The sequence below is a fragment of the Triturus cristatus genome, chromosome 2_2 (genome assembly GCF_964204655.1).
Source record: "Triturus cristatus chromosome 2_2, aTriCri1.1, whole genome shotgun sequence".
NCBI lineage: Eukaryota > Metazoa > Chordata > Amphibia > Caudata > Salamandridae > Triturus > Triturus cristatus.
The window spans coordinates 454,049,750-454,193,928 of NC_140582.1; positions in this window are offsets into that span (position 1 = coordinate 454,049,750).

The window sequence follows — 144,179 nt, forward strand, 5'->3', positions numbered from 1 at the left end:
AAAATATCCTGTCTGGTCCATGGAACATGTACATATCCTCCTCCAGGTATTTCTCTCATAGGATAAGCAACAGTGGATGCTTTCTCTTTTTCTCTCACAGGAAATGCTGAATAAGTCCTATCCCCTGATTCTTCTCTCTTCTTGTACCACCTATCCTTCCACTTCTCGACATCACCCCATTTTCGCAATAAAGCGATCATCTCTTTAATCTGTCCTGTAATACCAGCACCATTCAGATTTTCAATATCTTTATCCGTGAAATCCATCCTGTAAGACTTCTGCAAAGCTTTCACTTTATCCATATCAACTCCTTGCTCATTCGCTATTGCTCTTAACCTGTTAGTTCTCCAGGTGATGTTTTTGCACATAAATATCAATTCACCATCATGATGATTTTTTAGAATTTCCGTAGGAACTGTCCCTGCAACAAGCTCTTCTAATTCTACACGTAACCTAGCCACATCAATTGCCTGTGAATCTTTATCCCTCTTTTGAAGAACTTTCATCCATTCATTCAAATCTTCAGCTGTTATTTCAGTAGATTTTCTCACTGGAACCACTTTCTTCTGCGGTTCTAAAATCGGCATCCCTGAACAACTAGCTTCACCAGCATTCAATCCTGAATTAGACTGTATCTCTAATCCTTCACTACATGTCTCATGTCTGGATTGTCTCAAATCATAATTTTCTGTCCTTTTTCCTGAGTCTCCTGAAGGACCAACCAAACTTGTCAATCTATTCCCAACATATGGAATCACCAAACCATTCTCACCTGTCCTCTGCTTATCAAAAACAGGCATAACCGGACCTATGGTTACAGGCACCGTAACAGCGTCTAGATTCTTTGTCAGCTCCTTAATCCTTTCAGTCAACTCCGATGTAGTTCTGGCTAATTCTCTCGTATTTTCGCCACTACTTCTATTCTCTCTTTCCCTAAAAGGATTACCACTTCTTGACTCAGGTGTCACATTTTCTGTTTCAATAATACGCAATGTATCTCTTCTCGGAGAAACAACTGGTGTGCTCTCTTCTGGTTCTGGTCTATATGGGGGTGGTCTTTTGTAAATCATGTCATTCAAGACTTCATCCTCATACTCATTAACTCCATATCTTCTCACTTCTGCTTCAGGAACCCTTTCTGTACCCTTTTCTTCAACTGTTCTCATAGGGTATAATCCCTCTGACATACTAGCATCTCGCCATCTCGTCATTCAATCATGATGAGTTTCACGACCATGTCTCCTCCCAAACATATACCTATAGTTTCCCCCAGACCTCTGCTTCTCTCGCTCATGTACTTCCTCTTCCCATTCCACTAAAGCCTCAAACTGTGTCGGCCTTGGTCTTGGGTCAAGACATAACATCTTTTCCCGCAAATTTTTCAACACGGCCAAATTAAATGAACCATGTTCTGGAAATGCTAGAACACCATCTTCCTTAGTATACCTAACCCAATTCTCCAACCATATACAGGTATGATACCCATATCTCGCAGCCATGAAGGATGCAGGCGTTTTCGATGGAGGTAACAATTCACCCTCTCTCGTTTTAACATCTTTATCCTTGTCGAACCAATTTTTAATCTTTCTGAACAAAGATTTTTTCTTTTTCTCTTCTTGGTAATACATTTTAGCTTTCACCAAACTTTTCTAATCCCTTCCGTAATACAACTTAATAGTACGATGTTTTATCCAATAACAGCGCGACTCACACTAACGCACCAATCCTGGAGCGTCTACGTCACTAGAGTACAGAGTGACTCTTTCCAATCCTTGCGCGGCTCACACCAACGCACCAATCTCAGCGCGAGCACTGTTCTGATCTAATATCCAATCAGAGCGCGGTCTGTTTGACGTCAGCAGTCGCTGCAGTCTCTCGCTCCTGTCTCCTGTCAGTCGTCTACCCCTCCTTTACAAACTTCTCAGTAGACTTCGTGTCAGATTCTACAAAATCTATTAGTTACAACATATAAACATCTCCATTGTCTGCTTCGCTAACCATAGAATAGTAAAGAAAATCTATTCCACCAGAATCCCGTTGACACAGTAGCACATCCCTCTACTCTGCCCTTCTAACATGCATTTATTAACTGTTTCCTCTAGGACTGCTCCAAAGAGTATTACAATTAATTAAATATATGAGCATTCACGCACATTCATGAAAATGTAGTACATACACACAGAATCCTGCTTTTCCAGAGAACAGCGAACAATCTGCCCCACTACAGAATTATAACATACGTTAACCAAGCAGTGTTTACCTCTGCCTAGTCCTTCAAACAAGCTCAGAGAATACCTATTACTCCTCCCGCAATAAGCTTTAACGGTGAACCTTACGGATCCCTGGGACTTAAGACCAGAGTTTCATAAATAACCTTCGCTACCATACACACTCCTTTTATACCAGAAATATTTCTAATAGTAACACACAGCGATGTCACTAATTCCGAACACAGACAATGTGACGCGCAACTTCAATTGTCACACGTTTTTCTTTTCCTGCATACATACAGGACCAACAATCCCGTCTTTCCCGAGAGCAGCATATACTTCCCTCTGCCCTACTACGGAACTGCTACCAGCTCCCAAGTTCCAGAAGCACTACATAAAACTCAACATGACGACTTCAACATATAGTATTAGTACATATACCAACATCAATCAATAATCAATAAATCAAAAGCCAATGTACAAGCAATCTAATCAGATCAAGACAATCATCAAAAACCATCAAATTCTGCTACCAGGAAATTGGTGCAGATTGGGGTGTACAAATTCTCCCTACTTCCACGGATAGAGTAAATTCACAGATACACGCACATACACTCATCATACGCTTGGGCCCATTTCACTAACATACACTCAGATTACTCTATTAGCACTGAACCTGTGTGAAGAAAACCTTCTAAACACCCTGCATCTACACTACGGTCGATAAGACCTAATTGACACTGTCTTGAGTCATGATTTAACCAATAAGAATCAACAATAATCAAAATAGAGTACTCAATAATTGACAAGAAATAATAACCAACACTGTATTTAAAATTATGATTCTTTATCTAAAATTAGTTCAAATGGAAATCAACTCAAAGCAAATCATTATTTTCATAATTACCTATCCTAGCTTAAATGTCATAAATGGGTCATCAGGACAGGTCCCTCGATAAAAAGTCTCTTAGGTCACCGTCCTCGCAGCATCGATCCTCACCAACGCAAGTTCGGAAAGAAGTGGCTTCAGATTCCAAAATGCAACGAACAAACCCTCTCTAAGCTAACAATATTTATAATAATTTCAACAATAGGAGGCAACATAAAATGTTTTCGATATCCGCTGAACCACTGAGCAAAGCGAGCAGGAAACGATGTAGCATCGCTACATTTGGAAAATCTCCGCTCAGGAAAAATCACAAAAATAAAAAGACGGAAGTATAAACTCAAATTTGCAAAAGTATCTTTTAAAATGTTCTTCCTCAATATCTCAGCAAAGTCACCGCAGACTGGACAATGTTCATTGTATTTTATCCTTGTCCAAGGGCAGCTGGCAATACTCTCAGAACTGCTGTCCTCACGGAAGATTTTCTACCAGGCGAAGACTGTGGTCAGATGACTCTCGACCATGTTCAGCAAGGCCTTCTCATCAAAAATCATTCACTCGAGTGTAGGCTTTAAACGGTAGCCATTTTCCCACTAGGCCAAAATGTACCATCTTAATTAAAAGAGACAAAACAACGTTACCACAGCATAGTGATTAAACAGTGTTAACCCCACTAATACCCTTATGTGTATGTAATTATCTAGCCTTTGCAACACAAGAAAAGCATTAGTACATAACATTTAAAAAGCATTTTTCCGTGCTTTAAATAAACAGCACTCAGCAACATTTATTAATAAAACATGCACATTTATTAATAGCAACGCAAAAGCATCCCCACGTATAATTTTCTCCTGTTAGTTTATATTGATTAGTCAGAACATTTACACAAAACAAATAATTAATAGTTAAAAATTAATATTTTATTAATCGACAAATAGACAAACCAGAGCTTTAAAAACCCAATAGATTTTCAACAGAAAATGGCAGAAATCTCTAAATGCAGATTTGCTGAAAACAAGGTTACTTACCTTGGTCACGAAGTTAGTTCTTTAGGCATTAGACCTAAAACTAGTTTAGATGCTCCTGCACTCAAGTCCAAGGAAGACCTCAGATCCTTCTTGCGGCTTGCAGACTTTGATGCTAAATTTGTTGAACAGTTCTCAGAGAAAACTCATGTCATGAGGTCCCTACTCAAAAACAAAGTGCAATTCAATTGGTGTGTTGCTTGTCAACTGTAGTTTGAAGAAATTAAAAAGGCGATTGCTCAAGCACCCAATCTTCAAGGTTTTGATCCTCTTGCAAATACAATTGTTACCACTGACGCTAGTAGCAAAGGTCTGGGTAGTGTTCTAACCCAGTTAGATAGTAACAATAGAGAAACTGTTATTGCCTTTGCATCACATTCCCTTACTCCTGCTGAGGAACGTTATTCTGTAATCGAATGTGAAACTTTGGCATACGTTTGGCCCTGGAGCATTTCAGGAAGTTTCTGTGGGGTAGAAAATGTATCCTTCGTTGTGACCGCAAGCCCCTTACTAAACTATTAACTACTAAAGGTTTGACCAATGCCACAGGAAGAATTGCCAGGCTCTCCATGAGGTTACTTCATGTATTATATACAATATGTCTGTGGTGTTAAAAATTTTACTGATGATTTTTTAAGTCTTATGTCTTTACCTTTGACTGGAGTAGACAGTAATTCTTGGAATGATTTCTCCATTGCTTTGGTATCTTTTGACAAATCTGAAAGTAGTTTCGGTAAAGAAGAGTGGATCGAAAATCAGAGTTCTGACCAAATTTTACTTGAACTTAAGCAGTTCATTGTGAATGGTTGGAATGGTATGGACAAGAAGTTGGTGAATGATGAGCTCAGAGGTTTCTGGGAGGTACGTGATGAACTCAGTTTGTGTGATTCGTTAGTTTTACGTGGTGATAAAGTAGTCCCTCCTAAAAACTTTAAGAAGTAAAATACTTGACTCATGTCATAAAGGACATTCAGGCATTACACGCACCAAACTCCGATTGAAAGAACTTTATTGGTGGCCCAAAATGGACATGGAGGTGGAAAGATGTGTTAGGTCTTGTGTCAAGTGTGAAGTCTCTCATAAGACCCTTAAAACTTTTAATCCACCTTTAGCTTCTCCAGTTTGTCCAAAACTTCCATGGGAAGTAGTTGTTATAGACTTCATGGGACCTGTCTTATGGCAAGATGGTTTGCAAAAGTAAGTTTTAGTTCTTGTAGACACTTTTTCCAGGTGGTTAGAAGTTCGTGTAGTAAAAGTGATCAATACAAGAACTGTAATCACATTCTTGGATGACATCTTCTTAAGAGAAGGGTTCCCTAGTATTATCTTGTCTGATAATGGGGTACAATTCAAGTCTTCTGAAATTAAGAATTATTTATCTGCTTCGGGTATTCAGCAAACGTTCACTGCATTGTATCATCCCAGTGGAAATGGCATTGTGGAGAGGGCCAACCGTAGCATTAAAGGTGTTCTCCAATTAGCTAATAAGGGTGGTTTGTCATGGGATGAGGAGTTGAATAAATTGCTTTGGGCTTATAGAAGTACCATGCATTGCAGTGTTGGTAAAAGTCCCTTTTCTTTGATGAGAAGCAGAATTCCTCATTCCGAAGTCAATCCTGGTTGGTTGAACAGAAGTGGGATGGCTGAATGTGATGTGTCTGAAGTAAGAGAGTGCATCAATGAATCTCATCAGAAAAACAAACTATATTATGATAAAAAGCATGGTACTAAGAAAATAAATGTGTGCGAAGGTCAATGGGTGCGTGTTAAGAACCTAGCATGGTTGTTAAAGTCATGAATAGCACAGCTTTATTACAAAATGGGAACGTTTGGAACTTTAGTCGTCTTGCTCCAGTTAAATCTGGATTTGACCAAAAATTGGAGAATGTTGAGAGTAAAACAACATTTTTTTTGGTGGTCCAATACTTCGGATTTTTCTCAAGATAATCAGGATGTTCAAAATTCGAGCAGTGCTGATTTGGACACTTGAAACATCATGCCTGAACTCGTTGATACTCAAGATATTTCATCTATTTTAAAACCTGTGCAGGATGAGAATCCAGTATGTCCTTCTGATTCTGATGTACCTACCTGTGACAGGAATGTAATTAAAACTTCTAGTAGAAGGATTGTCAAGAAACCCAAGTGTTTAGAAATGTTTGACTGAAATTAATATATTTTTTTTATTATTATTATTTTTCTTTCTTTCTTTTAATGGGGGGATTGTTGCTTTATTGGTAAGTTATGGGTTAATGTTAGAACTGTTCTTATGCTGTAGAACCATAGAATTGTATGATGTAGTTTGGGGTTCTCTTTGGAGTTAGTTCTGCTTAGAAACCGTTCCTGCTGGATGTAACCTGCGAAGCAGGGGTTGGAATAAAGGAAACTTATATTTCACTTCCTTGCATCAGCTGTCTTTTTTCTACGCTATACTACAGTATGTCAACATTACAACACACAAACACAAAAATCAATTAAAGTTAATTCAAAATTGTATTGAAGTAAAATACTTATCTATACATTATTATCATATAGGGGTTGCCCCAGTGTGCAGAATACAAGTGCTTGACAAACTTACTTGTGCATTGGTGAAAAATACAGCATAAATTTAGCAAATTGAAACAATTTTGGATGACTACTGGCATAGAGTCAGGATGGGATCATTTAAATGCTGTATCTAGAGATTATCCGTTATGTGGATGATGCAGCTGATTTTAAGATGGTCCAGGCTGGTAAGGGGAGTCAGTGCAGTTTTGTCAGTTGGGGATGATGCTGTTATATTTCTTCAGGCACTTGATGATGTGTGCCGTGAAATGTAGGATGCCCTTAATGAGAGCGAGTGTAGAGGTTGCAAGGTTGTGTAGCAGGTATTTGTCACCATTCAGATACAAGAGTACACAGCTTGCTGAGGAGTTTGTAAGCCACTTTCTTTGAGTAAATGGTTTCACTTTCTTCAGCAGAGAGAGTTGCTACAAGGCCATCTTGATTTTCTTGCAAATTCCTTGTGGGCCAGGTGTATGTTCTGGGTGAATCTGAGCAACTTGGCATTTGGTGAATGTTGGCGTGTGAATCCATCCACATTCATGCCTTTGAGACCAGTTTAGACTAACTGTTCTTGACAAATAGTAGGAATTCTGTCTTGCTGGGTGTGAGCTTCAGGTAGGTGCTGGACATCCAGGTCTGGATGAGATGCAGGCCATGTTTGAGGTGTTAGATAACAAAAACTGAGGAGAATTTCAAGTACAGTTGTGTGTCATTGGCATATTGGTGAATTTTGATGCCACTATAAGGGAGTAAAATCCTAAGGCACTGTGAAGAGATTAAAGATAACAGGGGTCAAGATAGACTCCTGATGGTCTCCACAGGGAATAGGTATCTTCAGGGACCTGCTAGATAGCCAAGTGAATGAAATGGTGTCAGTTGAGTAGATAGAAGGTGGATCACAAAGGATGTTTCTAGGGAATCACATTTGAAACTTCAGGGTGGGATCCTCAATAGTGTTGGAGCTCATGTGGAGTTATTAATAGTGAAATGTGAAATTTGCCTAGAAGTCAGAAGATGTAATTTGAATAAACAAATGTAAGCACAGCCCAAGTGTTTATTAAAAATGCTAATTTTCTTGTGAGGGATTATAGTGTAACATCCATAGCTGCCGACTTTGTAACTGGGGAATCGGTTTCGAGTCTCGGCATCGGTTCTCCTATGGTGAAACATGTAAGCAGGCATGCCGATTTCAAAAGCACACATGCTACCTCCACGGAAGTAAAAAATAAAATGAAACATGAAGCGCAGTGCTGTCTGTGAAGCAGACGCCGTGTTGATAAAACAAAACAAAGTTTGTTTACACATGCCACTGGTTGGAAATGCAAGAGCGGCATCATATGTGAAGAGCACTGCAGCTGTTCAGAACAAGATACAAAGAGTGCACAAACACTTTCGCAAAACCCTTCAGAGAAAGGATACTGTAACAAGCCAATACTCCAGGGGGAGTAAGACACAAGAGGTGGGACATATACCCACAAGAAACCATGGAGAAAAAAGCTTTTTGTAACGATGCACACTTTAACCAATCAGCAGCGAGGGCGTGGCCAAAGCCCATAGAAGTTAATACAGCATGCCTTGCAGAGCAACCTAAAAAGGAAGATAAACCTAAACTGTCCAAACATCAATTTAAAAAGAAGGTGGCTGGCAATAAAGTGATAAACAATATTGATACGCACAATGGCAATAAACAGGGGTAAGGAGGATGTCCAAACGAGAAGTAAGACCATATACAGCATGATACTTGTTCAGAATGTTTATATACATAAATCATCACAGTTATATTCAAAATAAGTGCATAGTATCCTCAAGTGAACATGGAACCTACAAAACATTGCGTGACATTTTGTGACATAGAGAAATGGTTTCCATAGTGACAAAGTCGACCATCAAATTAGTACATAATGAATACAGCCTTCTAATATGATAATAGAGACTGTTGAATGGTTCGCTTTAAGTATTGTCGATGCCGTTAACAGTAGGGGTCACTTCAGGACTCTCGCAATGCAGGGACATCTGAAAGAGGAATATGCTGTCCAAGTGACAGAAGTGCACCCCAAGGAAGTGAAAGAATGGGAAGGGTACTCACGTAGGATCCAGCCAGGAACCCAGTGAGGGGAAGGACAGTCTTGGTATGTGCTATATACAGTAACCAGCATCCGTTTCCATAAAAACACGTCAATCTGTGGTCGATATTTAGTTAGATACGAGTAAAGACGACAGTGCGTGTGGATTTAACATGTCTCGTTTATTTGCAGCAATGATGACCGCAGGATGAAACCACAGACGCGTGCAGCTGCTACGTGTTAAGAAAAGAGAAACGCACGAGTCCTAACACCTCTTAGGAGACAGACTCGTGCGGTTCTCTTTTCCTAACGTGTAGCGGCTACACGCGTCTGTGGTTTCATCCTGCACTGGAAAGTAAATTAGGTAAAAAACATTTTGCTGGTTAGCGTCAATTTTATGATGCTTACCCAGCACAAAATGTTTGCAAGTCTACCCCTCAGTGCGCTCGGGTCTCAAAAGCAGTTCTGATGTTTACCTCAAAAGCCCAGGGTTTTTTCATCCCTTAAACTCCACCTGCATCCATAGGCTTACACATTCTGTGATCAAACTCTTCAAAGAGATCCTTCAGGCTTTGGAATTACTACTGATTTCACCTCGCCTTCTATTTTTGTATGAATACAGTATCGCTTTGGATTGTCCTTTTAGAGAACCGTGACTATCGCATCCGCCTTCACACATTTGTGAGTTCTAAAGATCAGACCCCCCTCAGTGGGTGTCATTTTACTGTCCCCAAACTAGCCACAATCTCTTGTTCTCTCCACAGGATATCAAAAGAATTGGACCAATAGAAATTATAATAGCCAGGTTGCCTTCCACTCACTGATCCATACACAAATGACCTGGTTACATAGAACACTGCAGCCTTTCAATGTTATATAAACAAAAGAAAGGGGGCGGGTTTACTTATCTATCTACTCCTATGTCACGCTACACTTATTCAGCAGTCGTGCCCAACCCCAGGTGTTCTTTCTTTTAAAAGTTTACAGTTTGTCAATCCACCACGCACATCCTCACATCAATTAAAGAAAGGTGGGAAAAGTCAGAAAGCACCACATGTAGAGCTGCTGGTTGGTACTTACCAGTATGCTCACGTTTTCATCATTGGTAGCTTTCATGACAAAAAAGAAAAGGGGATAGTGAAAAGTTTGCCCAAATCTTGAAATTGTGTGCGGAAAGGTGAGGGAAAATCAGGACCTCGTAAAGTGCAACAGAAACCACCTTTATAAACTAAAAAGACATGTGGCTCACTATTTGTTATACATACTTTAATTTCCACAGTCTCCACACTCAGATTAAAAAGAACAGCATGTTTAGACCATTGTTAATTGGAACGGCCAGGATATGTCTTTATTAGAATTGTTTCAATAGTACTTGCTTGTAACATTGAATTCTCCTAAACGTGACACACTGTGCGTACTGTTGACAGACTTATGAAAAGTGTTGTGTCAAATGAGTCCCATACCCTTCATTAGCTCTCGCCTAGACAGTGCTTGTGCTGTCTCTTTGAAACATGTTGTTCTCAGAATATGGGCTTTAAGCTCTGCCTATGTTTCGCTCATGTTTCTAATTGGCTCCTTTGACTGTTTTCTTTGGTTAATATCTTTTGTAGTCCCTCCTTTATACTGTTGTAACCACCCATTAGGACTATCTCTGTTACATGTGACTTTACTCGGTATGTTTTATTGTCAGTTTTTGAGCACTCTTTTCTTAATGATTTCTTCATCGTGGCCAGAGTTGCAGACATGACAGCTACGCACTACCCGACCTCACTTCCCTGACACACCCTCTCATCGGGCTTCAGCTGCTTCAGATTCTTTTATTCCGTGGGAGCCAGTGGAGGTCTCTCAGGTGGCCGGTGATGTGGCTGTGGCAGAGGATGTTGAGGATGAGTCTGGCGGAGGCGTGCTGAATGATCTGCAGCTTCTTGAGGAGTTTCTGGGTGATTCCGGCGTAGAGTGCATTACCATAGCCGATTCTGCTGCTGATGTGTGCATGGGTGACCGTCTTTCTGGACTCGTGGGAATCCACTTCAAGATATTTCAGAGCAGGTGTAGCGTGTGGAAGCAGGATGATGAGACGGCGACATCTGGCGGTTCATGGTGAGCGAGGAGTCCAAGATGACGCCATGGTTTTGTGCATGATCTGTGGGTGTGGCGGTGTTCCAAGTGCTGTGGGCCACCAAGAGTCATCCCAAGCAGAGGGGGTGGAGCCAAGGATGAGGACTTTGGTCTTCTCTGAGTTGAGCTTGGGGCAGCTATTCTTCATCCAGGTGGTGACAGCCTTCATCCTGTTGCGTAAGTTGTTCTTGGTGACTGTGTGTGTGTTGGTGAGGGAGAGAATCAGCTGGGTGTCGTCAGTGTGGGAGACAATTTTGAGTCCATGGTTCTTGATGACTACGAGAGGTGCCATGTAGATGTTGAAAAGTGTGGGGCTCAGGGAGGAGCTCTAAGGCACTGTGCAGCTGTTCTCTGTGGGTTCATAGTGGAACGGTGGTGGTCTGACTGTTCAGCTGGTGATTGAGGAGTGCATCAATTCCAGGACTTTGGTGCGTATGCCAGCGTCGTGGAATCTTGTGGATAGGGTGCAGCGGGAGACGGTTTTGAAGCCAGCCGAGAGGTCAAGGAGGATGATGGCTGCAGGTTTGCCTCAGTCTAGGAGGGTGCGGATATCATCTGTGGCAGCGAGGAGGGCGGTCTCCGTTTTGTGGTTGCTTTGGAAGCTGGATTGGTGGAAGTCCATGATGTAGTTCACTTAGATGAAACAGAAAGTTGGGCATTGATGCCCTTTTCGAGGACCTTGGCTGGGAAGGGGAGCAGAGAGATGGGTCTGAAGTTCTTGAGGTCCGTGTATCGCCAGAGGGTTTCTTCAGTAATGGGTTGATCTCTGTGTGTTTCCTGTCTTCCAGGAAAGTGGTGGAGTTGATAGAGCAGTTGATGGTGTGGCAGAGATTGGGGGCAATGGAGGTGCCGGCTCTGTTGAAGATGTGGTGTGGGCATGGGTCCGAGGGTGCTCCAGAGTGGATGCCCTTCATGATCTTGAGGGTGTCTTCAGTGGTGAGGAGAGTCCAGCTGAGTTGGGTCGGCTGGGGTCCGGTGTCGTTGGGTGCAGTGGTGCCGGGTGGGGTGAGAGGGTCTTGGGTATCGATGCTGTCGAAGCTGTCCTATATCTCCTTAATCTTGTGGAGGAAGAAGGTGCCAAGGTTGTTGCTGAGGTCTTGGGAGGGTGGCATGTCTGCTGTCTCTGTGCTGGGTTTGGCAAATGACGACGGTGAAACCAAACAATATTTGCTATGGAGTGTGTTGGAGTTGATCCTTTATCTAAGGGCCGCTTTCTTTGTTGGTCTAATGAGGTGGTGGTGTGTGGTGACAGCGGTTTTGAAAGCTGAGTGGTCTTCCGGGGTCTTGCTCTCCTCCATCTCTTCTCAGCCACCTACAGGTGTGCCTGGAGTCATGAAGAGTGGGTGAGAACCAGCTGGCTTTCTTGGGGTGTCACATGCCTGGGGCTTCCTTAGGCGAGCCAGTGTGTCGGTGCAGTTGGAGATTCATTGGTGGAGGTTGCATGCAGAGGTATTGCCGTCCATGGGTGTCAGTGGAGGGATTTTTCTGAGGGAGGTGGTGAGGTGTTCTTTGGTGATCTTGTTCCAACTTCTACAAGGGTAGCGCTAGGTGTGGTGGTGTACGGTAGGTTTGGTGAAGGAGAAGTGGATGCAACGGTGTTCAGTAAACAGAAGCTCGGAGCTGTGGCTGAAGGTGATTTTGTCACTGGCAGAGAAGATGGGGTCGAGCATGTGTCTTGCTGAGTGGGTTGGGGAGGTGACCAGTTGTTTAATTCTGATGTTGGTGGACCCTGTGAAATGGATCCAAAAAATAAAGAAACACTTCTGCTGCAACTGTTGTCTTGTTCTGACATTTTTCTGCTTCAAAGTGCAGCCTCAGACGGAGAGTAAAAAAATCGTCACTTTAAAGAGTTTGCCAGTGACGCGTCACTTTCATTTTTTCGTCTTTCTTTGAACAACATTGTGCTCTGCCGGTGCGGAAATGCACCATTTCTGGAAGTATTGCAATACCTGGTTTACTAAGTGGAGTGGAAAATGTTTTTTTAAAATTTATTTATTGGCATTTCAAAAACAAAAAAAGGTACAACAACTCGCTCAGAGAAGCCGTTCGATTACACTTGTATTGCTCAAAAAATTGGCGGGTACATATACATATATTGCGCTGGTAGCATATCCTGATGTACAATGTGTGTCACATGGGTGGGACCACCAGGACCCAGCATAGACAGTAAATCAATCCAACCTAAACTGAGGTAAGGGGACACCAGACCAGTCATCCTACCACTTAAATTCCATACACAGATGGTGTGTCGACCACAGTGTGAACATATACAGTTAGATTCTAAACTCCCATTTTTTATTACTTTTCCAAGGCTGTTTCTTTCTCTGGAGCCTCATCCCTCAATTCTTGTACTGTGCGAGCCGAGTCGAGAAACGGGGCCCATATATCCTTCGGCCTAGACGCTGACGGCATCATCTCCCAGAATGTCGACAGCTGTGTATGGCTCAATGCAACATCTTGTACCCAGGCTGCCACCGTTGGTACCCTCTTCCTCCCCCAGGACATGGCTACCCTGCATTTGGCCATCAACAACAGCAAGGCATTAACTTACACGTAGCTGCCGCCGTATCTTTCACGTACCCAATATGTCGATAAGCGGCACAGGCTCAGACGAGGTGCCTATCATGTTGTGTATTTTACTGAAAACATCTGACCAGTAGGCCTCCAGAGATGGGCAACTCCAAGCCATGTGTGAGAAGGTAGCCGGTGTGTGACTACAGCGCCAGCATCTGTCATCTCCCCTGAGACCCATGCGAAACAACTGAGCTGGAGTTTCTGTGAAAGCGGTGAAGGTATTTAAAATGGATTAATCGCAGCTTATAATTGGGGGACTGCGCAGTGAGCTAATTGTAGCAGAATGCCCACTGATCCTCTGTAATCAGAGTAATGAGCTCTGAGTTCCAGTTCTGTAGGGATTTTGGCCTTAACAGTGGTGCAGTGTTTTGCATGTTGTTGTATAGGCGGGTAATGAGCCTGCGGTGGGAAGGGGTCCGAAGAACATTTTCAAGCGCCCGGAGTGTAGGAAGGGGCGCAGGGAAAGTGGTGTGTATTTGCCTGCAAGTTGCCCGTAGTTTGTAATATAAAAATAGTCGTAAGAACTTCCTGGCCTCCTCCGCCGGTGTTGTTGACGGGGACCTAAAGACCTCCTCTGGATATAAATCCGCAAATGTGTAAAGTCCTAAAGCTAACGCCGCCATCCTACTTGCTCCCTCACTCAATGCAGGTATCATGGGATTGTGCGCTAGGGGAACCGACGGAGAGTACAGTATTTGAATCTAGGCTCTGCTACGTAGTCGGTCCCACACCCATCGCAAGGTCTCGACTGTGTTGATCCCATCCCGCGGTCTCTTGTATGGTTGGTATAGGGCTACCTGAAGTGGGACCGGAGTCCCGATGTCCAGTTAGAGTGGAAAATGTTTAACTTGATCCTTATCAGCTGTTTTCCTTATTTTACTTTATAAAATGTGTACCACTGCTCTGTATTCAGGGATGTGGTCTTTTCAAGCCATACTGCTTATGCTTTGTAAGAATATAAGCAATGGACATTGAAACGGTTCCCTTCTGGGCCCTGTAGTCATGTCCTTAACTTTTCAGACAAAAGCACTCATTGATTTCTGAATAATAAAAGTAAAATTGTTAAATTAACTATGTTGTTCCTGCTTTCATTTCACATGCTTTACTTAATCTTCCATTCCCTATGAGTGTTTGCTTTTTCCATGATGTTGTTACTTTTGTTTTCCATGCAGCATATTACTCTTGTCTTCCCTCTCTCATAACCAATTTCCCATTTTCTGGTTCTCCAACGCCACAAGGTCATACGAATGGCAATAGCGCTATGCAAATATAATTACTCCAAAGCAAATAAAAAACAAAAGTAAAAAACATTGGGGCATATTAGCAAGGGCTGGCGATATAATTATCGCCGCTTTAGCATCCGTTTTCGGGCGATAAGCTGCGATAATTATATCGCAATATCATCAAGGACACGCTAGCGCATGTTTCTTTGATGTAGAGCCCGTTTTTTCACAGCCTCGCCTCGCTAATGAGATGCAAAGAAGGCGTGGCTGTGAAAACAACACATGAAAATATCTTGCGAAGGCAGCTTCGCAATATTAACAAGGAGGTGCAGCGATAAAAAAAATTGCGCTACCTCGGCCTTAACGCTTGAATTTAATGTCTGTTAAATTCCAGACCAAGGCATACTAATAATGGTAGGTGGATTATGTTGATACGACCACAGGGTCGTATCAGCAATGTTATCGCTGTTTTCCATGGAACATCGCTGGAAAACCAGCGATGTTCCATGGTAAACACCGCTATCGCTGAAATATTATTGCCATAGCGCTATGTATTGTTAGTATAGCGTTATCATGGCGATAAATTTCAGCGATACCCGGTGATAATATTTCTACCGCTATGTGGGGCCAGCGATAATTATCGCTGGCCCTTGTTAATATGCCCCATTGTCATTTTCAACAAAAAAACAAATGCGAGTCTGATTGCAATGCAAATGCTTGTTTTTTTGTAGCAGCCTTGAGGGATGCCGCCTCTTGCATACAAGCACTCAATTTAGGCAAGAGACTCACATTTTTTTAACACAAAATATCATTATTTTACCATTCCTAGCACATTCGAAGACCTATGTTTTAAGAACCCTGCGCTTAGCTAAAATATGTTCAGGTATCGAAGGGTTACACCTCTTTGTCCTCGTTTGAAGCGCTAAATAAATTCTAGTACAATGTCAAATTTCTTCAAAGTAACAATTTTTCCTGCAAGGTGTAAATTGTGTTACACTAATCTCTAGGCTCTAAAACTATCAGCAAACAGTCTGTCACAGCTTGCTGTTCAGTGTCAGAGGCTTTGAACAGCAGCTGAAGCCTTTGGCACATAGTGGCAAGTTAGGGGAAGAAGAGAGGTTGGCGGGTGAGGGCAAGAGACTTCCTGCAGGAAGGCGGGTGATCTGAAAGCTATGCAAACTTTGGGCCTCATTTAGGAGAAGTGACTCATCGCTGCATGAAAGCAGCGATGCCTCACTTCTCAGTGCGCCCTCCTTGCTACATGATGGATGCGTCATATTTACTGTATGATGCATCATGTAGCAAGGAGTTACAGATACGTCAGTATTTCTGACATATCTGTAGGAACAAAAGTGACGCATTGCTGGAGTGTGTCACAAAAGTTGACGCAACTCCAGCAATGTGTCCTTTCACATGGGGCTTGGGCCTGCGTCAGTCTTACGCCTGCTGTGAGGCAGGCGTAAGATATTGACTCATTTGCGTCCTAGAAGTGACGCAGTGAAATCTCATAGATTTTACTGCGTCACTTCTATGAGGCTTACTTGCGTCAAAACGCCCACCCTGCATACATTATACCTGGCACAGGTATAATGTGGCGCAGGGGTTTACAAAGTGAGGCATCTACCTAGATGCGTCACTTTGTAAATATGATGCAACATGGTGCATTTTTTACCCTGCTGGTGCGTCACAAAAAGTGACACACCGGCGGGGCAAAAGTGACGCAAGGGCTCATAAATAAGCCCCTTTGTAATCACTGCATGCATCGATGTCTACCAACTGATAGTGCAGTTCTACAAACGTTTGCCTAATTATAAAGCCCTAATGCATACGAGCAGTATATTTACGCAACTAGTACATTCCTGGAGTATACCTGATTTTCCTCATTCTTGGTGTACGAATTTAGTATGCACATACTAAACACATATGTAAAAGTTGAAAATTTGTGAGATTTGACTAAACATGTTTTCTTCCGTTTCTTTTTTCTTTTAGGTGGAAGACATGCTTCCACGTGTTCCTATCTCTGTCACATCCCCTAAAAAATAGAATTCCATTGCGTAAAAGTGTGGGGGGCATATTCTCAAGGCCTTATCGCTGAGTTATCGTCACTTTAGCGCAGCAAAAGTGGCGAAAGAATTATCGCCCCATTCTCAAGCTGGTGCAAACTGCCTATATCGCCAGTTTTCCAGTGATAGCTTCCGCAAAAAACATCGCCACGGATGAGAGCAACAACTAACGCTAATGATATGCAGCGTAGGCATTCCCGTGCAAAAACACACGAAAACCCCACTTTGCGATATTCTCAATGACCAGCCAGACCTGCGATGCGATCCAAAAACAGGCGATAAGACGCATTAGCAGCAGGGATTTAACACCTGCCTTTTACTGGTGTAAAGCAGGACGACTTCCTGCAGTATGAAAAGGAGCCCAGCCCAGAGCCACATCTGAAGGAGGCAAGTCACCAATGAATAAGAATGCACACAATGCCAAGTGTTGCGGTGATGTGCTGGACATATCTCAGTATGCAGAGCACAGACCTGTCCATGTGGATATATACTGCTGGTGTTTGTAGTGTTGTGGACAGTGGACGCAACCATGTTACCGCAGGCAGTGGGGAAGACCTCGGTCATGTAGCTGTGTCGTCCCCCCCTGTAAGCGTAAGCGGAGTGGGCTGGTCCAGCGTAGGAGTGTGAATAAATAGGCCGGGGCTCTGGGCATGGTTCACTTCGGAGATGGCCAACGCGTCTGCCAGGGCGGCGCCCCTCACCCTGCCACGAGGCCGCCGCCGGGACTGCCGGTCTCCTCAGCTGATCGCTGGCATCCGCGACACAGACCCCCAGCGAACCCAGGGGCACAGCACCGTGGAGTTATGTCTATGCTGACTACTGCCTTCGACCAACAGTGCGGACAGCAGGGATCACAATTCAAATCGAGTCGCGATTGCAGATGACGCAGTCCAGTAGGCAACATACATTTCTACCAGTGCGGCCCGCCCGGACCACGCATCATCGCAGGCTGCGCACACGCTGAGTGCCACAGGTGCCACTAACTCTGTGCACCACAAGTCAACACCACGTGGCCTTATTAAGGCAGAATTCAGTAGGCAAAAGACATTTCTCCCAGTGCGGCCCGCCCGGATGACGCATCATCGCTGGCTGCGCACCCCCTGAGCGCTTTAGGTGCCACTAACTCTGTGCAACACAGGTCAACACCACATGGCTGTGGACCCCTGCTGACCTCTGCCTCCGGCCTACACTGCGGTCAGCAGGGCTCACACACATCAAATCCATTCCTGACCTTCAAGGATGACGCATCATCGCAAGCTGCACACCCGCTGAGCGCCACAGGTGCCACTAACTCTGTGCACCACAACTCATGGACCCTTTATGATTGAGTTACCTACTGTGGACTGCGGACGCAACAATGTCCCCTCAGGCAGTGTGGAAAACCTAGGACGATTCCCGTACTGACACGCATTTGCTAATAAAGTCTACACACCTTCACTTCTATTCTACTGTGATGAGTGTTGATTTGAATGACAATGTGTGTCCCACTGCCTATCAGGGTCATGGCCATACATGTGCATTGATAGCATTACCCAGGGAGTACCTTTCTGTGGAATCACTGTCCCTACGTTCATCCATACTTTCATATTTGGTTGATCCTAGCCATGACAAATCTGTGTGTATTAGAATGTTTTATTCGCATTCAGTGGAGTGTTGGAGCTGGACCAGTACAGGGCCATGCAAACCACACTTTACATTGTTGCCCCGTGGAGGGCCAACCAGAGTCCTTTAGGGATTGACAAGTTCATCGGAAGAGGAAGACTTCAGTCCGCAATGTGATTACTGTGTCATTGGTAACAAAACAAAATATGGTGTCCATGTCGAGGTACAAGGTGAGTGTCACTGAGTGTATCAGGAGACAGTGGAAGGTGATATTCCAGGGCATGAATCAGAGGACAGAAGCAAGCTGAAACAGGCAATATGACAGAGATGAATGCTACCACTTCATTCTTGACACAAAGCCAGATTCATCGTCATCTTCGTTCTCTGATGTGTTAGGTGCGTCAGCATGTGGGTGGTGGTGTTTAGTCTGCATCACTGTGTGGCACTGACACTTCAGGGGGTGGAGATATGGATGTTGGGGAGGTCCTCTTCATCATCAGTGCTCTGTTGTTGGGTCTGCTCTGCAGGAGGTGTTGATTCTCCCTCTGCAATGTGAAGGGGAGATGCACATTGACATTGTGTTCACATGTATGTTCACGCATTGTACAAGTTTACTGACAGACTGCATGACAATGTACATTGTGCCTGTTTGTGAGGAGATGCCTATTTGATGCGGGACAGTTGACATTTCTACACCATCACGGATGCGAGGATGTACATGTAAATTATCATCTCACAGTTTCCTGCTATGCCAAATGCAGATGGCCATTTTCTCCATACAAGCGGCAGCAGTTGTGTCCTCTGTTCTGCTGTGAAAGTGTAGCAGTTTGTACCACATTGTTGTAAATGTTGAGGTGCTCTGATTCTAATGTGTGTGTGCTGCATTGTGGGTGAGTTGACCCTTCAGCTCTGATTTGGCTGGCCCTTATCCCGTTCAGGCGGGTTCCTCTTCTTCTCCTTGCTCTTCCCTGACCCTGAGGTTCCAGGCTGGTCCTCCGTGGGGCTTGTGGGGTTCTGGTTGTCCTCTGTTCTTGCTCCGGCTACCTCCATGTTGCTTCGCAGTTTTTTGTGTTTGGCATGTGTATTTTTGTTGCTGCTTTTATACTATTGTTTGCAACCTGACTTGTGGGACATGCAGGCCTGGTGCTGCTTATCCGCGGACTTTTATTTCACGTTTGGATTTGGATTTTTATCGCCGTCCCGGTAATGTTATTGCAGACACTTGACACGTTATCGGGTAACTATCGCATGTGACCACCGTGTTGTGAATGCAATGTTAACACGGAGTTATTTTCCTGCGATAGACGGCGATATGTAAAATTGCGTTACTCTTTTTTGGCGATGATTATCGCACGTTCTTGAGAATATGCCCCTAAGTTTAGAAGTGCAGAAGCGCTTGTGAACGGCACTGTAAAAGTTGGTACCCTGCAGGAGTGCATCTCAATTGCATGAACCACTCCACCTGTCCTGAGTGGAAAAATCTGCGTATTTAGTGCCACGAGTGTAAGTGATGTCACTGATTGCAAAATTATTCTGATTATGCCTTTCTGAAAACAATCAGATGTTTCTATTGAATGGGGCCTCCTGAGTGCTCTGCTCTTCTACACTTAGGTCAGTTTTGAAACTCTGGCCCACTGTCAGGCTCAGTGCTTCCCACATAAGCTTTGCTATTTTGTTTAACCCCTTCGATGCTCATGACGGAACGGTTCCGTCATGAGCATCGGTTGCGCTGTGCGGATGACGGAACCGTTCCGTCATGGCCCCGCCCGCGCTCGAACCCTTCAGCACAGCGCGGGAATCCGCGCCGCGCTGAAGGGGTTAAAATACATTTTTGTCAATAAAGGCAGTTGATAACAGGTATATAAATGTTTCTTTTTCAAAATATTACCTATCTGCCACAAAGCTGCGTTAACTGGGAGGCCATCCTTTTGGGTCTCCTGGCTGCTGCCTTTCATACCCAACTCCCCTTGCAGCCCACCTCTCACTCTTCATCATCCTACCCCCAACTTTGATTAGATTTGGTGGTCGCTTAATATCTCATTTCGCTCTGACAATCTGAATCGTCTCTTCCTCTTCACAGCAACCCTCTCGTCTTCCTTTTTTGAATACCTTAATAACATAGGGGCATATTATCAAGCCAGGCGATAAAATTATCGCCGCTTTAGCGGCAGAAAACTGCCACTAAAACGGCGATAATGGGCTTGATAATATGCTCTATGGAATTCCAATTGAAGCTCAGGTTAGACGTCCTTCACATCTAACATGGGCTTCAATTGGAATTCCATAGAGCATATTCTCAAGCCCATTATCGCCGTTTTAGCGGCAGTTTAAGCGGCGATAATTTTATCACCTGGCTTGATAATATGCCCCGTAGTATTTTGCATTGACGTAGTGATGCTGGGTTTACACCTGAAGTTGCTTTTGACAAGCACCTTGAAACCCTGTTATGGTATCAGTGTGTTCGTTTTTATTGTTTTTAGTCCTTTCTGATAGTCACACGAATTTCTATTTAATAGAGATTTTACTGGATTTCTTAACAAATGTACATTTTGATGTGCACCCTTTTCAGGCATATTTATATTTCACACTAAATTTATCTCTGTTCTTGTCATATGTCCTTTTATGAACATGGTAAAGAGTAAATATTTTAAAACTGTGCCCTGAACAGTTCTCGGGCAGTATTAATGACATTATCTCAAAAACAGCACACTTTATATGTGGACCCCAGGCTTATCTTATATCAAGCATTATAACCTGCCTAGAATTTCACACACTCAGTAAAAATAGTTTTCATTAATTACTAAACATTTCAATTTCAATATGACATGCTTTAGCTGTAAATATCATTGTCTCTTCTGGTACGAACTTCATTGGATGTTGAATAACATAGGGCAGCTTTTGAAAGTTTCAATGGCAAGTGGACATGATTTATGTGTAGAATGATTACGCCCTTTCTCTTTAGCTATCTGTCATAATATATATACCGTGGTATATCCAAAAACATCTAACATCTGGATTCTGGAGAATGTATCCATTAATAATCGTAAAGGAATCTGTCAAAATAATACAGGACATATATTTTAGCTGTGTCCATCCGAGCAAGGTACCACTTCTTGTTCTATTTCTTGGAATGTGACTAAATGGTAAGTGTATTCTTTATTCCGTAGATATATGAACTTGAACATAATCCACTTAACATAACAACTTAACTATCTTTAACATTTTACATGATATTCTTATTTTAAAATGTATGTCTTTGTTCAGGAAAATAAAATAAATTTCGTGCATTTTTGTTATTGAAGTACTTTAGCATCATTTATATTCTTTTTTAATTTATAAGTGTTTTCAGTAGCAATGTTTTATCATTTTGCCTCGGAGTACTAATTTGCATAGACACAAACTGGGGGAAAACATTGTTGTTTCCACCCAACAGAATATTCTAACAAAAGTAATATCCATGTATAGATTGAACCAGAAAGATTGGAAAACTGAAAATAAAGGTAATCTTCAATGAAAGGTTGCATTAAGCTTTTAAGAGGCTGCTAGAAGGGAGAGGCTGAGACAAGGCAAGCAGTTAGACCTTTATTTTAACGGGGGGCAGAGAGTTCGGTGGGCTCTCGACTGTGGTGATTATGCCTGGTTCTAGAACGAGTGCCTGGTTCTGATCCAACCTGCTCCAGACCACCCGTTTGGAAAGTCACACTACTTTATCCTGCTATGTGGCATAACACAAAATGATGACCCCTCCTCCTCATTGCAGAATGTGGTGTGGGGCCTGTGACACCCCCATTCTTCACAGCTATTCCAAGGGTTTGGACTGAATGGAGGCCCCTTGAAGGGTAGGTGCCCCCTGTGATGAAGTGGCTTGTGACTCCGCTAAAGGTTTTTGGAGGAAGGAATACTGAGAACATTAGGAACGGTTGACAGAACAAAATGCAGTTTGGATCAGGGCAGATATTCAAACTATAACGTCCAAACATGGCACTAGCAATGGTGGGTCTAGCAGGTTCAGTGGAGGTTTGCAGGGTCAAAGCAGCCATTGCTATTGTGAATTGTTATAGTGATCACTGTTATTGTGGTGTTCATTCTGGAATTACTGTTAACAATCCCCTCTGTTCACACTTGGGTAGTGACTCTTACATTGACTAATACTATCATATAGAAATGTGACAAGAATGCGTTGGTGAAGATTGGAAGCAGGTATGGAGAAATCTTGCACCAGGAGCAATGCTGATGTCAAATTCCTGCAGCATGCTCCCCTTCGAGGGCTGCACGTGGCATACTAGCTAGACCAGTTGAGTCATCCCAGACCACTCCTGCTTTCAAACAATTGTGTCACATCACATAAGTGGTACCAGAAGACAGAGATTACATAAAGTATTCTAGCTGTCTGAAAGGTGGCAATAAAATGACCTAATTTGACACACTTGAACACCTTGGGGCAGATTTACAAGCCCTGTGCACCACTTTTGTGCTGCCGTTGCATCACTTTTGTGACACAGCGGCGGCGCAAAGCTAGCGCCATGCTGCGACAGATTTACAACGTGACGCATCTAGGGAGATGCGTCATGTTGTAAAGCCCTGCGCCACATTAAACCCGCGTCAGGTTTAATGTATGCAGGGTGGGCGTTTCGTCGGAAAAAGCCTCAGAAAAGTGACGCAGTGAAATCTACAAGATTTCACGCAGTCACTTTTCCGACGCTGGTGCGTCAAATCCTTACGCCTGCTTCAAGCAGGTGTAAGGCGTGACGCACCATGTTAGGGATAGGGCAGGTTGGAACAGTAATGGAGTTGCGTCCAGTTTGCGACACAACTTCAGCACTGCTCCAACCTTACGCCGGCAGATGCGTCACGCATCTGCTTGTCCTTGCGCCATGATGCACCGCATTGTAAATGCGGCGCATCTGCGGTGGCGCAAGGGCAAACTTGCGTCATGCATCTTCCCTGGCGCATCCTTGCTGATTTGCAGGGATGCGCCAGGGAACATAAATCTGCCCCCTTATATCCAGGTAGTGATTGTGTTCCTTGAGTTTGCACTGGTGATTGAGTCTTTAATTTCCATTGTGCGAGCAAAATCTTCCTGAACTGACAGGGAATGCAGCATTTCAAAATTAGATGCCTTAAGATTTGCAGAGTGGTGTTTTATATAATGGACCCCTAAACTCACGTATCCATCAATTTTGACACCAACAGCATCGGTATTGCATTAATGCCTCCAATGTATTATCAAATTTGTTTTATAGCCCATTGCAGGTGGAAGAGGACATCAGAACGCTACATAGGCTCTTGGAATAGTGTTAACAAAATCAGATGTCAAGAGAGAAATAAGGAAGGGGTGCATGAGGGCATGTATTCATATTTAGAGTAAAATAATCAAGTAGAGGCAAGGAGAGAGAAAGAGATAGATATGGAGAAGGCACATGGTGACGCTGAAGAAATATCTATTTGCAGTCCTTTTTAGCTATAATACAAATGAACGGATGTATGACGTTACAACGCATGCTATTACAACGCATACCTTTACAACGCATTTTTTACAACGCAAGTACTACTACAACGCATTACTTTACAACGAATACTCTTACAACGCAAAACCTATTAAAATACTGAAAAGTGCTGTTACAACGAAATCTATTACAACGCATACCATTACAACGCGATTTTTTTTTTTTTAAATTAAAAGTACAATAAAATCTGGCACGGGATGCAGGGAAATTAGGGGTTTAAGGGTGGGGAAGTGTATTAAAATGTGGAGAACAACTGAGCGTAAATCTACCAAAATGCATTAACAAATTAATACTCGAGTATTAAAATTAATACTCGAGTAATAAAATTAATACTCAAAATCACCCAAAAAATTCAGTTTTCACACATTTCTAAGTTTTTAAAAAATAACGAAAATTTAAATGACAGTACATACACATTTTTATCATGATTATATCGGAAAGCAAGTAAACAAAGTAAAACATAAGACACATACACATAAGCGCCATTTTAACCATCTCACTTGTAAAACTTGTCCTACCACAGTTTCTATGTAAACAATACCAAAAGACATGTTCCAAAATGGATGCCAAAACGGAGCAAATGAATGAACACAATATCTTTAAAAAAGCATTTTTAAATTATCATTTTCCACAGAAAAACAAAGCATTTTAAAAAACACAACGAACGCAGTTTTTAAAAAAATTATTAGTGACACCGAGTCAAACTTATAAATACAAGGAAGACACCATTTTGCACTCAGTTGATTATCAACTAGCAGAGAGACCAGACGTGAAAAGCTGACCCTCTGTCACCTCCACTGCGACCTCCTCAGAGAGAGCACGGAAATCATTCGTAAAAGCATTACAAAAGAGCAAGTACTAGTAAGTCATTATTATATTTATAAACGTTGGTTTTGTAGAAAATATATTTTCTTTACCCACAATAAATTTTAAAAAAATCATAATAATAACTGATTAAATTTACTGTTTCTAATTTCTTATCAATAAAAATACACACCAACGTAAAACAATTATTATTTTTTCCATAAACAGAACCTCGGAAAATATTGAGATTAAACAATTGGTGTAACCAATTGAGCATCACCACCACGTTAACGACTGACATACATAATTGTGAAGGTAAATGTTATTTATTTGTAATGTTTTTACTTGTAAAATTTATTTTTAAAAATTACCTACAATCATGTATGGCAAATGTGTTGTTTTTTAAAAATCTAAATCTCACCACAAAATAAACGAAAAAATACCATGATGCAGGAGTAACAATAACTAATAAGACATCAGTTGGGTACTACATCTGAAAAAGCGATTTATATTTCTAGGGCATCTATTTCTATTCAAAGTCCTAGAATGTTCAGCTTTTTAGTAATTTAGTAATAGTTTCGGATAATCATTTTTTTTAGTTTGAAAAATGATTTTAATGTGTAATATATTTTCTTTCACCAATTCTTTCTCATACTCCTTTGTCATATATCCAATTGTGTAAATATTGTATTTTTTTTCCAACCAACGTTGGCTAAGGAACATTATTTTTTTTTTTTTTTTTTCTACCAGAGTACATCTGTACCCCCAAAAACTTTTTCCAGCTGCATCCATTACCTTAAAGGCACGAAAACAAACAACAGCTGAAAAAGGTATGTTACATTTTCAGTTTTTTTTTTACTATACATTTTTAATCCTTCCCTTTGCAATTATTACTCCTCTAACGTACCTATTTTGAAAAATAAAGGATAGTTTAGAGAAACAATATACTATTTCTACTCCAGGAAGGTGCAACATTAGGGTGATTTTTTAAATAGTGTTGGGGTACATATCTCTATTTCAACTACAGGAAGGTGCATTGGTTAGTACAGTGTCATGTAGTATTAGTTATATTGTTTGTCATTATTATTTCAAATATACTCAGATTTTACATTTGAAACCAACGTTAATTTATTTATTATCCTCTTTTTTTTCCAAAGACAACAATTTTGATTCGTTAAAGAAAAATTCTTTCCACCACACACGTTAAATCTTGAGCCAACAGACCAAATCATCTTCTGAAGCCTCAACCAGAAAAGCAAGTTCTACAATACAAGGTATTGACTTTAAGCATGGTTTCTTAACCTTCAATGTATTAGACTAGCTATCTCATTGCTTTTGTTTTAAAAAAAAACCCAATCTAATTATGGTTACATTTGCAGAATTCAGAATTTAATTTCATGACTAAATGATGGTGTAGCATTAGGGAAAGTGTTATGTACTACAACTTATATCAAATATACAAATTATTAATAAATCTTTGTAAAATCGCATTTCTCAACATCGTTTACTTTTCTCATTTTTTTATTTTTTTCCCTTTTCCAGACATTTATTTTTCCAATCGAAATCAAATCACCTCATAAGTGTCTAGTCCAGCCTACACGCCATTCCCACTTTAGAAGAGTCAGGAACAAAAGCTACTTCGAAAGGAAAAGGTATTTCTATCCAACATTCTAAGGTGCAGCAGTTGTAAAAATGTACCATGCTGTAGGAGTAACAATTACTATTCAAACTCCAGCAAGGTGCAGCAGTAGGGAAAGTGTTGGATGGTGTAGGGGTGCAATTTACTATTCTAACTCCAGGTAGGTGCAGCAGTAGGGAAAGTGTTGGATGGTGTAGGGGTAACAATTTACTATTCTAACTCCAGGAAGGTGCAGCAGTAGGGAAAGTGTTGGATGGTGTAGGGGTGCAATTTACTATTCTAACTCCAGGAAGGTGCAGCAGTAGGGAAAGTGTTGGATGGTGTTGGGGTAACAATTTACTATTCTAACTCCAGGAAGGTGCAGCAGTAGGGAAAGTGTTGGATGGTGTTGGGGTGCAATTTACTATTCTAACTCCAAGAAGGTACAGCAGTAGGGAAAGTGTTGGATGGTGTTGGGGTAACAATTTACTATTCTAACTCCAGGAAGGTGCAGCAGTAGGGAACGTGTTGGATGGTGTTGGGGTAACAATTTACTATTCTAACTCCAGGAAGGTGCAGCAGTAGGGAAAGTGTTGGATGGTGTTGGGGTAACAATTTACTATTCTAACTCCAGGAAGGTGCAGCAGTAGGGAAAGTGTTGGATGGTGTTGGGGTAACAATTTACTATTCTAACTCCAGGAAGGTGCAGCAGTAGGGAAAGTGTTGGATGGTGTTGGGGTAACAATTTACTATTCTAACTCCAGGAAGGTGCAGCAATAGGGAAAGTGTTGGATGGTGTAGGGGTGCAATTTACTATTCCAACTCCAGGAAGGTGCAGCAGTAGGGAAAGTGTTGGATGGTGTAGGGGTAACAATTTACTATTCTAACTCCAGGAAGGTGCAGCAGTAGGGAAAGTGTTGGATGGTGTAGGGGTAACAATTTACTATTCTAACTCCAGGAAGGTGCAGCAGTAGGGAAAGTGTTGGATGGTGTAGGGGTGCAATTTACTAATCTAACTCCAGAAAGGTGCAGCAGTAGGGAAAGTGTTGGATGGTGTAGGGGTAACAATTTACTATTCTAACTCCAGGAAGGTGCAGCAGTAGGGAAAGTGTTGGATGCTGTAGGGGTGCAATTTACTATTCTAACTCCAGGAAGGTGTAGCAGTAGGGAAAGTGTTGGATGGTGTAGGGGTAACAATTTACTATTCTAACTCCAGGAAGGTGCAGCAGTAGGGAAAGTGTTGGATGGTGTAGGGGTGCAATTTACTATTCTAACTCCAGGAAGGTGCAGCAGTAGGGAAAGTGTTGGATGGTGTAGGGGTAACAATTTACTATTCTAACTCCAGGAAGGTGCAGCAGTAGGGAAAGTGTTGGATGGTGTAGGGGTGCAATTTACTATTCTAACTCCAGGAAGGTGCAGCAGTTGGGAAAGTGTTGGATGCTGTAGGGGTCCAATTTACTATTCTAACTCCAGGAAGGTGCAGCAGTAGGGAAAGTGTTGGATGGTGTAGGGGTCCAATTTACTATTCTAACTCCAGGAAGGTGTAGCAGTAGGGAAAGTGTTGGATGGTGTAGGGGTAACAATTTACTATTCTAACTCCAGGAAGGTGCAGCAGTAGGGAAAGTGTTGGATGGTGTAGGGGTGCAATTTACTATTCTAACTCCAGGAAGGTGTAGCAGTAGGGAAAGTGTTGGATGGTGTAGGGGTAACAATTTACTATTCTAACTCCAGGAAGGTGCAGCAGTAGGGAAAGTGTTGGATGGTGTAGGGGTGCAATTTACTATTCTAACTCCAGGAAGGTGCAGCAGTAGGGAAAGTGTTGGATGGTGTTGGGGTAACAATTTACTATTCTAACTCCTGGAAGGTGCAGCAGTAGGGAAAGTGTTGGATGGTGTTGGGGTAACAATTTACTATTCTTACTCCAGGAAGGTGCAGCAGTAGGGAAAGTAATGGATGGTTTAAGTGTTATGTTTTAGGTAATTCCTAAATGTATTCAGGCTAATTTTTTTGTCTTTTCTCCTCTTTTCAGATAATGTCTAGCCTGGGAGCTGCCAACTTTATTAAATCCAGGAAGGGCAAAAATTTACTAAACCATGGTGGATACATATATAGTAAGGAAAGAATAAGTGTAACTAGAAATCATTGGAGGTGTGTGCAATACTACACTACCCATTGCAGTGGCAGAGCGGTTACTGTTGATAATTTGGTTGTGAAAACCACAGAACATAACCACTCTGCCTCTGCAATGGATGTAGAAATCAGAGAAACAATAAACGAGATGAAAGCTATTGCAAGCACCTCCAATGATTCTACAGGATCAATTTTAAGAGAGGTTGCACAGCATGTCCCCAGTCATGTTGCTAGTAACATGCCTATTATACCTAATTTGAGAAGAATTATTCAGAGACAAAAGCAGGCAAGTAACATTCAATTATCTACACCACATACTTTCTCTGACATTAGAATTCCTCATGATCTTACTATTTCTTTTTCTGATGAACCTTTCCTTCTGCATGACAACGAAAACCCTCAGAAACGTATTCTAATTTTTAGTACCCCACGTAACCTTGCTAAGTTAGAAAGTAGTGAAATTTGGATGATGGATGGGACGTTTAAAAGTACACCCCATCCTTTCACTCAAATTTACACTATTCATGCAAAAATTAACAATAGTGTAATTCCCTTAGTTTATAGTTTGCTACCTGATAAGACTTCTGCAACATACACTGAACTTTTATCAGTGATTAAAAGTAAAACATCTTCAAGTCCTCGAAAAATAATTATTGATTTTGAATTGAGCATGATCAATGTGATCACTAAAACGTACACGGATACCCAAATTCAGGGATGTTTTTTCCATTTTTCGCAGGCATTTTGGCGTAAATTACAGAAAACATCCCTAGTTGCAGAATATTCTCGGGATAGCAAACTACAATTTGAACTAAAAAAATTAACTGCACTTTGTTTTGTTCCTCCCGATAGTGTGGACGAGTACTACACTGCAATTATAGAATCTGTTTATTATACGAGTAACGAAGAAAAATTGGCACCCATTCTAAATTATTTTGAGGACACATGGATTGGACACCTAAGCAGATCGGGTCGCAGGAGGAAGCCACGATTCCATGTGGAGTGGTGGAACTGCTACACGAGTTGTTTAGAGGGAGAAGCTAAAACAAACAATGCCATTGAGGGATGGCATAACTCCTTCAATCATACAATTGGTAAACCACATCCTAACTTCTACTCATTTTTGGAAACTTTGAAGAAGGAGCAAAGTTTCCAAGAAATGAGAATAGCACAAACACTCGCAGGTAGTCTAAACCCACGAGTTACAGTCAAAACAAGGGAAATGTCTGAGAGACTATTGGCAATTCTACAACAATTTTCGTTGTGTGTGGCTATAGACTACCTTGAAAATCTTTCTAACATTCTTTCTTTTTAAAATATTGTAATTTTTTACTTTCCTGCTTTGCTTTAAATTTTAGTAATTTTCAAATTACAATTGGCATACCAAGGTATTTTCTAAAAAATTTTTCAAACAAACAAGTCGGGTTCTTTTTTTTTTAAAAATCAAATCTTCATTTTCACCAAAAACTACCAATGTATACAAATTTACTGTCCCATAGTATTTGAACTATTGTTCGATATCGGAACTGCATTTATTAAAATACCGAAAAATTCCAATTTAATTACCGTCAAAACAAATCACCAAAACTCAAACATATGTAATTTCTACAATTGAAACAATATTCCGAATTGCACTTTGCAGAGTATTCATCATTTTTATAACAATCGTTAATTTTCCAAATTTAAAAATACGCAACTTTTCGGTACTTAGAAATGAAGATCAACATTACTTTTTAAACTTCCTAAATAAACAAATCAACTTTCTGAACAGTAACTTTTAATTTTTTAAGAGTTACATACTTTTTTTTACTAAATAAACAACTTTAAGCGACCCGACATAGGCATACATTAATGACATTAATGTGGACATGTTTAAACACAATGAAGTAATCAATTAGTTTTCCCGCAACCTTCCCTTATTCTTTCCTCACTATATATGTATCCCTTTTAAAGGTTTATTCTACAATTACAAATGAAAATATTTCCTACCTGGCCGCAGATCAGCTTCCTGCTGCTTCCTCCTCCGATGCTCTGCAAAATGGCGTATTACGTCGACGCTCACGTCATTACGTCATCGCGTGCATGTAAATTCATAGCGGACTACTTTATTTTACAAATCTGTAAATAAATGTTTATAAATGTAAATAAAATATTTATAATTTGTTTTAAAAATGTTACTTACATTGCAAAATTTATTAAAAATATGGTTTATTTTTACATGATTTTTCTGTAAATAAAAAATGTGAAAACAATAATTGTTTACTGTTATTATTTTTAAAATAGTTTTTTTAACTTCAAATTTGTAACTAATAAAATGTTAATTTACTAAAAATGTTCCTTACCTCTACTCTATTGTCTTTTCCCTTCAAAACTTTCTCTTTCTTCACTTTCCGATCCTTCTTTTCTTGTTCCGCGGGTTGCTTATTCTGAGGCTGCCAAAATAAATAAAGGACAAAGACGCTCATACACTTCAATGGAAAAGCGTGGGAAATTTGTTTACAAAGTAAGTAATTATTTTTTTTTAAAAAAATGTAAACTATATTTTTTTTTAAAATGCAATTTTTATTACTCTTTTAAACTTTCAATTATTATTATATTTTTTTTTCAAATAAATAAAAATAAATATTAAAAAAATCATTATATTTTGAGAAATACTCAAGTATTAATTTAAGTATCCACCAAAACCTTTCTAGTAGACAAAATACTCAAGTAGTAAGTAACAAGGATTAATATTTAAATACTCAAGTATTAATTTAACTATCCAACAAAACATTTCTAGTATCAAGTATTAATATAAATTATAAAATACTCAAGTATTAATTTACCTATCCAACAAAACATTCCTTCTAGACAAAATACTCAAGTACTCTAGTACTAATATTAAACTACTCAAGTTAAAACATTTCTAGTAGACAAAATACTCAAGTATTAAGTATCAAGTATTATTATTTAAATACTCAAGTATTAATTTAACTAAACAAAAAAACATTTCTACTAGACTAAATACTCCAGTATTAATATTTTGATAAAGTACTCACTTTTTTAATAATTCCATTTTTTATAACTAAAATAATTATACAACATATATTTATTTTAATTAAAATACCAACATAAAAAAATGCGTTGTAATAGTATATGCGTTGTAAAAGTACTTACCATATAACATCTTGCGTTGTAAATGCATGCGTTGTAAATGCATGCGTTGTAAAGGCATTTTCCATTAATGCGTTGTAAAGGTATATGCGTTGTAAAAGTACTTACCATATAATAGCATGCGTTGTAAAAGCATGCGTTGTAAAAGTTTTTGCGTTGTAAAAAATGCGTTGTAATAGCATAGCGTTGTAAAAGTTGCGTTGTAAAGGTGGTTCCCCCAAATGAACCCTTGTTAGAGAGCTTGTGTTACTGGTTACAATCCCTTGTTATGGTTGAAGAATATCCCCTCTGAGTCTGTAGATAGGGATACAGATCAATACCTTGAAATATAATTGTCTGTAGTTTTGACCAATATCATCACCTTAAATGTTCAGCCTGAACAATGAGCACTATTTAGTTGTTTAGTAGAGAGGAGTATTATGAAGATGGTAGATCAAAACTAGGAATTTAGGAGGAGAGGTAGGTGGTGCATCTCCGATTTGATGACCATGGAGTATGCCGTTAGTTGTCAAAAGACTGTGTGATGGATCTGATTTGTAGTTGAGTGTGAGAGCAAATATAATTTGCAGAAGAGTGTATGGACAGTGCTCTTCAGTGCAAGGTGAAGTATGCCTGGATTGCCAGGCTTGGCCAGTAGTGCTATCAGCTGAGATGATATGCTATGGATGGTGATGGAGGGCATAGGGAAGTGTGAGAAGAGAACAGAAAGGGCTGCTTAGACATTATTTGGCAGCTGGTGGTAGCAGCATAGCCACGTCAAAACGATTACCCGTCTGAGAAACATAGCTGTGTAAGTTTATGAGGTTTTCTTGGGGTCATGCAGCAGGGGGTGCCAGCTCTATCTCTGCTTTACATGGAAGTCCAATCAGCTATTATGATATGCCCTAGGGGTTTAATTTACTGTAAGGCTGTATGAGGGACAGAGGGATCACCATGCTGAGACAAGGATGCTGTCAGCTGGGATGTATTCTATGGACATTGCTGCAGGCTATCAAGAGGATCAGAGGCTAGTGGAGTCATTTTGAGATCAGCAAAGCATTAGGCTGCACCCCACTGAACTCACACCCTTTTCATTTAGAGGCGGAAGATTCACGGGGTTTCTAATGGCAAAGCCACACCTCCACTGTTAGAAGCACCACAACAAAGGGTCTCATTGCGATGTTGGTCGGAAAGGCTCCGAACGGCATTTGGTCTGTCCAAATCCGTGTCGGAACCCATGTTTCCAACCGACTCAGAAACACTTCCAACTGACCGATTAAATTGCAATTTAACTGTTCGATGTTTCCGACCCGGTTCTGATCAGCATTTGGAGAAACCAAGTCAGTCCGAGCTGAATCGTACAGGTCTGTGGACGCCATTTCCGACCAATGTATTATGATGTTGGTGATGCAGCGTGAAGCTGTTCAAAAACTATTTTCAATATACTTACATAATTTTTATTATCTTACAAACTATTTCCTCTCTGGGCCCAGAACAAAACACTAGACTGTCATTGATCCTCCAATGGATATTTTATGTGAATTAACAGGAACTTGGATATTTAGCGAACATGTGGCAAATCCTTATGAGTACCTGGAATAGGAAGATGCCAAATTCATGCTGACAACGAACAACTTTCTGTAGACACTAAATGATAAAACTTATGACAAAAAGATTCACACCAAGAATGAATCAAATACGATAAAGTTTGCTCATGTAAACCATTTATCTAAGCCTCAATTTGAATGGTCAAGAAACACAATTCACATTTAAATTTCATTTTATAGATATCACTTGGTACAATTAATCACACAATGTCATACAGATTCAATAAAAGAGGCATATGCTGATTACCTAGGGAAGAAGAGAGAGAGAGAACATAGGGGAAAAATCAAGCTCGGCATTTAGGTTATACACACAAAATATTTAGAGTTGAAACGTAAGGAGTCACCGGAACGAGTCCATAAACTCTCCAGCCGAAGAGTTAAACCTGCACACGTTACCAGCCGGCAAAGTACAGGTTGAGTCAGTTCAGAAAGTTCTGTTCAAATGGGTTTGGCATAGGAAATATAAATCAGAGTTCAGTCTGACAGTATGCCAGGCAGGGAAATTGAAAAAGGTAACTAGCTCCAATTCCTCCTCCAAGGGGGCAATTATACTTCCAAACGTTTTCAGTTTACGCCCACAAAGTATCCTTTCCATCGTTCTTTATGGTTTCCATTGGTTGTCCACAGTGGGCTGCTCATGGTGTGATCAACACCTCACTAAGAAATCCAGAAGCATTAAGTAATCCTTTTGCCAAATCATCAATTTCAACAATGTTATAATTTCCATCCTCTCCTCGGAAGTAAGAAGATTCACTTATTCACTGGCTGTACGTTTCCAGGCGCTCTCTCTGGGTTTGCTATTGTACTGATACATTTCTGTCAAAAGTGTTGCTGAATCACAAAATAGCCTATTGTTCATAAGCATAAAAAGAAACTTCCTGAAAAATTCTCATACTGTCTGAAATGACTATTCAAGCTAGATTCTGCTTCTCGAATGAGGTAAAGAAGCATTTGAGGCCTACATGAAAACCTGCTGAATCATTATCACATTAAGATTAATATCAGTCATGCATTAATGTGACTAATTTAGTTTTCTTTGGTAATTCACTCCTATTCTTTTCTCTTAAAATGTAAATGTCTATATTGAGTACTACAAAAAAATACCTCGCACGTTTTTATTTTCAAAACAGATTAATATGCATGTCACTTTTGTTATTCACATTTGTATCACATATTGCTAAGCTAAAGCTGCAAATCTTCATATTGTCAAGCATTTTTTAAACTAAACAAATAATTTTCAAGTGTTTCATTACGTAAGCATTGCTTTCATTCATCACATTTAGAAATCATCAGCACATTTTCTAAGTTAATCATGCTTGAATTCTTAAACATGTGATTTCATTGCATTTGCAAATAACGTTTCTCTTTATTTATGCCTTTCACATTTTTACAATGCAGTAGAAACTCTCATATTTTTCGTCTTCAACCATTTTGCACATATTTATCAAAATTATTGTTGTAAATCTCATTTATTAGTGAGAATTGATAGAGGCAACCATCATTAAACGTTTACTATCCAGCATCGGATTCAGACAGACTTTCTGACTCGGTTTGTTCGACACGAATCGGCTGTCGGAAATCAACTTTGGGGGCCCGTGGCAGGCCCCCCTTCACCTAGAGGCCTCCAGTTGAGTCCTGTTTGCAACCATGCACAATGTGGCAGGCACCATGGGATGCCCGCCACAGGTGGCAAGGTTTACCGCAACCACCCCTTTATTCAGTGGGAGCCTGTGTTGTCAGTCAGAACACAAACTGCCATTGAAGTCAATGGGAGTCCGACCAAACGTTGTTCGGAAACACCGTAATCGGTTGGTCGGACTCCCTGAACCTGAGTCGGTCGGAAAGGACTCCGACAAGTAGTCGATTTGAATGCTTTTCGACCAACACCGTAATGAGGCCCAAAATGTTCATCGTTGTCAAATTCAGTAGATGTGCTGCTGTCCATAGCTTTCACAATGTTCTCTAGTTTCCATTTACAACTTTTCCTTTTCATATTTCATATTTCTGTCTGAAGCTGGAAGGGACAGAAAAATGACGGTGAAGGGAAGAGGATAAGGAGAAAAATAACTTTATTGAATAGTAAAAAGCATAATGGAGAGAAAATATAGTCCATTCATTTCTCCATAGTGTTTGCCTTCACATTTTAGGATGTCCTTTAACTTTGCAGCAATATACGTGCAGCTTTCAGGTTTAGTGCAGCAGCTCACTGACTGCGTCTTCACACAATGATTGTCTTACTCTTGATACGTATCCAAATTCATAATTTTCATTAAAGGAACAAACCAATTAGGGCAGAGGAGTACAGGGTTGAATTTTGGCTTACAGACAAAAAAAAGTCATATAACTTCTTGTCTGTACATTGTACAATTAATTCAACAATACCATATTGTTGGATTTATCAGTACCATTCTACTGAATCCTGTAATCCTAGTTTTATGGCTTTTCTTTCTCCAGTTATTAACTACTAATCTTTTCTAATGTTAACCTATGGCAATGGATTTGCAATGGGAAAAGTGACTTGGCCATTTTTCCAGCACCAGGGCATATAACTACATATTTTATAAGTATGCTAAATATATATACAGGTCCCCACCCAAGGAACACCTAGGGGAGACGTTAGGGGTCCAGACTCAACAAAAATATTGCTGATCCTCCCTCCTCAGTGATCCTACCACCAAAGTCAATTTGGGGCAGCACTTTATCAAAATGTGGGGAGTGAAATGTGCAATTTCACTTTGCCCAGAGCATATAAAACTCATTTTAATAAGGGTCCACCTTATAGATACCTGACCCTCTACCCCTGGGACACCTAGGGGAGACCCTGGGGGTACCTAATATGCCAAAACATTGTAGGTTAACCATTTTTAAGTGCCCCAAACACAAACGTTGAGTTTGGGCACTATTTACTTTTTAAAAGCAGTCCTGTAGCCCAGAGCCACTTTTAAACTGACCTCAGGCTTCAGCAGTGCACACATGCTTGTGCAGAAAGGTCTGCTGGCCTCTAAACTGCCATACGCTATTATATACTAGGGACTGATTGGTAGTTTCTATCCCCTGCCCTATTATGTACTAGAGCCCTATTGGGTAGGTCATGCCAATCACAGGGGTACCCCAACCTTTAGTGTACCCTAGTTTATGTTGGTGTTTTCACTGTATTCTAAGTGTTTTGGCATAGCACTGGCCCTGGGCCTGGTTAGGCAGAGCCCAGGGTCAGTCAGAGTCAGTTACCACCAGTGCCAGTCAGCAAAATGTTGGGGGTGCCCAGGGCACAGGATGACTTTGCAACAAATGCTCTCCTGGGAGAAACTACGGAGTGGGGAGAAGTGTATGCGGGGGAGGGGGGTAGCTGAAATAGCAACACTCCAAAAGAGTGCTTACATCCAAAGAAAAAATTAGTGCCTAAAAAATGAGCTGTGGATGGGCAAAGGTAAGACAGCCATTCTCCAGGCGAGCAATAAGTACACAAAGAGGAAGAAAGCCTATTGCAGCTGGCCAATAAGAAGCACACAAAGAAAATATACAACTAACCCAACAAATAGAAAGCCATAATAAGTCTCTCAACCCAATGATAGAAAACAAAAAGGTCTCGAACAGACAGCACATGCACAGCCTAGGCAATACCCAACAAAGACAGGAGAAAGGACACAAAGAGAGATATTGGTAAATGTAAGATCTAATCATTATTGTTTCCAGACTTTTGGCCTAAAACAATTTATTTTAAAAAGTAAAATCCTTTCCTGAAGGAAATGTTAACCTCTTACTTGGAACCAAAAAACATTATTTTTTATCATTTATAAACAAGTGAAACTGGGGCATGTAGAATTACACAAAAGAATGGATTTGTAACCCTTAAATGAAATAATTAGTCCACAGACTAGAATTACAAGAAAGAATGGATTTGTTACCTATAAATGAAACATGTAATCTACGGACTGGGAATGCTACATTTAAAGGAATGAAGGCATATGTAAAATTTTCAGTGTTTGCAAAATTTGAAATTAATTGAATTTCGCAGCAGCAAAAGTTCACACAATTTTGATTCATGGCAAACTGGTTTGAGCAGAAAATGTCTTGTAGGGGCAGAAAAGGTATTGTGGGAGGCAGCAAATCTACATTTTACAAAATGTTTTGCAATTTGAAACTTTGTGAAATGACATTTTACACCTCTGCATAGGCCTAGCCTTGTCAGTCAGAAAAATGTTGCTACTTCTTATGCACTCATTGTGGGTTTTGCAACCAGTACACCTTCTCTAACAATATAGCAGCATCTGCCTCTGTTGTAACTGAGAGAAGTTGTCCTGGTATATGCTGTCCACTAATTAAAGTGGGCACCTTGCACCAGTCCAAACAACCCTTATTGATGATTAGGTTAAAGACAACCTTGATAGAAAGCTATCCTAGTGGTAGCTGTGGAGAGCAGCCTTCAGGCTAAGTCTCGAAGGAATGTAAAGCAGCTTGTTTTACTAGATCAGAACCTCCTGAATGACCAAATGAAAGGAGAACCAAACACGAGATATATAAAATATATGTATTTATTACTAAACACTCTCTACTAACCTCTTTATGAGATTAGAGCACAAACCACACAATATTAAATCACTAGAACGACAGTAAATAGTACAATACACAGCGGGCTCCAGGGGGAGACCGAACCATATACTAAGAAAGTGGTATAACAACCACAAATTAACTAGAAACAGTGCCTAGAGCACTTAGAATGACTGGGACCCCAAGGAACCACCCAAAGTAGTGACACAGTGGACCCACGGAGGACGGGTGAAGTGTGTGAACACAGGCGCGAGCTCCGTACAACTCTATGGGAAAGTCGCGGTTGGAATTTTAAAGATTAAGGACACTTCGGAGAGGACTTTCAGCAAACCCTTTCAAATATAGAAGGTTCTAAGGCCAGAACCCTTGAGAGTACCAAGATACCTGTGTTACCTATTCCAGAGGAGCCGGGTGCATAGGAGTCAAGTGAAGTCGGAAACCTTCGTCGTTTTCAATGGCGTGATGCGGAAAAGTGCTGCTGCTGGGAAGATGACAAGTGTCCGGTGGAATCCAAGCCTGGATCTGAGGTGAGAAGAACCTGAAAGTAGAGGGGGCAGAGTCTGGGTCACTTCAGGGTGACCAGGGGCACGATAGACGGATGCCCACTGATGTCGGGTGCTTCAGGTGAGATGACGCGATGCTTGACTCTGCAGCCATGGGGACCTGAAGATGTCTGCGATGACCAAAGTCTGGAGGTGAGCTGTCCCATGAAGGGAGTCGAGTGCTGGGGGGTCAGTGTCCGGGTTGAACACCAACAAGCCTTGGCAACTGCAACCCACACGGGCAGAGGAAATCAGCTTCGGTGAGGACCAGCAAGGTCCTGGGGACTCACCAAGCTATGGAGAGTCAGGGCACATCTGGAGCAACCAGAAAAGCCCACGGAAAGTCAAAGTTACCTTCACAGGGACCCACAGGCCAATGGGCCAGGTATCGCGAAGGGACCTCGAGCTGAATCACAAAATACCAGTAGGCCGGATAGCTTCAGTGGAAATACTGCTCGGGGTCAGGACTACAAGTAGCCCAAAGCACAGCCTCAGGGATTGCCGAAAAGCAGATGCTGCTGCAAATGTACGCGGTGCACAGGGGTTCAGGTTGCATGGTCCCCAAGAGGGATACTGGGCTCAGAATTGCTGAGAGCGCAGATCAACCTCAAAGACCTTGGGAACCCACCTCCTGTGTTGCAGAAATCTTCGGACTCCGAGGGAGCTTGGGAGATGCGTTAAAGGTGCCTGCCTTGCAGGGGAGTAACTTCTTTACTCCAAGGGAGATTCTTCAGCCATCCAGCGTAGTGTAGATCGTCAAAGTACTTGGTTTCTGTAGCAGAGTTTAGTCCAGGTAAAATCTAAAGTCCTGTAGTCAGGGGCTCCTACTTTATACCCAAGGAAGGGGTGGGACAAACTCTGGGGACCCACCTGTGGGAGGGTCAGGACAGAGGGGTCTCTACACCCATGTCCTTTGTCTAGTTTCGCACCAGAGCAGGAGCAAATGGCTCCTGAAACAGGTTTGAGCTGGACTATGCACAGGGACACCAAATGTGCCCCCAGTGCAGACTTTCTGGCACTCTCGGAGTGCACCCACCCTGCCCCAATAGTTACACTAAATCCTGTCTGGGAGGTGGTCACACCTCCCTGTGACAGGACACCTATTGTCAGGCCTCAGCAGCAGGAGGGCAGACTCGTGTCTGTGGCTGGCAGCATGCATTTTGTGATGCCCAGGTCGAGAAAGCTGGTACCGGGTGTACCGGTGGTTCACATAAGTCCCTCTAGAAGGGTGGAATCATACCTCCCCACCAGATACTGGCGGGGAGGTATGATTCCAAGCTGTTTGACACCAAACACAACATGTTTCTAAGCAGCAGTTTTAAGTTAGCCTTTACCGCGAGGTTATAATGCACTTAAATATATATGGTTGGCTGCATCACAAATAACCCCGGAAGATAGGTTCCGAAGGCTGCAGAGGGGCTCTGCTCACGCAGGTGCACCCTCTCACATAAAACCCAGCACCCTGCCTTCAGGATTGATAAGGCCTGCCGTAGGGGTGACAGATAGGTTTATATGTGCAGTGATTTAGAATAGATATAGTGAACCTATATCTAAGTAAGGGGTGCATGCACCACCTTACACAGGCTGCAGTAGCAGACCTGTGGTGTCAGTTGAATGGTCTCTCAGGGGTGGCATAATACATGCTGCAGCCCCTGGGAGGCCTCTGGGGTACCTATGCCCTAGGTACATGGTATACCATATACTAGGGACTGATAAGAGCACCCCAGAATCCAATCTGGAGTGTACCTAAAGTGCATGCAATCATTTTAGAGGAGAAAACAGCTAGACTGGGGTCCTGGATAGCAGGATCCCAGTCAATCTAAGTCGAAAACAGTGATACATCAGCAAAAGGTGGGGGTAACTATAAGAAGCAGATCCTTCTCTCCTACAGTAACTACCCACTTTCATATTGTAGTTCCTTTCAGAACACTTCAGCACACATCAAACATCATGATTTCAAGTTATATACACATTACAATTGACAATGATGATCACTGGAAATTCCAGGTTTTTCATGGGCATAATTGTTTTATGCACCTTGGTCTTTACATTACACGTACAGAAATATTCCCTCACTCTTTCTTTCTGTATTGTACTTGCACTTTTACCATTTTCGTTCCTGTTCTCTTTTCTATTTTCTCCTTTTCAGAAGTCATGAATTGAATGCTTTTTGTAAGGTATTCCATTTTAGCGTCTTCAGAAACAATAAGTCAGGAAAGAAAGCTCATTTATATAGAAGAAATCAGATAAATCCAAAATAATGTGTATGGTACCCATAGAGTTATTTACAGACAAAAGGGCAATTCAAGAAGGACATTTACATGGTTTACATGAGATCTCTGATTATATTCAATAGCACCTGTAGTTCCACGCATAGTCATGCCATATTAAATTCATCATGCATCTAGATCCTCAAGAAGACCAGACTGCAACCGTCTCAGTCTTTCTAAAACATGTACTTTTTTTTATATGAAGGAGGTTTACCTCTGCCAGAAAAACATTTAGACTGCTGAAATACAAATCTCATGGGATATAATGGAATTTATATTTCAGGTCCAATGTCCTGAATGCCCTTAACTGTATCCCAAATGGTCCCTGTGTTTAGCACTCTTGGCTTGATGTTGATGATGCAATATCAATGTGGAATGGAATTGCTACTGGCATTGACATGATCTTCTCCTCTGACTACGGGAAAATTGATCATGACTGCAACATCGAGACTCTTATGAACTAGCTGAAAAAGGATAGCCCATGATTGAGGGAGTTCAGAAAATATTGGTTACAGATGCAGGGGAACAGTATCATCTGCACGAGTTGAATGCTGCTAACGGAAGCATTAGAGTTGACAGTCACTTCTGGTTCAGAGCAGAGCATAGGAAGAACACCACTGATTTATGTGAAAGGGTGCTGTGCCTATGCCACGGCACAGCAGGATACAGCGGGGATACAGACAGTAATAACTAGTATTCAAACTACTGCAGAACATTGGAAATGAAAGACAAAGGTTAATTGTTATGATGCAGATAAAGTGTTGAATGCTTTTCACACCAGCAGCAAATCCTCCTTACAAACCAGCAGCAAGTCCTACATAATCAGCACAAGTTCACAGAAAATGGATGTAGCCCAAAGAGTTTCAACACACCAGAGAAGAAAAGCGACATTGCATGCAATGCACTGAATAACAATAAATAATTGATGGATAATCTAGTTGTGGCCAGGAGTACGGATGCGCAGATCAGATCAAAATGGGAATGGCACGTAAAGGCCACAAGGACTCAACCGCAATAGGGCGTTACATAAAAGAAAATGATATAGATTTTAATAAACGTGCAGAAACAAGTGTGTAAGCTAAAATAAAAAGAAAATGATTAGAAATATGAAAAAGTACATAGCTGCCACACTTACATGCACTAGGCCTTAAAGTGTTCAATTGCGTGTCAAATGTCGTTCATTTAAAAAAGCTAACATAAATGTTGGTGAGAATATGATCGTGTTAAATTAAGGTATAGCAAAAATGTGTACTCTTGACCCTCGCTAAAAGATGACATTTCATAACAAGATTAACATTATATAACATGATTCACATATTTTGTAGAAATGTTGCTGTTTCACTAAAAGCTTATTGTTAGGATTGATTTGGAGTTTTAGTTTAAATTGAAACTGTGCAACTTTATATGAGGAATCAGCAAAATAATGTGAATGTTGACCTCTTAAACTAACTCGTATTTCCTTTTCAATTCATGTGATTGTAAAATGTTTATATTTATTTCTAAAAGATGTTTCAACTTATACATAACTTAATTTAGTTTGAAGGATAGACTGGTATAAGTATACGTGAGAAAGCTCAGACATGAGCCGAGGCGAACATTGTTCGATATTAGTTGCAACAAATTAAGTAAACATATTTGATGGTTCATTGTCTTCTTGATGATATGGTGAGGGGCAATCTGGTTCACAGGAAAACCTCGATAGTGATTGGATGGAAGAAGACAAATGAGGCAACAGTTGCATGTTCTAACAAAATGTGTTGTGTATAGAAGTGCGCCTTCCTAGATTAGTTCAGATTTGTGATTTCACAGACTTCTCCCCTTACCTCTCTTTTGCAAACCTCTCACTCTGACTCGCATTCGCAGACCTTTGATTGCAGAGCTTTGATTAAGAACTTTTCCTATTACCCATACCCTGTGCTATTTTGTGCTGAGACTCCAATGACTTTCTTGGACTTCTCTTTATGGGATGTTCTTCTTTGATTTTTCTTATATTAGTGAAATGAATTATTGAAGCTTTATGCTTCTTCTCACTCTTTCAACATTGAGCTCTTTATGGGTTCCAACTGATACCTTTCTCTTTATTTTTAGAATATGGATTCTTTCCTTCATGGAATGAACTTAATGATGATTTTTGCATTGTACTGATATTAACCTGATTTGAATTATTGATGAGGAATAAAAATTGATTAAATAAAGATAGCCTACTAAAAGATTTGAAATAAAAAACATTTTGAACTTCACCAAACTCTCTTTATTGACTCGCACCTAATATTGATTATTGATAATAAGTTGTTGAAGTAATTAATGATTTGATTTCTATTCTCACATCAATGGTCGAGGTCCGTTGGCCTGGCCGAGCTGGTGTTAGCCGTGATGATTTAGTAAACTATTATACTTAATTTAACCTGACTCTCGCTCCAGCAAAATTTGGTAGCAGAGAATGTTTTAAGTTGAGATGAGAAACTATAAATACATTTTGAGTTCCATTGGCCAAGACCGAGGACTCTGAAGACTGACAAGGTGGGATTTTCAAAGGCGGTTGATGTATTGAAGATGTGAGTATTAATAGGGTAATATTGATTAGTGTGGTGTTTATTGATGAGATATTGGGACATGTGTTGAATGAATTAGTAATATTTATGCGCTTATTGTGAAGAAGTTGGAAAAGGTTATTTGGCTTGTCATAGCCTAAGGTCCCGGGATAGATAAATAAATAGTGAGAAGTGTAGAATACGCTTTAGATTTTTGTCTGCTAGAGATTTTTGGTGTAGGAGTGAGGTATGCTCAGCTACACAATTGAGGTAGGACTGTAACATTGTTTTGACTGTACTGATACTGATTAATGTAGTGGAAACTAACTGCAGAGGTGAAGTTACATTAATCAGGATGATTTGCAGCTGGTTGAAATTTCATTGCGCATGTGGAAATCTTTCTTTGTGGAAAAATTCAGAGTGTGCTAAAACCTTAAAATTCTGATTCGTGAATAATATTTCTTTTTCTTTGGAAGCAGACACAGGTTGTTTATTTGTGCATTGTCAGAGTGGTTAATCTGTGAGGATGAAAACATTGTAAAGGAGGGTGAAAAGCTGCAAGGAGTGAGATCCTACATCATATTGTGCTACGCTGAGATTGGATGGTTAATGTACTACCATGCTGTGATTGGTTGATGATGACACAGTTTGCCGCACTGTGATAAGTCAGCTGTTGAGTGAATTGTGCATTGAGATTGGATAGAGAGTCTTCGATTTTCAAAGTTTTAATAGGATTGGATAAAAGAAATCTGTCTGCAAAAAATATTCAAAACATTTGGGATTCAAATTTTTTTCTGTTACTGATTTGTTGAACAATTTGAAATCATGAAATGTTCAAAGAGTATTAAGAATTTTGTAAGTGGTGATGTGACTATTCCAGTACTGAAGGGTGAAGCAGCACCTCCTGAGGGTACTCCTGCACATTATATGACAACAAATGTGAGTTTACACACATATGTGGCATTGTCAATGGCGCAAGATCGCTGAGAATTAGAGTCCTTTAAGTTCATCCAAAATACGGGACATTTGAGCTGAGAGTGTGTGGGAAAAGCTTTATGAAATTAAGCCTCCACCTAGACCTACTCTGGGGAAATGGGCAGAAAAAGAGGAGGCTTCTCAATCTTAACATATCTATTAAAGGGGGGGGGGGTGGACAGGCTGAACAATGTCCTTGGTTTTTTGGTTCCTGAAAATAACTTCTTCTCTTCATATTTTCCTTTAGGGTGGTCTTCTTCCAGGAGGACGCCCCCAGGAGTCTCAGGAAAAAGAAGTAGGCGGCGGTGAGTATATTGGTAAAAACATAATCAGATTTAGGATAGATTCCTTCACCACACCACAGGAGTGTTCGGACAGGGACCTAGATTTTGTGTTTCTAGTTGTATAATTAAATCCTATTGCCTTGGGTTGATGGGGATTTACCCCTCCCCCGTACACTGGATCAGGGAATAGAGGGGAAAGAAAAATAGTGTGCGCAGGAAAAGGCAAAACCAAAACTTTCTTCCTCTCTCCCTCTCTGTCACTCTAGTCAGTAGGAGGTTTGGACCCTTTCTTTTAATTGCCCTGAAGATAACCAGTACAAACATTTCATAAGCTTTCTTCTGGATCAGTAAATTAGATATAAGCAAAGCAGCAAAACAACAATAAACCAAAAAAACTATTACCATGTAAACGCAGCCGTAGCTCAGCACTCTTGACCTGGCCCCTTAACTTCCTTACTCCAAACCCTCCTTCATCTCCCACTCCCCTCTTCACCCTGAGTCTTCCCCAAAATTTCCTTCCCCGCCTGGGGCACGTACCACAAATGCCACAACTCTCCTCAGTTGCGGCTTAGTATGGGCACGTCCCGGGGGCATCCACTACTGTTCACTCCAGTCCTCTGGAGTTTTGGTGTCGTCATCGCCTTCTACTTCTTCGGGCTTGACTTCTCCTGATGGTGTCTACTCTCGGCTGGTCTGGCTTCCCTTGGTTCTGCATTCCTTGGCATCTTCTGGGTTCTTCCCACACCATTTCAAGGATTAGTGAGTCCATCCCCTTCCTGTGTCAGAGAGTCCGCATCAGCAGGATTAACCCTTTGTTTATCTCTGTTCCAGGGAGGATGTCGTCAGTGTTCTCCATCGAGGCCATGCTAGGATAAGAAAGGTAAGTCAGGGAGTTCTAGGGGCGTTGTGACCTGGTTTTCAGGGGATTCTAGGGGCGTCGTGACCTAGCCTTTCTTACACCTACACAGTATGAAGCATCGAATATTTGGGAGAAAACAGCACAGAGAGGTGAAAATACCAGAATAATACTAAGAAAGCAGTGCATATTATGCAGATGCTGAATGGGATGAACAACAAGAGAGATGGAGAAAAGCTATAGTCAAATTAACTAGGATGTATCCAGCCATCAGCATGCAGATGTCTGGAAAGATAGTGTTGTACAATGTCAGAGTCTGAATCAATGGAAAAGCATGCATACAAGTCAAAGGTGGGTGTGGCTGTGGGCAGATACAAGTTGCATGAATCATCACTTTTGTCACATAGTGAGCTACAGTGGAAGAATGAGCTGCAAGTTTAAAAATACTTTTAGGACACATAGGTCAAAGACAATACTAAAACAATATTGCACCTTGCAACAACAGTTGTTGTGACTTAGTTGCCCAAGACTCCTTGCTCCAATTTCTTTGTATCCCTGCACTTTTGTTATTTGTCCCTCTCTTGGGGGTCAGGGTATTTGACTCTAATGTGTCTAGGTTTACCCTCTACATCCATGATTCAAGCTGGACTGTCCACTACTACCCTTCTGGAATAGTTGTGGTCTACAGTGGTATTCGTAGTTGTCAAGAATAGGATGTCAATTATGTTAACAATCAAGCTGTGGAGCAATAGCGACATGTGAAGCAGCGATCCCCGCCGTCAGTGGGTGAGTTGCCTTAGCAAATTTCAAGACATAGGTGCATGGATCTCTGCTTGAGCAGCCCACTGGTGCTTGATGGTGGATTGTGTCTAGACAAGTGACTTCTAATATTTTGTCTGTTCCTTGTTGGATGGTCGGGTTGTAGTATGGTGTATTATACCATGCCCTCCCAGGTGAATCACTGTCACCCATGAGGAAAGAGTGGAGAGATATTATATTGATGTACCAAGTGTGACTGTGCCCAACAGGTCTAAGGGCCTGATTCCAATGTCGTTCGGAAGGCCTCCGAATTGGATTTGGCTTTCCCGGATCCGATTCGTAGCCCTTGTTTACGACCGAATCATACACAGATCCAAACGACCAAGTACGATGCGAAGATCACGTACGCGCCGGCCGAATCATTTCCGGGACCCGAACCTGTCTGTGCGACTTGTTCATAGCCGAATCGTGCCGCAATATGCAGGATTCCGACCATGCGAGTATGATGCACGATTCGGATAGCCGCTTCGCCTCAGTCTCAGTGAGACTAAACAGCTGTCAGAAGCGAACTTTGGGTGGGCTGTAGCAGGCCCCCCTTCACCCAGAGGCCCTCCGAATCTGTCACTGGGGTGTGCCCATGGGTGCCCCCGATCTAGGCATGCACAGTGTGGCGGGCACCATGGGGTGCCCCCCACAGGGTGTACACTTTTCCCCACCCACCCCTTTTCTGCTATAGGAGCCTGTGTACGCGTCTGTACACGGGCACCCATAGAGTTCAATGGGAGTACGAGTGAACTGAGCCCGTGAGCATACAGCAGCATTGTACTCGCTCGTTCGGACTCCCGGAGCACGTCTCGCTTGGAAAGCCCTCCGGATCCGAATCGTATTGAGGGCTTTCCTAGCGAGATCGGAATCGGGCCCTAAGAGGAGACAATGTACATTGACAAATATATCTCATTAGTGTATGTATGTGGAGAGTTAAAAATTGCACATTTATTCTTACCTAGATATGCTTACCTTCACAATACAGTGGGAGGCAATATTTTGTCCACAATATTGTGTCAGTCCTTTAATAAAATTTCTATGTTCTGATATTTATAAAATTCTCTACATTCTGATAGAAACCTATGAAAAGGTGTTTATCTTTTCAGGAGTGAGGCTTCCATCTTGATTGGCAACAACTTAATCAGCAATGTTTGCTCTTTGTGCTCAGTGTGATGTGTACTTTATATGTGTGATTACTGTGGATTCTGGAACAATCACTGACCCGGCAATAGGGTAGGCACAAATTTGTATGATTAGAATGCTTAACTCTAAACTGTTCAACACAGTTAGACAAGGACTTTGGAAGCATTGTTCATGCACCTAGGGCTCTGGGGAAAACCAGATGAGAAGGCTCTTTCCTGGTCAGGCCTCACTACAGTCATAGAGCCGGAATTATGCAGCAGCAGAGGACCAAATTATGTGGCAGGGTTGATTAAAGTATGTGGCAAAGAAAGCCAAATCATGCGGCATTCTGCACCACATTCTGTTGAAATATTATCTTGCTATTTTGGTATTTTAACCCACATTGTTATTAAATGGATAAGAGCTCTGTAGAGAATTACGGGGCATATTTACAAGGGCTTTATCTCCCCTTTTTTGGCTTACAAAGTCAAAAAAGGGAAGATAAAACCAGCGCCCTATTTAAAAGAGGGTGCTAACATGCATAATCGCATGTTAGCACCCTTTTTCCCAATGCCTCACTTTGCATCTCCAATGAGATGCAAAGTGGGCGTTACTGGGCGTACCCAAGATGGACTACCTTGCAAATATCGCTGATGTTTACATCGCAATATTTACAAGGCAGCCCACATGATTTTAGCACACATTAGATTTTGGCGAAAACGGCCACTTTCGCCAAAACCTAACGTCTGCTAAAATCCTGACTTAGCCAGCCCTAACATAGGGGGTGGATTATGCTGATACGACCCTGTGGGTCGTATCAGCAAGGTTATCGCCCTTTTGCAGGGAACATCGCTGGAACACCAGCGATGTTCCCACAAAAGGGCGATAACCTCGCTATCTCTGGAATTTTTATCGCCCTGGAGTAACGCGTTGTTAATAACGACTACTAGGGCGATAAATACCAGAGATAGCCTGCGATAATATAATTATCGCTAAGCACTGCCAGTGATAGTTATCGCTGGCCGTTGTTAATATGCCCCATAATAGTTTTTTAAGAAATAAGCACTGTCAAAGCCAATAGGTTTTGCCTATGCAATACTTATTGCCATTGTCCATTTTTTAGACCTGTTGCACAACAGCCCGGGCTGCTGTCCAAAATGGCCTAAAGTAAATGAAAGCAAAGCAATATGGAGCGCCCAGTATTGACCACGTCATAGCTCTTTCTTACATATGTAAAAAGTAGGCGACTTGTTTACAGAACTCCTTAGGATTTTTCAGTACTCTAAATGCCCTTTTGAAATAACTGCTGCTTCGAGAATAGTGTCTATAATTTGAAAATAATTTACAAGATTAATGAAAGAAAACATTTTCATGACAAAGAAGTATTCAGTATTCTCAAGCTGTTTGAATCGCATTTCAATGTGGGATAATTTCTCATTCTTCAGACGAAAGGTCTTTAACAGTCCGCAGATTGGGACATTAATACTGGGTGATGGTTTCACCTCATTGGTACCAATTTAATAGCTGAATGTAGCAATAAAGAATAGAAAGGTGTCTGTTAACACTATCAAAGTGCCTGCCATTGTGTTGTATTAAGTGTATCATGTTTTTTGTAACTGTTTATCCATTATCCTCTGTCTTGAAATCCTGCCCTGGGTCCTCCAGCACTGAGGAGTAGAAGTGTAGCTACCAGTGGTGCAGTTGGCGCAATGCATCCGGGCCCCGAAGTAGGAGTGGGTCCAATTACAACAGCGCCTTTAGCCCGGAGGGGGCATCTATTAATGTAGGCCCCAGAACTATGAGTGCAAAATAACCATGATGGAGTTCTTGCAATGAAGAAACATTAAAAATGACTTATGTTGTTCATCTTGTCACATTTGCTATGGGTAGAGAAACAGAGGTCAAATGCCAGTCTAGTCATCTGACCAATTGCTGCTTATTCTTTTAATATGGATACTGATGTTTACTTGTATTTATCTTACTGCAAAGTGTGAGGATTTTGTAAAATGAAGTCAACAAATTGTAAATACATGAACTGTACAAAATAAGCATGCTCCAAAAAGAATTTGGGGCAGATTTATGTTTGACTTGCGCCTCATTTACGCCGCTGTTGCGTCACTTTTGTGACGCAGCAGCGGTGCAAATCCTGCGCCATGGTGCGGGGTATTTACAACGTGACGCATCTGGGAGATGCGTCACGTTGTAAAGCCCTGCGCCACATGTTCCAGGGCAGGTGGGGGCGTTCCGGCGCAGGAACGCCTCCTAAAAGTGGCTGAGTGAAATCTACAAGATTTCACTCAGTCACTTTTGAGCCCATGCTGCGTCAAAACCCTGCGCCTGCTTGAAGCAGGCGTAAGGATTGATGCAGCATTGTGAAGATAGGACCCCCAGAGCATTGCTGGAGCTGCGTCGCTTGCGACGCAACTCCAGCAATGCGCCACTTTTACGGCACAGATGCGTGATGCATCTGTGCCATTTTTGCCCCATGGTGCGCCGCATTATAAATGCGGCGCATCCATGGTGGCGGAGCTGGGGTGCAAAATAACTGGTGCATCCCTGCTGATATGCAGGGATGCGTCATTTATTATAAATATGCCCCTTTGTCTTTTTGGGATTTGTTAATAAACTGGAGCTAGGATATGGGTTTTTTTTTTTCCCGGGTCCGATGAATATGTCAACTAGGCTCCAGAAGACCCTGGGAATCGGTCTCCCCCGCATGTAGGCCCTGGGTCTGTCATTACTGACTGGTGCTTCTCCGCTTTTCTGCTTAATGAGGTAGTCTCCCGCCTTATAAATAAATCCTGCCCAGAATATGACACGGTAGATAGATCGACAAAAATATTCTAAGGCAGACGTGTGGTGGTTGGCTCTCTTGGTGGATGGAGGTAATGGCAAATGAGGACAAAAAAAAAAAATAAGCAGATAGGAAAGCAGGAATTAAGCACTTTTTTACTTATTCTGAAGTGTGATGGACATGAAGATTTGAATAGTATTCAAACAAATAAAGACAATTTCTTGGTGATGCACAAATAACAAATATTTGTTGTAACCCAATTTCCACACATTATCTCTTGTGCACTATATTGTTTAATTAATAAAACTGTAGGTCTGTGCACATTTTGTGGAAATGGCAATGGAAAATGTGCTGTCTGTAAATGACAATGTGCTACCACACCATGGTTTAGTGATATATTTGTAACAATGCGCTCCTAAATGTAACACTAGCTACACACCATAGCCTTACCACTCTCCTGCTGAATGGACATGGCTCATTTGCAACACTTGTTCTTTGTGTGATGCTTGGATTTTTCAGAATCCTTATTATTTCACAGCTGGGTTTAGTTATCTAACATTGAGGGGAGCACACCCCACTTTGAAAATTGTTTCAGCACCACTGTCTACTGGGGCCACAGAAACTCCTACAGCACCAGGAGCTTGCTGTTAACTCCATATAATTCCCTCAGCTGGGTTCACTGACAAAATATCGACCCCCAAAATATCCCCATACCAAAATATTGTGACCAAAATATCGATGCCAAAAATATCGTCATCCTATACTTATAATAGTAAGTACAAAAATATAGTAAAAAAGATATCGATGTCATTAATATAGTTGTTTTAAATATCGATTTTTAAATATATATACAATAAAATAATAAATATTAAAAATAATAAAGAGTAACATTAATTTTAAAAAATACCATAAAATATTTTTTTAAACAAACCGTTCTAACAAAAAAATAAACAACTTAAAATTCTTTAAATTAAAAAAAGTATTCTACACATTGATATATTAATAATTAAAAATAGTATAATTTTAAATAAAGAAAAACATAATAATACAAATTATAACAGCATCAAATATTATACATATACTATTCCCACTACAATTTATACAAAACAATGCAAACTATTAAAATAAATATATGAAAAATGTACTACTTCCACATCATGCAACACGAGTATAATAAAAGTTGGTAAAACGTACAAAGCTCCCTCCAATAAATGCAACAGTAGTAAAAGCGTTGGATTGCAGATGGGTAATATTTAATGTACCAATTCCTGCCAGTACAACAGTAGGAAAACTGTTGGACTGTTGGAGTGCAAAGGGGTGAAATGTACTATTCTCACTCCAATCACCACAACAGTAGGGAAACTGTTGGATTGCGGAGGAGTATAATTTACTATATCCGCTCCAGCCAATATAACAGTAGGGAAAGTGTTGGATAACGGAGGGGTAAAATGTACTATTCCCTCTCGAGTCATTGCAGAAGTAGGGAAAGTGTTGGATTCTGGAGGGTTCAAATTTACTAATCCCACTCCAATCAGTGCAACAGTAGGGAAAGTGTTGGATTTCAGAGGGGTAAAATATACTATTCCCACTCCAGTCAGTACAAAAGAAAGGAAACTGTTGGATAGCAGAGTACTAACATGTACTATTTCCACTCCAATTACTGTAACACGAGAGAAAGTAAGTGTTGGATTGCAGAGGGGTAAAATGTACTATTCCCACTCCAATCAGTAGAACAGTAGGGAAAGTTTTGGATAGCGGATTCGTCAAATTTACTATTCCCACTCCAATCACTACAACAGTAGGAAAAGTGTTGGATAGTGGAGGAGTAAAATTTACAATTTCTACTCCAATAAATGCAACAGTAGGGAAAGTGTTGGATAGCGGACTGGTGAGATTTACTATTCCCACTCCAATAAGTGCAACAGTAGGGTAAGTGTTGGATTGCGGAGGGGTAAAATTTACTATTCCCACTCCAGTCAACGCAACAGTAGGGAAAGTGTTGGATTTCAGAGGTGTAAAATATACTGTTCCTACTCCAGTCAGTTCAAAAGAAAGGAAACTGTTGGAAAGCAGAGGGGTAAGATTTAATATTCCCACTCCAATCAGTAGAACAGTAGGGAAAGTGTTTGATAGCTGAGGGGTCAAATTTACTATTCCCACTCCAATCACTATAACAGTAGGGAAAGTGTTGGATAGCAGAGGAGTAAAATGTTCTATTCCAACTCCAGTCAGTACAACACTAGGGAAAGTGTTGGATTGCAGAAAGGTGAAATTTACTAATACCACTCTAATAAGTGCAACAGTAGGGAAAGTGTTGGATTACGGAGGGGTACGATTTACTATTCCCACTCCAATCAGTATAACAGTAGGAAAAGTGTTTGAATGCGGAGGGGTAAAATGTACTATTCCCACTCCAATAAATGCAACTGTAGGAAAAGTGTTGGATAGCGGAGGGGTAAAATGTACTATTCCCACTCTAGTCAATATTATTTTAAAAGCAAAGCAAATTAAAAAAAAGTATAAATATTTTGAAAATAAAATACACATATATTTAATATTGAAAAATGCTTGAAAAAATCATATTGCAATATCAAATTCATATCACAAATACCTACAAATATTATTATAAATAAAATACAAATATAATTTTCATACAAATAAATATTTTTATTTATTAACAAAAACATTATTTATTACATAAATTTAGTTTAGTTACTTCCCACCCTATAACACCTTAAAACTCACAACCTGCACCTAAAAACTGATTTACACTATTGGGGCCCGATTATGATGTCAGTTGGAGTTTCCTCCGACTGCCTACCACACCGTGCCGGGGGCGCCATAGGTGCCCTCTCTACCCCAACTGGAGGCCGCAAAGAGAAGGGGGCCCAGCTAGGGGCTGCCAAACTCACTTTCTGACAGGCTTTCCATGTCGGAAAGCGCAGCATGCAAAGCTTGTGGGAAACCGAGCATTGTAATCCCATGGCGGAAATGCCATCCATTTGGATTACGGGGCGGTTTCCGACTGGTCTACATGCTCCTTGAGCCCAGCAGAATCCAGCTGGAATGACTGGCCAGTTTGAATTCCGACCGCCAAGATTGTAATTAGGCAGTCGGAATTGAAACCGACGATCTTGGTCAGAAAACCTCTAACCTCAGGTCAAAGGCTTTCCGACCAAGATCATAATACGCCCCTAATGTAAATATTCATCAACAAACTAATTTTAATTAATTAAATGTTAATTATTAGTTAATTATTTGCTTAAGATTAATTTTCATCCCACCCATACTCATACAAAACCCACCCACAACATACATCTAAAATCAAAAGAAAAAAATATTTGCCAACTAACATAATTAATTATTGTTTAAACAAACCAAATTATAATTCATTAAAATAAATTTAATTCCTACCCTTTACCCCTATGATCCCCACGACCCACACCTAAAATGAAACTTTAAAACAAATGAATTACACAATTAAAATTATTTTTGAATTAAATAATAGTATTTAACAACTAATTATAAATTAGTTAAAACTAATGTAATCCCCACCCTTTACCCCTATAAACCCAAAACCTGCATTTTAAAAACAGGTAATTAAGCAATTAACATATTTAATTATCAATTAATTAATAATAATTATCAGCTAATTATTAATTAATTAGACATAAATACTTCCCACTCTTTACCCCTTAAAACCCCACAACATGCACCTAAAAATAAATGTAATCGCACAATAAACACAATTAATTATCAATTAATTAATAATACTTGACAACTAATTATTAATTAATTAAAAATAAATTACTTCCCACTCTTCACCCCTATAACCCCACAACCTGCACCTAAAACATTTTTACACAAATAACATAATTAATTATAAATTAATTAATATAAATTAACAACTAATTACTAATTAATTACAAATAAATTATTTTCCAATCTTAACAAAATAAATCCCGCACCCCACACATAAAACTGTACCCCAAAAAAATTAAAAGCACAATTAACATAATTAAATATCAATTCAATAAATAATATTAAATAAAAAAGAATCATTCATTTATTAAAATTAAATTACTTTTCACCCTATACCTCTATAAACCCACTAGCAGCTACGGAACTAAAAACACAAAATGTAATTAAATTACATTTAATAACTACTAAAAATGTAACACATACATTAAAAAACATAAACAATACCTATACATAAAGCTTATATCATATACAATTAAAATATATACAAAAATACATAACACTTATTTAAAAACGATATTACTTACCTTAAAATCGATATTCTTGACATTGATATCCTTGCTGACTATATTTCCATATCACGATATGGGAGACTCAATATTTTGGTATGGGGATATGTGTTTTCACTATTCTGTCTAAATACCTTGCACATGCACTGAATGGATGAGCAGTGCACATGCTCCCGTTTATGATTTCCGTGTGCACCATTCAGCCCTGGCTGCCTGTCACCAGCAGAGATAAAAGACGAAGGTATGCCCATGCTACTGCATGCCTTCTGGGCACAAAGTAGTCACAGTAATCACTGCCTTTCAGACTGATGGGTGGAAGGCAGTCAACAGCGATTAGTAAATGAACATAGACTGAGGGCCTGAGTACGATGGCAGAAGGCCTGCCACCGAAAACCTGTCGGTGGCATGCCCTTCTCCATCGTACTGCGGTTTTCCGCCAGCCAGATTACGGGCGGAAACGTGGCGGTCGTAAAGACCATCTGCCACGATTCTGACTGGCGGTCGTTTTCTGACCGCCTGTCAGAGCAGCCTCATTGCCCAGCAAGGCGGCGGTGCCCTTCAGGCACCGCTGGTGGGATTATGATATCTCTTCCTGCCCGCCTGTTCATGGCGGTTAACCCCCCATGAACAAGTTGCCGGAACGGGACCTTGGGGGCCCGTAGCGGGCCCCCTTCAGCCCAGGCACTTTCTTTTGGGGGTTGGTAGGGAACCTATGGTGCCCCCCTACATTTCCATGCACCCTGGGTCAGGCACTGCATGGTGCCTGCCACGTAGTGCATGGAAATGTAAACAGTGCCTTATTTACATTGCGGCGGGTGCTACAGCCAGCAGCACCCACCGCAATGTAAAGTATGGCAAGTGCAACCACCACGGTGGCGGTCACATTGTAATACCCCCTGCGGACCCACTCCCCGACACGATGGCAGGCGGACTGAAGTCCGTCTGCTATCGTAATGACCCCCATACTTAGGAAAGAGTGCTCCAACTGTGAGAATTAATAGTTTGAGCGTTGTTTGTTATATTTTCTGCTAAAAAATGCACAAGTAACTTTAAAACAAATTCTTGGGGTCTCTAATGCACAACTCTTCCTTATTAAAACAACAAGGAATAGTCATTCTTCTGAGAACCATAGAAACCAGTCAGGATCTTGCAAAACAGATCGGGGTAATGAGAGAGGTACAACTCAAATAACTGTGATACACAGTACTATATCAGAGGTGGGCAAGGAAACAAATTAACAGGGAGAGCTGAGACATGACTCTGTCTTGGCTCTAAGACCCCAGGGAAGGGCTGATCCATGGGAACATTTGGCATGCACCAAATATTTGTGTAAAAATATGATAACATGTCTTCAGAATTCAAAAAATGATATTTCACCTCAGTCAAACACATTATATCACTGCATTGAGGGGCATTTATTAAAAGTGATATTTTTTAAACATGGGGAAACACAGAGCGACATTATAGTTCATTAAGTCAAACTCAAGAGAGATTTTTGTATAATATATATCATCATGTATTTCAAGGTTTTTCCATATGCAATAATGAAAAAATTCAGAGTCATGATGAAATAAAATATTTGCTTAGGATCACACAGTTTGGTCAAGTGATCAAGCCGGTGATGATCCAAGTTTCTCTGGTTTCACATCATTCAGCCACTGATTGGTATCCCATTTACGCTCCTGTTAGGCATCGAGGGTTTTTTGCTTTGTCTTTCATTCTTGGTGCAAGAGGTTAGAGTGTGGGTAGCAGAAAGAAAACACATGGAAGCTCAGCTCATTTTGGGCTTGAGGGCACAATAGTACCTTGAGCTGATCCAGAGCCAGACATCTGGCTCGAGCCTTCAGTGGCTCACAGATCTCTATAGTTTACTCTGGGTATTCTGTGCCTGAAACAAGTTAGATGCTGCTGCTAGTGTGCCACCTGTTTCATATGTGAGGATATCTTATCTTGTACTGCTGCTGACCATCTTCTACCTATATTGCATGTGAGAGGACCTTACACCGCTGCCACATGCTGCACATTGTGTTTGCGTGCGTGTTTAAATACAGGCTTGGACTGTTGCTGCAGATGCTGTCCATGTTCTGTGCGCGTGAGGGAAGCTTGCATTGTTTCTGGCCAGATCAGTACATGTTCCATGGGTGTGAGGGAAGTGTGTACTCCTGGCCTGTGCCCTACCTGGTTTGTAGGTGGAAATCTTTCTATATGTGCAAGTCAAGCTTGCATTCATACACCCCCATTCTGGTCCCTACATTAGTGCCATCTCTGAAATGCTGCTTATTCGTTGTATAAAAGGGAGGCATTAAATGTTGCTGCCCAGTTACACACTTGTTCCATTCCTTTGAAGGAAGCTTGCAGTGGGCCTGCAGTACCACTCTTGTTGCATGCCTTTGAAGGAAACTTGCACTGGCTGGCCCTGCAGTACCACACTTGTTCCATGTATTTGAAGGAATCTTGCAATGGCTGTGCAATATCACATTTGTTCCATGTCTTTCAAGGTGCTTGCATTTGTCTTGCAGTGCTATCATTTTTCCATGTCTTTGAAGGAAACTTGCACTGGTCCTGCAGTAACATGCTTGTTCCATGCCCTTCAGGGAAGATTGTAATGCATTTGACCATTGTTGTGTGTTTTATGTATGTGAGCTAAAGACCCACTCCCTGTTCTCTATCTATTTCTATGTGTTTTAGGTCTAACCAAAAGACAGTTTTAGCTGTCTTGCCAGTCTCAAGTTTTCTAAACAAATAATAGATAATCATGCTTAGAAAAAATGGGCTTTGGGTAAGCCCACTTCATTTATTCATCAGAACGTCATTCACATATTGGTTTTCGGCCTTCAGAGCAGTATACATACAATTGGGCAGTGGATCAGCCCTCTTCTGTCACTCGCTTTGTTGCCAATGTTTGGTTCTGCCTAGTTAACAGCTGCTGGCTTTTAGGATGTCAGGTAGTTTGTGTAACAGTATTTTGCTTACGTTTTTCTGTGTTACTCTGCATCCAGAAGAGTCTGACCTCAGGAGATATTTCTTTTATTTCATCCACCAGTAGCTCACCTCAGTGGCAGCTGGTGACATTTGAAAGTGGTGGGCATAAACATTGGGCATGACTTTTATATAGCGAGCGACGTGAACAGGTTTAATGGGCAAACATAGGATCCAGGGTGGGTCCCTCCCCCGAGAAAGAAATTAAAAATCCCCCGAGAAAGAAATTAAAAAAAGATTTCCATATGGTACATTTCAAAGCAAATGAATGTAGCGATAAAGCAAAGCTTATAAAGCAGTGGGAAAGTATAGTCTTGAAATATTAAACACATTAAAAACTGCCCCATATCTTGCTGCATTAATATGTTGAGCAGTTAATGTAATGTGTAAATTGTACAGCGAGACAACTTTTGCACTTTAAAATGTATGCTTGCCACTGTCTTGCACTGCATGCAGCATTAACTTTGGAAAAAAAAGCTCTAACCACCATGCTTTGGGAAGCACCCACAGGTGCAGGCTGAAACCAGTCATAGAGAAATATGTGCAGACTGGTCTTTAAGTGGAATCAAAAAAGTAGGGGCTCTCTACAAAGAAACATGTCAAATAAATTTCTGTGATTCCCGAAGTGTGCCACCCGACCAGTATTTTGGTTTACTGGTTTCTCTCTGAGATGTAATTGTATCCAGATAAATGACATAACAACTGATCTACACCTAAAAACCTTTCCCTACGATTGGCTTTGTCAATGGTTGTTAGCTGTTTAAAATTAATGAGTAAGAACAATGATTTGTTATAAATAATTAACATTGGAAATGTTTCAATTCTGAAATAGCGAGTCTGTGAATTAAATAGCATTGAGGCCTGAGAAAGGAGTTTTGGCCTTCAGTTATGTGTGCTTCATGTTAGATATGTATCCTCTTTTTCTCTGCATATCTTGTCTATCTGCACATCTTCAACCACCTCTCTTTCCTCTTCAACATCCTCTTTTCACTCTTCCCTGAATGCACTTTCTTGCATCTTTGTCACTTCACTGCCCCCAAGCATACACTGCACTCCCCCAAATTTAAGCACTTTATTTTCTCTTACTTTTGCCTGGCAAATATTTTGACATCTGTGTACCCCTTTACACACACATCCACAGAATTTCAGTAGCAAATGGGATACCTAAACATTGTTCTAAGTGCTCTGCAGAGAGGCCAATTCACGGACACGCACTTTGTTTGGCTTCAGCCTTAGAGCCTGCACACTCAATCAAAGTCCCTCATAAACACCTGGTATGGCTCAAGCCTCAAAGTATGCACAGAATAAAATACAGATAAACAACAACATTATAAAATAGCTAACTATTGGGGAATGCAAAATTAAGTAAAGTATGAGAAATAAGAGAGATACTAAATCACTGAAATGTATTTCCTCAACGTTTTTAACATTCATTGCTTGCAAGTCAATCCATGTTTTTGGCTTCAGTGTTAACTTAGTGGCATGAAGCCACGGGCAGTTTTAATGTCACACATCAGAGAACTGCCCACTGTAAGCACATATTTCTCGCCCTGCTTGACTCGGATATTTGGATCTACTTTGTAAGGGTACAAGAACATATCCTGCTCCTTCTTAGGCTCCATTTCGCGGTGGAACTAATGCTGCAGCTCCACTTCTAACGGGCCCAGCTACATGCAGTGGTGTCACAGTGGGGGAGGTTAGCGTGATGAGGGGTCTCAGCACAATATACATAACCCAACTTTAGCTTGCAAACACTTACCATTACCGAGAACAAGACACCGGATCAGACGTGCTTGCATCCACTCTCACGTATGATGAATGGGTGGGATCTACGCCTTTGAATGACGGACGGACGTCTGAAGTCACGCAGGGATGAAGTATCCTACACCTGAAACCATGACGCTTATTGCGTCACTGGCCTACAGAGTGCATGCAAACGTAGACCCAATGGAAATGAAGGGCTTTAAAACAAAAAGCCCTGCCTCCTGCATCACAGTTCTGAAAGTTGATTTACTGCCTGGCTTCAGTCTCCTGCTTCAGAACGAGGTGGGGCAGGCAGCCTGAAACACACAGCCCAGTCCAGACTTAAATACGTCGATTTACTTATAGATATGATCGTATCTCTAAATAAATCGATCTATTTAAAATGTTGTTATGTAAATGTATAGGAATTTCGGAGGGGCGCAGCCACAGTCCTAATGGAGAAACCCCTGGCTTATTTGCACATTAGTGCAGACTGAGAAATGAGAGTACCAGCAGCTCCTCTACCATTGCCACTGTATCACAACTGTCTTATGCAGAGTGCAAGGCATCACTACTGCACTCTTCAAAACTATGTCAACATCTTGAAACAGTATTCTGCATACTCTGTCATTTTTACTGATGCCAAGATGGTAGGCTAGTGTGAAGCTTTATTTTTTTTAATTGAAGCACATGCTCTCCTTATTTAGATACAAAAGGGGGTGGTGAGGGACGGAGCATCAGAACGAATCAAACACTCACACCCAGTCAACAGATCTGGGTTTGATCCATCACCGTTCTTTAGCCCACTCTGCCACCCCAGTTCAGACATGGCCATATGCAAATCAGTCTGACCCTGTGTCTCATGGGAACAGTCCAGCCCGAACTGCCAAACCATGTCTTCCCTGGACCGGAAACAAGCTTCCTAGGACCGGTTTCTGGCATTTCAGCCGTCTTCAGCCAGGCTTGCTTGAATCCAGTGGCAAAGTGAGCAAGGGACTCACGTCTGAGCATACCCTGCCAACTTATGGCGAACAAAGCGGTACAAAAGGGGGTGGTGATGGACGGAGCATCAGAACCAATCAAACACTCACACCCAGTCAACAGATCTGGGTTTGATCCATCACCGTTCTTTAGCCCACTCTGCCACCCCAGTTCAGACATTGCCATATGCAAATCAGTCTGACCCTGTGCCTCATGGGAACGGTCCAGCCCGAACTGCCAAACCATGTCTTCCCTGGACCGGAAACAAGCTTCCTGGGACCGGTTTCTGGCATTTCAGCTGCCTTCGCCCAGGCTTGCTTGAATCCAGTGGCAAAGTGAGCAAGGGACTCACGTCTGAGCATACCCTGCCAACTTATGGCGAACAAAGCGGTACAAAAGGGGGTGGTGATGGACGGAGCATCAGAACCAATCAAACACTCACACCCAGTCAACAGATCCGTTCTTTAGCCCACTCTGCCACCCCAGTTCAGACATGGCCATATGCAAATCAGTCTGACCCTGTGCCTCATGGGAACAGTCCAGCCCGAACTGCCAAACCATGTCTTCCCTGGACCGGAAACAAGCTTCCTAGGACCGGTTTCTGGCATTTCAGCCGTCTTCAGCCAGGCTTGCTTGAATCCAGTGGCAAAATGAGCAAGGGACTCACATCTGAGCATACCCTGCCAACTTATGGTGAACAAAGCGGTACAAAAGGGGGTGGTGATGGACGGAGCATTAGAACCAATCAAACACTCACACCCAGTCAACAGATCTGGGTTTGATCCATCACCGTTCTTTAGCCCACTCTGCCACCCCAGTTCACACATGGCCATATGCAAATCAGTCTGACCCTGTACCTCATGGGAACAGTCCAGCCCGAACTGCCAAGCCATGCCTTCCCTGGACCAGAAACAAGCTTCCTAGGATCGGTTTCTGGCATTTCAGCCGTCTTCAGCCAGGCTTGCTTGAATCCAGTGGCAAAGTGAGCAAGGGACTCAACGTCTGAGCATACCCTGCTAACTTATGGTGAACAAAGCGGTACAAAAGGGGGTGGTGATGGACGGAGCATCAGAACCAATCAAACACTCACACCCAATCAACAGATCTGGGTATGATCCATCACCGTTCTTTAGCCCACTCTGCCACCCCAGTTCAGACATGGCCATATGCAAATCAGTCTGACCCTGTGCCTCATGGGAACAGTCCAGCCCGAACTGCCAAGCCATGCCTTCCCTGGACCGGAAACAAGCTTCCTAGGACCGGTTTCTGGCATTTCAGCCGTCTTCAGCCAGGCTTGCTTGAATCCAGTGGCAAAGTGAGCAAGGGACTCAACGTCTGAGCATACCCTGCTAACTTATGGCGAACAAAGCGGTACAAAAAGGGGTGGTGATGGACGGAGCATCAGAACCAATCAAACACTCACACCCAATCAACAGATCTGGGTATGATCCATCACCGTTCTTTAGCCCACTCTGCCACCCCAGTTCAGACATGGCCATATGCAAATCAGTCTGACCCTGTGCCTCATGGGAACAGTCCAGCCCGAACTGCCAAGCCATGCCTTCCCTGGACCGGAAACAAGCTTCCTAGGACCGGTTTCTGGCATTTCAGCCGTTTTCAGTCAGGCTTGCTTGAATCCAGTGGCAAAGTGAGCAAGGGGCTCAACGTCTGAGCATACCCTGCCAACTTATGGCGAACAAAGCGGTACAAAAGGGGGTGGTGATGGACGGAGCATCAGAACCAATCAAACACTCACACCCAGTCAACAGATCTGGGTTTGATCCATCACCGTTCTTTAGCCCACTCTGCCACCCCAGTTCAGACATGGCCATATGCAAATCAGTCTGACCCTGTGCCTCATGGGAACAGTCCAACCCGAACTGCCAAGCCATGCCTTCCCTGGACCAGAAACAAGCTTCCTAGGACCGGTTTCTGGCATTTCAGCCGTCTTCAGCCAGGCTTGCTTGAATCCAGTGGCAAAGTGAGCAAGGGACTCAACGTCTGAGCATACCCTGCCAACTTATGGCGAACAAAGCGGTACAAAAAGGGGTGGTGATGGACGGAGCATCAGAACCAATCAAACACTCACACCCAGTCAACAGATCTGGGTTTGATCCATCACCGTTCTTTAGCCCACTCTGCCACCCCAGTTCAGACATGGCCATATGCAAATCAGTCTGACCCTGTGCCTCATGGGAACAGTCCAGCCTGAACTGCTAAGCCATGCCTTCCCTGGACCAGAAACAAGCTTCCTAGGACCGGTTTCTGGCATTTCAACCGTCTTCAGCCAGGCTTGCTTGAATCCAGTGGCAAAGTGAGCAAGGGACTCAACGTCTGAGCATACCCTGCCAACTTATGCCGAACAAAGCGGTACAAAAGGGGGTGGTGATGGACAGAGCATCAGAACCAATCAAACACTCACACCCAGTCAACAGCTCTGGGTTTGATCCATCACCGTTCTTTAGCCCACTCTGCCACCCCAGTTCGGACATGGCCATATGCAAATCAGTCTGACCCTGTGCCTCATGGGAACAGTCCAGGCTGAACTGCCAAGCCATGCCTTCCCTGGACCGGAAACAAGCTTCCTAGGACCGGTTTCTGGCATTTCAGCCGTCTTCAGCCAGGCTTGCTTGAATCCAGTGGCAAAGTGAGCAAGGGACTCAACGTCTGAGCATACCCTGCCAACTTATGGCGAACAAAGCGGTACAAAAGGGGGTGGTGATGGACGGAGCATCAGAACCAATCAAACACTCACACCTTGTGGGGCCTTCACTGCCAAAGTCCCTGCCATAGTCCACAAAGATCAGGCTCACATAGTCTGCAGTGCTGGTCCAGGTGTGGCTAATGGGAGATTACAGAAACTCAGTGGACATTCAGGCTTCAGTGTAGCTTATCTCAACAGCTTTGAATTGCACTAGTGGACCGATGCCCATATACTCAACCTACGCCTCCTGTGTCATCATCTGTCCAAACTCTGCTCCTTTCTAGTGAGCAGTGTACCTGTGTGTGAGCAGTGTGCTTGTGTGAGTGCAGGATAGCCACCATGTATTGTGAGGGGTGGGCCTTTTAAAGGTAGCAGTCGGATTGTCGGATCCCTGCATGGTATGTATTGGTGTGCATGCACTTTACAGGGGCCAAACCTATTGGCATTCGTAATGCTTTTTAGGTTTACAGCTTTGACTTGCAGAAATGGAGTTTAGGGAATGGAAATACAGTAGTGTGTGTATGAAAATTGCTTTGAGTTTTGATATGGTAGTTGCAGACTATGTTGAAGGAGGTTGAGGAGTGTCGGGGGCAGCTGACAGACTCAGATGTCACCCTAATGAGGAGGCCCAGTTACTTTGCTTGCACTGGGGCCCAATGCAACCAAGCTACACCACTGCTGGGCAGGCGCAGCAAGTGCAGGTAAGAGCGGTGGGGCAGGGGGGTGTGAAGGGGGGAGTCGACAGACGATGATAGGGATACTTAAATTTAAAAAAATGAAAACCACTTACCTTGCGCTCGCGGCATCACCGAATCAGCAATGTGGCAAGCCCAAGGTAAGTAGTTTTCTTCTCTTTAATTTGTTTCCCTTGTCATCGTCTGTTGACTCCCCCCTGCCCCTACCCCCCCCCCTTCACCCCCCGCCTTACACCTGCACGAGCTACACCTGCAACCGGGGACGTAGAAATATCTAGTTTCTCAGTGCACAGGTATTAATTGGGGTAAAATACACCCGATAACTGGTACAAATATTATGTGTACCGGATTATTTTTCACTTGTTAGTATGACTATGGTCAAAACTACCCTTTTAGAACTTTGAGGGAAATCGACCCATAGTGCAGGAATTCATCAAGATGCTAAAAAGCTTTTTTCACATTCGGGAAATAATAGGCCCATCTATAACGTTAATAAATCAAGCTCCAAGTGTAATTAACAAAGGTGTTTGATACATACATGATAAAAATGTTCTGCAGTCAGCCACAAGCTTAACAAGTACACACGTCCGAATAACGTAGGCTCCAAATATATGTGTTTAAAAGAAAACAAATAGTTTAGGCAGTGTGAATGAAGGAATAAAGGGGCATATGAACAAGGGCTTTATCTCTGCTTTTTTGGCTTGAAAAGCCAAAAAAGGAGAGATAAAACTAGCGCCCTATCAACAACAGGGTGCTAACATGCAAATTTGCATGTTAGCACCCTTTTACTCTACGCTTCCCCTTGCATCTCTAATGAGATGCAAAGGGGGCGTTCCAGAGTAAAATAATAGGAGAAATGTCTCTAAGCGACATTTCTCCTATTATCAAGAATGTCGCTAACCCCGTTAGAGACAAAAAAAGCTGCGCTAACCGCGGTTAACGCTGCTTTTTTACGTCTGGTATTTTTCTGACTTAGCCATGATATCCTATGGAAGGAGGATATCATGGCTAAGTTTGCCTGTCCCTATCAACAGGGTAACGTGAGATTATCGCTGGCTTTCCAGCGATAATCTCACGTTAGCCTGTTAGCGTGAGGATTTTTATTGCTAATGAGATAAGCGTTGCTAATAGCACGCTATCTCAGCGATAAAAATTCACGCTAGCCGGCGATAATTATCCTAGCGCTAAGTGCGCTTAGAGATAATTATCGCCGGTTGTTGTTGATATGCCCCAAAATCATTTAGGCCACTCTTAATTGCTAACAATTATGCTACATTTTCAAAAGAGCGGGCCGTGGCATTAGCACAGCAAGCAGCTCTTTTCAGAGCTGACTGGAGCACGGAAAGTCAACATTCAGGCCCAAGACATGCTGATGCACCTGCCTGCCTACAGCAGACTTCAGCCACTGCGAAACACTTTCAGACCGAAGGCCCCTTTTATCCCAAACAATAAAGGCACTTCTGATATTGTGTACAGTAATCAGAAGTCATTCTCATAGGAAGGAAGACATTTTGTGTGCCACCCTTACACCATCGACGACGACTCCTCACTCCACACTTTCACCCTCCTCTCTCTAACCGCCATCTTTCCTAGAGCCATCCTTCTATCCTTCCGATGTGGGTAAATTGAAGACCTAACTGGGTACTAGTGACATCTATTAGTCAACGTACTTTAAAAATGGCAGACGTGAGGCAATTTAGGGCTGTTTAAAACACAAGTTGTTAAAATAGGCCCCATGCATGACTCTCCATTTGCACTGGGATCTTGCACAGTGTCTTGTAGTGTGGCAAATATTTTTTTTTCTCGGTTCTCCTCTTTATGATGCCAAGAGCAGCAGAGAGCAGGTCCATATGTGTGCATTATCTATATATGGTCCATCTGTACCTCCTACAATATCTGTTATTGGTTTTGAACATAGTCCCATATAACCTTGACAACCTTCCAATTTACATGACTTGTAAAATGCTGCTTTCTATGTGCAGCGCTCTTACTGTCTTAGTACTAAATATGTAAAATATAAAATAACCGTAAATAATGGGTGGGGATTCTGAACTGACATTTGTGTCAGTCGTGTACCTATGGAAGGTGAGTTTTTTCTCTTAGGCATTGGCTCCCCTTTCCTATCGATATCGTGGAATATCACAAATGACATGCTTGCTGGAGGGGTGCCACCAATCCCTTCGTCCTAGTGGAAGAAGCCATTTTACAAAAGAGGAAGCCACATTTTACATTTCACAGGGCTGGCTGCTCTGGAGAATGGTGATGCATAGTAATTTTACAAAGAACACAGTGGCATTGAATGTATGTGACCGATTTTTATAGAGCCCCACCAGCCCCACAAAAAAAAGGCACAGAGCGTGATAACGCTAACCACACTGATTGGACTTACTAGAAACATGTACCCGTTATGCTATTGTTTCCTTGCAGGGTTGTGAAGTTGCCAGGCTACCAAGAAACATTATCACTGGAGATTGTTCTGGAAATTGAAAGAAGTGAATTGGAAGGAAAGAAACAATAGAAAAGTGTTTGTTTGTTTGGGAGGCGGGGAGGGGGGAGGCGGTAGGCCTTAGATCTGTATTACTCGTTCTGGCTAGTGATGGGGGAAATATGACGGAAGTAGTGACGCGGGATTACACCACTTCCTTCCCCTGCAGCAGCGTCACCTCCCTCCCATACTGTCCCCTAGACCTCAACATTGCTCCGTCTGTGCTGAGATTAAGAGCTCCCAGGCTTGAAAAGAAGGGAACAAAGCCAGGGGGCTGGAGAAAGGGCGCTCTTCTGTCAGAACCAGGCTTATCGCAGCAGCTCCCTATTTTTAACTCGATTGCAAACGATATCAGTGATCAAAGGGCCGGAGCCCCTGCAGGAGCTTAGGTGAACAGCATGGCGGCCGGAATTCATCCTGGTGATTTGTAAGCAGGAAAGGGCTTTTGACATGAAAGACAGCTTACACAGCCCAAGAATAGCAATAAACCAGCTGCAAAATGCTTTAGGCTGCCCTTGAACTAATGCAAATTATCCCAAACGATTTCCCCCTTTCTGCTGTCTCTGAGTTCCCCACTGGGGCATTTAAACAGTCACATGCTCAGTAGACATACACAAAGGACCCTGTAAGTAGGAAAGGTACAGTGTACTAATGTGTTTGGAATAATGGAACCAGGGAACCTGCACAATGCATGTGGGCTGCTTCCCCTCTCTTTTGTCGGCTGGGGTTATTAATGGGCAGCTTGTTTTGGATACTGGGCCTCCAGTCAGCAATGTTGAAGGGTGTTTTATTGGCTTAGAAATACTCAATTAAGCACTGATGTGCTAGCACATGAAATAGCTCTGCTTCCTGCGTTTTCAAAGCGCACTGGCGTGCCAGTTCACTGGGAAAGGGCATATCTCTGTAGGGCGTGTGTATTCCCATAATGTCCTTATTTATTTTTCATAATTGGCATCAATCTACATAAAAAAACATGCATCTTTTTCGGAAAGCAAATAACTTCTGAAACAAAATATTGTTTGCTTTAATAGTTAAACAATTTTGGATCAGTAGGGGGGAGTGTTTTGCCAAATTAACATTGTCCCAGAAGTGAGAAAGTGCAAAATACAATCGTTTAGTATGGCCATTCGCTAGTAGTTGTAAAGGAGCATAATACATTCAAAATAACATTTTTTTTAAAGGATTCATTGAGCGCTATTTTACAGAGACGGCAAATCGTTTCTCGCCCAGAATGCTGCACTATGACCATCTATCATTGTTATTGGGATATGTACAGGTGATAGCAAAAGGCACCTTCCCTGATGCCTCTATTGAGTTTCAGGTAAGCCAGGAGTGGAACCGTGCTTAGAAGAAACAGAACCATCAAATCTACCAGCAGAACATGAGTTCTACAGCACATACAGTGGTTCCACTATCACTTTTTAAAAAATGTTTTGTGTTGTAACATGGCATTTGGAGCAGCAATTCTTTCTGACCAAACCCAGCAATCGTGAACGTTTATTGTTGAACAACCCAGCACCATAGAGGACTGTGTACAATAAAATCAATATGCAGAACAGAACAGGGGGCTCATTCCTCCTATTCGAGAGATAAGTCAAGTAATCACATCTCATATGGAGCAAAATTGTTCAAGAATTATGTCTACTGGCCAGTGGCGTAACATGAGCCCCTGCAGCCCCGCGGTGCACAGGGCCCTGGGCTCTAGGGGCAATCCTCTCCAGCACTGTGCATGGGCGGCGGGCCCCTGGCCTGAGAGGTCCTGACTGGTTCCGGAGGTTGGGGGGCCCCTTCCATGTACTTTTTTCCAGGGGCTGGACTCAAGTTTCTTTACGCCACTGGTGCTGGCATACACATTTAGGATCCCCTGAAGAAGAAGCACCAAGAAGAAGGAAATATTTGTTCTACATACAAAAACAAAGAGATCAGTAGTTCTTTATAGGCAAATAATTGTGATATTATTAAGCAATGCAAAGTATACAAATATGGTTAAATATAAGAATAATTTGTTGCTAGAGCTCAACTGCCAATATATGATGTTAAATGATGTAGCAGGTTACTTATGGCCTCTAGGCCTTCACTTGTTTCTGTGTATCTCAGAATTTCTAAGAAATAAACTCGTCACTCAAACACTCACAACAACATTAATTTATTTGATAGCTACAACTTTTTAAAATAGAAATGCTTGACAAGCAAACAATACCAATCGTAATTACTCAGGTGGATGTAGTGTGCAACATACTAGATTGTTAGAATTTGAGGTGACAGAAAACTTTCTGTAAGCAAAAAAACAGAGAAGACATAAGTACATGTAGATGTCAAATTAGAGTTAATAAGCAACAAATAATGACAGATATTTACATATAAATATGCTCTGAGGGCTGTATGAGGAAGAACTCGCCCTTTACTTTCTAATGCCAGGAGATCAGAGGATGATTCTTGAGGACTGTTTTAAACTCATGAATTGAGAGGCTGGCAAATGCAAAATCATTTCTGCCTAGAACCAAGGTAGTCCAGTATTTGGAGATGAAAGGTAGCTGAGATCATGGACAGTAGGGAGAAGGACATGATGAGTATTCAGTAGGATTTTATAGAAGATATACTAGCATGTAACGTTTGAAAGGTCGTGGGTATATGCCAGAAACGAGCAACTGATTGAAAAGTGAACTAAAGAAGAGGAGAACATTGAAGGAGAGAGACTGGGGTTTAATCATTCATGTTCTAAATGTATCAGGAATCACAGATGAAGGATTAGGTGTTTTGATTATTGGGAAGAGCTATGCTAGTGAAGATGTGATGAGGTCAGACATTGGAGAAGAGTGAACTTGAGCATGGATGGAAGGTGCATGAGGGTGAAAGCAGGAAAGTGAGTAGTGAAATGAAGATGTCTTAGATGTTTGGGATGTTATCCAAGAAGTACAATGCAAAGACATTTGCGGAGAGTGATGATTGCATGTTTGGTAGACATTGATAGTAAGTGCATGTCTCTGTGGGTGAGGTTGAAGTAAGGCGATGAAGTTTAGGAAGTATTTCATTTTTGCATTATCAAAGTCTAGGTTTAGAGCATCTAAAGATTGTTTGCATCAAAATTATGGGCTGGCATGATTTTTTGCCAGTTGCAAATGAAAGCTCTCAGTTACGTCTTCGTAGTGCCAATTTTCGGTGTGATTTATGGTAGTGGACGAGATCTAGGAAGGGGGAATATGCACGGGAGCAGTGCTTATCAAAGGCATGCTTCCTGGTAAAAGTCAATTGACTGAAGGATTTGAAGCATTGCAGAAGTGAGAGGGTGTTTTAAACTTGATTCAGGAAAAATGGTAGGCAGTAAGGAGTTTGTTTCCATTTGCAAATGGGATAAGAATGGTAGCTGGGTGGCAGGAGGGACATTGCTGGACCTGACCTTTTTTTGCAGGGTTACTCACAGCTTTTTTCCTGCTGTTGCTGAACCCGTTTTCTGTTGGCATTAGGACTCTGTGCACCTTTTCCCTACAAACCAGTGGTAAAGTGCATGTGCCCTCTCCTTAAAACATGGTACTATTGGCACCTACCTCGTTTAATTTAATTGTAAATCCCTTGTATATGGTAATACAGGTACCAAGGGCCGGGAAAGTGAATGCCACTAGTAGGCTGGAGCACTCATTGTGGCACCCACTAAAATAGCATTTTAAAATATGTCTCAGACCTGCCACTGTGGCCTATAGTGCAGTTTTTAACTGCCATCTTAACCTGACAAAATAAACCTTTTACCAGACTTAAGCCTTCCTTTTCAATGCTTATAAGTCACCCCTAATGTAGCCCCTAAAGGCTCATAGGGTGGGGGGCATGGTATATAAAAATGTAGGACATGTGTAATTCATTTGTAAATTTCCTGGCAGTGAAATACTCCTAAAGTCGTTTTTCACTATTATAAGGCCTATCTCTCCCATTGACTAACACTCGGTTACCTTATTACTTTTAGATTGAGAGAAGATATAGATGTTATGTTTACTCTCAAATGATTTGTAATTTGAAATCCCCTCTAATGGTGAAGTCAGAGTTTAAGTTGCAATTCTGAAAATGCCACTTTTACAAAGTTGATCAAACAAATCTAGGACTGTAAGTCTTAGACAGAGAATGCACTACCTAGTGCGCTCTAATTAGTGCTTACAGAGTTAACCAATATCTCAAAGTTACAAATAACACATTCATTGACCATAATAATTAAATACACCAAAGAAGCATTTGCAATGTTTGAGAAACAATAGAAAATACATTTGTTTTCATTGAGATGAATGTATTCAACTTGTTTGTATTCACAGATGAAAACTGCAACTAACTCCCTGGTTAGTTCATATGTTGAATGTTGCATTCTGACATGGACTACAGCTCTCCCAATGCATTTCGGGTGAAGGACCACCCTTCGTCAGGGGAAATCTACAATTGACCAGATTTGCAATAAAACAACTTTGTTGTCTGATACAACAACACTATTACATGTACAAGACTTTGAACTCCGGTAGGGTTTAGTAATTACAATTTGTGAAATACAAGGCTAGTATTACATAAAAAAACAGTTATACATTAGAACCGTGTCATGATTACATAGTAGTGAAGTAGCTTCATAAAGGAAAGAGATTGACTTCGCTGTGACTGTTGGAACAGGAGCCACCCGTGAAACTAAAAGCCTAATCGACAGTGTGAAGTGAAGCCCAACAAACGACTGAAAAACCACATAAACCCAACGCAAATGAAATGTGCCGCAGAGTCGAAAATTATACCTCAACTAGGATGCGAACAAAGTCCAAAATCAATCTGCTACCAGTTCCTAAGGCAATGCTGTCCACGCAACCGGGGTAACAAATAAACCCAAGAGAGCCTGCATGTTAGAGAACGAACATGTACATGACCACTTAGAGCGTTCCTCCAGGGAACATGAAACTAAAACACCATGATAAAACACAAAACGTGCCTCTAAATAAAGGACATTGCAAATGCTTTGTTGGTGTATTTGATTATTATGGTCAATGAATGTCTTATTTGTAACTTTGAGATATTGGTTAACTCTGTAAGCACTAATTTGAGTGCACTAGGTAGTGCATTCTCTGTCTAAGACATACAGTCCTAGATTTGTTTGTTCTACTTCGAAAAGGTGGTATGCTGAAACCAACATTGAGTAGTTTTTGTTTCTATGGTAGATTGGTTTACTATCAGAATATAGAGTGCATCACCGCTGTTGTATCACAACTTTTACAAAGTTGGTATTTTCTCATTCCAAACATTTGTGCCTTCTGCCAGTGTCCTGGGTCACATGAATGTGAATGGCTCTGCTGTAGAAGTTTGGGTATTGCCTCCAGACAGTAACACACGGGGGCTTAAGTGTGTACCAGATGGGCATCCAAGCAGGATGACTGGGAGGGGCTACACCCAGCCCCACTTACACTTCAAAGGGCTTTGCCTCCTGCATACACAAAGGAATCTGGCACCAGACCTGCCCTGGCGTTTTTCACTTCCAACAGTTTTGAGCCTTGAACGGGGAATAACTTTCCAGACCCAGATGTAGGGGTAGGACAGGGAGTCTCCCTAAACCCACACATAAATATTGGACCGCTAAAACCATTCTTGAGAATACTTATGGACCTGTGGAAGATTCACAAGAAGAACTGCCCTCCTGCCAGAGGACTGCCCTGCTGCTTGAGGGACTGCCTTGTTGATGGAGAAGGAATATTGGAACTAATTGCTTCATCCCTGGCCAACCAGAGTGACTCCGAAGATCAGTTGGCTGACCTGTGTGAGCTAAAGAGACATAACAAGCTTCAGAGGCCTCCCTGCAACTGCCCAGCTGACCTGCTGCAACTAGACCTGCCTGGGCCTGCAACTGGACCTAACTGAGCCCTGCTGCTGACCTCTGCTGTAGTGAGTTCTGATCCCCAGGAGGTGTGTGGAAATATGGATTTTTATGGTCGGTTATGTCCCCTATCTTGGACCCCAACGGTTTCATGTATAAGTCACAAGTACATGTATGTTCCCTCCAGTTCCAGTTATGAAGACGCAAACACATGTGCGTCCACCGTCAACATGTCCTCTTTCAGATCCGCCATGAATGGGCCGGATATTCTATTCCTAAGTATGAAAGGCCACCGGCTTTATATGGTTTACTTCCCACATTTCTACAGATTCAGGCGAGTAGGCCCGAATTCTGTCATCAAGCCTTTTCTGCCTTCTGCCTCTGAAAGCTCCAGTCTGAGCCGGCATCTGTGACCATGAACTTTGTCTTACTCCCTGCGCGGCTAACGGTGCCTGATCCAGCCCGTCGCTTGCCAAAAACTGTATTTCACCTTCGAGATTATCTCCTTCGCTCCTCATCCGATGCATTCCTGTCTAGCAGTTTAGGTAAACATTCCTCCAGCTACCGTGCAAAGGGCCAGGCCTCGCTGCCCTCATGCAAGTAATTCATAGCCCCGTTACCATGGAATATTCCTACCCCCTCGCATCTAGTGTAGACACTTAGACGCTTGTACACGCACTAACAGTCAGTATAGTCAGTATAGAATAAGATTCTATCCTAAGAGACCTCTCTTTGTGGATAACACAGTTCTTTAAACATAGGATATTAGATATGATATTGGGATTAGGTTGACATAACCCCAGACTTCTGTCTCCACATGTAGAGCTAAATGTCAAGTCTCTCTCTCCCCCTAGTTGCACGTCAAATCACACGTCATGCTGCTGCGCGCGCATCTCTGCCAAGTATTTTTGCTGACATTGCGAAATTCTTTCATGGAACCACCCATTTGTGACATCATACCTAATGACGTTCTTTAGTTACGCCTAGTTACACCCATTTTAGTTACGCATGTATGCTTTTATCTCTGTTATCAACTGTTACGCCTCCTGCATCTGTTTCACTGTAATGCCTTTTCTATAAAAATGATTACTTGTCAATAATGTATTGTTCCTTCCTTCCTGAACTTTCGTGGTGATGGAATAGAAGGCCCATAATTCGAATTATGTTCCTTTGTATAGGAATAAAGCCCGTTCCGAACCTCTAATACCACGGATTCTGCCTCTTATTTTATTGAGCTATTCTTATTAAATGTTCCGCATCAAATTAAGTTCCGGTAATTAAATTATTTACCACATATATGGCGCCCGAACAGGGACACTTTCTCATCTCACGCGCCGGCGGTGCGTTGCAGGCCCGGTCTCCTGCCACAGCTGAACGGACAAAAACGCGTACCTGCAGGATTTCCTGTATCTCCCTCCGGCCAAGCGGGGGTGACTGAGGCTGCGATCAACACCCAGACGAGGCGGTGAGAAGTGCGAAGTATCCCGACCAGAGCCTAGCTGAGAGAGCAAGATCCGAGGTATACAGAGGCCCACCAGGTTCCGAAGTTCCGAAGTTTCGAGTCAAGTCCAGTCCGGTCCAAGTCCAGTTCAAGTTCAGTTCCGAGGCTTTCCGTTCCGAGCTACCCGGTGAGTAGCATTGCCGGGGAGGCGTTCTGACGTGCACATAGGTTGTGCCGGTCAAGACGGGTTTGGGTACACAAATCCGGTCTGCACTGTTTCAGCAGTGTATCTGTACTGTTTAGCAGTATATCTAGTATGTCTAGTATATAATTCAGAATTACCTAGTTAGTGTCGAGTATTATGCTTAGTGACTAGTTCCCTAAATGGCCATCATTGTTGTTCATTAAATGTTAAAATGTTAAATGTTTTAAATACGTTCTGCATATTGTGGTGTGAATGACTGTTCATTATTGTGTTCTGTTGTATTAAACGTGTTCAAAATTAGGTATCAGATCAGTTCTCAATATGCCGCTCTTTTCGAAATTAAGACAGATCAAAACTAGAAAAGGGGTACTCGAAGAAGCTGTTCCCATTCCTCCTAGGGACACTCCAGGGTACTTCATGTATCATAAACATGGCCAAGACGCCATATTATTTCTTGATTTATGGGTAGACTACACCAAGGAATTACCAGAAAGTCAGAGGTGGCCCGCAACTGGGACCTGGGATGCAGATTGCATCATGAAAGTAGAGGAAGAATTATGGAAAAAGAAAGCTAGACAATCACAGAAAGATGCCATTGAATTATGGCGTAAAGAATCGTATAGACGTACAGAAAAAGCACGTAGGCAGGAAGAGAAGAGTAAGGAGAATTCAAATAAAGTCCGAGAAAATCTATTAATTGAAGAAGGTACCCGAGCAAAAGCAGAACAAGTAGACAGACAAAGAAATGCCCTTATGAATGGTATGTATCCTCTTCTGGCCGAAGGGTTACCTAAGGCTACTCTGGAGATACCAAAAGACTTGCCACCTCCGTTGTTTCCGATAAAATCACATCCCAAAGGGCATCCCAGAACCGCAGAAGATGTTTTCCTTTCCTCTTATTTAGACGACGCAGCTCCCGAGTATGCTAATACTGCACCACATAGACCGCCTGCCGAGGGGGTTCAACGCCAAGACCCTCCGTCTGTACCTCCGCAACAACAAACTCCGACACAAGTTCCGGCAAGCACATCTGTTTCTACAGCTGTACCCACACCTATGGTTGCTATATCACGTTCAACGAATCCTTTCACACCCAGCACCCCAGGCGGTGCTACAGGAGGTACAACAAACATTTTTTTCCACGCCACCCAGAGTAAATAAACTTTCCTTTCAAGAATTGGCCCACCAACGTACGCCCAAACTAGTAACTCCCGACATGCTTAAGGAACTTCTAGTAGATTGTAGATATGACCCTGTGCCCGGCAAAAAGGATGAAATGCTGCTGGCATCATTACGTATCCGACGAGCTGCAATATATTTAGGGAGGCTACCAGGAATGACTACACATTTAGAAAATATATATCACTTTGTCCAGTCAGGGCGAGATTCTGAAAGTATTAATAGAGCCATGGAGTACCAGAAAGTGGAGATACAGGGAGAACTGTTACGTTTCCTCATAAATTGTGTGGTCAGAAATCAAGACCGACCAGGGGTAAATCCGGAAGAAATGCAAATTCTTACCACATGGAGTCGGAATATATCAGAAGGGAGACATGATAAACGATTAAGTATAATAGCTATGTGCCGAAAAATCCGCAAAGAAGTAGAACGAATACACGAAGAAAGATTAGCAGTAGACCAGCCTGAACAAACCGAAGAGGAGGAAGAATTAGAACTGCCCACAGGACAGTTAGAAACAATGGCCTATGTAGGTAGAGGAAGATCTTGTAATAATACTAGATGCTTTACTGATCCGATACGTCCGATACGTCCAGATAATAACAGAAACTTCCAAAACCCTATAATAAATATAAGGTCCCCCGAACATTCGTTCCAAGCCGCTGACAAATTACTCCGAGAACGAAGGGGTTATCATATACTCGATTCTATGGACGAACAAGAATTAGCCAGGTCAGCCGTTCACTGGGTTGACAGTCCCGGAAAATATAGTGATGATACACTAGCACACACGTTTTTGAACCTCACCCCAGATGAACAGCGTTTAGCTGGTATCTACATGATTCAACAACTCCTTATATTATATAAAAGCCAACACTCCGATCCTGGTCCCTTACCTGATATGTTAACTGAATTACTCACGAATAAATGGAGAGGTTCAGGTACTGAGTTAATTAGAGAAATACTAGAATCAAGAAAGCAGTACATTCTTTTTATATACCCCGAACATGTCTCACTGCCCATCAAGGAAAGAACGACGTATTATATGGATAGACAGAATCCCTTACGCGAAGTCCACCCGATAAAAGGTGAGGACAATCAGTTTAAACGTGTGTTTGTATACACACCCATATCTAAAATGGAACTATTAGAAATGAAGAAAGTGGTACCCAGTCATGACAAAGACCCAGCGGGTTTCCACCGTGAAATTAAAGACATGTTGCTCATGGGAGAGTATACCTATCCCGACATTATGAAAATATTAAAGGTATTAATGCCTGCGGGCATTTACGAAAAACTCAAAGAAAAGGATTGGGAGGTGGGAGACCAAAAGATAGATTGGACAGCATTAGAAAACGAAGAAACAGCTCGAGGTCCAGGTTTAGGGCTTGGGGAAAAGACCAAAATACTACCAGGTTTATTAGTACAGGTACTGCCACGTTTATTAACTACGAAAAAGGAAGACTGGGGTGCAATCTCAGCCTGTAAACAAAAGCAAGATGAAGACACTAGTGATTTCTATGCCCGATTCGAAAAATGTTTTGGTATAAATAGTGGAATAAAAGCAAGTAGCGAATCGTATCCACATCTGTTTGTGACAAAATTAGTTGAAAATGCCTTGCCCCAAGTTAAGAATAGAGTATTGAAATTCGAGAGTACCTGGCAAGGTAACACTCCGTCACAAATGTTACAAATGCTACAGTACCATCACAATAGAATTAGAGAGGAACAAGAACATGAACAAAGACGCATGAAAGACACGAAAATGAAAATGCTAGTTTCCCAGACAGTTCCAGCTGACGGTCATAAAAAGGGTATGACACAGTCCAGTGTTTCAGCAGGTTCTGTAAAAGGGACATGCAACTATTGTAAACAGCCAGGTCATTATGTACACGATTGTCCAGTTTTAAAACATAATATCGCCATAGGTAATACAAAAGAAAGACCACGGCCATTTAGACAGGATCAGGCACCGAACCAACAAGGAGCCCCGCAGCATGCACAGGCCATGCCAGCTCCGCAACAGTCTATGCCAGCTCCACCACCGCAGCCTATTGCTGCCACACCAACAACGACACGACAGATGTACCAGACTGCACAGTATGACTACCCTGATTATCAACGATACTCATGAAACAGCCTAGAGAGGGAAGTTGGCTTACCCCTTATCGAGGTCCCTGTAGACCAAGAAGGACCTTATGTACACAGTGAACTATTAGGCCAGGATAGAAAATTTTTACTTGATACAGGGGCTAGCCGAACAACCATAAAACGTAGTGAAGTTCCAGGGGCACCCCTCTCAGGCTCACAGAATATTTCCCTTGGTTTTTCAGGAAAACCTATCATTAACGAAGTGTCACAGCCTCTTCCACTTACGATTGGTCCCTTGACATGAACTACAGATTTATTGCTTACTAAATCATGTCCAGAAAACCTGTTAGGTATAAAAACACTGAAAGCTCTAGGAGCTATAATATGTTGTTCTCCGGAAGGAGTAAGATTGTTTTTACGTGATTTCAAAGGGCACTATGTGTCCCGAGACATGGATCACCGACTGCAGACTTTACCCACACACTTATGGGCGCAAGGCCCTACAGATGTTGGTTGCATGAACATTACACCATATCGAGTCACACTAAAGACAGGAGTGGTATTACCACGAATGCGACAATACAAGTTACCCCCAAATGCTGTAGTGGCTTTACTGCAAATCATTGACGAGCTTATTACCCAAGGAGTGGTTGTGGAAACCGACTCCAATGTATGTAATTCCCCGATAATTCCGATCCTTAAACGAACTGATCCTAAAGCCCCGCCAGTATATCGATTGGTTATTGATCTGCGCGAATTAAATAAATGTATTGTACCACAATACCCCGTAGTTCCAGACATTTCTTCATTACTGACAGCCATTGATTCCGAAGCAACATTCTTTACTGTAATTGATCTCAAGAATGCCTTTTTCAGCGTCCCAATAGATCCGGAAAGCCAATACTTGTTCGGATTTAGTTTAAATGGACGAAGCTTTAAATTCACACGCGCACCTCAAGGATTCACAGAAAGCCCCAGCATCTATAGCCAAGCACTGAAACGAGAACTTGACAGTATCCACATGCCAGTCAACACTGCCCTGCTTCAATATGTCGATGATCTGTTGATCACCGCTAGAAGCGAACCTGAATGTGAAAAAGCTTCACTGACGGTTTTACAATTTTTGGCCGAAAAGGGGCACAAGGTGTCCCCTTCTAAGCTGCAATTCTGTGTCCAGCGAGTTGTTTACCTTGAGCACTCGCTGTCCAAGGAGGGAAGGCAGCTTACATCCGACCGCATCCAGTTAATCGCTAACATGCCAATACCCAAGACACAAAAGGAGGTACGGGCTTTTATAGGCCTCACTTCATATTGTAGGCAGTGGATCCCTCAGTATGCATTTCTAGCAAAACCACTTATTCAGTTGACAACACAGGAGGCAGCCACATCGACTGTTCTCCCTTGGACTCAAGAACATACACACGCCTTTGAAAGTTTAAAGAAAGCTTTATGTCAAGCACCTGTCCTAGCAACACCATGTTACAGTAAACAGTTTACACTCTTTGTTACAGAACGCGAAGGTACTGCTTTGTCAGTACTCACTCAGGAACAAGCAGGATCACACAAGCCATGCGCTTATTTCTCTAGTACATTAGATCCAGTAGCTCAGGCACTTCCAGCGTGCCTGAAATCAGTGGCAGCAACAGCTTTAGCAATCAGACAAAGCGATGCCATAGTGTTAGGACATCAATTAACAGTACAAGTACCACACGCGGTAGAAGTTCTCTTGAATCGCACACAGACACAACACTTGACTATAGCAAGACTTACCGGTTACGAATTAACATTGTTTCAGCCACATATAGAAATCAGACGTTGTAATACGTTAAATCCTGCCACACTTTTGCCAGTAAACGGAACAGACCCACTAGCACATGATTGTATTGAAGTTATTACTATCACGACGAAACCCAGACAAGACTTGACAGACGTCCCATTGTCAGATCCAGACCTGACGTTGTATGTAGATGGTTCATGTATGAGAACAAGTACAGGAGAGCTAGTGGCCGCGTATGCAGTCACAACAGACACTGAAGTCATTGAAACAAATCGTATTAATACCTTGTCAGCTCAAGCAGCAGAGCTCATCGCTCTGACACAAGCCTGTATTCAAGCCACAAATAAGAAAGTCAACATATACACTGATTCACGTTATGCATTCGGAGTTGTACATGACTTCGGCGTGCTGTGGCGAGAGAGAGGTTATTTAACTTCTCACGGTGCCCACATTCAGCACGGACCCCTCATTCATGCCTTATTAGATGCAATACATCTACCCACTGCAATATCAATTATGAAATGTAAAGCTCATACGAAAGTTACTGATATCATTTCCCAAGGCAATGACCTAGCTGACAGAACAGCTAAACAGACTGCTCAGAATAAAACTCACACATCTGACATGACAAAGACAATAGTTCTGACACCAACACATTGCATGACGGTTAAGGATCCCGCTCTTGACGTAATTGACATACAGACACATGCTACACCAGAAGAAATAAAGAAATGGACTGAATTAGGAGGGATCCAAACCGATCAGGGATGGATGACGAAGGAAAAATCTATATGGTTTCTTCCCGACTCAATGGTCCAAGTTATCATTAATACAATACATAGTCCAGCGCACCTAGGAGAAAAAGCTATGCTAGACAGCATTCAACACATTTGGTTCAACAAACATTTACGAGCAGCAGCTAAACAAAAAGTTCGTACCTGTATGATCTGTTGTCAGTTTAACCCAGGTAAAAGCATTCCCGTAGAACAAGGTGGATTTCAGCCTCCTGATCACCCTTTTGAAGTCCTCCAGATGGATTATATCCAGATGGAACGATGTCGAGGATTCAAATATGTTCTTGTAGTTGTTTGTGCTCTTTCCCGTTGGACAGAAGCATACCCGGTCTCAGATTACACTGCCCCGACTACTGCCAAACAGTTAGTTCGAGAATTCTTCCCACGGTACGGTTTACCACGTGCTGTCTACTCAGATAACGGCCAGCCGTTCTCATCCGAACTAATGAAACACGTTTCACTTTTGTTAGGCTATCAATGGAGATTTCACTGTGTCCGACACCCCGAGGCAGCAGGTCTCGTGGAACGACATAATCAAACTCTGAAAATTAGATTGTCCAAAATATGTAGACAGAAAGGTGTCGATTGGGTAGTAGCCTTACCAGTTGCACTCTTTTACATGAGAATGGTAGCGCACTCTCGAACAGGGCTATCCCCGTATGAGGTGATCTTCGGTAGACCACCAAATATGTGGGGGACGCCTATACCTCGTAAAATAACTGACGTTGACTGTAATATGCTGACAGATTACCTGGCTTCCTTGATGTCTGCACTACAATCTTGTCGTTCACAGGTAGCTGCAGCCTTTCCCGACAACACCGAGGTGAAACCCCATGACGTAGTTCCCGGGGACTTGGTGTTAGTGCGTAATTTTGACCGGAAGACTCAGCTGGATCCTAGGTGGAAATCGCCTCAACTTGTACTGCTCACCACGAGGACAGCCGTGAAGATATGTGGCCGACTCCCTCCCTATCAGAACTATAAGGGAGTTTTGCCCCTCTTTCCATATCCATTCACACACAATGGCTCCTGTGGAGCATGGTTTAGTTTAATTAATTCCTTAGATTCAAACTCAGTAGCTTATCAAGACAACTGGGTATGGGGAAACCTGAACTTAGTTTTGCTTAAAGTCTGCTACCCTAACAAGGAGGGACTTCCCAAAAGAACAGGAACTGATCTAGAAAATGAAGTATATGGATTAGGTAATTTTACACTTAACCTCATGATCCTGAACGTTGAATCTGAAGCTACACCAGTATTGCCCGCCATGTCGGTATTCCCAGTAAAAGGGGAACTATGTATAAGAAAGAATGGCTCCATACACATGGGCCATAGTAAATGCACCACTGTGATAAAATTCAGTGATCAAGGCAAGTCTACATTTAGAGCTTCTCGTCATTCCTACTTTATATGTGGCCAGACCGCATATATACGTCTACCTTTAGATTGGGATGGTACCTGTTACATAGCATTCCTTCTACCACCTGTTTTCCTAGCTCCTCCTGATTATCATAGAAATACTCATTTAGTACACAATAGACAGCAGAGAGATCTCCCAATTGTCGATTACACTGAAACAGCATGGGAAAAATACACAGATTTCAATAAAGGTTTCTTTCCCTATATAGGTACAGTCACTAATAGTAAGTTGATACGTAGATTAACCAGAACCCTTGAAGCAGTAGTGAACGAAACTATTTCCGCCTTAGGCAATTTAACAGAAGAACAGTCTGCTATGCGGATTGTTGTGCTTCAAAATCGTCTTGTCCTTGACGTCATCCTGGCCGATAGGGGCGGAGCTTGTAGGGTCATCGGATCAAGTTGTTGCATTTTCATACCAGAAAATTCGCCGTCAGTATATAAAGCCATAACCCGCCTTCATAAGATTGTAAGCCAGATACACCAGAGTCCAGGCACCTGGACTTGGTCCGGTTGGTTCTGGGGCGTGTTGTCAGCCTGGGGATGGAGAATCCTATCCTTCCTAGGTATTGGCTTTCTCATACTATTCAGTTGCTGCTTATGTCTACAATGTGGGCCAGCGATTTGTGGTCTGTGTGCCACCTCGTGTATCCCACATCCAAGTTTTGGTTCGAGATCCCGGAAGAAGAAAGAAGAACAAATGATGTTATATGAACAGATCGATGGATTGATGAAGATTGATATCTCCTAAGGGCAAGTAGGGGACAAGGAGGGAATGTGGAAATATGGATTTTTATGGTCGGTTATGTCCCCTATCTTGGACCCCAACGGTTTCATGTATAAGTCACAAGTACATGTATGTTCCCTCCAGTTCCAGTTATGAAGACGCAAACACATGTGCGTCCACCGTCAATATGTCCTCTTTCAGATCCGCCATGAATGGGCCGGATATTCTATTCCTAAGTATGAAAGGCCACCGGCTTTATATGGTTTACTTCCCACATTTCTACAGATTCAGGCGAGTAGGCCCGAATTCTGTCATCAAGCCTTTTCTGCCTTCTGCCTCTGAAAGCTCCAGTCTGAGCCGGCATCTGTGACCATGAACTTTGTCTTACTCCCTGCGCGGCTAACGGTGCCTGATCCAGCCCGTCGCTTGCCAAAAACTGTATTTCACCTTCGAGATTATCTCCTTCGCTCCTCATCCGATGCATTCCTGTCTAGCAGTTTAGGTAAACATTCCTCCAGCTACCGTGCAAAGGGCCAGGCCTCGCTGCCCTCATGCAAGTAATTCATAGCCCCGTTACCATGGAATATTCCTACCCCCTCGCATCTAGTGTAGACACTTAGACGCTTGTACACGCACTAACAGTCAGTATAGTCAGTATAGAATAAGATTCTATCCTAAGAGACCTCTCTTTGTGGATAACACAGTTCTTTAAACATAGGATATTAGATATGATATTGGGATTAGGTTGACATAACCCCAGACTTCTGTCTCCACATGTAGAGCTAAATGTCAAGTCTCTCTCTCCCCCTAGTTGCACGTCAAATCACACGTCATGCTGCTGCGCGCGCATCTCTGCCAAGTATTTTTGCTGACATTGCGAAATTCTTTCATGGAACCACCCATTTGTGACATCATACCTAATGACGTTCTTTAGTTACGCCTAGTTACACCCATTTTAGTTACGCATGTATGCTTTTATCTCTGTTATCAACTGTTACGCCTCCTGCATCTGTTTCACTGTAATGCCTTTTCTATAAAAATGATTACTTGTCAATAATGTATTGTTCCTTCCTTCCTGAACTTTCGTGGTGATGGAATAGAAGGCCCATAATTCGAATTATGTTCCTTTGTATAGGAATAAAGCCCGTTCCGAACCTCTAATACCACGGATTCTGCCTCTTATTTTATTGAGCTATTCTTATTAAATGTTCCGCATCAAATTAAGTTCTGGTAATTAAATTATTTACCACAGGTGCCACCTATGTTCTGGACCCTTGGCTGGTATCAGTGGAAGCTCTCTTAAAGATAAAGGTGAAAACCCAGAAGTTTAGGCTCCTCGCTGCCGAGAATGGGCCCATTTGTGCTGAAACTCTGCTGATCGCGATCACTGCCAGCATGACACTCCACCGACGTATCGTTGTGCTACAGCAATGACCATCCGTGACGCTCAACCTGCTCTTTAGGCTGGAAGCCTCCTTCTCACTGCCTCCTCCAAGGAGAGCGTAACTCTTTGGGCCAGTCTTGAGAAAGTAACTCTTCAGCAGGAGTAACCTGGTCTCTGTATCTTCCCTGCACTCTACGCTTTATTGTGGTCGGCCTGAACTTGTGACTTTCCCCAGGTCTTGCACAACCAGATTCCCACGAGTGGCGCTTTGTGCTTTTAGGTGCTATATTCACTAAAAACTTTTTTTTATTCTGGTATCATTTTACTTATTAGAATTGACTCTATTTTTAATTGGTTTTGGATTTTTTCTTGTGTTGTGTTTCACTTTATTACTGTTTGTGTGCTGGAAAAATACTTTACACATTGCCTCTAAGTTAAACATAACTGCTTTGTGCCAAGCTACCAGAGGGTTCAGCACAGGGTAATTTAGTGGCATTTATGATTCACCCTGACAAGGTTTGCAGTTGTTGCTTGAGTGGGACTTCCAACCCTCTCAACCAACAACCAAACTTCTTACAGTGGTTGACTAGGATTATGATAATATCATGATCAAAGATATAAGGATAATTAGAAGGTAAGGAATAGGTCAATATTTCAGAAACGGGGAGAGTATCCCTTAAATACGAGTAAGGCTGCAGGTTTTCTGTTTTTCCTGATTTTTACAGATGAATACAGACAGAAACCATCAATTTTCCTGTCTGTATTTATTTTTAAATATGGATAAATATGGAAAATAAGATGATATTCTCTACTTTCATTTATGAGTGCTAGGTCAAAAGCTGTGGAAACTCTCATGTAGAGGAGTAAAAAAAATGATTTCCTTGTTAAATGGTAGCGGCAGTTTCAGTCGATAACCTTTCAAGTATTTGCCCGGCGGTAATCGCCTCTTATACCACTCGATAATTTACCAATGAAAGAGGCAGGCGCCGGAGACTGGAAGGCAGGAAACAAAGTTTTATTCCGTCGGAGCAGAACACATCAGATCAGACAGCAAGGTATCGTCACGAGGTGCTCTAACTGCATCTCTGAGACCTAGTCTCTTATACACTGGTTTATTGCTTTATTACACATAGTACATTCTTGAGATTCCCTTGATGCATGGGGGAATATCCCCTGAAGCCCCGGTTCAGATCCGATCCCACACATAGATACAGTAGAAGTTCCCACCCACAGTAGGAGATGGCTATTGCGCAGCAGGGTATTCCGCCAATTCCTGGGGGGTGTGTGTGACCGGTCGGGTCTCAGGGAGTAGGGGCTTTGATCTACTGTAATCCCTTTGACGTGGGGTGTTTCCCTTACAGTAGGGGCAATAAACTGCATCCGCAGGGCTAGGTGATGGCCTGGGACCAGTTCGGACAATGGGGCGCAGAGGAAGGGGGTTATCAAAGGAGAGGCATGACCATGTATGGGTTGTCGGTCGGAAGTGGTTCCGTAGCAGGGTCGCGCAGAAGGAGAGGGTTTATGGCCTGTATGAGAGAGCGGGGGTGGCCGGCGCGCGGGGGATGCTTGCAGCGTCGGGGGAACGCGCTGGCGAGTGACAATGAGCGGGGAGAGAGTGGGGTGCCTAAAATCGCGGCCGTGCATTCGCTGTGCGTGGCGCTGGGGAGAGGCAAGATGGCGCAGATAATGTTCAGTTTGCAAGCTAAATTTCCACAGTCCTTCCTTTTAACATATCTCGCCAGCTTGTCTGGCCAATATTCACCTTTGTTAGCCTTTCAGTTACAGTATCGTCAATGTTCGTCATACATTTCTTAAGGATACAGAGTCTTTAGGGTAGGCAGGAGTAATCTGACACATTTGTACATTGTCTCATACAGTTTGATAAAGTAGGCGAGGAGGAAGTACATTCAAAATTACATTAGCTGTGCCGCAGGTCAGGCCCAGGTGAGTGTGTTCGAGTATGAATAGGATATTGTCCCAGTGTATAGTCGGAAGTGATTGATGCAGCATCATGAAAACTCAATAGGAAGATAGTTAATAAATAGGTGGTTGGGAGAGGGTTTTCAACTTAACATAGGGTCTTCTTGCCAGTGTCCTATTATAAAGAGCCATCACTGGTAAGCTCTTGTTGTTGTTCTTCTTTCGTTGGCACTGTTGAGCACCGGCGGTGGAGCTAAGGTCCAGCTCAAATCTGATTTCTCACGTGGCAGGGTGTGACCACTCACTGTTCTCTGATCACAGTCCTGTTCCTTAACACAGTTCACCACAGGTACTTTGAGACAGGGTACCTGCCTTTTGTTCTTCGGCAGTAGGTCAAAGTCATAATCCAAATGGAAGAGGAAGAGAGAAGGGGTTGGCGTGCTTCGGGATGTCGAGGGAAGAGGGGTGGCGTGGTATCGGATCAAAAATGCGGACCAAGGAGAGCAGAATCTTTCAGCACTGGGCCCATCAATCGGGCCCGACGGGTTGAGACTTCAGGCACGCTGGTCAGTGAGCAGGGGCCTCGATGTAGCCCCTCGCGCTTATCATTCTGATAATGGCGTCTCGTCTCACGCCCTTTTTGCTTCGTAGCTTCCCCCTTGGTCGATGTCATAGATGCTTTATGGTCCGCAGTCAGGCTGTGCGTCACGTCCGACCCCTCTCTTCCGATGGCTGCAGGTTATCTTTGAATGGGTTATAAGAAACGAAAGTCTTAGAGATTTTGGCAGGGAAGACATTTACATACTTCATCCTCTCTCCCAACCACCGAGTAGTTGCGGAAATGCTCTTATCTGTTACTGTATGATTGGTGTATATTAACTCTGATGTTAATGGGCGTGTTACTAATCTATTAATCATTGCTGTGGTGCAGGTTTCTGTGGGTGCCCCTGTCCATCGTCTGGCCTTCTAGATGTTGATTTCTGCGCCCTATAATCGTTGCAGGAAGCCGGACATCTGTCACTTTCTGGTCTATTAAAAATTCGAACCGGCTTCTCCGGTAGAGACTCATTCATCTCAATACAAGGTTTGGTAATACACATCTTCCTCCGAGGATTACTAAGTTTGAGAAAAAGTAAGTGCGAGGTGCTACGGTCATGCGTTCACGAGTATCCTTTTCATAAGCTAAGCATTATTTTTGCTGGGGACAGTAGGTGACCCTTTATCAGTTTAGGCGATGGATTTATTAGAAAACAGGGCCATCAGCTGTTTCGTTCGGAATACTCTGAGACGGCTAGTATAGGGCTGGGGTTATCTTTGGGAGAACAGGGTGCTTTAGACATTCTATTTCGGGCTAATTGGTCAGGGGTAATTCTGGGCGGTGGAGATGGTGTCCTTTAAGAACAAAAACCACTGACATATAGTCCCCGTGTTGAGGGTCAGATTGGGAGACATCAGTCGTCTTACCTGTCCTTTCCTTCTCAGCCGATTAGGCTTAACGTTTGCAAAAAGGAGAGGTAGTAACGTGGTAAAGTATGGTCGTTTTTGTTTCTGTCAATTTGTTCGAACACCACCGTGTTCAGGCCAATTATACACTTACCAAAGAGGTGTATGTCGTTAATTTATTCAAGAAGAAAGAGGGCAAGAAAGAGCCTTTTGTGAGGGAGGGGGAGAGAGAGTGAGAGAGAGAGAGAGAGAGAGAGAGACGTGTGCATCAAGTAGGCTATTTCGGCATACATACGACACAAAACGAGAGAGACATGGGTAAGATAATAGGCCACTTGGTGCACACACAACATGGAGTAGCATGGGTCTGTTCCATGTAAGAAAACACAAGCGGGGAAAAGACATAAATTCGGTGATCACGTACACACAAATGCCGGATAGGGTGTGACAGTACATGCATCAAGACAGAGACTTAAGACGGAGACTCAGGGCTGCGTTGAGCATGGGGACCTCTCCTTTCCTGTCCTCTATTCCTATGCATGCTGCGTACCTTTAGTATTTTGTAGTTTATCTTAGGGGGTGTCTGACCCTTTATTCTCCTCCCTTTGATCGGCGAACAAGCACTTCAATCATACAGTGACGCTCTCTTCAAGTGACCCAAACATGAAATGCATACACATTCATGCCGTATAATCGTAGTACACACGCACAATCATATCATACAGTTTTTCATGTTCCCAATGGTGGTCTGTAATTTTACGCACTATCTCACAACGTTTGTCTATGTTTTCCCTGATATTGAACTCGGTGCGGTCCATGTCCACTCCACTCTTCAGTCGGAACTTCGTTGTGACCTATAGAGGGGAAAAAGAGGGGAGGGGAGGTGCAGTATTCAAAATACCCTAGCGCGCGCAGACACGAAAAAGTTCTACCTACCATGTACCAGGCTAGCCGCAGGAGTGGGTAATACCACGGACCTATTATTCTTTAGTTCGAGGCAAAGATGCTCTAGTTCATTCATCTCCTAAATTCGGGTTCCCTGGTCGTACATGTATTTCTCAATTGGTCGCGTATTATGGTGCAAGATACCATACCTTGCGTGTGGCATATACCTTAAGTTATAGTTGATTATTGATTTGACAATTCTTGGAAAAAGGGGGCAGGCGTGATGGGTACAAATTCCGTTAAACAAAAATATTTTAGGCAAATTGAGTCTGTATTATCTGTATGCTTTCGCTTAGGAGTGACAATCTTTTATTTAAAAGAGAAACCTTCAACAACCCAGATGATTAGTCATGACACTGATTCCGTAATTCCTTTTTAAGAAGCCCTTTATTTAAAACAATGTCAGTGTAGAAATACGGGCCTACAGCCGCTATAGGCCGGCCACGGTGTGAGAGGCGTCGAGCAACATGAGCAACACTATATTAACATAAAAATCGGTTCCCCCCTTTCCCCCACCATCATGTGTGAAAGCATCGCGTACATATATATATATCTCTTTTTAACACAAATGTCACGTGACTGGAACGCCACAAGGAGTTGTAGGCCACTCCTACATCGGCGCCATCTTAGGGCGAGGTCGGGCCAGTGCACAGTCTAAGTCTTTCCATGAATTAGCAGTTGAACCAGAATTCCTTTCGGTAGTTCGAGAACTTTCGTTAGCGTCAACTTTGCATCAGCATGGCGTCACTGCAACCTTGTAGCAATGCCATGGTTCGTTCTTAGGGCGGGGCGGCAGGTGGGTTCTTCCGCCGACGTTTTACTTTTTCACTGCACCAAGCGGAGGCAAGGTGGCCGCCGCCCGGGGGGCAAAAGAGCAATGGCGGTGGTTTTGTCCTTACCGGAAGTCCGCAGGAGTCGAATGTCAAATGACTCCAACCGATTCTGCAAGGCTGAGGGGAGCGTTCTGTCAAGGGTGGGGCCCATGCCCAAGCAAACAAGCTTTCGAGTCCAGAATTGTCTCACGGTGGGCCAGGCCTGGAACCGGAGGGGTCAACCGCCGGAGTTCAAGGGCAGCAGTAGCAGCAGCTCTTCGGTACGGCTATCGAAGAGGGGCCAACAGCAGCTACAGCGGCAGTTCAAATGGTATTGCCACCGGAGTGGTTCCAGTAGCAGCGACAACAGCAGTTCGGATGGTATTACCACCGGAGTGGGTCCCCAATTGCTTGGCTGCGGGGGCCCATTCCTCACGTCGGGTGCTAGCGGCAGTCCTGGTGAACCCTGAGCTTGGGTGGTTGCCTGGCGGCCGCGTGCAGGGGCGCCGGCTCAGCCGAACGGCGAATGAAGTGGCAGGGCGCAACTCAGCTGGCTGACGTGTGAAAGATGCGGTTGGGGTGCCCTCATCTGCTGGCGAGCCTCCACCTGGGGAGGCGGGGGAGGCCCGTCCGCGTCGCCTCCCCCTGCCAGGGCACCCCAACCCTTATTAACGAAAGAAGAAGAGAATGGGAAGATCCGCACAGCGTGCCAGGGTGAAATTCAGCAGGCCGATGAAAAAGATGGCTGGGGAGCCCTCGTCTGCTGGCAAGCCTCCACCTGGGGAGGTGGGGGAGGCCCGTCCGCGTCGCCTCCCCCCGCCAGGGCGTCAGCCATTATTGAAGAAAGAAGAAAGAAGACGGGTAGGCCCGCACAGCGTGGCGGACTCCGCCTTGGTGTTGCCAGAACTTTGGCGCTTCGTATAGCCTCCGGCCTATTCGCACAGCCGCCCGCCACTGATGTCAAGGGATTTTTGCATGGCTTTTATAGCCCAAAGTCAACTGAAAGGACCGCCCAAAAACAGGCCAATGTTGCAACTTCGAGGAAGGAGAGGCGAGGACGGTGTCACGTGGACGTGAATGCTTCGGGATGGAGGTCGCAGCAGACTGTCATGTAAATAGTTGTTTAAAACATGTTCTAACCTGTTCATTTTGCCGGAATGTTGTTATACTTATAAGTTATTAAAAAATGTTTGACCATACTATTTTGTTGAAGCGTTGTACGTATCAGTGATCTGGTCAGTGTATTTGAGAAAAAAAAATGGCGTTGTTCGATTGCACGTGATCCTAATCAAGTTTGGTGACGTTGATGGTGGGTATCGGCAAACTTCCGGTTGTGTCTATTGGGGTCCCTATTTTTGTTCAGTTCCAAAAGGACCGGGCACTGGGATTTCCAGTGTCCGAACCCTCTACAGAACGCACATTGATTCCCATCTAAGTCTCTCCGTCCGTTGTAGGGTGTAGGTGTATGGTCTCTAGGGGGTAGCTTTCTAGGGGCGGTTGGTTGGTAATTCTCTTTTGGGGGTTCCCTTCCTATGGTCACCCCTTGCAACTGTGCTATCATCACCCTCTCCTTTAATTCCTTTTTCTTCTTCTCTGACGCCCTATCGTTCTTGTTCTTCTGGTTTTCGTAGTATTGGGCCATCTGGAGAATTGCTGCGGGTTTGGAGGCTGCCCAACTACTCTCGCTGGTCTGTAGCTTCTGGGAAACTTCTTGTGACAGACCTTTTACATAATTCTGGACAAAGAGGTGGTGTCCGGTTGCGGTGGTCATGTCTTGGCCACTGTAATCGGAAAACACAGTCTCGAATCGGGAGAAGTATTCAGACACATCTTCCTGGGGTTTCTGACGGCAAGCCGTCACTATCGACCAGTCTACCTTTCTTTCTGGGATTAGAGTCTTCAGCTTTTGTACAATCTTGTCTGGGAGCTCTAAGATGGCTTTCGGGGGTTTCTGTCCTGGTTCTCGCTGTTTATCTATGGTATCGAGTTGTACCCAGGTATATCCGAACGGCTCAGCGTGGTCAACTTTCCGGATTTGTTTCTACACATCAGCCGGCAGACATAGCCCAAAGAACAAGTCGATATCTGCTAACGTCATTATCGTTGAGCCTAAGGCTGTACCCAATTCCGTGTAGAAGGCAGTCGGGTTCTTTCTTAAGTCGGGTAGAGTCTTTCTAAAAGTCAAAATATCTTGCCGGTCCCACGGCTGATAGACCCAGTTATATACAACCCTTCCCTTCGCATCTTGGTGGTTGATGTCGTCGTGTGTTCCCTGACCCCGTGGGGGGACCCAGTAGGGGGCAGCTTCTTTGATGGGCATCATGGCATCAGCCCTTCCTCCCTGGGGTTTAGTTGCTATGGGGGTTTCTGTTTTGGTGGTCTGTCCATGTTCTTTAAGGTGTCGGTAGACCTCGAGTGTACGAGTGAAGAGGTTCGTTACATCGCCCTCTCTTTCTTCCCCAATGTCTACCTTCCTATATAGGGCCGCTAAGCCTTCGGGACCTTTATCGTGGTACCTATCCTCATATGCATTCAGGGCGTGATAACAGAGCCGTACGACGAAGTGTCGTCTGCGGCTGTCGGCATACGAGTTATACACGTCTGTTATATACTCCTCACTTTCTTTTCGCTCCACCAGCGTCCCTACTATCTTGTCAATTCCTGCTCGTTCATCCTTAGTTAGTCGATTCATTCTGGTGGACTCTTTCTTCCCTATCTCATGGTCGTCTAGCGTTGTAGTCGACGTTGGGTTCGGCACAAGAGGCTCAGCCGGCGCGGAGGCCGTGAGGGCCGAGGCCCCTGTACTGCTTTCGCTCGTGTTCGGGGGTTGTGGGTGTTGCACTACTGATTGGGAGGGTGCATACGGAGGGGGCATGTAAATGATCGGGGGACCTAACAGTAATTCGTCATTCGTTCGCTGCTTGGAGGACAACTCAGGGTAGAGCAATGAAGGGGTCCTAACAGCGTACTGGCCTGAGGTTTCGGGCTCCTGTCTTAGTTTAGTTTCCCTTCTCTCCTTTATGTCTTCTTCTAACTTTCTAGCGGCAAGGTGAGCTGCCTTTCGTAATTCCTTTTCTGCTTTTACTTCTTCCCTCTTTTTCCGTTGCGTTGCTTCTTTGCGCCACATGCCGATACTGTCAAGCATAGTAGGCGTCGTCTTATTGCTACGCAGAGCTATTTCTAGCGCTTCTATCTTATGGTCGTCGAAGGATCCCATCAGTGGCCACTGACTTTCGGGGTCCTTCTTGGTATATTTATGCCACAGCTTGCTATAAGCTACGGCGACTAGTCCATATTTAGTGAACATGTCCTTATTAGGGGTGCCTTCCAGTGGAGCCGGGTGGTTCACCTCTAATAAGCGGTCCGGGCAGAACCAACTACCAATCAGTGGGGAGAAGATAGGCATGACGGGTTTCAACGGGGACAAAAGTCAGCACTACCTATCTTTTCACTGCTTGCAAAGACTAGACAGAATATCTCTATTCTTCGTTATTTGTAAGCAGAGAATACCTCCAAAGAACCAATATCGAACAACTAGTGTTCGGACAATCAATCAATCAATCAATGGGGAGATAAAGATAGGCACGACGGGTTACAACGGGGACAAAAGTCTGCGTTACCTACCCTTCACTATTTGCAAAGACTAGACAGAATATTCCTATTCTACGTTATTTGCAAACAGAGAATATCTCAAAAAGCACTATTCTTCAAAACAATCAATGTTCGGACAATCAATCAATGGGGAGATAAAGATAGGCACGACGGGTTTCAACGGGGACAAAAGTCTGCGTTACCTACCCTTCACTATCTGCAAAGGGAGAGAGAGAGTATTTCTACTCCTCCCCGTTTGTAGACAGCGAATATCTCAAAGAGAACAATCAATGAGCAATACTAGTATTCAAACAATCAATCAATTATTTCGCACTTTTGTCGTGTTTCACGACCTTACCCGGACCGCGTGGACAGTTTCTCGTCTTCCGCCTCCAGCGCCCGATCGTCCTCTACTCTCCGTATTTGCCGCGGCACTCCTGATGGTTCCCAGTCAGGACCGTAGATCACTCGAGAGAGGTCTGCTCGGAACCAGTGAAGTTCGTATGATCGGCTGCCAGACGAGGGTCTATTGGGCAGGAGCTCTCCCGATCGTTGCAGTCGTTCACTCTGTCGTCGGGACCTCTCCCACTGGATCCACGTGTCGCTGATGGGCCCCACGTTTGGGACGCCAATTGTTAAATGGTAGCGGCAGTTTCAGTCGATAACCTTTCAAGTATTTGCCCGGCGGTAATCGCCTCTTATACCACTCGATAATTTACCAATGAAAGAGGCAGGCGCCGGAGACTGGAAGGCAGGAAACAAAGTTTTATTCCGTCGGAGCAGAACACATCAGATCAGACAGCAAGGTATCGTCACGAGGTGCTCTAACTGCATCTCTGAGACCTAGTCTCTTATACACTGGTTTATTGCTTTATTACACATAGTACATTCTTGAGATTCCCTTGATGCATGGGGGAATATCCCCTGAAGCCCCGGTTCAGATCCGATCCCACACATAGATACAGTAGAAGTTCCCACCCCACCCACAGTAGGAGATGGCTATTGCGCAGCAGGGTATTCCGCCAATTCCTGGGGGGTGTGTGTGACCGGTCGGGTCTCAGGGAGTAGGGGCTTTGATCTACTGTAATCCCTTTGACGTGGGGTGTTTCCCTTACAGTAGGGGCAATAAACTGCATCCGCAGGGCTAGGTGATGGCCTGGGACCAGTTCGGACAATGGGGCGCAGAGGAAGGGGGTTATCAAAGGAGAGGCATGACCATGTATGGGTTGTCGGTCGGAAGTGGTTCCGTAGCAGGGTCGCGCAGAAGGAGAGGGTTTATGGCCTGTATGAGAGAGCGGGGGTGGCCGGCGCGCGGGGGATGCTTGCAGCGTCGGGGGAACGCGCTGGCGAGTGACAATGAGCGGGGAGAGAGTGGGGTGCCTAAAATGGCGGCCGTGCATTCGCTGTGCGTGGCGCTGGGGAGAGGCAAGATGGCGCAGATAATGTTCAGTTTGCAAGCTAAATTTCCACATCCTAATGAAGCTTAAATAACTGCAGCAGCTTGCTGTGTAAGCTGTTATACATTGCAAATGGTTTCAATTGCCTGTATTGAGCTGTAATTGGCTAAAACTATTGGACATTTGAACATGAGTAAACTTTTGTCATTTAAATAAATGTGTAAATATACACATTGCAGCTTCATTTTCTTTTAAACTAAGCACAATATAAATATGGATAAATGCAGATAAAATGAGCTAAAACATATATATATATGGATAAATACAGATGGAAATAGAAAAGAAAAAGAAAATACCGTAAAATCGTGAACCCTAATTATGAGTGACTGGAGTATGTGTTGAGGAGTGGTCTCAAAGAGTTAATAAATATTTAGATGAATCAATCAGTGACATTTCATTTCTACATCTACTTTCTTGATTACTGCTCTCCTTTCTTGATCAGTATGAGCGTTAAACAGATATTGTTTATATTATTAGCTGTGTTTTTTGGTTATTCTACAGTTTGAACCTGCTGATTACTAACATTACTTTCTACTTCTTTACAAATACCAGACAGAGGGCCCAATTTATATGCTGGCGGTATGATTGCTCCATCGTAATGGAGTATACATAACGCCAACATGAATGTCTGATTTAAATGCGGGCGAACCTTCATTTTGGCTACAATGGTGACTACTCCATAACCGCCATAGCCAAACCTCTCCGACAGCCCAACGGAGTAAGTAAGGACTGTCAGGAAAATGGCTATATGTCCTCCCACTGAATTAGGATGGCCAGACATGAAGCATTTTCTTTACTGTCTCTCCCCGCCATGCAAACCCTGGCTATGAGGGAAAGTAAAAAACAAATAATGCTCCCCCACCATGGGAGATGACTCTCATGGAGAGGGGAGCATTACTTTTTTATTTTCAAAAAGAAAATCCTGTTTTGGGATTTTTGTTTTGAAAATAAAAAAAGAATACTGTTTGGTGCAAGTTTGCGGCATGCTGACACAGCCCTGCACCCAACAACAAGATGCATTGACAGGAACTGCAGGGCCGGTGATTCCTGCCAATGCTTTATTAATGATTCATAAATTTGGCATGCGGTCCCTCTGTCAAGGGAACAGAGTAATTTACTCCATCCCCATGGAGAAACGGTTGTCTGAAAAATATAAATGAGGCCCAGACTCTTGAGACCCGTCTGGCTCCAAATTGGTTTTGCTCTCCAAGCCCTATTTTTTATTCCCCTCCCCTGGAGTGTTAACACTAATAAGCTTCAAAAGACAACCTTGAGGTTAAATCTTTAGGGAATCACAGAGCCACTGTTTAGCTCACCTTTCAGTGCATCTTAGGAAATGCCTAGACAGTGACTACCATAATCGATTTCACTTGTGTTGCGGCAATAAAACTACCATAGGAACATGCCTAGATGATCAAAGACCAGCCCCACACATTCACTCAGGTCTTGATTAAGCTTGCTGTAGGTTCAACACAGTGGGTCACAGCATCTAGGGTGGTTGGAATCCTTTCTGAATCTTTTTATTCACCTACGCTTATCTACTGAAGATTACCTCATATACGCCATATAGTAATAACATTGAATATGGAGTGCCTCATAGTTTGGCGATACCTATGTGACTCGTAGATTACATAAATAACATGCACATCCTCCTAAAATCACAGGAAGAGGTGGCTACGACAGCCAAGAGGGCTGCCCCAAGTTAGAGATGCTCCCGACCTCCCAACATATCCCCCACCATCCGCTTCCTGACAACCAATCGTTTCCTCCTCCCATCTTGGTGTCGACAGAGGTCCCTGGTAGCAATGCTGTCTGGCGGGCGGGGAGTGTATTGTGCTGCGACGGGCCATGGGGGACAAGTCGGATGCCACCCAACTCCGCCCAAGATGGTGGCCTTCTCCCGGGCCTGAGCAGCCAAAGCTGGATTTTGGTCCTTGACGGCTGCTCAGGGCTGGAGCACTGAGGGGTTGGCTCGGCCCCGGAAGAGGGAGTTGGCTGGCCATCGCCCTGGATGCAGTGACACTGTCTGGTGAGCCGCCAGCCATGCACACGGGTGATCCAGGCAGCAGCTCCCTGCTCCTGAGTGTGGCAGTGAGCAGCGCTGGGGCCTGACCAGGGCTGAGGACTGGGGCCCACTGCTGTGAAGCTGAGCAACACCTGTAGAGGGGGTTCAACAGATGGACAGAGCGCACTGTGACACCTTGGGTCCTTATCCAAACTGTGGAGTAGAGCTGTGGTGCTCGAGCAGGCTGCAAGGTCGGTCTCTTTTTCTTTTTGGGAATTGCCAGGCATGGTGGAACCCGGGCCTGTACTTAGCGGAACGTTCCCCTGGCCGTCATTGACAGCCTTTTGCAATGCCCGAGGTGGGCCAAGTGGGAGTATGAACACACTGGAGTGTGCTGCTCTACGAACCCTGCTTAGGGGGATCTGTGGACTTCTGCAATGTGGGGTTTTGCCGTTGGCTACACACTGCTGGATTGGTCACCATATAAAGGGTGGACATCTGGGGCATGGTCACCAGTGGGGGCCACCAACCCCAGCCTGGTGTTCCTCTGGTGGTCCTTCCACTGCTCCCGGGACATTCCCCATCTTCTTTAGTCATTCATTTCTGCCTTTGCTTGGGGCCATAGCCTACTTGCTGGTGGATCCTCCATATTGGATTGTGATGCTGTCTATGGCCTGAGGCCATCAGCCTGCAGCCTGCTCTGTTACCTTTGTTTGGCCTTGCCTGGTCCTGGGTGTGTCCGTTGCTTCCAAGAAGACGCAGGTGCCCAGGCTGTTTGTGCTGCCCTTTGGGGTAAGTGGGCCCCGGGATGTGGGGAGGGGTCATTTTCTACTATATCTGCAGATGCACTGGGCAGAAATGGAGTGAGACAAGCCACTGCCCTCGGCCCCGGCCGTGACAAAGATTGACCAATATACCAAGCCGGCCTCAAATGCCACGGGGGTTAGTGATAATCCCGCGGTGTCAAAAATGTCTCCCCCATATTCCGACTTACTACCATACGGAAAGCAATCCAAAACTCGAGTGAGACGGTGGAGACTAAGGTGGGCGAGGTTCAAGTGGATGTCTTCTTGCTGCACTAGGATGTCAGGGATGTTGCCGGTCGGTTAACCGGGGCAGACACCCGGGTCTCCTTTGTAGAGGACAATTTGGCTGCACTCAAAGTTTAGGTCTCCAAGCTGCTATCGATGATGGCAGTGTTCGATGAGCAGGCCAAAGATTCTGAAAACTGGCTATACAGAAACAGCCTCTGGTTTGTTGACTTCTCTGAGGGAGCTTAGGCCTCTGGTGTGGAGCGTTGTCTGGAGGATTGGCCGCAGTCCTGGGTTCCTGCAGTCACGCTGTTGTGGTTCGTGGTGGAGAGGGCACACTGGTCCTTCGCCCATTTACCTCCACCTGGGGCTCTGGCCCGTCCACTGATCATGCTGATTCTCAACCATCAAGACAAGGATGATATCCTTAGTGAGGCCAGTGCGCACCAGGACCTCCTCTTTCAGAATTCGAGGATTATGATTTTCTCTGATTACACTTGAGTGGTTGAGCAATGCCAGCGCTCTTTTGAGGAGGTTAAACAGACGCTTCTTGCCCTCAACTTGCAACATATGCTTATCTTTCCAGCGAGTGATTTTCAACTCTGACACTTATTTCTCTGACATCCGGCAACAGGCTTGGGAGTGGATTAAGAAGCTGCGGCAGACAGATGGTCCTGGGGAGCCCGGTTTCCCGGGGATGAGGAGTGCACCTCTTCTTCCCCAAGCCACCCAGACAGAAGCTAGCTTCATCTCGTAAAGCCTGCATGCTGGGGCTCCTCTGGCTCAGACAGGGGGAGGATGGTGCCCGAGAGGGTTGATCAGGATGCCATGTTAATGAACATGCCAGACCTCTTCTGGCCCCAGAGCAATGATTCTGGCGCCCCCCTAAGAGGACATGAGCAGGCCTCTGGTTTCATCTTGGAGACACGCTATTTGACACTGGGGGGTTTTGTTTTGCTTGTGTTTTTGTTGTATTTGTGACTTTTCTTGTTGTTACTCCTATTGCACTTATTTTGCACGTAAAGAAACCGTAATAGTTGTCAGGCACCAGGATCCTACAAAAGGGAGGGTCCCATAGGATGTTGGCTTCAGGACTTGTTTAGCTAACATTATGTTTAGGGTTAGAGCGAAAGAGGCTTCTGGGGTAGAAATAGGGGGTAGGGGAATTTGGGGTTTGAGATGTTATGTTTGTTCTGGAATGTTTGACCATGAAGCTCATTGACATACGTAGTCGCTCCAAGTTGCACTCCTCCGAAACCAGCGATTCCCGCACCAAGCATGTTGTTGTGGATACACCAGGCCTAAACAGGTTCCTTTACCCAGCCTGGTACCACCTAACTCTCTTTCTATATGCTAGTGGTTAAACTATTGTCTTGGAACATAAACAGCTTGCTAGGTCGCATTAAGAGGCCTGCTGTTCTTTGATATGTCAAGCGATTTCAGCCTGCGGTTCCTATATTTCAGGAAACCTGCTTGCTGGGTGCCCATTGCCCCTTAGTTTGAAACTATGGCTGCAACAGAGAATATCATGCGTGGTTTACCCGGGGGTCCTGGGTAGTGACCATTTTACTGCATAGGGGGTTTCTGTTGGTGGTGACCGCCTCCCATGTGGACTCTCAGGGAAGGTACGGGCAGGTTGAGGGCCAGCTGGATGGTGGGTATTACAATTTCTTGTTGGTATATGTCCCACAAAACCTGCTACTGGGTACACTGCACTCCCTTGGTTCCCTCCTGTGGACCTTTCCACAGGGTGTCACCATGGTGGGGGGACTTCAATTTTGTCCCAAATACCAAAATGGATGCCTCCGGCCCACCACAACTGGGGCATCAGACACGCTCCCGTCCGTCTCGGCCTGGGAGGATTCCATGGGGTTGTGTGATGCATGTGTGATGCATTGTGAACATGGCATCCCCAAGACCTTGCCTAGACTCACACCTCACTGGCCCACAAAACCATGTCACATATTGATCTGATTTGGTTCCCAGCTGTGAGCATCCTCCAGTTGTTGGAGATTAAGGCACTGCCCCTGGAAATTTCAAACTATACTCCCCTTTTGCTCCAAATTGGTTATCCAGTTGCTGCCTCACGACCTATGTGGCATATCAACACATTGTACCCCACTGAAGATACGATCCTACTTTTAGCTTAATGGGGGCACTGTGGATTCAGCCGGTACTTTATGGGTGGACAGCAAGCCGGCACTTAGGGGTTTAATAAAGGGATATGTTCAGGGCAGGGAGAAACAGAAACAAGCACAGATTACGTCCCTTGAGGTCCACATCCTTACCCTGAAGAACCAGGCACAGCGGTTGCCCTCCACTGATCTCAGCCTTGGGTTGTATGCAACAAATCTCACTGGAGGAGGCCTGGCAGTGTTGGAGGGCTTCAACCTAGAGGGGTTTATGAACATGGGGACAATTCGGAGAAACTTCTGTGTGGCTTCCCACCAAGGAGGTCACCTCCAGGGTGGTTCCTCTGGTCAGGGATGTAGAAGAATGATTGTATGAGCGGGCTCTAGACATTGCGCAAGTCTTGGCAGACTAATACTACCACACGATAAACATCAGTCTAGGCTGCCCCGCGAGGTTGCACTTCCGGTGCTGGAAGACATCCCGCTGCTCTCGATCCCCCTGTCATTTTTCCTTGAGCTTAATCAGCCACTTACCGTCTAAGAAATCAGGGAGGTGCTCTCAGATATGTCCCAGGGCAAGGCCCAGATGGGTTCCTGGTTGAATATTATCGGAAATTCCATTATCTCTTGCTCTACCATCTGCTGGCGATGTACAGTTAAGTGGGACTGGATACGGCTATGATTGTAGTGCTCCCTAAATTGGGCAGCCATTGAAAAGCTGTACCATGTATAGGTCTAGTTCCCTTTTTAATTCTGAGATTAAAGTGTTTGCTAAAGTTCTGGCTAATCAGCTGCACCACACTTTGCTCTCTTTAATCCATCTGGATCAATATGGCTTTATGTTGACCTGCTGTACTCGACACTATACCTGGAGTGTCCTACTCTTAGTGGACATTGAGAAGGCTTTTGAAACAGTTGATTAGTCCTTGTTGAGTGCTGTGTTGGAGAGACCTGGGTTGGAGATTCACTTTCACACTCTTCTGTATACCAGCCCGACTGCCCAGGTTCGAGTCAAGTGAGTCTTCTCCTACCTCTGCCCTATCAGTAGAGGCACCTGACAGGGCTGTCTCCTTTCCCCTCTTTAATTTGCCTTAGCGAATGTGCCCCTGGCACGCATCATTCGGTGTGATGCTCTTATACAGGGGTGGTCTTGGGATGAGGGCCCTGAGGAGCGCATTGTGCTGTGCACGGATGACATTGTGCTTTTCTTAGCAAACCAGCAGACCTCAGGTCCACGGTGTTTAGAAAACCTGGAAATATATGAGGATGCCCCTGGTCTCCAGGTGAATAAATCCAAATCCTTGTTAGTGACTTTCAATAGCTGGGTATTTACATTTGGTGCCTCCCAGACTTGGCATGGAATCCTAATCTGATACCCCCCCGAGACTAAAATGAGGAGTGACCTGCAGAAATTGAGGTATCTACTAAACACACAATGTATATGAGGGTCCTAAAGGGGAAGTTTAAGGACCATAACACCTTCAATCCCCAGCAGATACAGAAAAACTACCAGAAGGTCTTGAGTCCAAACATACAGACAGAAAAGTCACTAGATGCCGTGAACAAAGCGAGAGCCTCTTCAAATAGTCGGTATATCACCAGGCCAGAAATTAAGAGTCCATCAGCCCACCCTTATTGGCGGAGCTTCGTCATTTGAGACTCTAAGGGATAGAGGTCTGGGCCCATAACAACGAGCCAGCCGGCCCTCTTGGGTGCCCGACCAAATAATCCCAAGCTAGAACAGTCTCCTGGCTCAGTGTATGAAACGACTATTGGGGACTCAAAAAGGATGTGCAGTGCTCTACCGTGAAAAGTGCATTAAAAATGACTACGTGGGCAAAAAATATGTTTATTCAGGATTGCCCAGGTGTCATATCTAAAACCAAAATAGTCTTAAATAAAGACGACTATTTCCTGACTTGGTCTCGTGGGGTCGACATGTTTCAGCCGTAATGGTTGACTCACCCGGCTTTCTTCAGGACCTAGATTAATTGGAAACAAAGCTACTGCAGGATAAATCTATTCAGTGAAATTGATGTGAAAAAACAACAAATATAATGTTATTATCAAAATAGAGTGTGGCAAACGCCACCCTACCCGACTAACAATCTTTTTGCTAGGGTACAAGAGCTTGGTCTTCTTTCCTAAAAAGATTGAGAAGAAATCAAACCATAAGAAAGGTCTCTCACACGTATGTACACAGCATCAATGACTCCCATCATGCAGTGCCCTTTATGCACTGTCATTGTTATCAAAATTCAAAGCATTGCTGCCAATGAAAGAATTTTTAAAAAAAAAAATTTTAAATTCAACTCACCCAGCTTTCTGTGGGAGGAAAGCCTCACCTCACCCGGCTGACTGCTCGGTGAAGGAAGCCCCGCTCTGTTGAAATGTAAGGACACAAAAGAACAAGTTGCACATAGATACTAGTCCCTTGGAATTCCCTACAGTACATTCAACACCTTAAAACCGCTAAAATCCTGACTCTGAGAAACACAGCCCTCATGTGTGACATGACAAGTATGCCAAAAGGGATGCTCAGTTTGTAAACCTACTCTGCCTCTGAATCTGCATATTACTCAGCATAGGCAAGAGCTTTTACTGGACAACCTAGTATATTAGGGAACAAAGGGGCCTATCTCCCATCATAGAACTAAAGAAATGTCACCCTCTTTCTATGGACTGATGGCGTCAGGTCCCTAAGGGAAGGCAGTGCTACCCGCTGTAATGAATCTCATAGGGGAGGTCCGGTGACGTGATAATCTTCCCCAACAGGGCAAAATGCACGATTTACAAGTAGCAGCACCCAGGATTTCCCCCTCCTTACCTGTCCGTCGGTACTTCGAACCAGGCTGCAAGCAGTCTGGGAGGTGACGGCTGGAAGGAGGGGAATCCTTAAATACCCCCTCTGATTTAGTCATTACGTCGTTGACGATACACAGGTGCTGATATTGATCGTGTGTACGACCCACATGTTCGAATACGCATGCGCAGTATGGGCAACCCTAGACTGATCGCGCATGCGCAGTTTGGATAATCTAGAGAAGAAAGTGTCTCTCATCTACTTGTGCGCACGCTGGATTGATAACACACACGGGATGTCAATTTCAGAATGAATTAGTTAGACATCCTCATTGCCCACGCCCAACGTGCAGCGTTTCTAAATACTAGAGTGTGGCCAAAGGCTACCATCCCTCTATGTTGTATAATATCGTACTCTTTATAAAAGCGTCAGCGGAGAGACACTAGTCTCTGCGCACGCGCCCGACCCGGATCCGTCAAGGTACTAGCAGTTACCACGCATGTTCAGTCGAACGCGCCTGCATCCCAGGCCTACGCGCTTGTGCCCGACTTGCGTTCTTCGCGGCACTGATCGTAACTACGCATATTCTGTATAAAGCGCCTACATCCCATGGAGCCCCAGGACTGCACCTTACCTAAATTTTCATGCAATGAGGATGTCTAACTAATTCATTGTGTTATCAATCCCAAATGCCTTTTAGTGGCCTCATCCACCTCCTTCGTGGAGCCTTCAGAAGCTGTGGTACTCCCAGTAGTGCACCTCCGGCATGTAGTCACTGGCACTACTGAGGCTGGACGCCTCCTCACTCTCCCCACCCCCAATACATTGCTGCCCCCAGCAGACGCAGTCTGAAATTGCTCTACTGCATTTGTGACCTGGGCGAGTCCCCTGGCCACATCCCCACAGCAATGGCTCATTTCGACCTGCATGGCTACAGAACGACGGGACAGCAGAGCTGTGTTGGTGCTCAGCCAGTTGATGGATCTTGTGTAGCCATCTAGGCGCCCTAAGATTTGGGGATGCCTTTTTCTTTGGAACACCTCGTCCTCCTGCATCACCACGCATACCTCCTGTACGGCCTTATTGGACTGTCTATGCCCTTCCACCACTGCTGTTGTCAGCTCTTTCAAGCAGTCCCTCATTTCTGCCATGTTGTTAGACATAGTGCAAAGTTGTGCCTGCATTAATCTCATGTTCTATGCTTGCAGGCGCTGCACCCTCAGCATGTGGCTCTCCAGCCCACCCCAGACATGTGGACTTTCATCCTCTGGTGTTGTCATCTGTGCCCTTGACCTGTGCCTCCAGGTTTGGTTATTGCTGCGCCAGACCTGTGACTAGGGTCTTGTTGTGGCTGTAGTTCCAGGCTGGGGATCATGTTCGCTCTCTTCCTCATCTTCAATAGCAGGTAGTGGTGGGACTGTGGACCTGCGTCTAGTGGGTGCAGGGTTTGTGGTTTGTGGTTTGTGGTTTGTGTGGCCACGGGTGTCTCCACATCTGCCTCAGCTGGAGTCTCCTGTGTGTCTCCACCTTCAGTTCCCTCTGACTCCTGTGCAGCTGCATCTGTGATGTTAAACAGTGCAATTTTCAGTTATTATGTAAATATGTATGTCTCACATAGTGCATTTTTGAGTTTCATTAAATTACTAACTGACACACAGTGCCCATATGCTTTGCTTCCTTGTTGTACTTGTGGACAACAATGCTGTTTTCCTATCAACTTCCCTTCCCTGCCTGTTCCTCCCATAATGCATTTGGGTGTAGCAAGTAAAATGTGGACTAGAGTAGGATTCTGTACACTGGACCTGATCTGACGTGATGTTTCTAATTTTCTATTCTGTATTAAATTGTCATTTGCATGCATCTTACCTTGTGATGTACTGGCCGGGGCAGAGGTGTCCAACTCCGTCACTCCGTCTAAACCTTCAGGCTGGAGTGTGGACTCCACTAGGTCCTCCAGGGGTGTATTCCCAGGCAGTGTTGCAGGTCCACCTTCAGTCTGCTTTGCCTCCGAAAGTCTGTCAGCAGCCCTCTCCTTTGCACGGCTGCGCAGGTCATACCACCGTTTGCGCAGGTCTTCTATTGTGCGGTGGGTGTCTCCCACTGCGTTCACTTTGGCTTGTATCCTGATCCAGATTTTTCACTTCTCTGACTCATAGACCTTGAGTGATAGTTTGCCAAACATCTTGTCATGGCTCCTCACTACCTCCTCAAAGAGGATTTCTATCTCCTTCTCACTGAATTTCAGTTTCCTTTTTCGATTGGCAGCCTGCTTCCCAGTTGCTCCTGAATCTATGCTTTTGTCCCAGGACAGTTTTGGCAAAACAAAAATTGGAACTTCAGCTGGGCTCCTGCACTCTGCCTCCTCCTCTGACTCTCTCAGTGTACTGGAATCAGCATGGGATGCATCACTTCCTGATTGTGATGTCATCAAGCTGCACCAAAAGCGACTCGCAATTAGCGAGATCGCAATTTGCAATCTCGCAAATAGCAAAATTGCAATTTGCAATCTCGCTAATTGCGATTTCACTAATAGTGAGTCGGTAATATGTCATCACTAATAGCGATTGCGAATATTAGCGAATCGAAATTCTTTTGCTAATTTTTGAGCGCATTGGATTTTTCGATTCCTTAATAGCGATTCCTTAAAAATCGCTATTAGGGAATCGCAAAATCAAACTTTGATGCATGTGGGGGATTGCTATTTTAGAAACATAAAATCTGCAAAATTGATACTTTTTATCTACAAACTGCAAACACTCTTGTTGGAGACAACGAAAAGTTTTGATGAGAGCTTTTATGATTGTAAAGTAAGACATTCTTTGTATTTGGAAATATATTTATTTTGCTGTTGTATATTGCACGTACTTGACCAGAAGATATTAGAGTGTCGTACATGAGCACCAGTTACATTACACATGATCACATTCATTTTGCAATGCATTTCGATTGTACTTACAATAAAGGTAATGTAAGTAAATAATTGTAAGATTCAAAAGTATTTTCTTAACATGAAGGCGTTGATTAAGCATGCAGATGAGGTAGTGTTTGTGATGCTATTTTTTATTATTAAGGATGAAAAGCGTAAATTTGGTTAAATAATATGATAGAGTACATTATAAAGATTCTATGGCAAATACATGGACTATAACAGGTTTTAAAAATGTTTAAAATGGAAAATAATGGCAAGAGACCCTACTCCTATATAAGTGCAGTGGCTACCTATTCCGCTGTTAAAAATAAGCAAATATCAGGGCCCACTATCCATAAAAATAGCTTTTTGCAGTAAACAGTGGTCTATAATTGCATTCCACCATTGGTCGTGGTCAGGTGAAACCATTTCAACTAGTACCAGGTTAACACTCATCACGAGTAGCAATGATTTTTGGGTTGGAAAGTAAATCCAATTCAACAATATGTTCCACTTTGTGTCACTTTTGGGAACTTTTTCCCGTGGCAAAGAGTTGATGAACCTTACCCATCTCCATGTTTTTTCCATACCAAAGCCCACATAGACCAGGCCATTCTGTGCCTTACACTAAAGGATCCTCTTGTTCCCCACATGCCTTTCCATATATTCCCACCCTTCCCCTTAGACAACAGGCTTCTACCTTTGTAGATATCATTCATTCAACAGCTTCCTCTGCATCATCTTCCTGTTTTTTCAATGAAATCTGTTTAGAGGTCAATGCACTCTTATCCAAGCCAGAAGAGAATTGCCAACACCTCTCTGAAAACCACCTTCTGCTGGTGGAGCTACTGATAACACTGCATTGCACAGGTCTGTAGATATGTGCTAGTAGGCCAAAGTCAGCAGTAGGCCTCCAAGGGCATTCTAGTTAAGCTCCATGGTCACTTTATTTGATTAGGTGCAATTGTTTAAGTCACAATTGTTTTTAGATATTATAATTAAGCTGAAGATCATATAATATCATTCACAATGATGTCTCGATAATCTAACTAGAGACTGAAGACTGAATGAATCGGACTTCCTGTTGATCACAACATATTGGAATAAATGCCCTCCTGTCTTCCTCATTGGATCCCTGCCTCCTAAATCACCATGGCATTTATCTTCAATAATGTGCTGAAAACCCACAGGGGTTGGGAGTTGTCCATTTATGTCCTTATACTGTTATTTTCTCTTTGTCCTGTGCTCCATTCTGGGTCTGAGTCGCAACCATATTCTTTTCTGATCACCCGGAACACTGGCCATCTGGTTCTACAGGTGCCTCTGTTTCCACTTTGTGAACCTGCTAACACAGTCAATATATCCATGTTATTCATTGGCTCTGCTTGTTGCTCGAAAGGCCTGCAGAATCTCACCGGTGGTAACTGCCAATGCAGCACAATCTCATTCAATGATATTGATTAACTTTTAGGATAAGGAAATGTACTCTGGGTGGTGAGTGCCAATTGTGACATCATTGTGCAGCACCCCAACCCACAACCAATGAATCTGTGCTGAAATGTGCTTAGTCATTTCTGCCTGCTCCTCATTGCCCATAGATAGAGTGGAAGGATACCTTCACCCATCCTGAGCACCACTATCCTTTTACAGGAACAGATCATGCAGGTTTGAATAATTCATCTTTACTAGTATCATTGCACAAAGACATAGAATAGCATTAATAAGGGGACAATGTTGCAGACACAAGAATCCAGAGGTGAGAGTTGAACAAGTTTATGGGAACAAGCGACCTGACCATGATTTTCTCTTGCCATCCAGAGGGTAACTGACCACATCATAATTCCACCACTCAAGTCACAAGTATAGAACATAGAATACATTACGTGAAACACTCCATGACTATATGCCTCATAACAATGTTATATGGAAACCTCTACAACTCCACTCATCAGAGCTTGACTGGAAGGCATAACAAACATATCTCCTTCCATTCATTATGCAGTGAAACAAAACTATCTTACACACTTTTGTAAATACCTCATCACTCTTCAAGTCCTCCTTTCCCTAGTACGATCAACTTCAAAATTCTCTTGATGTCCCTTGTCTCCAGTCAACAGTAGTCTTTGCTCCAGCTCCACCTGCCAAATTGCTACTTTGCACACTAGTCACCTTTTCTCCTCTTGTGCTATCAGAAAATCCCTTAATCTCATCTTCATGAAAGCGCTACACACTTCCTCTTCACTAATTCCAGGGCTCATTTTTTCCATACTTTACTACTTTCCTACGATTCCACTTCTCCCCATTCACCCAGACAACATACCAATGATGTATATCTTTAACCTCAAAAGGGTCTCGAAATGTGCATAGCCCTTTCTTTCCATGCACCCAGATTTCACCTTGACCCAATCTCCAGGCTTTATAACTATATTGCCACTATCAAGTTTACGACACAACTCCACATTGCCACTCACCAAATTCTTCATCCACGCTAGAATACATTTAGTAGTAGGTTTCCTTCACCTTATCATAATGAAAGGTAATAGAGTAGTTACCCCATTCATAGGTGTCTGATATGCCCAACCAAAGTCAGCAACCATCATCTCAACATTGCGTCTGTTTGTCTGTGCTAATTGAATGGCCACTTTAATCATGAAATTTGCTCTCTCAACCATTCTGCTAGCCTGTAGATTGTATAGCAATGTGCATGAATGCCTAATGTGGCAGAAAGATAGTTAGTCCTTCGTTTTGAGAGAAGTTAACTGGATACCATTGATAGTGATGAAGACAGAAAGATACCCTCCTTCTCTAAAAAATCTTTTTTTGGCCCCATGTTGTTCACTCACTATAATTGTTAACTGAAATGGGTGGGTACATTTCTTTAATTCAACTTGTGTGTCACCTTGTCCTCTGCCTAGCTGGTCAACTCATCACCAATTTTATTTTGTAGATACAGTAATCTAGAGGTTGGGGTTAAAAAAGCAACACCAGCATGGTTTCCCTTGCCAGCCAGAGGGTAACTGACACCAAAGAAATTTCACAGTTCAAGTCACAACAAGTATAGAACATGTAATACATTGCACTAAACACTCTATGGCTACATGCATCAGAGCTATGTCGTATGGAGCACTTAATAATGAACACTATATGGCTCTCCTCTATAGAGCTTAGCTGGAAGGCACAATACACAATACTCTTTTGTCCATCATCAGATGACTTATCAATCAGTCAATCAATCAGACAGTACTTGTAAAGAGCGACTTATCACCCGTGAGGGTATCCAGGCACTGGGTTGCTGGGTTTAGTCTAAGAGCCAGGTCTTGAGTCCCATCTTGAAGTCTGTCAGTGAGGGTGATGTACAGAGGTGCAGGAGGAGGGTGTTCCAGGCTCTGGCGGTGAGGTGGGAGAAGGAGCGGCCTCCGCTGTGGCTACATCAGATGCACGATGTCTGTGCGAGTGAGGCAGAGTGAAGGCTTCTGGATGGTTGGTGGAAGTTCAGGTGGTTCTTCATGTGTGCTGGTCCTTTTTTGTGGACGGGTTTGCAGGCGTGTGTCAGTAGCTTGAATTGGCATCTTTTTTGGACAGGGAGCCAGTGGAGGTTTCTCAGGTGTTGGGTGATGTGGGTCCGTTTGGGCAAGTTGAGGATCAGTCTGGCCGCGGAGTTCTGAATTGCCTGGAGCCTTCTCATGAGTTTGGTGGTGGTTCCTGCTAACAATGTGTTGCCGTAGTCCAGCCGGCTGGTGATTAAGGCTTGTATGACTGTTATTCTTCTGCTGATGGGGAGCTGTTGGATGATTCTTCGGAGCAGGCGGAGAGGGTGTGGAAGCAGGTGGAGGAGCCTGTGTTGGTTTGTTGTTTCATGGTGAATTTGCGGTCCAGGTTGATGCTGAGGTTGCGGGCGTGGTCTTTTTGTGTGGGAGTGGGGCTGAGTTAGGCAGGCCACCAGGTGTCATTCCAGATGGAGGTGTGGTTGTTAAAGAATACAGTTCAGTCTTTTTATTGATGAGCTTCAGACAGTTGTCCTTCATCCATTCTGCGACATTCTTCATGCAGTAGTGAAGGTTGGACTCAGTGGTGATGGGGTTTGCTAAGAGTGAGAGGATGAGATGGGTACCGTCGGCATAGGATATGATTTTGAGATTGTGGGATCTTACAATGTCAGCTAGAAGCATCATGTAGGTGTTGAAGAGGGTGGGGCTGAGGGCTGAACCTTGAGGGATGCCTGTAAGACCTGTACTTGGCAGGTTGTTAACAAGGAGACCCAAAGAAGTATTTTTGCTGCAAATTGTCGTTTTTTTGCCTATTAATACAGTTTTTGGAACAAGATCCGTAGAATTTATCATTCACTTCTTCATTCACATGTCCAGGACTGGGAAACATATCCGCCGGTCCCTCTGAAAAATAAACAGATGCAGGAAAGTTATCTATTCTCTATGCTTTGTATACCACCACCTTCACTGTGTTTTGAGTGCAGTAGCCCTCTTACTCAAGGCTGATTTGAATAGTGCTTCAAGTGGTGCTATTGTCCGATACAAACATTGGGGAATCAGTCAATCCAGATTTTTAAATGAGCAGGAAAACAACTACCTTTGATGGCATAGCCACCACCAATTTCCCGTATGTGAGAGGGAATGGAAAACAATAACTATTATGCTTTAGACCGAGTTTAAAATCCTGTGGTTTTTTCCTCCTTTCGGCTACCCGCCGCCTTCACCAACCCCAAACCTGATTATGCACCTGCATAAGCCATGCTCCTCCTGGAGTGTGGCTGGAACAGCTGGCACGCTGGCAGGGTTCTACTACGATGGACGGCACCTGGTCTTCCCTTAGGCTGTGGTCGGTTTCTGCACTGGTGGGCGGTAGCTCTAACTCATCTTCTCAGTACTTTACTACCGAGGCTACAGTCCTGATTCTCCTTAGATATATCCTCGATTCGGGATTCTCCTAGCTGTTGGCATCCTCAGCGTTCTCCTTTGGCACAACGTGTCTATGTAATTCCTTACACAATGAGCCATCCAGAGCACTAGGCGTTCTTTTGTATTGATCCTGTCTCCACAAATCCAGTCCCTCCTCCTCAGTCCCTTCACAATCTTCCTTAAAGGTGCATGGTCTAGCCTGTGAGAGAAAGGCTTCCTTTACTCGTATTCCAGATATGGGGGTCGCCTAGTCACAAATTTGCCGCAGATGGTGTTCGTGGGTTCTGAGTTGAAGGGAGGGTAGGCAGATTCTCTGCGTAAGTCCCAAGAGGAATTAGGCAATCCGCCTGAGGGTGTCTCCCTTGATCCCAATCTGGTGCAGTCTCTTGATGAGTGTGTGGTGGGACACGGTGTAGAAAGCTGCAGAGAGGTCGAGGAGAATCAGGGCTGCCGATTCTCCCCTGTCGAGAAGGGTGCAAATGTCGTCAGTGGCGGCGATCAGGGTAGTCATATTGCTGTGGTTGGTGCAGAGATCGGATTGGGAGGCATCTAGCAGTTTGTTCCTCTCCAGGTGATCATTAAGCCGCCAGCGGTAGTTCTGGAGTTGGCCAGGTGTCTGATTCAACACCAGCCTCTGTGGGTCGAATTTCTTTTCATATTTCAGCACTTACTAACACGTTTCTTCACACTCTCTCCTGTGAAACCAATGACTATATAAATATGGGATGTGAAGTATCTTCTGTGGTTTTCAAGACAATGTTTTTAAAGCACATACGCAAAGCAGAGTGTTTAACCAAACAGTTGTACTTACTGTGAGGTCTCTGGTCTGTGGGTCTGTGTAAAGTTGCTTTGATGGATATTGGCACAAACAAGAAACTACTCTTTAATACTCTCCGAGAGAGGAGTTATCTAGGACATGCCCTCCCAGGTATACAAGGCGAACACTTTTGTCCCCATATGCAATACTAGGCCTAGATCACCCTCTCTAAATGCTACTCTTCATAGAGGCCAATTGTTAATAAGCCAGCAAGGAAACAATGGGTTTCCATTTTTCCACAAGACTAAACATTATGTCAGTTATATAAACATGAAGTGGGCGTGCGCCAGGTAATGAAAGTCCGAACAATTTGTAGAGGTTTCAAGGAAGTCTTTATTTATCAAAGTCTATTTTTCTTAAAATAAACACGTAGTGAACTCAGCCAACGCATTTCGTTCTCAACGAGAACTTCGTCAGGGCTGAAATTGACATAAAAAAGCCACATTCAATGTACAAAAATAATAACAAAAACCAAAAGAGAAGAACAGAGGAGGAGCCTAGCGCGCAACCAAGATGGCCGCATAGGTGCGAGTCTCCCGAGGACCTCCGCGACCTCCTGCATAAATCCTGACTATATCCTGTCCTAGATGAGGGGACTGTGTTCGTGAGACCGAGCTGAGGTGCCACCCGTTTTCCGTTTCCAAATCGGACCTCGGACACCGGCGGGAGCATCGATTGAGGTTTGCGGCCTTCTTCACGCCGGCCCCCCGGATTGGAGTTGTGGGGCGATCCGGAGACAAAGTGAACAACAGCGGCGGGCGAGGCTGGGCGATTCGCGTACCCCGCACTTTCACTTTCGCTTTCGCGCCCTCCTTGCTGCCAAGCGAGGTAGGGTCGCGAGGCGGCGTGCGGTGGTGTGACTTCATCGGGGTGCCCTGCCGGCCCGCCAGCTGTGATCCGCCCTTCGGAGCTGTGGTCGCCCTCCCCCGGAGCCCGTGAACCGGTCTGTCAGCCCTGTTCAAGGAGATTGGCACGATTTGGGGACTGGAGCCATGTCCACGAAACAAGATGGCGACCGGGCAAAGGTGAAATCGACCCGCCGTGGCGCAGCCCCTCAGTCTAACAACATGGACCGCTACACCCTCCAGAAGGGATCTCCAGAGGCGCCGCGTAGGTCCCCTGTTGGCCCGACTGATGCCCCTGCTTTGCCCGCGGATCTGACCCTCCGGGACGTCATGGGCGCCATCGCCGAGATGAAGGCCTCAGTGGACCAGCGCTTTGACACTCTGGCGCAAAAGATTGACTCGGTCCTCGTGGATGTGGGCCTGGTGAGGGCCGATCTGTCCAAGACGAATGACCGGGTCAACTCTTTGGCCCACACCACCTCGGGCCTCACAACGGACGTGGCGGCCCTCCAAAAGGAGGTGCGCCGACTGGGCCAGGCGAGCGCCCTGATGGATCGTCGACTGGAAGATTCCGAGGGTCGGGCCCGGAGGAACAATGTTCGCATTGTCGGGGTGCCGGAGGGACGTGAGGAGGAGGCGGCGGATCTGTTTGTGGAGGACCTGATCCTCACCCGTCTCCAGCCCCGGGGGCTGAGTAAACTCTTCGCAGTGGAACGTGCCCACAGGGTCCCTGGAGGGAGACCTAAGATCGGAGCCCCTCCGAGGCCTCTCATTGCCCGGATCTTCAACTTTCGGGACAGAGACGCTATCCTGCAGACTTCTAGGCAACAAGGACCGGTCAGACTCGACAATATGGACGTAAACTTCTATCCTGATTTTACTCCGGCGGTTCAGAAGCAGAGACTGAGTTTTCTCGGAGTCAAACGTCGCCTACGGGACCTGAACCTCAAGTATGCGATGCTTTTTCCAGCGAAGTTGAGGGTAGAGGTGGATGGCCGCACGCACTTTTTTGATCGTCCCGAGGCGGCCGGGGACTGGTTGGACACTTTGCCCGGGGACCGGGGCCGGGGCCGGGGGGGTGGGGGGGGCGCGGTTGGTGGGGAGGGCTTGCCAGATCAGGACTGAGGGACTAATAGTAGGCCTTGCTCTGGACAACATTATTGTCATCATTGACTGATTGTGTAAGTTCCCCTCCCGTGGAGGTCGTACGGGGTCTCTTGGGGGCTTTCCCTCCTCCTCTGGGGGACTAGTTAGTGTTTTCATCTATGGGGCGACAGGCACACTGCACTTTGGGGGGGCTGTTCGGGCTCATGCAGGGGTGCAGGGAGGGGGGAGTTCTGTTGGGACGGGTGGGTTGGGGTGGGGTGTTGTTCGTTTTTACCGCAAGGCAAACCCTTTACTGTATTGGTGTTTTTGAGGTGCTCTCGGGGGGACGAGTGATGGCTTCTGTATGTGATGGGGGGTAGGGACTTGACTTTGTTGTCTTGGAACGTTAATGGACTGGGGGATAGGATTAAGCGAGGTGTGGTCCTGCAGTATCTGAAACGAATTTCGCCAGATGTGGTCTTTCTGCAGGAGACACACCTTATTGGTAATTCCTTCTTTGCCATGAATCGGCGTGGCTATTGTTTGGTGGCCCACTCGGGCTTCACGTCTGGCTCGCGGGGGGTGGGCATCATGGTTAAGAACTCGCTCCCGCTGGAAATAGATGAGGTGCGCCATGATGAGAGGGGACGCTACATTGCCTTGGTGGGGAGAATGGAGGGCAAAGTGGTTGTCTTTGTTTCAGTGTATGTCCCACCGGGGCTACAGTCTACCACTTTTGCGGACCTGGGGCGCCTCCTCCTTGACCTTCCGGGGGGGCTTCTGGTGGTTGGGGGGGATTTCAATGCGGTGGTTTCTGGGACTATGGATCGTCACCCCCCTAGGGACCTCCCCCGGGCGCAGGCGTGGCTGTCCGGCCTTTTAGATACATTGGGATTGGTGGACTGCTGGCGCTTAAAACATCCCACGCAGCTGCAATACACCTTCCATTCGGGTGCCCATGGTAGCCTCTCACGGCTTGATCATATCCTTGTCCCTGCGGCCTATGCTGGGAGGGTGGGAGAGGTGCGCCATCTGGCGCGGGGTATTTCAGATCACTCCCCGCTCCTGTTGCACTTTGGTGTCCTCCCGAGGGGGGAGGGCAGGGTAGCTCCAATTAATGCCTGGTATCTGCACGACCCCACTATTCGCGCTGACTTGATTAAATCCTTGCAGCGGTATTTCGAGGAGAATGTGGGGTCTGTCCCTTCGGCTATCTCCCTTTGGGAGGCCTTCAAGACAGTTATTAGGGGGGAGGCCCTCTCTTTCATATCCCATGCCCGGAGGCGCGAGCAGGAGGAGGTGACCCGAGTGGAGGCCGAAATTACTGAACTAGAGGGTGATTTGGGGAGTGGGGTGACGGATGCTGCACTGCATGTTCTACACCTTAAGCAAGCGGCCTATAGGGCCCTCGTCACGGAGGCAGCCAGGGGCCTCAGTAGAGAGCAACAGGGGCGACTGTATGATGTGGGTGATAAGGCTGGTAAATTGATTGCGTGGTTGGATAAAAAGGAGAGAGCGAGTCGTGTGGTTCCGCTGATTGAGAGGATGGATGGTGTACGTGTCACCGAGCCAGAAGACATTGTCTCTTGCTTCGCGGATTATTTCCGCGAGGTGTATTCCCCGGTCTCCCCCTGCTCGGAGGCGGATTCTCATGCCCTGCTTCGAGATATCGCGCTGCCCTCCCTTTCGGTGGAGGACAGGGAGTCGTTGGATGCTGCTCCTACCTCGGCCGAAATTGCCCTCGCTATACGCTCGGTTGCATCTGGCAAGGCCATGGGCCCGAACGGCATCCCTATCGAGTTGTATAAGCTGCGACCGGACGTACTGGCACCCCACCTCCGCGCGATGTTCCTTGCGGCCCACTCGCGGGGCTCCCTCCCGCCGGACCAACGTCTGGCTACAATCGTGGTGATCCACAAGGAGGGGAAACCCCGAGACCGGGTTACCTCCTATCGGCCTATCTCGCTCTTGAATGCGGAGCCCAAAATCCTTGCCAAGGTGCTTGCCAACCGGCTGGTCGGTGTGGTGGGCGAGTTGGTCCACCAAGACCAGTCTGGCTTTATCCCCCATCGCAACACGGCCCTCAATCTGCGGCGCTTGCACGGGGTGCTCGCGCGTGTTCCGTTTGTGCGGGAGCCGGCCATCTTGGCGTCCTTAGACGCCACCATGGCGTTTGACACGCTCGAATGGCCATACATTTGGGCGATGCTGGCGAAATTTGGTTTTGGACCGGGATTCATCAGCTGGGTCAAATTGTTGTACTCGGGCCCGTTAGCGCAGGTGGTAGTGAATGGGCGAGTCTCGGCCCCGTTCGCGCTGGGACGGGGCACGCGACAGGGTTGCCCCTTGTCGCCGCTCCTGTTTGCATTGGCCTTGGAACCCCTGGCGGAGTGGTTGCGGTGGCACCCTTCCATCCGTGGTCTCCGTTGGACCCCCGAGTATGAGGACCGCGTGTCCCTCTACGCTGATGATATCCTTTTGTACCTAGCCTCCCCGCGCAAATCCCTGATTGTCCTGGTTGATGTCCTGCGCTCCTTTGGCCGTAACTCAGGCCTTGTCATCAACTGGGCTAAATCATGTGTCTATGTGCTTTCCGGGGAGGCTCCCGTCCTCCCGCGGGGATGTCCGATCCAGATTGCCTCGCAGGGGTTTCGGTACCTGGGTGTCTATATCACGCTGGACCCGGTGGCCCGCTACGAGCGAAACTTGCTTCCCCCCCTCCAGCGCTTGAAGGAGGACGTCGCGCGCTGGCGGCACCTGCCGCTTTTGCCGCTCGGCCGGGTGGCATTGTTTAAGATGATGTCGTTGCCGCGCTTCCTGTACGCTCTCCAGAACACTATGGACCTAGTCCCGGCGCGCTACTTCCGTGAGGTGGAGAGTCTACAGCGCCGCCTGTTCTGGGACGGGAGGCCGCGTATAGCCCTGGCGAAGTTGATGCTCCCGTGGTACGACGGGGGGATTGCCCTCCCGGACATTAAGCGGTATTACTGGGCCTCCCAGCTAGCTGCAATTAATCACGGCCTCTATGGGCCCGCCTTGAACCCGGCATTTGAAATGGACAAGATGCTCCTGCCCGGTGGCGACTACAATCGAGCACTCTACTCTGGCGCGCCGGACCCCCGCTTGACGGGGCCCACGCGTGTCATGGTGCGGGTGTGGCACGCGGCCAATGCAGCTATGGGGTGGAAGGACCGTTTGACCCGGGCGTCGCCGTTGTATGCGCCTCAGCGGTTGGGCTCCCTGTGGACCTCGAAGGGCTTCGAGAAGTGGGACACGATTGGCATCAGTAAAGTGGGGGACCTCTGGACGAGAGGGGGATTTAAAACATTCGAGACGCTGCAGACGGAGTTTCAGCTGCAGGGCAGTGAATACTTTCGGTACTTGCAGGTCCGTCATGCGCTGGGCTCCGTCTTCCCAGACGCTGCCTCCATCCCGGAGTCTTCCCCCCTGGAGGATAGAGTGCTGGATGGCCACGTTCCGGATAGCACGATCTCCCTCATTTACAAAAAATTGATTAATGACCGCTCGGGCCTACTGACCGGCCTCCGTGAGGCTTGGGTTGCCGACGGGCTGGAGTTGGACGACGAGGACTGGATTTCCGCGGTGGCCTCTCCGAAGGAGGTGGCCATACCGGCTCGCCTTCGCTTCGTCCAGCTTAAGATACTCCACCGGGTTTACATGACGGGGCCAAGGCTTCTGCGTATGGGTTATGCTGAGGATGGGTTGTGTAAGCGTGGGTGTGGTGCTTTGGCGACTTTTTTGCATATTTTGTGGGAATGCCCGAAGGTGGAGCGATTCTGGCGTGGTGTGCATGAGGTCCTGCGTCTGGTTACGCATGTCGCACCGTTGCCTGAAGCGAGGAGATGCTTGCTGAATGTGTGGGAACCAACTGATTACTCGGTTCCGCAGACGCGATGGGTGACTCTGGGATATATGATAGCTAAGCGTGACATCGCTCAACTGTGGGGATCCCAGCGGCCCCCGGCGGTGTCGGCCTGGAAAGAACATATGGATTGGTGCATGTTCCGAGAAAAGGTGGTGTATGTGGCGAGGGGCAAGCCTGGGGCGTGGGTGAAAATATGGGGCCCCTGGAACGCCTACCGCGGGGGTATTTGCGAGCCACCACTGCTGCCTGCTGCCTCACCGGCTCCGTCCCCCTAGTTGACCCCCTCCCCCAGCCCCGGGCACAGAGTTCCCCCAGTCCTGGACTTGTTTCCCTTCCCCCTCTTCAGATTCCTGTGGATGGTCGGGGTCCCTTATTCGAGGAGCACGTGTGGTTACCTTCGATTGCGGGTTGCCTTGCGGGTGTGTTTTTTCTATGTTGTTGTGTGTGTATAAAATGAAACCGTATTGTGGGCTTAGAGTCATGTGGCTTACGTCGTTGATGTCTCCTGATTTGCTTCTCTGTAACGCCAAGTGCCCTTTTGTAAGTTTGTCAGGTGCTCCTGTCACTCTAGCGGCCGGCCGGAAGGTTGTAGGCCCATACTTGTATATACTTGAGATTGCAATAAACGGTTTCAACAAAAAAAAAAAAAAAAAAGAGAAGAACAAACAAAAAGAATGAGCACATAAAAAGAAAAAACATTATATAGCAAACATAAAAACACAATCATGGCAGGACATAAAAATGTTAAGAATTAATTCTAGGGAATAACATATGAAAAAAGATACTTAAGTGAAACACATAACAAAAACTCTAAAATATATATCACACAATGAAAGGAAAACAATCAACAACAAAGATAAGAAATAATCTAAACATACATTTCACAATATAGAGAGTTAAAATGATGCAGGTTTTTTTTTTTTTTTAAATATCTTTATTGAGAATTTTTCCCTATTTTTCTAACAGGGGTATCGGCACATATGAATAATATCAACAAAGAACAAACAAAAACCACAAAATTGTAATGGTTGAGGCAGAGAACAGAAGCCCGAAAACAAACAGATATGTAATCTGCAGAAGAAAAAAGAAAAAATTGAATAAGATTAGCAGTAGATACAGTGAAGCTCCGGTGAGCCATTTGTCAAAACCATGTTTACCAATTCATATCGACATCAAATAGATTTCCATACCAATAAACTTAAATTATACAGATTCCTTCCATTTTATTAAGGGTGCCCAGAAATGTCTGCCCAACAGTTTCGCTTTCTTTCCCTTTCTTTCATAAATTGCTCTCTCCATTGTGTATATGGAAAGTAGGCGAGCCAGCCATTGCTGAAAAGTGGGGGGGAGGGGGTCTAGCCAGGCAGAAGCGATATTAATCCTTAGGACAGCCATGGCGCTAAAAATAAATTGGTAGGCAATCTCATTTTGGTTTATGCTATTTATTCCTAGCAGAATTAATTCCGGGGTTAATGTTATTTTAACCCCAAGTACATAATCTAGATATTCCATAATTAGATCCAGCAGTCCCTGCAGATGAGGGCAGGAAGCAAACATGCACCAGATCTGCTTCCAGTCCCCCACACCGAGAGCATGTAGTGCCTGTTAAACCACCCCACTGTGCTATTCTGGCCGGCGTGTAATATAAAGAAAAAACTGTTTTAAAATGTTGTGCCTGAAGCCCAGCCAAGGATAGTACCGACTGACCCATCTCTAAGGATTTCAAAAGTACTCCGGGGGCAGACCCCACACGTTCAGCCCATTTAGCCTTGTGTATAATTAAATCATCTTGTTTCAAATTTATCAGTTCTGCATAGATCAGCTTAATCACCCCCTTGTTTCTGCCTTGCATGATGTCGATCATTATATTACCAGAAAACCCACAGGCCCCCCCTATTTTTTTACAGAAGAAATTACGAAGCTGTCGGTATTTAAAAAAATGACCTCTTTCCAGCCCAAAATCCTTCTGTATATCTTTAAATTGAAGAAACCCTTGCTTTTCAATTACATCCCCAGCCTGACGGACACCCTTATTAGCCCATCCAGCCATGATCTCATTCGAAAATCTCTCCGGAAGCATGGGGTTTTTAAATAACACTGTATAATAATTAAGTCTCCCTAATCCAATCTTCTTCTTTAGCCCCCCCAGATCTTAAAAGCCGCTATCAGCGTCTTAAATTTTCTCAGCTTGTAATAGCTAGGCTCTGTGAATTTAAGGAAGCAATTCTCAGCGGTTTCACCCAATAATAATTTATAGACATCCGGGAGATCGCCTACCCCTTCCCTTTCCTCAGGACACGACCCTACCAATATCCCCATATATTGCAAGGCTGCCGCCCAATAATAGCTACGAAAATCAGGAACCGAAAAACCACCCTTATCCCGTGGTTAACACATAAACCAAAGAGCCTGCCTAGTTTTCCCGTGTGCCCAGATAAATCGATTGATTAAGCCTTCTAAAATAATAAACCAAGATTTTTGAAATTCCAAAGGGATTGCCCTAAAAAGAAACAATACTTTTGCTAAAAACATCATCTTAATGACATTGCATCGTACCACAAGAGAGAGATGGTGGTTATTCAATCTATCAAGATCCACCCTCGCCTTCCTAATTACTGGTTCCATATTTTCAGCCACCAGTTTCCCTAGGTCTAAAGTAACTCGTATACCCAAATAAACTGCTGAATCAATGACGCGGGGATCTTCAAAGTTAATAAATCGATTCTTTATAACTTGAGTCTTGGATTTATTTAGTGCATACCCGGTGAAGATACCAAACTCATATGAGATTGACTCAACCGTTTCCAATTCCAATTGTGGATCTGTAGTAATAATAGCCACATCGTCGGCATAGGCAAGGACTTTGGATTCGACCCCCTGGCACACAACTACACGAATTCCGTTGTTAGCCTCAAATAATTGTATCAGGGGGTCCATATAGATGGCAAACAACAGAGGGGAGGAGGGGCAGCCCTGCCGGGTCCCCCTCTGTATGTTGAAAGGAGAAGTATAGTTGCCATTGATCTTTAAGTGAGCTGTTGGGGCCGAATATAGCACTTGGACAGATTTGATAAATCCCTCCCCTAGCCCAAACCACCTCATTGCTTCCCAGAGAAAATCCCAGGAGACCCTATCAAATGCCTTTTCAGCATCTAATAACAGCACTGCCATAGGGTCTCCTGAGATCTCCATCGCATCAAAAAGGGTGATCACCCACCGTATATGTTGTGTTGTTCCGCAGCCCATGATAAACCCATGTTGGCATGGGTGAATAGTTTTTTTAAAGATTCCATTTAATCTCGTAGCCAATATTTTAGAACATTTTTTAACATCACTGTTCATTAGGGTAATTGGGCGGTATGAGCCGGGTTCTTTAGCTGGTTTATCTTTCTTCAAAAAAACAACGACATCTGCCCCTGCCCATGAATCAGGGGCAGGACCACCCCTTTTAGCTGACAGCATAACCGCTATAAAATCCTGTCTGATTGATTCTTTAAAGATTTTATAGAATTTCAACGGGATCTGATCGGGGCCAACAGCTTTACCAGACGGCAAATCTTGTGATAAAAAAGCCTAAAAGTCTCCCGGATACCTGCTGCGTCTGTGATGACCTTCCTACTAGCATCATAAATTCCAGAAATCGTCCCAGCTGAGACTTTTTGCCTAACTCTGGCAGCCAGAGTATGTCCCACACGCTCATTGAATTCATAGCAGTGCTGCTTTTTAGACAGATAAATCTCCGCTGCTTTTTTAGCCAGATGGTCGCCTGCCTCGGCCTTTTTAATAGCCAGCTGTAAGAGTATTCTATCTAGGACTTCTCCAGTGCTGATGGCAGTAGCTAATACTTCCTCAAGATTATTTAATTCCTCCCTTATCTCCAGTTCCCTAAATCGCTCCAACTTTTGACGACGCAAACTGAAACTTATAGTCTCCCCTCTGACCCCCGCCTTAAAAGCATCCCAAACAATTACGACCCTAGTGCTCCCCCGATTCTTTAGCCCATCCCTTCATATAAACAATATAATCCGGATCATATAATAACCTTCGTTCAAAGGTCCAACCAACATTCTTTTTTTCCATCAACGTAAAATTAACCGTCAAAACTAATGGGTTATAATCTGAGATAATACGCGGGTGCTTCTCAATACCTAAATTAGTAATACATTGATTGGACACAAAAAAATAATCCAGGCGGGAAACAACTTTATGCGGAGCAGAGAAAAAGGTGCTACCTGGATCTGAAGGTTTCAAATAAGCCCATGTGTCAGTCAGACCATTATTGCGAACTAGATTAGATAAGGCAAAGCTAACTTTTCTTTTTTTTCCCACATATTTACCCCATTGTACCCCCAAACCATTAATATTAAAACCCCACATAGGATTATTGGAGCAGGCCACATTGCCAAGCTAGAATCTAATTTTTCTAACAATTCCGGGTCATCACATGGTGAGCCGTACAATGAACAGAGTGTAAATTTAAAATTATTAAGCAAGCATTCAATCACTACCCACCGACCCCATTGATCAACTAACTTTCGAAGAACCCTCACATCATTTCTCCGAGTTAGAATTGCCACCCCCCGAGTAGTGGAGCCCTGTGTGGTATGTGCCAACAATTTAAAACCAAGCTGTTCCATTATATGAGCTCTATTGCCCTCTAAATGTGTTTCTTGAATACATAATAAATCTTCACGTAAGGATTTCAACCAGATTGCTGCCTTATTCCTCTCATTCTGGTCGTTAAGCCCACAGATATTCACTGTCAAAACCCGCAGATTCATGTCTTAAAGTTTCTTGGTTTCTTACAATAAATCCATTTTGCTGCTAGTCCATCAAACCCTACCTTACCATTCATGCTTATTATTCGAGCCTCCTGAAGTAACCTAACTAGGGTGGATCCTTGGAGTGTGTTTGCTGTTTCAGGCCCTGTTGCATAACTTTTCGTGGTATCATATTGTGCTATACAATTGTGTTTCAGAGCGCCCCCTGTGTCATCCTTCAGCACAAAAATCATTTTGTACGCAAAAGTTATTTAACACTGTTGTTTGCGCCATTTTATGTCACACGGAATCGCTTAGCACCGCATGAGTGTGCGCTAAAGTCTAGGAAATTTGAACCGTACCTTTTAGAACTGGGAGGGAGGGAAAGTGAAAGTGCGCCATGCGCGCGCTGTGTTCATGCGGGGACAGGAGATGTGCACACATACGGAGTGCACATCTCCTGTCCGCGAGTGCACATCTCGTGTCCGCGCGTGCCAACTCCTGTCTCCCTTCGCCAGAGAAACCGCCGACTATAGGTCTTGCCAAGGCGGGCAGCGCAAGCGCTGCGTCGCTAGGCGAGACCTAAAAAACGAGTGACAGGCCATCTGCCATCTAAGCATAAAGGCCTCCTACTTGCTTCTAGGTCCCCGTTACTTGTAGCGGAAACCAAGGTTACCGTATTCCTTATACATGAAAAGCTGAGGCGGTGTAAATTTAAAACAAATGACAGGACATCAACGGAACATATGTGTGATGGCAATGTAAGGAATTGACAATTGTACGCACTGTCCCTGTAGTGAAGGCACCAGTGCAAATTTATAAGAAAAGGTGTGGGTGCTAAAGGCTGGGTCAAAAATAAGGGAGAAAACCAATAAAGAAAATGGATCACTTCAATAGTTACAAAGAGACCCGAGACAAAGGCAAAGAGTAAATAGGCTACATAATGTGATGGGAAAAAGCACAAGAACGCAAGTGCAGCGCTCCTTACCTCTAAATACGAAAAAGCAGCGTCCCAGCGGTTTATTGAGAAAAGCTAGAGGTTTGGTCTACCGCTAATAACACACTACCCTATACACTCAGAACCAAACTAATGTTCGTGTATGATATCTATTTGTCTCTTTTTTCTTATATGGTTCATGTTTCTTTGACCTGGATACCAACATCCCGTATGTATCTCTATGAATTTGCACAGAATTTCTGATTATATCTACCATATCTGAAAGGATAATTGGGATTGCTGTTGACAACATGGGAATGCATTGACTTTCTTTACATTGCTATTCCCCACATGCTGTGCTATCACCCTTTTGCTCACATACTGTGGATTATTTTGCATACGTTTGCATCTTAATTCCTTTTTCTCCCTCCCATTTCCTCCTTCAACGGGCCTATGGCTCCTACAGCCCCTGCCTTGCCTCCGTTTCCCCGCTTTCACCTGCTGCACCCTGTATTCTATCCTCTTTTCCTAATTCCTTTCTCCCACTCCCTTCTCACACTGTCACTATGAATGTCTCGGTCCTACCTCTCTCTCCACCTCTTCCCTCCTACTTACATTCCCCTTAACCACATCCCGCCCTTTCCCTTCCCATCCTTTTTCATTACACTACACTTTCTACACATTATCACAGCTGATGTTCATTTCACACTTGAATTTATGTAAATACAGACTTCATTTTGTTACTGTATTAAGTGATGCTTTTTCATGAATGTACAGCCCTGAGGAAGCCCCATGGCCAGACGGCTGATGTAAAGGGGCGAAACACGTGTTGGCTGTTTATTTAAAATATTCTTTGTTTTATGGATCTATGATCCATTGCTGGTGTGCATGACTCGGAGTTTTGGAAAGAGTCAAGCATCATATATATATCTCATCACACAGCATTAAATTGGAATTTTTTCCTGTTACAAGAGTGTGATTCTGACTTGTTCTGGCAAACAGGTAAGCTGGGTCCTCCCATGGGTATATTGAAAAGTCTATGTTTGGAACAGAGCACCACAAGGGCCAGATACTGAAGTATGAAAAAGAGGACAGAGGTCTTTCAGTCAAATACATATCTCCCAAGTGGCAAACACAAGTATTCAATTCTGCATACAAGGCTGTAACTGGAACTTGTTACCCAGAATACTATGACTTTATACTCAGAAGATTTGGGAATCTTTCAACCCCTAAGACAGCACCTGCTATTAATAGCAGTGGGGGTCCACAATATATCAGGGCTTAAATAGACTTTCATTTAAGTTGATATAATAAGTGCAAATGTAATGGCTAGTAATCACACTTGTTATTTGAGCATAGAGACGATGAAGCTTGCTGTACATTTTATTATTTTTATTATTATTACTATTATTATCCATTTCCAAGAAAGAACTGTCTGAAATGGGTGAAGATGCCCCTTCTTCCTGCACTGAAGAATTGTTGTCTACCTGACAGAGCACTGAAAAGAGAGATGTCTCCAGCACTGCCTTGCATCTCTTAGACTAAAGAAAGTTGCCGTTGAGACTAGTGCCAATTGTCTCTTGCTTAATTGCAATGATACTGAGGTCCCTGTCCTGCTAGAGAATCCAGCTGACACTGTGTAATATTTCACTTCTGTATGGGAGTCAGGGCCGGACTGGCCGTAGCGGGCCCTGGCATTTCCCCGGTGGGCTGCCAGGGTGGGGCCGGTTTTGGGCCACTGGGAGGGGCGTTTTTGGTAAAGGGCCGTTTTTGCAATATCAGCCTCTGTAACAAAATTGGCCGAAACCCTCCCTGGCAAACAGCTCAGCCGCACCCCCAACCCCTCCCCCAGGGGTCCGGCCGAGCACATTGAGGGACGGTTTTGGTTCCCAGTCCGGCCCTGATGGGAGTGGGAAATAATAGGGGTGCTAAAGGCCTTACCTAAAAGGAAAATTGCTGCTGCTTCAGAGTGATCTAAGAACCAGCTGGAAGTGGACATTTGTCTTTGGAACTACCTTGGAAATGTAAGGAGCACCCTCCTATGAAACATGACTGACCAAATCTAAGGATTTGGAGACTTTAAACATCAAGAAACTGTGTTATTGAACTTTTGCAAAAGTTGGAACGTAGGTAATTATAATCTTAAAAGGGCCAAGACAAGGGGTCAGGATTACTCAAAACAGAATTGACCATGGTGATGTCATCCTATCACTTTTTCCTGCTCTAAGCATTCTGGCTGAAAGCTTGAGAATACAGTATGTCATACTTAACTGATGTATATATGACCTTAATGATACTTTCTTAGCTACAGCTTCCAAGATTGCTGATTGAAAATCTTTGAAAGCCAGAAAAAGTGTTAAGTCTAAGGGTAAAACCATTAAATTGGACAAGCTTACACTGTTTTTTCAAAGTATTTTTGGAGTTTTACAGAGCGAAGAAAAACTCTTCATGTATAAAGCTATGCTGGACATGCTCAATTCGCTGGACCACTCCCTTCCACTCCTTGTCTGTAGAAAAAGAGTAAACAAAAGCCACATATATTTCATAGGACTATGGTCATAATATTACATGAATCATTACCCCATCCACAGTGTTACCAGTAGCATTACTAATTCCTAAGTAGTGCTTAAATTATGGTCAATCTCTTCAATATAATCTCAATGCCATCTAAGATTAAGGTTAGCAAATTTCTGGGGCATCAGCTGATTGAAAACGGGTCAGCACGTGCTATCAAATTTGTCATAAGTGTGTTTATTGAGTGTGTCAACAGTCCCATGGCTAAAGGCTGTATAGTATATGAGCCCAAGTTTCCCATGAACACTGCATCCCCTTCTTCCAACTGCATACTTTTTCTAATTTGAGCACTAATGACATGTGAGACAATAGTGGCCTATTCTAGTCACACACTCCATCCAATGTTTGATCTTGCAAACCCAATATTAAGCCAGATGAGTCTTCGGTTTATGCCAACACATTCATATGTTGCTCTAAGATCTCGTCCCAAGACTATCTAACCCAGGTCTGGACCATTAGACATGTAGCTCGTCTGTCCCTATCCCACAGCCTCTCTAATCGTTCCAGGAAATATTTGGTATATCATCTTCAATATCCATGGGGTTATATCCCAGTTGATCTTCAGTTTACAGTATTTCCTAGTGCTAGACACACCTTGATGGCCTCAGTAGGTCCCGCACACCCCCAACTAGTCACATCATTCTTGTTTAATGTTAATATTCAGGCTTTTCTCATATGTCATCATATAGGACTACTTCTCAGCAGGTCCGATGCATCTGGCTGTTAATATGAACGACAAACAAGACTTTTAAAGTAGAATATATCCCAACAAGCTACTCTAGAAAATGCTTGTTTTTTCTAGAATCACTAACTTTTACCCATCTGCAATTCATTGAAAATAGGCTGCAAGGAGTCTCTAAAGCCCCATCTTCCCTACCCTATACAATAAAGGCCTGATTCCTAAAGATAAACTTACACTTTTATGAAAGTTTAATATTTATTTTATATTCACGAACTACAAATTAAGATTAAGTTTACAACTGGGGGGGAGTACGCAGTTGAGCAGAGAACTCCGCACATAATAATACAGGACAGACTTATCTTTTTATGTGAGGAGTTCTCTGCCCTGACCACGCAGTCTCCGCAGTCGTAAACTTATTTTTAACTCATAGTTTGTGAATACAAAAACATTTGTTAACTTACACTTTTGTGAATCAGGCCCTCAACTTACAATTTAGGTTTCTTATTGTTTCTAACAGATCAGGTTTTGTTTTTGACAAAACATTAGATCCATACATCTGGTTTTCTTCTCTTTTGTGGCATTATAGTTGTCAAATATTTGTCTTTTGAACAACATATTTCTTAAATGTATTGTTGAGTTTGGTTGCATTTTGCATATGGTCAAAATGCAATGGCTCTAAGGAAGCATGTTTTGTTTGTACCAAGCGCAGGGCCGATTATGAGTCTGGCAGTCCGAGGACCGCCAGGCTTGTGGTGGTGGCGGCCGAGCCACCACCACTCCGGTGGTCAGACCTCCCCATGACAACTCAGGTGGTCGGACTGCCCTGGGCTCACCACCGCTGTCAGGGAACCACCGTTCCCTGGCGGTGGTGCGCCGGCCCTGAGGCCGCAATATGCTTGGTAGGACAGACGCTATGTCTATCAGGGAATGCCCCGTCACAAATGAGACTCTTGGGGCCACCCATATCAAACCACTCTGGCATGCTCCACCATCGTTTCGGCAGCTTGGCTAGGTGCCAGAGCATCAGGTTTGTTTCTTGGAGGAATGCAAAAGGTACCCCACAACGTCGGTGGTATGAGTGAATCAAGTAGCGCTTGCCATAACAGCCCATCCCTCTCACATTCCATGTCACAATACAACATTTTTGCGTCAACATGTTAGCAATGTGGGAGCGAGTATAGTCATACCGAGGGTTACAGTGAGGAACTTGCGAGAGCAGGCAAAGCAGTTAAGAAGAACCAAAGATCAAATAATAATAAACAAACCACAACAATGCCATTTTCCTGGCCATGCCATCAATTAAACACAGCCAACAAATGCCTTGAATGATTTAGCAAACATTCGATTGTCATTGCCTGGGGTAATCCAAAAAACCATGCCCAGAATCTAGCCCCACCACCAGCTGAATGGCACACAACTCCCCCTCTCAATTCAGCTCAGATTTCAGCAGCCCTCCGCCTCCTCCCCATCTTGGCACAAGACCCAGCAACAGTCAGAGTCAACAAGGAAAAGGATATCCCTTCAATCAAGGACACATTAACAGTTCTGTCATCATTGGCGTGACCTAGGGGCCTCTACGCAGTTCCTCCAGGACCTCTTCTAGCAGCAGAGGGTCGATGGCTCTCATTGTGTCCACATCAGAGTCTCTACTGTCCAATCCAGCCGTCACAGACTGATCCACTGCAGCTGACACCTCTGTCTGAGCCTCCGTTGGCTTGCCTCAGATGTTTCTCGATGAACATCGCTTACTCCTCTGAGTCTGCCACTCAGCTGCCCCCTCGGTTATGGCAGCGCATTGGGATTCACCCCCCAACTCAAACCAGATGTCTTTGATTTTATTTTAGTGGCGCAGACAATTTGTGTTTATGTAGTTTGTTTTATTTGTTTAGAAAGACCTTAAAGACATTGACGCTGATTTTGCAAAGGGAGGGTCAGTAGAAGGAGCGACCCTGAGAGCCGCGCTGGTATTGGATAATTGGTGAGCAACATCACAAAGGTGCCGCGCTAGTACTGGGTAGTTGGTGTGAGCCTCACTGTTATTGGATAGTGAAAATAACCCTGTTTGGAAGTTAAAAACATAACACAGAAGAGAGAGTTGTTAGGATTTTACGTAGATTAGAGTTATTAATAATATTTTACTTACGGTAAGCAGAGAAGATGAAGATAATAAAGTTGTTAAAAGCATTGTTTAGCAAAGATCAACCAATTCCAATTAGAGAAGGAATTCCAATTGCTCCTGAAGGTACGCCAGCAGCATTTAAGGCGTTAGAAAGAGGTTATCACACATGTGCATGGTTAGAGACCTGGGTGAAGGTGAATTAGCTTTTCCTGAAAATTGTACTTTTAATACAAGGACTTTAGAAAATGTGAGGTTTCGGATGAATGGGTTGAATCCAAACCCAAGACCAATGCTTTATGAGGCTTTAGAAGAATGTGAGCATGAAGCATTCAAGAGAGAAAGAGACACAAATCAGAATAGGTATAAAAATACAGTGAGCAGATACTCAGAAGCAAAGTGGAATGCTCGAAAGAAAATGTGGAGAAGATGGACTGTTATAGAAACAAATGGATTATTCCCTGTTAGAGAGGTTGATGAGACTGAAAGGGGAAAGTCCAAAGAGAAAAAGAATAATACAGAAATACAAGATAAGAATGTGAATATGAATCTAATGGTTTCAGATGATATTGATGAGGATTTCCTAAATGAATTATTAATGAACAGACCGCCTCTCCCATATCAAGAGGAACAGATTAGTTTAAATACAGGTGATTCACATATTTCAAATGTTATACCTAGTGCTCCTTTGATTCAAATTGAAGAACAACCTCAGAATATAGTGACAAATGGAGTGAGACCAGTTCAGATTGAGAACAGGCAAAGGAGGATTATTAGAATGGAAGCAGTAAGAAACCCAAAAGTGTTGTCAGTGCCAGTGATGATTGGACCAGTAGTTCCATTATATAATGATGAACATAGTGTTATGGGAATACATGCTTTGGCAGTCCCAGAAGTGACTAGGACTAATGAAAGAAGTAGTGAAAGTAACAGTGCAAATTTGGGTATAGTTTTGAGACAAGAAAAGCAATTGATTGATGTTTCAGGGAGAAATGAGACACCGAAAAGGGTAGTGTATCAAGAACATAGGAGATTAATACAGACTGAAGAGAGATTGAATATACAAACACCTGCTAAACCTAGAAGTGAGTCGGGTGAAGATGAACAAAGATCAATGGGTCCATCACCAGAAGAATTAGATCAGTGGATTAGAGATATAGCTCCTGGTTGTAGTGATCAGAGTAAAGATAATTGTGTTGATGTGACTAAATTAAAAGGAGTTTTAGAAGAAATGATTATAGGTACAATTAACCCAGAGAGATTGAGTACATTTCAGGATGATGAGTTGTTGTTTCTATGTAAGACTATTACTCAAAGAGCAAGAAATGTACATGAAACATTTGTTGAGACAGCCCAAGAGTATGGAATGGACATTGAGAAGTCAAAGGTATTACAAAAGACATATAGATTAGATTTTACAGACAAAGATTTGAAAACTTAAATGTTTCAGGGAAACAATTGCAAATTAAAGAGTTGATTAGCACACTGATTTGTTGGGGTGATTTGGACAATTGGAAAGGAAGGTGGGCTAAAAAGAAAAAAGATAAAAATACCAAAACGAATGTAGCTTCTCCATCGTATCCTTTGAGAGAACCAGAGAAAAAGACAAAATTGGATGATGTTGTTGGGGCTTATCTAATGAGAGAATTACCTGGAGGTGGTTATGTTCACGTACCATGGAGAGGTGTGGTGTGGTGCAGCGACCAGGGCAGCTGACTTTGGAGCACAGGGTTCACCGTTCGATCCGTGGCTCCAGAGGCAGCTCAGCTCAGCACCATGTTTACAAATACGGATGGATGGATGGATGGTCAAGACAGAACATTTTGTCATTTACGAATGATTTTCCAAGATTGAGAGAAAAACCTGTTGAATGGTACATACAAGTTGAAAGGTTGTTGAAAGTTGAAAGGTTTGTAAAAGTATCAAAAGTTGTGTGGGTTGATTCAGAGGGTCTTTTTGATGTAGTGGTTCCAGCTGATTTGTGGATTGAATTTAAAATTGCTGTAGATTGGCCGAATAAGGAATACCCAAGAGATCCCAAAACAGGAGCACCTTCCTATGAGGTTATGAAAAAATACATAAAATTACATACCTGAAAGGGAAGATTTCTCCAAAAGAAACAGATTGGGTGCAGATTGATAGAATGACTCAAGAACTGAAAGAATCAGTGCATGCATATTATGAAAGGCTTCTTCAAGTGTTTAAACAGTTTAGTGGTACAGAGAATATCACTGAAAAGGATAGGGGACACTTTGTATATTGCTTTTGTCTATGGTTTGAGACCAGAAATAAGTGCCATGATTCAACAACATTTAGGTGCCGATTCCGATCCGGTAAAACCCGGGTACAAATGATCGTATGGAGCGTTTTCTCCATCCGACTCGTACCCGGGAAAAACACCTTACAAACTCGCAAGTACGAATCGTACAGAAACACCATTTCCGTACGAGTCGTAAAAAACCACCGACCGGCAAAAAAATACATACAAATCTGAGTCTGGACGGCGCAGACGCGACGTACGGACGGAGTCAGGCAGCGTTTCACGGACCAGCAAGTACGATTCGTGCCTACGTCACTCCGCACGTAGCATTTTTTACGGGAGCCAAAAACTGCCGGGAAATTGAGGACGACACGAACAAGGAGCACCGGTACATGACGGACAGCGATGGACCCCAACCTATGCGTCATCCCGGCCCTCATAGCCTACGACCTCGTGTTCAGAAACCGCCGCAGATGCCGCAGAAGGTCAGAACAACCCCCAGGGGCAAAGGGGGGGGGGGGGTGCAAGGGGCAGGAAACATGACTCACACCGCACAAAATACAAATACAACCTGCACAATAATTACCTCCATGGTCTGGTCACTTCGGGTGGCGTGTCCACCAATCCCACGTCCCGCCACAATGGAAGTGGACGTGGACGCGTACCCGTCACCACCATAATGGTGTTACGGGACGTACCCACGCCCCCAGAGCGTGGGTACGGTCCGTACACGCGTACCCCTACATCACCACTACAATGGTGGTACGGCCTGTACCACCATAGTAGTGGTGATGTAGGGCTACGCGTGTACGAACCGTACCCACGCCCCCAGAGCGTGGGTACGGTCCGTACCACCATAGTAGTGGTAATGTAGGGGTACGCGTGTACGGACCGTACCCACGCACCCAGAGCATGGGTACGGTCCATACCACCATAGTAGTGGTGATGAAGGGGTATGCGTGTGCGGACCGTACCCACGCCCCCAGAGCGTGGGTACGGTCCGTACACGCGTACCCCTACATCACCACTACAATGGTGGTACGGCCCGTACCCACGCCCCCAGAGCGTGGGTACGGTCCGTACACGCGTACCCCTACAGCCCCATTACATGATGGACACAAGGCGTACGCCACGGATGCAGGCGTACGGCTTGGTGCAGCACATCAGCTGTAAATTGGGGGTGGTGAATGGCCAGGACAGCAGTGTACCACAGCAACGGCGCAAGTGGGTGGGTGGGTGCCTATCACTCCCAGCAGTGCCCAGACATATGAGGGGTGGGTGCCTATCACTCCCAGCAGTGCCCAGACATATGAGGGGTGGGTGGCTATGACTCCCAGCAGTACCCAGACATATGAGGGGTGGGTGCATATCACTCCCAGCAGTGCCCAGACATATGAGGGGTGGGTGCCTATCACTCCCAGCAGTGCCCAGACATATGAGGGGTGTGTGGCTATGACTCCCAGCAGTGCCCAGACATATGAGGGGTGGGTGCCTATCTCTCCCAGCAGTGCCCAGACATATGAGGGGTGGGTGCATATCACTCCCAGCAGTGCCCAGACATATGAGGGGTGGGTGCCTATCACTCCCAGCAGTGCCCAGACATATGAGGGGTGTGTGGCTATGACTCCCAGCAGTGCCCAGACATATGAGGGGTGGGTGCCTATCTCTCCCAGCAGTGCCCAGACATATGAGGGGTGGGTGCATATCACTCCCAGCAGTGCCCAGACATATGAGGGGTGGGTGCCTATCACTCCCAGCAGTGCCCAGACATATGAGGGGTGGGTGCAGAGGACTCCCAGCAGTGGACAGAGCCATGGGGGTGGATGCAGAGGACTCCCAGCAGTGGACAGAGATATGGGGGGGTGTACATCGTTATCAGATGACCACAGCTCCATGGGTCAATGTACGTATCCATAACTTAGGACAATGATGATAGTGCCATAGCAACACATCACTGACAGCAGTGTCCCACTCCCAGGAGGATGGATGTCATTCCCCCACTGCATGACACACCACATGTGGGTGTGAGGACAAATAACACATGCATAACCACCCCTGGCAGATGCAGCACAATACACACACTGAGTCATGCCACTGCCTAATAAACTAAGAGAGCCACAGAGAACACACACTGACACGCACATCCCAGGACTGATAGGAATGTTCAGGTGCTGTCCTAGCCACCAAGATGTTGTCTGTCACGGAAGGAATTGGGTGGAGTTCCCACAGATACAAAGTCCACAATTGTGAGTCAGGTGTTCAAATACCCAGCAGGACAAGTACCATATGTGTACTAGGCTGGGATTACACACATGCATTGTGCGGAAAAGGGACAATGTCTCCGTGAAGGCATGGCAAAACACTCTATACATAAGTACAGTGAGTACCAAGGATGGCACAGACTATGCAGCCGGGCACATTGCTGAGCAGGCATGGCCAGAGTTGAAGGGATCCATCACCAGCCAAGGATATGTAGACACAGGGCAACACAACAATTGTGCAACTCTCTGCAGGGGAGATGCCAGGTGACACAGAGGAAAGAACACTCCTTGGGACAATGTCTCCAAACACAAAGAGCAGACACGACAAAGAATCTTTGCAGAGACCTTGTGATGGCATGCAGATACCAGGTTCCACCCTATGAGCAGCAGAGTACAACATGTCCCTGAAACATAACACATGCCCACAACCCCAACTCCTGTAGCATCAGCATCAACATCAATACCTGAAATGCAAGACTTTCCAAACGAAAAAGAAAAGGCTTTATTCAGCAGCAAAATAATAATGTGTAAACGAGACTATTCACAAAGGCCAATGGCCAGTCCATTACATCAGTCCTTGGGGGGGGCCACATGGCCATGCGTCTCCCCTAGCTTGCCTGCACATCACAAGACTGTGTCGTCGACTGGGGGGGTCATCATGTGGGGAAGGACCAGGCACCGCAGGGACAGGAGGGGGAAGGGTAGGTGTGGTGGGTGCAGGGACGGACGACTCCACCACAGGGGGTGGGGCAGCGCCAAAGGTGGAGGCAAGCTCGGCGCTGCACACTTCTGCCAGTTCTTCAAGCGTCTCCCCTGCACCCGGAGAAACAACAGGCCCCAAGGAGGGGGGGGGGGGTCGGAGGGATGGGTTGCAGCACTACTGGGGGAGGTGGTGGACAGGCTGGGGGACTTAACTCCCCTACCCGTGGAGTGCCTTAACCGTTTCCGCCCAGGTGAACTAGTGGGGCTGAGGCCCAGCCCAGCAAAGTAGGCCTCCTTCTCCGAATCTGGGGCAGGGGAGCTAAGGGGAGTGACATCGGAGGAACTGGGGAGTGAGTCATGTGGACGAGGACTGTGGCTGCGTGCCTGCCTGTGTGCCCCAGACCCAGTGGGTGTGCCTGCTTCCCCCTGAGTGTGCGTGTCAGGAGGTGTGCGCTTGCCCTTATGTGGTGGTGTGCTGCTACTGTCTGGTGGGGTGCGTGTGTGTGGATGTCTTGGTGTGACTGGGACAGGCATGGTTGTGGGACTTGTGGATGGGGCAGGGGTAGGGGGGTGGACGCAGCGCTGCAGGTGATTTGCTACTGCCGTCAGTGTTGAGTCCATGGACCTCAGCAACCTCCGTTGGTCAGACATTGCTGATGACATGCCCTCCATGTACGACACCATCTGTGTCAGCAGTCTGGTGTGGCCATGGAGGACACTCAGGATCGATGTCTGCCCAACTTGCAACTGCCGCTGAATGTCCACAGACTCGGCAGCGAGGGCAGCAGGGGGGACAGGGGTAGGGGGTGCGGTGCCTGGCACGAAGGAGACATGTGGGCGCCTAGCACGGACAGAAGGGACCCGAGCAAGTGGGAGGGCGGTGAAGGGAATGGAGGGGGCGGCGAGAGATGTACTGCTGCTTTCAGCTGTGGGCATTAAAGATAATGGGGTAACCCAGTAACCCTCAGAACCTGGGTATATAAGTAGAACTAAGACAGTGGTTCTGTTGGGAATAACGTAACCTTGGTTTGAAATGTACTTAGTACATGTATTCAATATTTCAATCGTCGTTCAAATGGAAATACACACACATATAACAATTTGAAAGATGCAAGAAACAAATTATTTTTTTACTGCATATACATCAAACAAATATTTTTAGAAAAAATATTTACAGGACTGACCAACAACAACATAAAACAATTAGTGACTGATCGTGCTTAGTGACGTAACATTTGAACAAAGATTCACATGTATAACATACATCCATTTACAATGACGAACACAGTTTAAACATAATAGTCCAAAATCAAAGGCATAAACCACAACAAAATATATTATTCAATATTCTAATGGTGGATTTGTATGGACAAGTTGAACAGGCAACGTCGACGTTTCGACCCTACGAAGAATTGCAGCTTTAGAAGCATCTAAAACGGGTCTTCATCAGGACGAGGGGGATGGCAGCCTGGTAACTAGGAAATATACGATTTAGATTCCTAGGGTCACATATAAGAAGATATCAGCCGACACCTCTCTCAATCGTCTTGAAGGTTATTTACTCCAGTCAAAAAAGTGGTGCCGTCGTAACGATCACCCCAAATTAATGCACTCCAAAGTGACGTCCGAGTTCGTCAATTCCTCAGCTGTGGGAGCAGCCTCCGCCCCCTCTGGGAGCTCAGCCTCGGACCCGTCTGCCTCGTAGTCTGTGTTGGTACTGGGCAGGTCCTCCGCCTCACTCCCCTCGCCCTCCGTGCCACTGGATTCCACCGACTCCTCAGCAGTGGTGGCACCACTGCTCGATCCCTCCTCGACGTCCGTGCCGGTGTCTCCCTCGGTTTCCTCAGATGATGCTGTGGGCAAGGTGAAGAGACAGGAAAAAATCAGTCACCTGTATACATCTGACACATGAGTCCAAACAAAATAGGCAACACTGCATATCAGGAAAGGCATCATGAGTAACATCTAGGATACTCCCCACATATGTAAGCCCTGCACTCCCCAGTTGGTTGACCCACCATGCCACTTGGATAAAAATAAAATTAGGACACAACAGCAAATAACTTGAAATCACAAGATCATGAGAAGCTAGTGTCTGGGATCAGTTGAGCACAGCGAGACTATGAAGGCATGCCACCTCTTGTTCACTGTGAAACAAACAGTATTGTTGCAACGAAGGCCAAAGACCACATGCCAATGCAGAACACACTCAGAGACCTGTGAGTACTTTTGACACCCCAAAGCAATACATTGTGACTCCTGGAGATTCACAACCCTTTACATAATGGACATGTCTAGCATGTGTGAATGTGGCACTCTGTGAACACAACACACATGTGTCTGTATAGCAGAAGTCACACAAGGAGGTGCACACCAAACTACATGTACACAGTCATTGTCTGAGCTGCCAGACTCATTCAAATCAGCCACTGTTAGGCAGAAATGGCGTATCAGTAAGTACAAATACATGGCACCAGGGTGGTCTGGATGACTTGACACTCGTAAATTGGTATCAGCAACAACCAAGGACGAACCCAATTGCTAGCACACTGTGGGAAGATGTATATGTATGAACTCCAAACAAGTTTTTTTCAAACTGTGCCTAACTGTAAAATGCGCCAGTGTGTCCCTGGAAAGTGTAACGGTGGTGTCTTGTGCACTTCCTTGGGAGACATCTGGCATGCAGGCACATCATTGTCCTTCACAACAAAACAACAAGGTCACGCATATGAAACATTGAGACATGTTGACAGGTGTAGTGAGTGCCAATGGACATTTTCTCTGTGTAACAACTTGAATCATGTCATTTGTCATATGGCTATCCGTCACCTGATCACGCAGTTGGCTACACATATGACCTACTGACTGTCATCTGGAGTGGCACACATGTCCACACCCAGGACAATGCATAAGCTAATGGGCCTGCAATTGTGTAGCAAAAAAGCCTAGCTGTACTGTGGGTTCCCCCTCATGGCAAGCCAGAATGTACCCACAGATGTCAGCACACAAAGTCACAACTGTGTAGCATCTGAACCACACACAGGTGGCAAAAATGTACAACCAGGATACATGATTGTCAAAAACTGACACTGGCAATGACGCACGAACATTAAGCACTGGCCAACATCACGGGGGCACTGCACAATGACTGTCTGTACTACGACTCATCACACACAAGTCAGAACTGGCAATGAAACATCAGGGTTGAACATGTACGCCCCTCCCGCACACACCCACCCATACCTGAGTCAATGTGACTGATATTGATCAAGAAGTGACACCTCTTATTCAGGGTTACAATAACTGTGCTTGAAAACTAGCTTCATTAACACGACATCACCTTGTAGGGCTGGCAAAACATATTGGTCTGAAACAAACATCAACAGATTGTTGTGAATAGCCACACAGGCACTGCCCAGCATGAGTATGCACAAGCAAACTGGTGTATCCCTGTCCAGTGTACAAATGTATCACACATGTGAAAAATACAACCTAGGCCGGGGAACAATGCCACAGAGGCAGAGCCATGATGTACCCACAGTGAATGTGCACAGTGTTGGATGACACACATGAGTAGGAGGGCAGGCTGTGTCAGGGGACTGTAGTGTGCACACTGCTCCATGGTCCTGGAATGAGCTGACTGTCACAGGAGCAACCGTCCCGGCACTAAGCATATGTCCCACTCATGCACATCATGTCTGAGGCCACAACATTGGTAATGCATGCTGCAAGTCTGTTCATTTGAACCCTCACACTCCTATGTTGAGACTCAGCATCAGTGCCAACAATTAAGCACCCCAAAATGACCAAATAGGACAGGGCACAGGCAGACCACCCCCACACATGATGCTGAAAGCAGTGTGCACCTTGATAAACTGGCAGCCTAGATGACCATGTGCAATAGTGATGGCAGGAAGAACAGCACAGGTTGACTTTGGGGAACTGGATATGCACTGCACATATATAGCCTGGCAGTGTATCCAGGCGACTGAGCAGATCAAAAAGCTGGCGACACACAACAAACACACATGTACCTTCCCCCTTCCTGCTGCTGTAACTCCCGTATCCGCCTATCCAGGTCAGGGAAGACCACCGCCAGGACACGCCGCATCTGGTGGGTCAGGCGTCGGCACCCGCCATGCTTGCGAGGCTCCTCCTCCTTCAGCATGACCCGAGCGATCCTCCGGGTCCAGCACCGGATGTCCTGCCATCTCTTCCTCACTTGTGGCAGGCGCCGCCTGCGACCCTCCACCGATTGCACGGCCTTGACGGCATCCTTCCAGATCTTCCCCTTGTGGTAGGTGGATACCTGTGTGGTTGACAAAGTGGGACAACATCCCTACACCTGCACCATGTCACAGAGACACACATTTGAACATCTTTGATCTGTTGAACAGGGCATAGTATGCTGGCAAGTAATAGCACCTCAGTCATAGGGACTTTTTCCACTGTGGGCGCACCAATGCACAACATGGCATAGTAAGTGCACAGGTGGCATGAGGGGTGTGAAACAATCCCTGATCATGGCACACACTGTGCATCCCAAGCAATAGAAGGCTGATGGACAGCACCAAAAATCAGTCACATGCCCCAGGCCACTGACAAAACCTCAGCAGAGTACACAGACACACACAGGCACACATCAATCACCTGCCATTGCCAACTGCGGATGCACACCTCACTCTGCACATGTGCCACTTGCCGGGGGGGGTCACAGGTGTGGGGCTACCTCAGCAAGTCAGAACACAGCACGGCTTACTTCACACAACATATGGATTGAGCAGTTGCCTCCTCCATGCAGCTGTGGTGCAACACTCCACATGGACACTCACCCAGATGACAAGGGACATTCACACACATCAATGTCCAGGGGGCGTACACATCATTCGGACACTCTCACCACTCTCACCACAGCTCCACTCAACTCTCACACACATCTGTGGGTGCAGTCACCTGTCACACCGGGGTGACCACTGAATCACCGCAGGACAATAGAACAAGAATGCCCAAGAGGATTAGGCTGGCGGAATGTGCCATGCACTATGCAGTGAATGTCACAGTAAGCACAATGCAAGTGAGGAGTGCACACATGAACTACATCAAGCCCTGCATGAGAGACATAAGCCCCCCCCTCCCTGGGACCCACTCCAACCAACATTGCATGTCTGTCACATCTGGCCACAATGCCAGAAGTGACAGACACAAGAAAGGTGCACAGGCAAAGGTAGTGGAGTCAGCACTCACCTGCTCCCCTGGTCGACCATACAGCATGGGGTACTGTGGGAGGATCACATCCAGCAGGGCCTCGTTCTCCTCCTGGGTGAAAGGCTGGGCCGTCTCCACAGTCCTTGACATGGTGCCAGAGGGAGACAATACAGCAGCAGTGGTATCGACTGACATGTTGTGCAGGCAAGTGCCCTCTCATGGGTTCTGGCTGCCTTATATCTGCCTTGCTGGCCTATTTCATTTAAAGGAGGACAGAGTGATTGGTCAGACTCATTTGCATCCTACGTTTCCTCCAATCCCTTTAAACAGACACCAGTGACAGCCTTTGCATCTTTCGACTTTGCAGCATGATGTCAAGTCAACAACCACTTTGTAACATTGTTAAATATGGCCAACTGATTTTTCCAGACCACATGATGTTCAATTTTGAACGTGAAACTCGGTATCCATGACAATCTGCATGCATTTAGGCCCTAATACTTGTCCCTCATGTGTTCCCTTTGTAATTCTTAACTCACCACACAGGTACGGCGTGTTTCACACGTACCCCTAGGGCACCATCACTACAGTGATACGGGCCGTACTCACGCGTGTACGGGCCGTACACGCATGAGTATGTGCCTATCACTAGGACGTACGGTACCCCCAACTATAGTGATACGGCCCGTACACGCGTGAGTACGGCCCGTATCACTATAGTTGGGGGTACCGTAGGTCCTAGTGATAGGCACGTACTCACGCGTGTACGGCTCGTACACACGTGAGTACGCCCCGTATCACTATAGTTGGGGGTACCGTAGGTCCTAGTGATAGGCACGTACTCACACATGTACGGCCCGTACACGCATGAGTACGGGCCCTACACATGCCCTCAGAGCGTGTGTACTGCCTTTCACAGCTTACACTGGTGATAGGAGGCGCACACGAAAGGAATGGAGGCGTCAGACTCGCACAAGGCTGTACATCAAGTCATTGTCAGTGCAGTCCTTCATGTGCAGGGCCTAGGTGTGTCAGGCAGTGATGTGGCACATGTCTCCTCATGTTGTGGCACAATAGATGTGTGATGAGCTGTTTACACATGTCATGTGTAATGGGGCACTACGTGGCACACTTCCCATTCACACTTTGCACATGTGTGCATGTAGGACACACGTGTCAAGCACTGCATCACTGGTATGGCACAGTAAGCAACACCCGCAACTGTCCCCTAATGCCAGGTACATGGATAATTACACCTCACATGTGACTCCCAGCGTGCCACGATGTGACTATGTCAAGTGTGTGTCATGTGTTCCCATGAGCTTTCCGTTGGTGTTCCGTCAAATCCATCTGCTGTTGCAGCATCCAACATGTGTCTGTGTGCATGTGTGCATTACACACATATATGCACATCATGCCACATGTGGACTCACACGTTACATGTGTCATGATGGTTCGAAGATGACTCCCTGACATGAGGCAATATCTGCATTCTCTTAATGTCTGTGTCATCAGTTTTTGACATGTACCCCTTCATGGTAATGTGTGTTGTCTGTCCTTTTCAAGATTACATGTGACCTGTGCGTCTAGACTCCCACCAGCTGTCTGTATGAGATGACATCCTTCAAATGCTGATATGTGGATGTCTGTCACTCCTGTAATGCGTCTGGCTTTTCACTTACACTGGCTCACAGCTAGTTTCATGGCATGTCGTGTTGACCTTGAGCACCCACGTGTGTAGCTGACTCTTGGTAGGAGTATCACCTGCCTGCCATACGTGGCCTGGATGCATTGCACAGAACAGACTCTGTATGTAGCATATGTGTATTAGCTGTTGGAAATGTGCTCTGTTCATTGACATTTGTGTAGTGATGTACTCAATCTTCGTTATTCCTTCCACATTTCTGCAGGGCACCGCCTCTCCCCCGACCAATACCAGACTTGGCTGCCATGAGGGAACGTGACTGTATACGCCGCTACCACTTCTCACAACCGTTGATTGACAACTTGACCGCAAGGCTGGCACCACTCCTCCAACCGCTACACAGGTATCCTACTCCACTGACACCCAAGATGAAGGTGATGGCAGACCTACATTTCTTTGCCACGGGTACGTTTCAATTGACCATAGCTGATGTAGGTGGCATGTCCCAGACCATGTTCAGCCGTGTCCTGCATGATGTGTTAGAGGCCATGTTGTTACACCTGGATGAATTTATACATTTTCCAACTCGTGAGCAGTTGACAGGTGTCAAGGGTGAGTTCTATGCCCTGGGAGGGATGCCCCATGTCATTGGGGCCATTGATTGGACACATGTGGCTTTGGTACCACCACAGGCACAGGAGGTAGCCTTTCGTAACCGCAAGCATTACCACTCCATCAATGCCCTTGTGGTATGTCTTGCTAACATGCTGATATCCCATGTCTGTGCCCGTTTTCCAGGATCAGCACACGATGCCTACATCATGAGGCGTAGCAGGGTGCCTGAAATGATGCTGCAGCTGCGCAACGAATGTGCATGTCTTGTTGGTGGGTATACTCTGTTAGTCCAGTGTTTTGCGGTATCTCAATATCTTACTGCTTCTCCTGACCCACTTCTGCCAATGATATTTCCATGTAGGGGACTCTGGCTATCCCAACATGCCATGGCTGATGACGCCTCTCCGCAACCCCAGAACTGCCGCAGAACACCGGTACAACGACACCCATGGGCAGACGAGGCGCATTATTGAGAGGACGTTTGGCCTCCTGAAGAGCAGATTCCGGTGCCTCCACCAGACCGGCGGCGCCCTCCCATATGCCCCGGTGAAGGTCTGCAAAATCTTCCTTGTGTGCTGCATGCTGCACAACATGGCAGTGGAGAAGGACGTGCCACTCATCCTGGATCAAGATGAGCAGGATCATCCACCCGTGGAGGATGAAGGGCTTGGGCACGGGGCAAGTGAGGATGAGGAGGAGGAAGAGGATGAGGACATCCGGAGTCAGCTTATCCGCAACTTCTTCTCATGATGGTGAGTCCCTGTGTCTGAGTGTGCACGCTTAGAGCCTTGTGTGGCATGTGTTGCAATGTGTGTGTCGAGCTGACTGTGTGCTGAGTGACTTGGAGGTGTGTTCTGATGTGTCATTCAAGTGATGATGTCAATCCACACATTTTTGCGGGAACACAAAAATCATTAATAGCATGGTGACGGCATCATTCCTGTAGAGTACATGTACATGTCTGCGGATTACTAGCTCTTAGCTGACTTGTTGTGTGTCTGTCCTCCCCAGGTTCCTGCGGCTGTTGTCTGCTCATGTCATCATTGCCGTCCTGCTATTCCTCATGAGTATTGCAACGTGTGCTGGATCAGAGTGACATGCACAGACATGGTGAACATTCATTTGGGGTAAGGAGTGCAGCAAGGTGTTTTGTGGGTGGTACGTGTTTGTGATTTGTGGGGACTGCTCCTGTGCATGTTGTGTTACCATGCATACATGTCGACTCACCATGGGCCACATGACGTGTTGCATGGCTCCCATGAATTGATGGTCACCCTTCCTGACAGTCATCTGTCATGGATTGTGGATTCTGATGAAGGCATCAATGTGTGTATAACGTCCCTCAGGAGCATACGGGATGCTAATGGTGGACATGGTGTGGGACATCCCCATGACAGCCTCAATGGGGAATTGCACACTCTCCATGTGCAGCAAGGGGTGTTAGGCTCAACCCCTTCACTTGTGTGCCAGCTCTGTAGGATTTACCACATCTGTGTGTTGAAGGGGGTGTCCAGTGTAGGTCACACATGTTCAGCCAAATGACCTGTGAGTCTGTTCCAATGGTTGCATTTCCATTAGTGTGAGGCTGAGTAATAAAGGTGTTCGTAACACTCCAAGGTGCCTCATCTCTGTCAATGCAGGTCTCTTGCTACTTAGCATGCGGCATATCTGGCATACTTGTTGTAGATAATGCATAGGAGTCCATGTGTAGTTTAGCGATATGCATGCAGTTGCTCATGGATTAGGCTCCCGATTGGGCATGTAGTACATGGTTGTGTATGTTTTTTTGCTAGGTCGACCACACAATGGGCCATCAACAGCTGCTGAGGGTGTGTCTCCTGTGCGCAGGTCGGCCTTCAGTTTCCTGATCCGGTGTAATGGCTCTTTGGTGATTGTGCATGCATTGTCGCTGGGTGTGCCATGTGACACTGGACACTCCTTACTTTACACCCGCGCCTGTTGCAGTTGTCCTTTTCACATCCTAGTCTTTGTGTGCAAAATGTGGCATATTGAAGGGAAGGGAGATGGCGCCTGCTGCTGCGGGCCCTGCACAAGCACCCAGTGGCCACACACACAAGATGGTGTGCATCATGTTTGGCTGGCTCACATATGCCATGCTAGTCCACAGCATCTGTACCTCTTGCTGCAACACCCTCTGCATTATGCACTTGATCCACAGATGGATCCACTCCAAGTAAAGACAGACCAACCCCAGGTCCATGGCAACATCCGTGTCAAATACTGCCCTGCCCTCTACGGAGCAAGTACATCCAAACTCCCAGGAAACTGGTCCACTTCCAGGGGGCATCTGCACACCTCAGCTTCAACACCCTGCGCCCCAGCCACCTCACCGTCCAGCATAGATAGCTGCAATGGATCACTGTCTGCTGCAGGATGACCTCCACACTCTCTACCCACACTCAGGAGGCAGTCCACAAACCCGACCCCACACCAACCTTGTACGTCTGTCATCCTAGATCTCGTTGGGCCATCTCCGTGCATCCAACCTTGCCCTGGCCACCGTTCTTCACATCCACCGTGCTCCAGCATACAGGACATTGTTCTCCCACCTGGCCACATATACTTGGGACTCCCGCCCCTGGTACCTACACATGAGCCATGACCCCTACGCCTTGATGATAATCTCCCAAATAGGTCTCTCCGCACAGTTTAGCAAGCACCCCCTCAGCAGCCAGAGGCCATCACAGGTGAATGTTGTGATCCATGCCTACATTGTATGATACCTTGTGACCCATGTGTGTCCTGTACCAGACTCTGATCTCAGGGTATGGATGGCTGGAGTTAGTTGAACACTCAGGCATTGTTAGACATTTCCACACACATATGTCATTGAATAATGCCAAATGACAGCAACATCTCATGTGCAGAAAAATAAGATTTTATATTTGTTGGGGTGAGTCTTTTGGTAGATGTGCTAAGGTGCACTACCGGGGGAATAGAATCCAAAGTTCACAGGGGGAGATGGCATCCTTGTCAGTTGGAGTCATCAGAGTCCAGACCACAGTGTTGGTCATCATTGGTAATACTGTGACCAGCAAGTCCACGTGGCAGAGAATGTCATTGGGTGAGGTGCTGCTGTTGCGCCAGAGGGCCAGGTGCGAGGCCAGGTGACCTGGGAGATAGGGATGGTCCGCTGACTCTCACGGTCTTTTACGTGGACGACCCACCTTCCTCCGGGGACCCTCAGATGCAGGCCTTGACGATGTTAGGGACGCTCTGTCAGACGAATCCTCCTCCTCCTCGTCCCTTCCTGTGTCTGGTGCTGGTCTACGCCTGGTGGTACAGGGAGGGTTTGCCAGGATTTGGGCGATCTGACGGAGTGATTGGCTCACGTCCCTGTGTACCGCCAGGAGCTCAGCCAGTCTTGCCTCCATCTGTCCTTGGTGTTGTTGATGACTGGCATGATGCTCGACCTGCAGGTTCCTAATCTCATCGAGGGTCCCCTGCATCCCGGAAAGTCTGGACACGACCTGGTCGATGCCCCTGGTGTCACGCCGGTATGAGTCCAGGATGTTGCGTATGTGTGACATACCGGTGTCCTGAGCTGGCTGGTCAGGTTCGCGCCTCCGCCTGCCTCCGCCTGCCTCCGCCTGCCTCCACTCCCACCCCCCCTCCCCACTTGAGCCTGGCCTGCCCTTGTGGGCACATCGGGTCTACGGGAACCCTGAGGGATGGCATTTGCAGGGTTGCCTGCCTCCTCCTGGGTGCCCAGAGAACCTTGTCCCTCCTGGTCAGACTGGCTCTGTTGTTCAATGCGAGCAGGGCTCCTGGGTGTGTCCTGGGATGTGGCAGGAATGGGGGTGGTGGTTGGCACAGATGTACCTGACGCAGGTGCTGCAGGTGCTTGGGCACCAGAGGGGCCAGGTTGGTCGGGGTCATCCATGGAGTGGTGAGAGTCGTCGCTGCCAGTGGGATCGTCTTCACGCGGAGCCTGGGACAGTGATTCTTCCCCCCCAGTGTTGGGGGGAGATCGACGACGTTGCCCTGTGTGTGAGAGAGAGACAATGTCAATGGTGTTTCCTGCCACATCTATGTTTCATACATATTCAAGTTGACACAGTTCCTCCAGGTAGTTGGTTGTCCCTAGCATTTCTCTCAATGTCCACTTGGGTATGGGTATGTTGCGGGGGACATATTGGGATGTTCTCCTGAGTGTTTGACCTGTAGATTGGTGGCTCTGATGTTTATTTGGCTCTGGATTGGTGTAGTTGTGTCACATGTCCATTGTGGGAGTGTGTAAATCCGTTGCCTGCCCTGGGGGTGTGTGCTTGTGTTAGGGGGATGTGACCGGGCGTGCTGTCGTGTGTAGTGTGAGTTGTCATTGGGTCTCCCAGGTGATGTGTCTGTCTCCTCATGGTGCATGCTGGCATGACAGTGAGTGTGAGTTCCTGTGCTAGATACCTGTGCTTGTGGAGTTGGAGTTTGAGTGTACAGTGGTCCCAGGAGGGCCTTGTGCTGCATACAGCAGGGCCCAGTGTCAGCTACCTTGTCAGTAGTTTGCCAGTCCCTGTGCATTGTGCATGGGTATGTACATATGCCATATGGGCTGAGGGCATTGTTGTCTGCGTCTCATTTCCACAATGTGTTGTGTGGGGCCCACCCTCCCAGCCTCCCGGACATCCAGTCTTTTGTTTGTGGTTGTTGTAGCCTTGGACATGGCCTTGCCTTGATTTGTGAAGGGTGCATGGAGACGTTAGTGGCATGAGCGTGGTTTGTGAGTGTGGTTGTGTGCGGTGAGTGCTTGGGGGAAGTTGCGTGCATTTGGTGTATATGTTGTGTGGACCCCATTGCCCCCATGTTACGTAAGTTGTTTATGTACTCACCAGGCTCTGCGACTCCTTCCACTCCGTGTACTCCCACCGGCGGTAGCATCACCTTCTCCTCCCAGGGATGGTAGTGTACGGGTCTACGGGGCGGCCCACCTCCAGTGATGTTAGTCTGGGCATATTCTTCATTCATTTTCCTCTTGACCGCCCGGCGCAGATCGTACCACCTGGCTTGGCATTCATGCCTGGTCCTTCGGACGGGCGCAACAGCATTCACCTTGTCGACAATCCTCTGCCACATGGCAGATTTTGCAGATATGCTGGTCTGTCTGACCAATGTTCCAAACAGCTGTGGCTCAACTCTGATGACTTTGTTGACAAGGAGCTCCAGCTCCGCAGTAGTGAACTTTGGATTCTTGTCTGTGGGCATGGTGTGGGGTGTGGGTGTGGATGGTTGTGGGTGTGTGGGTGTGTATGTGAGTGTGTGTGTGTGAATGTGAAGAGGGGGATGTTTGT